This window comes from Miscanthus floridulus, chromosome 9 (assembly GCF_019320115.1).
Source record: "Miscanthus floridulus cultivar M001 chromosome 9, ASM1932011v1, whole genome shotgun sequence".
Lineage (NCBI taxonomy): Eukaryota > Viridiplantae > Streptophyta > Magnoliopsida > Poales > Poaceae > Miscanthus > Miscanthus floridulus.
The window spans coordinates 19,205,749-19,349,927 of record NC_089588.1 but is presented as its reverse complement, the minus strand read 5'-3'; the positions used below and the strand labels follow the sequence as shown (position 1 = coordinate 19,349,927).

The 144,179-nt window shown below is 45.9% G+C and overlaps 6 protein-coding genes, 1 long non-coding RNA gene and 2 pseudogenes across 10 annotated transcripts; 6 read left to right on the top strand and 3 right to left on the bottom strand.

Annotated features, from left to right (window-relative positions):
• The first annotated feature begins 17,311 nt into the window (after window positions 1–17,311).
• On the top strand, window positions 17,312–20,455 carry LOC136479381 (receptor kinase-like protein Xa21). The gene is made up of 2 exons (XM_066477264.1): window positions 17,312–19,976; window positions 20,094–20,455. Exons 1-2 carry the CDS (start codon window positions 17,312–17,314, stop codon window positions 20,453–20,455), a joined length of 3,027 nt encoding a protein of 1,008 aa, XP_066333361.1.
• A 4,282-nt stretch (window positions 20,456–24,737) lies between these two features.
• Window positions 24,738–31,471, top strand: LOC136483515 (transcription factor TGAL4-like). Its single transcript, XM_066480598.1, has 13 exons — window positions 24,738–25,047; window positions 25,150–25,316; window positions 25,683–25,807; window positions 26,766–26,881; window positions 27,013–27,162; window positions 28,292–28,342; window positions 28,439–28,498; window positions 28,599–28,676; window positions 28,785–28,827; window positions 28,955–29,226; window positions 29,513–29,749; window positions 30,313–30,455; window positions 30,924–31,471. Exons 2-13 carry the CDS (start codon window positions 25,201–25,203, stop codon window positions 31,003–31,005), a joined length of 1,473 nt encoding a protein of 490 aa, XP_066336695.1. The 5' UTR covers window positions 24,738–25,047; window positions 25,150–25,200; the 3' UTR covers window positions 31,006–31,471.
• Window positions 29,785–33,521, bottom strand: LOC136483516 (uncharacterized). Of its 4 annotated transcripts, none has more exons than XR_010765468.1 (4): window positions 33,316–33,521; window positions 32,047–32,620; window positions 31,736–31,916; window positions 29,785–29,982 (listed from the first exon to the last, which is right to left on the bottom strand). XR_010765468.1 is itself a non-coding variant. In XM_066480600.1 (4 exons), the coding sequence occupies exons 2-3, from the start codon at window positions 32,586–32,588 to the stop codon at window positions 31,738–31,740; spliced, it is 717 nt and encodes a 238-aa protein (XP_066336697.1). In that variant the 5' UTR covers window positions 32,589–32,620; window positions 33,316–33,521; the 3' UTR covers window positions 29,785–29,982; window positions 31,736–31,737. The 4 variants fall into 4 exon arrangements, 3 of the variants coding, with proteins under 3 accessions (XP_066336697.1, XP_066336696.1, XP_066336698.1); XM_066480600.1 differs by having other exon boundaries at window positions 32,051–32,620; XM_066480599.1 differs by lacking the exon at window positions 29,785–29,982 and having other exon boundaries at window positions 31,075–31,916; window positions 32,051–32,620.
• Window positions 33,522–61,573: 28,052 nt separating this feature from the next.
• On the top strand, window positions 61,574–71,405 carry LOC136483514 (pentatricopeptide repeat-containing protein At1g22960, mitochondrial-like; annotated as a pseudogene).
• On the bottom strand, window positions 67,395–72,224 carry LOC136479380 (uncharacterized). Its single transcript, XM_066477263.1, has 4 exons — window positions 72,145–72,224; window positions 68,040–68,199; window positions 67,669–67,952; window positions 67,395–67,566 (listed from the first exon to the last, which is right to left on the bottom strand). Exons 1-4 carry the CDS (start codon window positions 72,222–72,224, stop codon window positions 67,395–67,397), a joined length of 696 nt encoding a protein of 231 aa, XP_066333360.1.
• A 9,054-nt stretch (window positions 72,225–81,278) lies between these two features.
• On the top strand, window positions 81,279–82,422 carry LOC136481494 (CEN-like protein 2). The gene is made up of 4 exons (XM_066478834.1): window positions 81,279–81,552; window positions 81,639–81,700; window positions 81,846–81,886; window positions 81,966–82,422. The coding sequence occupies exons 1-4, from the start codon at window positions 81,352–81,354 to the stop codon at window positions 82,181–82,183; spliced, it is 522 nt and encodes a 173-aa protein (XP_066334931.1). The 5' UTR covers window positions 81,279–81,351; the 3' UTR covers window positions 82,184–82,422.
• Window positions 82,423–106,075: 23,653 nt separating this feature from the next.
• Window positions 106,076–106,807, top strand: LOC136479379 (secreted RxLR effector protein 161-like). The gene has a single exon (XM_066477262.1). It carries the CDS (start codon window positions 106,076–106,078, stop codon window positions 106,805–106,807), a length of 732 nt encoding a protein of 243 aa, XP_066333359.1.
• A 3,152-nt stretch (window positions 106,808–109,959) lies between these two features.
• LOC136481493 (uncharacterized) lies at window positions 109,960–113,263 on the top strand (annotated as a pseudogene).
• Window positions 113,264–114,096: 833 nt separating this feature from the next.
• LOC136484173 (uncharacterized) lies at window positions 114,097–114,666 on the bottom strand. The gene is made up of 3 exons (XR_010765780.1): window positions 114,562–114,666; window positions 114,371–114,455; window positions 114,097–114,287 (listed from the first exon to the last, which is right to left on the bottom strand). It is a non-coding gene; the product is annotated as an uncharacterized lncRNA (long non-coding RNA).
• Between the last annotated feature and the right edge of the window lie 29,513 nt (window positions 114,667–144,179).

Genomic DNA, 144,179 nt, shown 5'->3' with positions numbered 1-144,179 from the left:
TAGATCCTATGGAGGACTAATCTTCTCTTGATAGCTGGCTCTGATCCTGACGAGGAGAATATAAATTAGGATTTTAGGATGGCTCCAGGGGGTAGGGGCTGCTATATATAGGCCGAGGTGGAGTAGGGGGCAAGGAATCACCACGTCATCAATCCGCGTCAATTCCCTCGATCACCGTTGGATGCACCGACTATAAACCGCCTTAAATTAATGGTGTAGATCTTGAAAACGCATACGTGGCAGCGGAGGGCAAATGGACTCCGTAGTAGGCCACCCTCCCTAGGACTTGGGCCGGCCAGCCCACTTTCGTGGCCGTTTGACCCAAGCTTCGGCGTGGTGTCTTCTAGAACCTTCTAGAGTTGTCTTTCGCACTTTTCGTGGTTTAAATCACTTGTTGTCGTCGGTTTGCTTGTTTGGAGTGTATGACAGTGGTCCCGGGAGCTATTTTCTAGATAAATCCTCCTGCATACAAATATCTACCAAAGCTCATAAAATTCATTAGTTTAAACCCCTATACCTATGTTTGGTGTTGGAATTAAGTATAAATACAGGTTATGTTAATGGTTTATAATTGATGTCAGTGACCATCAACAATGCTGAAGCCGAGAAGGCTACTGCAGAGGAAGCTCCCATGGCACAAGAGAAGACTAATGATAAGTGGGAAAAGGCTGCTGGCAGTACCACTGAGGCTTGAGATCAAGCTGATGATGAAAATCAAGAGGTTCTGTAGGATAAGGAAGGTAACAAAATGTCTGATGCTTCTAAAGCTTCTCACAAACCTCATGTTCCTGTGCAAAACAAAGTTGCTTGTGAGATATGTGGGCTTTTCAACCATGCAACTAAGGATTGTAGAAGGATGATGTGTGAAATCTGTGGCTTCAACAGCCACACTGCTTATGATTGTAGGTGTGTGATCTAGAATACGGGTCCTGAACTTTGTGCTGCCCAAGTAGAAGGCCAAAGTTTCTTTTTCATAGAGGAATGTATTGATCCAAGGCTAGCTAAAGAGAAGGAAAACATAGGAGTTATCTCTATTCTTGAAGGTCATGCAACTGCTAAACAAATTGAGCAGCACTTTATGATGATTGCTGAGTCTAGCTCTTGGAAATGGAATGCAAGGCAGGTGGGGGACAATAGGTTTATCATGAGATTTCCTACTGCCAAGATGGTATTTGATTGGAGTCAGTTCAAAGGCCTTGCTATGATGTCTGCCGATGCTTACATGAAAGTGGAGCAGTGGTCTCCTAAGATGGGTGCAAAAAGTGTTTTGGAGCAAGCCTGGTTTAGGGTAAAGGACATTCCAACCGATCAGAGATCAATCAGAACTATTGCTAAAGTTGGAGGTCTGGTTGTTAAAGTCATGGAGATTGATGAAAAAATAAGATTCAGAGCTGATTATGTGAGAGTCAAGATTGCTTGTAGAGATGTTCAGAAGGTACCTAGGACTGCTGAAGGAACCCTGGGGATCCACCTCCATGATTTCATCTTTGAAAGAGAGATCTAGGAGGGGCAAACCATTAAGACTTTGAATAGTGGCATCAAGATCACAGAGAAGGGTCCTGATCCCAAGAGAATGAAGGCTGATGAGCAACCCAAGGCCCTCCAATTGGGTGGTCCTTCTAATCAAGGTGGTAATCAAATCAACAATGTTGGTTCTAGTAAGGGACCTCAACAACAAAAGACTGCTCTTGGTTCTAGTTCAGCTCCTAAGCTGCAAGGCAGTAAGTTTGAAAGTTGTCAAGATAAGGTTGTGGATCAGGGACCTGCAGCGGGGACAATATGCCAATCCTCCATGAAAGTGGCTTCACAGTTGATTACCACTGAAGAAGTTGCTGAGAAAGTGCACATTCTTGATACCTTTGTGGAATCAGATGCTGAAAGTGACACACTAAGTGAAAGGCTTAGGAGAATTGATGCATATAATGATGAAGTACAAGGGGGATCTTAGGTGAATGAGAACAGTGCTGATCAGTAGGTTTGGTTCATGGAAGAATATGCAAGAGATATTGCTGCTTCTCAGAATCTAAACATTGAGCTTCAGATCCAGAAAAAAGAATGATTCTCTGAATACTGACGATACTCTTTCTATTGTGGCTCCTTCTATTGAAAACAATCATGATGATAGAGCAATGATTGATGGTGCTATTATTAACTCTCAAGAAAGTGTTATCACTGATGAGGGGCAGACTAGATCTTTGGTGGGGGCTACTGATATTAACACCAAGAAGATGTTATGGTCGGCAAGACCTATGCTAGGCGAAGTGGCTAGACCTAAGAGTCCTAACAGATTTAGTTAGTTGAGAGTTTTAGAGGTTGGGTCCAGATTAGTAGCAGAGTTTGTTAGTCTAATGAGTCAAGTTGTTTCGGTTTGTAAGGACTATAAGAGTCCAACTCTGAGATGAAAGGAATCAGCCTGGGATTGTGTCACAAAGACACCCTTGGGCGCCTGGCGCTCCCTTCCTGTTTCCTTGTCCCCTCCAGCCGCAGCCCTAACCCCTCCTCGGCAGCACGGCACCGCCGCCTCGACGTTGAGTCTTCAAGCCCCGGCCCCTAATCCACCATAGCTACAACCTCAGGAGCTTAACCCCTAACAACCTGGTATCAGACTTGATGGCCTCGTCCGGGACCTCGTCACCAGCCGTTCCACCCGCCACCGTTTCCCCGTCACCGTCGTTCCCACCGATCTCCAACCCATCTGCGCCCCTGGTCACGCCGGCCATTGGGGTGTCGCAGCCCATCGCCTCTGCCGGGGCGCTCGTCCCCACCACCACCCTGCCTCTATCCGCGCAGCCACCACCGCCGCCCCAGCTGTACGCCGTCCCCACCGACACGCTCCAGCAATTCACCAACGCCGTCCAAGGCATCCAGAACCAGCTCACCTTCATGAACTTCCAGATGGGCGATCTGGCGGCGCGCGTCGGGGCAATCGACGGTTGCGCCCCCCCACGCGGGCGTAGTTTCATCAGCCCGCATTGCCGGGCTCCGACGGCCGGCCAGCGTCCTCCATGCCAGTGCTCACGGCCTTCAATTCGTCCGCGCCATCGGCGCCCTTGGCCTCGGGCCCAGCCTCGGCGCCTCTCACGTCGGCTGCGGCTCCCCAGTTCGGTGTGCCGATCACACACATCTCCTTCCCTCACTCGCCGTCCCCGTGCCGTCCTTCGAGTCCATCATGGGGGCGGCGGCTGTGTCGACGGCTCCCACGGTGGAGACCCCTCCTCGCCTGCATGTTCCGCCGGTGCCAGAGGCTGCAGGGGAGGGTCACGTCGTGCCCAAGTATCATAAGCTTGTGTTCCCCACCTTCGACGGGAAGGAGGACCCGCTGGGGTGGTTGAACAAGTGCGAGCAATTCTTCCAGGGCCATCAGACGTGCCACGCCGATCAGGTCTGGCTCGCGTCCTACCACCTCACCGGAGTCGCGCAGCAATGGCACCTGGTCCTCGAGGCCGATTCCGGCCGGCCGCTGTGGGAGGAGTTCCGCACGCTGTGCCATCAGCGGTTTGGGCCTCCCCTGAGCACCAACCATCTTTCCGATCTGGCCCGGCTGCCGTTCACGTCGACGGTCGACGCGTACATGGAGGCGTTCCAGGCGCGGGCTGCACACGCTGGACGTCTCTCCCCAGGGCAGAAGGCGAAGCTCTTCACGGGTGGCCTGCCCGATCATATCCGCGTCGACGTGGAACTACATGACCCACAGGACCTGCAACGCGCCATGCACCTGGCCCGCGCCTACGAACACCGGAACGCGCCGGCTCAGCTCGCTCTGCCTGCACCACCGCGACGTCGACCGGCCGGATCGACGCCGGCCCTGACCGGCCCGGCTGGTTCCTCTTCGGGTTCTTCATCGACATCGGTGCCTCGGGCCTTCAAGCGCCTTACACCCGAGGAGATGGCGGAGCGCCGAAAGCTAGGCCTCTGCTACAACTGTGATGAACCCTACGTCCAGGGCCAAAAGTGCGCCCGGCTGTTCTTCCTTGAGGCGGCCGATTACATCATCGAAGAACCGGACGATCATGACGACGCCGACACCCCGCTGGCCGCCGACCCTCCGTTCGACCCCGACAAGCCGCTGATTTCGCTCTCGGCGATCACCGGCATACGGTCTGAGGAGACGATGCAACTCCGGGTGCGGGTGGGGCCGCACAAACTCACTGCGCTGCTGGACTCGGGCTCTACGCATAACTTCATCAGCCGAGCGGCGGCGCGGCGCGCGGAGATCCACTTCTAGGACAGCGAAGGCGCTCATGTCATCGTGGCTAATGGAGATCGCGTCAGGTGTCGCGGCATCGCACGCGACGTCGGTCTCCGGATTGGGGCCGAAGCCTTCACCGTCGAGTGCTACGCCATCCCGTTGGACTCCTGCGACATGGTCCTCGGCATAGCTTGGCTCCGCACCCTCGGCCCTATCCTTTGGGACTTTGACAACCTGTGCATGGAGTTCACGTTTAAGGGCCGCCGCGTGCTGTGGCATGGAGTCGGCTCGCCGTGCACTGCGGCCACAGCCGCTTCGCTGCAGCGGCTCCAGGTTATCCGGGGGTTCTCGGCCAAGGGGACAGAGCCTACCATCCTCGAGCGCCTGCTAGAGTCCTACGCCGATGTGTTCGCATCGCCGACCGGATTGCCTCCACCGCGCGCGTGTGACCACAGGATACACCTCAAGCCGGCCACAGAACCAGTTGCGGTGCGTCCTTATCGCTATCCCCAATTGCAAAAGGACGAGCTGGAGAAGCAATGTGAAGAGATGCTGCAGCAGGGCACGATCCGCGCCAGTACGTCCCCATTCTCGGCGCCGGTCCTGCTCGTCAAGAAGCAAGACGGATCGTGGAGGTTTTGCGTGGACTACCGCGCCCTCAACGCGGTCACTGTGAAGGACAAGTTCCCCATACCGATCGTCGAGGAGTTGCTGGACGAGCTCCATGGTGCAAAGTTTTTCACGAAGCTCGACCTCCGTTCGGGGTATCACCAAGTGCGCGTTCACCCGGACGATGTGGCCAAAACGGTGTTCCGCACTCACCATGGCCACTTTGAATTTTTCGTCATGCCGTTCGGCCTCTCCAACGCGCCGTCGACGTTCCAGGCCCTCATGAACATGGTGCTGAAACCCTTTCTCTGCCGGTGCGTGCTCGTATTCTTCGACGACATCCTCGTCTACAGCGCCTCGTGGACGGAGCACCTTCTTCAGCTGCGCGCCGTCCTCGAGGTGTTGCGCGCCCATCGGCTCCACCTCAAGAGGTCCAAGTGCTCCTTCGTGGCTCCAACAGTTCACTACTTGGGACACGTGATCTCGCATGCGGGTGTCACCATGGACGTCTCCAAGGTCGCAGCAGTGCAGTCTTGGCCGCAGCCGAGGTCTGCCCGTGGCCTTCGTGGATTCCTTGGCTTGGCAGGATACTACAGGCGCTTCATCAAGGATTACGGTACCCTCACCGCGCCTCTGACCAGCCTCCTGCGCAAGAATGCGTTCCTGTGGACAGAAGCGGCAGACGCGGCGTTCGCGGCATTGAAGACGGCGCTCTCGGCAGCTCCGGTCCTGCACCTCCCGGACTTCGACAACGAGTTCTTCGTCGACTGCGACGCGTCGGGCTCCGGCTTTGGGGCGGTCCTGCACCAAGGCGCCGGGCCCGTGGCGTTCTTCAGTCGGCCGTTCGCGGCGCGTCACCTAAAGGTCGCCGCTTACGAGCGGGAGTTGATTGGCCTGGTGCAGGCCGTTCGGCATTAGCGGCCCTACTTATGGGGCCGTTCCTTCATTGTTCGCACCGATCACTACGCCTTGAAGTTCCTCCTCGACCAACGCCTCTCCATGATTCCACAGAACCACTGGATCAGTAAGCTCATGGGTTATGATTTCAGGATTGAGTTCCGACCAGGGCGCTTCAACGTCGTCGCTGACGCGCTTTCCCGGCGAGATGGCGACGCACCCCTGCTGGCCGCGCTGCCTCCAGCCGCGCCGGTCCTCGCGGCAATTTCCGTTCCCACATTCCAACTCTTTGACCAGCTCCGGCGCGAGGTGACCGCGTCGGACGAGCTGCGAGCGCTCCGCGACGAGGTGGCCTCAGGCGCGCGTGGCGTCGACTGGGCGCTGCAAGACGGCCTCCTCTACAAGGGTCGCGTCTACGTCCCAGCAACCTCCTCGGTCTTCGACGACGTTCTGCAGCTGGCCCACACCAACGCGCATGAAGGCCTCCAAAAGACGTTGCAGCGGCTCCGGACCGAATTCTTCGTCGAGCATGATCGCCGCATCGTCCATGACTACGTGCGGGCGTGTGCGACGTGTCAACGCAACAAGACAGAGGCGATGCACCCGGCCGGCTTGCTACAGCCCCTGCCGGTGCCATCGCGTGTTTGGGCTGACATTGCCATGGACTTCGTCGAGGCGCTTCCCAAAGTCCACGGCAAGAGCGTCATCCTCACCATCGTCGATCGCTTCTCCAAGTACGCCCACTTCATCCCGTTGGGCCACCCGTACATGGCTTCCTCCGTCGCCCGCGCGTTCTTCCGCGACATCGTCCGCCTCCATGGGTTCCCGGACTCCATTGTCAGTGACCGTGATCCGGTCTTCACGGGCCACGTGTGGCGCGATCTGTTCCGTCAGGCGGGCGTCCAACTCCGCATGAGCACCGCCTTCCACCCGCAAACGGATGGGCAGTCCGAGGCGGTTAACAAGACTATCGCCATGTACCTTCGTTGCCTCACTGGCGATCGTCCCCGGGATTGGCTCGACTGGCTTCCGTGGGCAGAGTTCTGCTACAACACCGCCTACCACTCTGCCCTACGGACGTCGCCCTTCACTGTTGTCTACGGTCGCGCACCGCTGGAGCTCCTGCCCTATGTTCCGGGGGGCGCGCGCACGGATGCTGTGGACGCCCTGCTCGCCAACAGGGATGAATTCCTCGCCGAGGTTCGGGCGCGCCTTCTGCAGGCTCAGGAACATGCGCGACGCTTCTACGACGCCAAGCACCGACCTCTTGAGCTCGCGGTTGGCGATTGGGTGTTGCTCCGTCTGCTTCGCCACAACCAGTCTGTCGCTCCGGGCAGCAAGGGCAAGCTGGGGCCCAAGTATGCTGGGCCGTTCATGGTGCTTGAACGCCTAGGCGAGGTGGCCTATCGTCTTCGGCTGCCGGAGGGTGCCCGAATTCACGACGTTTTTCACGTCGGTGTCCTGAAGCCCTTTCGCGGCACGCCGCCGTCCTCGGTGCCAGCGTTACCGCCTCTACGCCACGGCCGGCCACTTCTTCAACCAGAGAGGGTGCTGCGTTCCCGTCCCCATTCTCGGCCGCCTCGACGTCGAGTCTTCAAGCCCCGGCCCCCAATCCACCATAGCTACAACCTCAGGAGCTTAACCCCTAACAGAAGATGCCTTTGGTGGTGGGTGATAGTTTGAACACTGAGAAGATGCAAGATGATGGGGAAGCTAAGGTGCCTCAAGCTGAAAGAAGAAGTGAACGCTTGAATGGGGTTATCCATCTCACTATGCTGGAAAGAAATGCAGCCATTGCTAAGAAGAGGAATCTCGAAGGTAACACAAAAAAACCTCATGCTCTTGCTGATATTGAGAATGAAGTGTTACATGATCTAGCTAAAGATATGGGTGTGTTAGTAAGGACACTGAGTATGCTAGTTTTGATATGCTTAAGTAGTTAGAGAATGCTAGAAACTGTCTGCATTTAAAACAAATGAATCAATCTAAGGTAAAAAGTAGTGTTGAGATTGTGGAGTTTGTCCCTACTGAAGATCACATTAGCATTATAGTTAGCTCTGATGAGGATTCTGACATTGCAAAAATGTTGGTTCAGCAATCAAAGAAAAAAGCAAGTTTGGTAAAAAGAAAAGGTTCAGTTTCTCCCCGGGGGGGGGGGGGGGGGGGCGGAGGAAGCAAGACTAGGAAGATGGCTTGCCAGGTTCCAGGAATTTGAAAATTTCTGTGAATCTGAATAAAAGGAAAAAACAAAAGAAAAAATGATAGTTCATGGATTATTCTGGAATTGTAGAGGCCTTAAAAAGAAAGGGGTCTCTACCTTCTTAAAAAAATCTTATTCTTGAACACAAGTTTCATTTTATTGGCTTACAGGAAACTATGATAGCTGATTGTAGTGACTCTCTTTTAAGAAAATTCGATGGAAGTCAGGATTATCTTTGGATGTGGAATCCTTCCAATGGTAAATCTGGGGGAATATTGGTTGGGGTGTTGCTTGAAAGATTTGATGTGGGATCATTCAATCAAGGAGAGTTTATGCTAAAAATGAATCTGTGGGATAAAGCTTTAAAGTTGAAATGGAATTTGTTAGTTGTGGATGGAGCAGCCCAAGAAGAGAAGAAGTTAGATTTTTTAGCCGAATTGTCCCATTTTTGTGCATCTAATTCTGAACCCATGATAATCGGTGGAGATTTTAATATTATAAGATATATCAAAGAAAAAACTCCATGGACAGTGTACATAGACATACTCCTTTGTTTAACTCTTTGATTCACTTTTATGAGTTGAGGGAGATTGTTATGAGAGGAGGGATGTACACTTGGTCAAATAATCAAGAAATTCCCACTCTTGAAAAGTTAGATACAGTTTTGGTAACAAAAGAATGGGAAGATATTTTTCCTCAAGCTTCTGTTAGCAGATTGCCATGGGAAGTATCTGACCATAACCCTCTTATTGTATCCACTGGAAAAAGAGTCAATCTGCCTTTTATTCAATTTAGATTTGAGTTGGGTTGGCTTAAAAATTCTGAGTTCTATCCTCTTGTCAAAAAGATTTGGATGAAGCCATGTAGGGCTAGAAGTACCATTGATAAGATACAACAGAAACTTAAAATTTTCAAACAAAATTTCAAAGGCTGGGGATTCAATCTCCAAGGTGAGTTGAGAAAAAAAGAAAAGAATATCAGGTGGAGCTAGCTGAATTGGAAAAAGTTTGAAGAAGAGAGTGGTTTGGATAATGCCCAACTTGATAGAAAGGTGTGGTTGTTATGTGAAAACCTGAAAAGTCTAGAGCAAGAAGAATTATATTGGTTTGAAAGGAGTCATGAAACTTGGTTATTACAGGGTGACAACAATACGGCTTATTTTCATAAATGTGCTAATGGAAGAAAAAGAAAGAATCAAATTTTAAATCTTGAAAATGATGGTATTTTGATTGAGGGAGATGACAATTTGCTTAAACATGCTTCTATATTACTCTGATTTATTTGAACCTTCAATTGAATATGAGGTTCAACTAGATCCTTCTCTGTGGGATGGGATTCCCAAGGTTTCTGAGGAAGAGAATACCTTTTTATGCAGACCTTTTTCTGAAAATGAGATAAAGGAAGCATTAAACCAAATGGAAAAAAATAAAGCTGCAGGGCCTGATAAAATCCCTATTGAATTCTACCAAAGCTGCTGGAATATTATTAGACCTGATATTATGCAATTGTTTGATGATTTTTATAATTTGAAGGTTGATATCAGTCGTTTAAATTATGGGATCATAACTTCGCTTCCAAAAATCAAAGAGGCCAGTAAAATACAACAGTTCAGACCGATTTGTTTGTTGAATTGTCTGTATAAGCTGATTACAAAAACTTTGACAATAAGACTTGAAAAAGTAGCCAATAAGTTGATACATAGCACACAGACGGCTTTATGAAAAATAGGAATATTTTGTCAGGAGTTATGTGCTTACACAAAATTTTGCATGAGATTAAGAGGAGGAATGAGATAGCGGTCATTTTGAAACTTGATTTCTAGAAGGCATATGACAAAGTAAATTGGAAATTGCTTTTTACCTGCCTAGAAAAAAGAGGATTTGGGAAGAAATGGTGTGAGTGGATCAAACAGGTTGTTTCTGGGGGGTACTGTCTCTGTGAAAATAAATAACAAAATTGGGTCTTACATTAGGAGTTACAAAGGAGTGAGACAAGGGGACCCCTTATTCCCAATCCTGTTTAATTTTGTAGCAGACTGTCTAACAAGAATGGTACACAAAGCTCAACAAAATGGTTTGATCACAGGTCCGATAAGTCATATTGTGCCAAATGGAGTGGCAATTTTACAGTAAGCCGACGATACTATAATTTTTCTTAAACATGACCTTGAAGGTGCTATGCATATGAAACTCTTGTATTTGTTTGAAATGCTTGCTGGTCTGGAAATAAACTTCAACAAAAGTGAAATATTGATGATAAATGATGAAGGAAACTGGGGTCAATCTTATGCTGAGATGTTCAATTGCCAAGTGGGTCTCTTTCCTATAAAGTATTTGGGGTGCCTGTTAGTCCAAATAGATTGAAAGTTAGTGATTGGCTGCCTTTGATTGAGAAGAGTAATAAGAGACTTGATGTTTGGAAGGGAGGGAATTTATCTATTGCTGGTAGATCGACTCTTATTTCTGCAAGTTTGAACAATTCACCAATGTATCATATGTCAGTTTATCTACTTCCAAAGACTACTGTGTATCATTTAGACAAGATTAGGAGAACATTCTTTTGGCAAGGTGGTGGGATTAGAAAGAAATACCATTTGGTAAAATGGGAAATAATTTGCAAGAGTAAGAAAAAAGGAGGGTTAGGGATTAAAGACCTAAAAAGAATGAATATTAGTCTTTTGTGTAAACGGTGGTGGTGGTTGGAAAAAGAAGATGGCTTATGGCAACAAATTGTCAGATATAAGTATATGCATAACAAGTCAATTCATGATGTAAGTCATAAAATCAATGACTCACCCATGTGGGCTGAGCTTCTGAAAGTCAAAAATATTTATCTTCAAGGAAGGGGGGTTGTTACTAAAGATGGGACCATGACCAGATTCTGCCATGACCCTTGGGTTTTTGATGAACCTTTGGCCTTACACGCTCCTGTGTTGTTTACACTGTGTGAAAACAAGGAGATATCTGTCGCTCATGCTTTACATGAGTACCTATTCTATTTAGAAGATGGTTACATTATGAGCTTAGGATACAATGGGAGAAGATTTGGGAAAATGCAATTAGTTTTCAGTTAGATGATAACCATGATATTGTTGTTTGGAACCTGGGAAAAAATAAAAAGTTTTCTGTTAAATCTGTGTACAATGGGCTCACCAAAAATGAAAATGGGTTTTTTTCATAAAAGGATCTGGAAAGGAAAGATCCCAGCAAAAATCAAGATTTTCTTATGGCTTATGTCGTGTGGAGCATTGTTAAGGATGTACGTGTCCAATGTACAGGCCCTTGGATGGTGGCAGGAGATTTTAATCTCATATATAAGGATGAAGATAAAAACAATAATAATTTAAATAGAGCAATGATGGGAAGATTCAGGAGATGGATTGAGGATATGGCGGTTAATGAAATCCCCTTGCATGGTCGTAAATTCACATGGTCTAGTTCCCTAACCAGTGCTTCTCCTACTCTGGTAAGACTAGACAGAGTGTTCTGCTCTCTTGACTGGGAGGAAATGTTCCCGGAAAGTCTTCTTCAGAGCTCAGCTTCTGATGACTCTGACCACTGTCCGCTCATCCTCGGATTGTGTGACAGACTGCCAAGCAAAAGACGCTTCCACTTTGAAGCCTTTTGGCCTAGTCTTGATGGATTCCAGGAAACTATTGAAGAGATGTGGTCTTCTGTCCAACCCCGTCGTTGCCCTTTGGAGACTCTATCCCAGAAACTTAAAGCAACGGCAAAAGGCTTACAAAGATGGAGTCAAAAGAGAATTGGTCACATCAGTTCCCAACTGTCCATGGCAAGGGAAATTATTCATCAGCTTGACATAGCCCAAGACAGTCGTGCTCTCCAGCCTGACGAGCTATGGCTGCGCAACAACTTGAAGAAGCACTCGCTCGCTCTAGCTTCATTAATGAGAACTATAGCCAGGTCAAGATCTCGAATAGGTTGGCTTAAAGAAGGGGATGCCAATACCAGATTGTTCCATATGCATGCACGACATAGAAAAAGGAAGAATTTTATTGCTAGATTGAAGGCGGGTGATCACATTGTCACTGCACATGAGGAAAAGGAAGCTGAAATCTTCGAGTTTTACTCAAACCTGATCGGCACAGCCTGTGACAGAGAAAGAACTATAAACCTTGAAGCACTCAATATCCCAGAATATGATCTAGAGGCCCTGGACATACCGTTTACGGAGGAGGAGGTTTGGAGAACCATCAAACACTTGCCAACTGATAAGGCCCCAGGTCCAGACGGGTTCACAGGAAAGTTTTATAAAACCTGCTGGACAATAATCAAAGAGGATGTAATGTCTGCTCTGCACACCATTTGGGAAAAAAGATTCAGGAACTTGTGGATGCTAAATTCTGCATTTATCACCCTAATCCCAAAGAACTATGAGGCTGCTCAGGTAAAGGACTTTAGGCCCATTAGTCTGGTACACAGTTTTGCTAAGCTAGTGACTAAAATCCTTGCCAACCGGTTAGCTGGCCGTCTTGATGAAATGGTTTCCCCCAACCAAAGCGCCTTTATCAAAAGACGATTTATTCAGGACAATTTCATGTTGGTGCAGCAGACTGTAAAATACCTACACTCTCAAAGGCAGCCAAGAATACTCCTGAAATTGGATATCACAAAGGCATTTGATTCAGTAAATTGGTCTTTCCTGCTGGAGGTACTCCGAAAGCTCGGCTTTGGTGCTCGATGGTGTGATCTTCTTTGCGGACTGCTCTCAACTTCCTCCACCCAAGTGCTCCTAAATGGCAGCCCTGGGGAGACTATTCAACATAGAAGAGGGCTCCGCCAGGGAGATCCTCTCTCTCCAATGCTTTTCATCTTGGTGATGGATGTGCTGAATCGGATGGTCACACAGGCTGATGAGGAAGGAATCCTGCAACCCCTGGCTAGAAGGCCTATTCAGCACAGAATTTCCTTATATGCTGATGATGTAGCTCTCTTCCTCCAACCTGCAGCAGCGGATATCAATTTGACTTTGAGAATACTCCAGCTATTTGGGGAAGCTTCTGGACTCAAAACAAATGTGCAGAAAAGTAACGTAATGCCAATCCATTGTTCTGAAGAAAATATGGGAGTTGTTCAGAGTCTGCTACCTTGTGGTATTCAGGGATTTCCTTGCAAATATCTTGGTTTGCCTCTCTCCATCAAGAAGCTGACCAAAGACCAAATCCAACCAATTATCGATAAAATAGCTGATCAGTTGCCAAGATGGAAAGCAGATCTAATGACAAAGGTAGGAAGGGTGGTGCAGGTGCAACATGTCCTGACTGCAATGTTAGTATACTTGGCTATGGCAATTGAGCTTCCGCCTTGGGCTATTAAGGCAATTGATAAAATCAGAAGAGCGTTCCTTTGGAGAGGCAGAAAAGAAGCTAATGGAGGACACTGCCTCATCGCTTGGCCCAAAGTTTGTCGATCTAAAGAACTTGGGGGCCTGGGAATTGCGGACCTAAAATCCCTAGGTTTTGCACTCAGAGCTAGGTGGCCATGGCTGAGAAAATCTGAACCAAGTAAACCTTGGGCAAGTCTGCCATTTCAAGTGAGCAAGGAGGTGGATGGCCTCATCTCTATGGCAGTGTATACCGATGTAGGAAACGGAGCTAGCACTCTGTTCTGGAAGGATAGATGGCTGGAGGGGAAAAATATTGAGGAAGTAGCGCCTAAGATCCTTAGTTTGGTCTCTAAAAGAATAATAGGCAGGCGTACAGTAGCGGAGGCCTTGACTGATGAGAAATGGATCGAGGACATCCGAGTGGGAGTACCTGTGGAAGCTCTGATGGAATATCTGGAATTGTGGGATAAATTATCTAATATTGAGCTGCAGGATGGGGCACAGGACAGACACATTTGGAGGCTTTCGGCTTCAGGAAAATACACAGCGAAGTCTGCCTATGATGTATTTTTTCAGGGCACCATATACTTCAGGCCATATGAGAGAATATGGAAGTCATGGGCTCCTCCCAAATGCCGCTTTTTCATGTGGCTGGTGGCTCATAAACGGTGCTGGACAGCTGACAGGCTTGCTCGGAGAGGACTTCCTCACCCGGCCAAATGTCTACTCTGTGACCAAGAACAAGAAAACATTGATCACCTCCTAGTTGGTTGTGTGTTTGCCAGACAATTCTGGTTTGCCCTCTTGCAGCGCTTCGGACTCTCTTCACTCACGCCTCAACCCGAGGATTCAGCTTGGGAGGATTGGTGGGAGAAGGCAGAGGCGGCCACCACTGGAGATGTGAGAAAAGGATTAAACTCCATTATCATCCTTGGAGCCTGGAGCATCTGGAAGCACCGGAATGACTGTGTCTTCAATGGGGTGGCACCTAACATTAACACAGCCCTTAGTATAGCTAGGGATGATGCCCATTGGTGGTGTTTGGCAGGAGCCAAGGGTCTGTCCTTGCTCACTACCAGGGGTGCTTAGTTAGTTAGCATGCTTGGTCGCTGTACTCTCAGACTCAGGTGATGTAGCTTTAGATTGTACAACCAGCACTCCTGGCAGTTACCAGCGGAGGTTGGTGAGTGTTTTTGGGTCTATGTATGACTCCTTATTCTTCTACTAATACAAATGATACGCAGCTCTCCTGCGTGTTCGAGAAAAAAAAATAATATGCGAAAAAGAAATTGGCAAGGTGACCCAAACTGTGTTTTCTGTGACTGTATTGAAACTATTTCACATCTGTTTTTTCAATGTCCCGTAGCCAAAGTTGTTTGGTCCGTTATCACCAAATGTTTTGGGGCAAATAACATTCCAACCAATTTACAACAGTGCTGGAGTTGGTGTGAAGAGTGGTTTCCTTTTGGAAAAAAATATCATCCCTGAGGGATTGCGGCAATTTGTTAGGCAATTTGGAAGAGCCGCAATAAAGCATGCTTTGATAAAATAATCATACTGTGCCATGCTAGCGAGCTTATGATCTTTTGGGCAGGATTGTATGCTGAAATGGATCGTGACCAACTGATTGATGGGGCCAACCTGATGCTCAAGGTTGCCAAGGAGGTCCTGGCGAAGCAGACGGCGAGGCAAGTGAATCAGATGCTGCTCCAGGATGAACAGGATGGCGATACTAATGAGGGCTCGGCGTGAGATGTAGAAGGGCGAAGGATATATTTCTCGTCGAAGGAGTTGTGCTCAACTTTTGTGTCTTTCTGTTTCAGGCTTTGGTAGACATAGGACCTCGCTAGCTTTCCTGTTCTTTTGTTCTGTAAGTTTCTGGCCGTTCTAAGGTGCTGTTTAGTTCCCAGAATTTTGCAAAAATTTTCAAGATTCCCCGTCACATCGAATCTTTAGACGCATGCATGAAGTATTAAATATAAATAAAAAATAAAACTAATTATACAGTTTAGACGAAATTCATGAGACGAATCTTTTAAGCCTAATTAGACTATGATTGAACACTAATTGCCAAATAATAACGAAAGTACTACAGTGTCATTTCCCAAAAAAAATCGCCAACTAAACAGGGAGTAACTGTTAGAGCGCGTTGCTGCTCTCTGGTGGTGGTGGTTTGCGCCTGTTTGTGTGCGTGGAACTGTTTTGGTGGTCGGCCTTCGTACTGTCTACAGGTTCAGTTATCTCATAGGTTGCTTCTTCTGAGTTCTGTCTATCTGTAAGTCTGAATTCACTCTGGGCATTCGGTCAGACCGAACCGAACCGATTGATTCCTCGGTTTTTATGAAACTTCGATTACCAGAAAACGTGAACTGATCGGTTAGTTAGAAATCTCAAGACCAAGGAATTCGGTCTCGGGTAGTTCGGTTTCGGTCCCGGTCACGACCGAACTACCCGACCTTTTTTGTTTGCAGCAAATTCACACATTCAGAATAAACACAAAGAGGATAAAACCAGCACAAATCAACAAAAAAAAATAGTAAAGCATGTATGTAGTCTCTACATGAACGAATCACATTCAAGTCGATTCAGAAATCACAGCATAGATCATCAAAAAAGAAGCATGAATTTCATCAGGCTTGATCTTGAAGGAGATCTGGCCATCATCGTCAAATCTGCCAGGGAGCCAGCGTCTCCTCGTCATCGCCATGACTGTCCGCGCCAAATCCGCCAGGGAGCCAGGGTTGGGCGGCCGTCGGTGGTCGCATAGGGAGTGCTGGACCGCCAGCAGCCAAGCACGGCAGCATCACTGCACCAGGAGACGAGGTGGGCAGAGAAGGGTAGCGAGCGCCGAGCGGAAGGTGGCTGTACCGCGCGTCCGCGCCTAGGGTGCGGTGTGGTTACTTCAAACCAAAGACCGAACTTAGGTATTTCGGTTCGGTTTTCGGTCATCGGTTAATTATGCCCAGGGTTAGTCTGAATGTTGTATTTCCGTTATTTCATAATGGGAATGAGATGTCGCGTGTGGAAAAAAAAAAGTAGTAGAACAGAGGAAGCAAACTTGATTTACCAAAACCAAACTGGAAACGAAAACTCTGCACAATTTCTAGCATTTGCTCAGTGACATATATATTTCTGTAATCTGACCTAACCTAGACTTTTTAGAGTTTTTTTTTTCTAAACTCAACTTTTCAGAGTTAGATGTGGTCCACCGTTGTCTCTTATCGCTAGCCATTGCCATTTGGCACGCAGATCTCGAGTGAGGAATTATCAGTCCTGCCTTTGCTTGTTTTCTTTCTTAGCGCGAGTGTAATGTAACAAAAAGTTTAATCCTCAGGCCGGCACGAGACTGGCTTATAATTTGGACCGAGACTCTTTCTTAATATATATAGAGAGAATAAGATACAGATGCCATTTGTCTTTGAGGGGTAAAAAAGCCTCCCATGCAGGCCACTGTACAGTCGCTGACCTGCTTCCTCATAATTAATGGTAAATGCCCCTTCGTGGACCCTAAATTTTGCCCAAAGTCCACTGTTTCGGGTTTGGTTCATAAATTTTTCAGTAAATTTGACAGGGCTGCCCCGATCGAATAAGAGTGAGAAAATGTCAATAAAGCATGGCATATGAAATGTCCTGACATAATGCCCTTCAACACTTGTTTCACCTATTGAATTGTGCAAGTGAAACTCACATCCAGTATAAGAGAAGGCCTGGTGCTGCTGTGTTCCTCCAAATTTCTCAGAGAAGCCCTGTGTGTGTGTGGCTGCATAGGTGTGCGCTTCTTCGTCCCTTTCTCGAGTGTCTGCATATCACTTTCCTCAAGTTATTTTGATCTCAGTTGTGACTAAGCCTTCTATTGGAGCTGGGACTCCAGTCTGGCGTCATGAGCAGGCACTTGGTACACTTCAAATCTTGGTTTTTATTTTTTTCTTATATTTCTTTATCTTTTATAAGCTCTACTCTTAGTTTTTCTCCATGCCAAAAGCGAGCCTAGCTAATACATATGAAATTTGTTGATATTCTTCTTTATGTAGTTAATAATGAAGACACTAACTGTGGCTGCTAAGCAAAACATGAAATTTGCCATGCTCATGCCATGGGCCACAATAATGTTGCTATTTTCCTGTGGAGCTGGAACCATCAACTGCACGACCCTCAACGGGAATGACACGGATTTCATCTCCCTCCTTGATTTCAAGCGCGCAATCATTAACGACCCAAAAGGGGCGTTGAGCTCATGGAACACCACCATCCACTTCTGCAGCTGGGAGGGAGTGGTGTGTAGCCAGACGCGTCCGGAGCGCGTTGTGAAGCTGAACCTGTCCGGACAGGCTTTGGAGGGTCACATTTCTCCTTCCTTAGGGAACATGTCATATCTCATTTACCTTTACCTACCCATGAACATATTCTCTGGCCACATACCTCCTCATCTCGGCTATCTGCGCAAGCTCCAGTTTCTTAACCTGGGTAACAACTCGTTACAGGGAAACATTCCTGATGCAGTCACAAATTGTTCCAGCTTGCTGGGGCTATACCTTCAAGGAAACTTGCTGGTCGGAGAGATTCCCAAGAAATTAGCCCTCCTGTCCAACCTATTAGATTTGTGGCTTGACTCTAACAACCTCTCAGGGGCCATTCCACCTGACCTAGGTAACATCACAACCTTACGGCAGGTCAGTCTTCAATATAACCAGCTCCATGGAAGCATTCCCGAGGAGCTTGGCAAGTTATCCAATATGTCAAATTTGTTGCTTGGTATCAATAGTCTGTCAGATAGAATCCCAGAAACACTCCTCAATCTCTCTTCGCTACAACAATTGGCCATGCCAGTGAATATGCTACATGGTCCATTGCCATACAATATCGGGAATTTTCTCCCTAACCTCAGAATCCTTCTCTTGAGTGGTAACATGCTGGGAGGTCGCATCCCAGATTCACTAGCCAACGCATCAGAGCTGCAGTATATAGAATTGGGAGATAACTATGGCTTTACAGGCAAAATCCCTCCTTCTCTCGGTAAACTTCGGAAGCTCAGAATGCTCTATCTATCTCATAACAATCTTAAAGCAGAAGATAGCCAAGGCTGGGAATTTCTAGATGCATTGACCAACTGCACTCTTCTAGAGCAGCTTTTACTCTATGGAAATCAGCTACAGGGAGTACTGCCAAATTCTGTTGGTAACCTTTCCTCTAATCTTGAGTACCTTATGTTAGGTAGCAACATGCTGTACGCATCAGTCCCATCAAGCCTAGAAAACCTTCATAAGGTAACTTTATTAGACCTATCGCTCAACAGTTTTACAGGTCCCATTGATGGATGGATTGGAAATATGGTTAATTTAGAAGGTTTATTCCTTCACCGGAACACCTTCAGTGGGCACATTCCGGATTCCATTGGTAATTTTTCAAAGCTGTCGCAACTGTTTCTGACAGCTAACCAATTCCATGGTCCCATACCGTCAAGTTTAGGAAAACTTCAACAGCTCTCAATTTTAGACCTTGGTTATAACAATCTTCAAGGCAATATACCAAAAGATCTCATTGCAGCCACAGTTATTCAATGTTCCTTATCGCACAACAATCTCGAAGGCCAAATACCTTATGTTGGTAATCTTCTACAGCTCAGCCATCTGGATCTTTCATCCAACAAGCTTACTGGGGAAATTCCACCTTCTCTTGGCACTTGCAAGCAATTACAAACTGTCATAATGGACTCCAACTTTCTCTCCGGAAGCATCCCCGCGTTTTTCGGCCAACTTGGTAGTTTGACCATGCTCAACCTTTCTTACAACAATTTCTCAGGCTCTATCCCAATTTCTCTAAGCAAACTACAGCTTCTTGCACAATTAGATCTGTCGCACAATCACCTTGATGGTGAAGTGCCAACAGAAGGGGTGTTCAAAAACACTACAGCCGTTTCACTTGAAGGCAATTGGGGCCTTTGTGGAGGTGTACTAGATCTGCATATGCCTCCATGCCCCAACCCTACGCAGAAAAGAATTGGATGGCGACACTATTTTTTAAGAATAGTGATCCCCATAATTGGCATAGTGTCCATCACATTGCTAATATATTTTATCATCTCAAGAAAGAAGGTGCCAAGAGCACGGTTGCCGCCGTCTTTTTCTGGTGAGCAATTTCCTAATGTTTCTTACAAGGATCTTGCTCAAGCCACAGAGAACTTTGCAGAGTCTAACTTGCTCGGGAGAGGAAGCCATGGTTCAGTATACAAAGGGAGGCTAATAACTCCAGAACCCATGGTTGTGGCTGTGAAGGTTTTCGACCTTGCCATGGAAGGGACTGATATGAGTTTCATATCAGAATGCCAAGCTCTAAGACATATCCGGCACCGCAATCTCGTTCCAATTCTAACTGCATGCTCAACAATCGATAACATGGGAAACGATTTCAAAGGTCTAGTCTACAGGTTCATGCCCAACGGCAGTTTGGATACTTGGTTGCACTCACCTGGCCATGGAAACCTGGATTTGTCGCAAAGATTGAAAATAATTGTTGATGTAGCTCATGCACTGCAGTATATACATCATGATTGTGAGACTCCCATTATTCACTGCGACTTGAAGCCCAGCAATATTCTTCTTGACGGTGATATGGTCGCTCATTTAGCAGACTTTGGCATCGCAAGGTTCTACCTTGAAACCAGATCACAGACAGTTGGAGATTCCAGATCAACTGGTACAATAAATATGAAGGGAACAATTGGGTACATTGCTCCAGGTAACAAAAAGACATAAAGCTGTAACTTCTTTTTTTTTATAATAACAATATACAGATGCAGTCATAGATCAACTATGTCATACTAAAATATGCCTCTTTTCTCGTAATGATGTTCAGAGTATGCCAGGGGCACTTACCTATCAACTTGTGGAGACGTGTATCGCTTCGGGGTAGTCCTGATGGAGATGTTGACGGGGAAAAGGCCAACTGATCCTCTCTTCTGCAATGGACTCAGCATCATCAGCTTCTGCAAGACAAGCTTTCCTGATCAGATACTTGACATAGTCGATACTCATCTCCTAGAAGAACACCAGGAGTGTGCTCGAGGAGCGAATCCGGAAGACGAAAACAGAGTCCTCCGGTGCTTGGTGGCCCTGGTGAAAGTGGCACTTTCTTGCACTTGCGAGGCCCCTGCTGACCGAACGAACATGAGAGAAGCAGCTGCGGAATTGCACAGAATCAAAATGGCCCATTGGTGATGCTTATATGATCGAGCCTCTTAGGTTTCGCTTGCTGAGATGTAGTCGCAAAATATTTGTGTTGGAAGTACACAGCCCCGTGTTTTTATGGCAATTTGTGGGTTGGTAATCTCAATCCTCACCTTTGGATTTTGCTTAATGGAAAACGTGTCTAGACACGGTCGTCAAAAGAAAAATGTCCCATTGTATTGGACTTTGGGGTGGAATAGTGGATGCGAAGTACTACGATATGAGTATGATTCATTAGTTTGGCACACTACATGTTAGTATTTAAGTAACTACTCTTTATATTCCAAATTATAAGACGTTTTAACTTTTCTAGATATATTGTTTTTATTATGCATCTAAATATGCCTCTAAATATAATGTATCTCGGTACATAGTACAAACATCTTATACTCTCTCCGATCCATTTTATCTGGCGCAAGTCAGAATGATACGGTCTCCTAGATTACACTTGACTGCTTTATTTATATTATATTATTTATGCTTATAAATTTATAATCATTGGATAGTATAAATCCTTACTAATCTAATAATATAAAGTTTGTATTATAATAGTTAAAAATTATAATCTTAATTATTAGTCAAAAATTTTAAAGTTTGAATTTTAATATGCACGTCCGCCGGGTAAAATGAACCGGAGGGAGTATATTATACGCGATGTATGCCCTGTTCCAAAAGCAGACCATCAGCTCGTAACTGGACCCAGTTGCCAGAAGGTAAGCACATGCTCTTATGGGCCGGAAACGACATTTTGATGGGCCTAGTGAAGCCTCGGTGCGCATACAATGGATAGACCTCATTTAACTGCCTACTCTCGTGCCGTGCCAGTAGCCCAGTACCCAACCAACCCAACCCATCTAGCCCAGCTAAGCCCAACGACAACCATCACTTCGCCTTGGAGCCACAAGGAAAAAGATGAGCAGCTTGCAGATAGAACAGAGAAAGCAAATTAAATATCGTCATCTACCAACAGGAAACTGGAAATAATAAAAGCAGGCTGCACCATTTATACAGCATTGTTTGCACAGTGATTTGCTTAGTTCAATTTTGAATCAAGTTCATATAATCCATACATGGTGCTTAAAATAATGATAATCAATTCCACGTGTGTGTATTGATGTGATTGTTTTGTATATATATGTACTACTATGGAAATATATTCCATAATTAATTTATTCGTTCTTATTTTGTATCATAAGTGTTAATACTGTTTAAATAACTTTACTCAAACTTCGAGTCATTTGACTTCTCGTAAAATGAGAAAAGCATATCATTTTTTGAGAAAGAGGGAGTAAACAAGGATGTGCATGTCCAAGCTTGATTTCAATTTCGCTTCTCAATCATCGTAGATGTCAAATCTTAGATCAGTTGGTTGGGTTCCTTGTGGTGAAACCAATTAACTAAATCACCACCTATCAAATTATGCCCAAATTTACCTGCTTGGTTAAGTTTCCTCTGTCTGTTTGCCAGTTCTTTACGTATTGAGAAGACCAATGCTGTGAAGCGGCTTCCATTTGCTACGTTGTTGCCTCTGATTGCTTGTCGACGTTGGTGCTGTAGCACCTGGTGAGTGGTGACCAACGCTCTCCGGGATGGCTTGCTAGCAAAAGGCAACTGGTGACGAAGGCAAAAAGCAGGAGCGACCATATGGCTGAAGGCAGGAAGCATGACTGGTGATTGGTGGCCAGGTCTGGAAACTGAGACTGAGAGGAGAGTTGCGCTGCCGCGGCCAAGGTTTGCTTCGTTATTGCCGAGCATTCACTTCCTTTCAGCCTTGAGGCTTTTACTCGTGTTCCATTAAAAAAGTTTGTAATTACGCATAAGTCATTAAAAAAGTTGAGCTCCCACGAGTATCATCGTTCTGAACTTCTTTGCTCTCCAAGCCATTCCATCCGCATTCCGTTTGTTTTTCACCGTTTAGGAGTCCTGACAAGTGGGACCGGTCAATTAAATTGTCCATGTTGCATCAGCCACTATCTATGTCAAATTAAATGAGGACGGAAAGTTACATGCTTACGGTGCTCTTAGGCATGCCTTATTTGGAAGTTCTCAGCAGAAGGAATGACCTAATCCTCATGTCATGCGTGCATACTGCATACAGAGAAGCTTTGCTAATAAGATAGCACACACTTCATGTTTCAGCTCCGACCATGCATGTTGCTTAAGGATGTACGCAACACTAATTCTAATCATGGAAACTACTAATCAATCTAATCGAATCCAACCAGCACCACTTAGCTTGACAATTGATATATACTAGAAGGCTAAACGAGCTACTACTACAAATCATGCAAATGAGGTTTCAACAACCTTCTGTGTGTACCAAATGTACATGTACATGCATCCAAACTTTTCCTTATTCTTTTGTGCATGATAGAAAATGCGACAACGCATAATTTTTTTTCCATATGTGGCAGCTCGGTTCACGCATCACCTAATCCAATCATATACATTCTCCCTTTTTTGGAGAGCCAATTATATAAACTCTCTTGTTCAATGCCTTGTGCGCATTTTCATGCTAATCATTGGAAGGAAAATAGTGGATGAGGACAGAGGAAAGGAAATAAAAAGGCCTGATAGGAACGGCATAGATTAATTAGTGAAGTACTTTATTTCGTTCAAATATACTGTAAAACGAAAGGGACATCTGTTCTGCTTCCAGCTAACCCTCTCCCCTAATTGAAAAGGGTTCTATGTCTGGTGGTGAATTGGTGATCACTGACAAGGGAGCATGGTAGGATAACACTTACATGCCAAATTTTTATCTCCTCCTTTGTGCACATCTGATGTGGAATCGCACAGCAGTGGAGTTGTTGTATGTTTTCATCACTGTAAACTAAGTATACATCATTTAAGTAAATGTGACTAGTACTTTTCAAAAAATAAATAAAGAAAGTAATATGACCAATAGTTCAGGGGTGACTGTGACTTCCATTTTTCTGGATCACAGGTTCAGCGGTGACTTTAGGAACCCACTGTGAAGTTTCTGATTTGCACTTTTGAACAATCACCCAAGGCATAAGTGTTGCTTTCAATTGCTGTTTAATTATTTGTGTGTGTGTAGATGTTGAACCATATACGGATTATTTAACCAGGGTAGAACCGTAGAACACATCAATGAATAGACTTAACAAAGGACTTAAGATTTTAATATGCCCTCAAGCGATTTGGATAGGGATATTATTGGATCGGTGTGGGATTAGGTTCTGTTTGACAAGCCATGGATGTTGACTCATTAACAGGGGACATTGAGCGACCAAATTAGAATCAGGAATCAAAAGGCTATATTGGTGTTGCCTGTCCAGTTGGTCTGGTCATTACTTTAATTTCTCGCCGCATGAATAATTGGGCATTGAAATGAATATTGGAGAATACACTGAATTTTTACTTTTCTAGCTAACTGATGCAAGGTTTCTCAAAGCTCCACTGATTTTCAACATGTTTAGATTCACATTATTTTTTCAGTCAATATAGTTATTTTTATATGATTTGATCTAGTTAATATAAACAACACATTATGTTTATTTATTAATTAAAATTCATGTTGAGAGCTAGATAATACCGTAAACGTCTATTATTGGGCCAGGTTTTCTGTATAAATAAAAGTATGCTGATGGAGCAAAGAAATGCCAAAATATGGTTTGCAGTGTTCATACCCCAAGACAACATAGCTAGATAATACTGTAAACATCAATTATTGAATTTTTTCAAAGAATTCCAGTAGGAAATTGTCAGGTCATTTTTTTTTAACAAACGCCAGGTCATTTTATTAATGAGTAGGAGGAAATACAGAAACAGCACAATAACAACAACAGCAGCAGCAGCAGCAGCAGAAAAATATCCGATTTTTTGGACATTTAATTTCGGTAATGATAAGCTAAGTCATCTAGAATTAAATCAGATTTGCACAGACATGGTCAAAGTCCAAACGTGACAAATGGTGAAACATTGTTGAGTGGAGAATCGGCTGCTGCAAGAAACCATGTTGAGGGTTAAAAAGGAGCCGTTACTTGTCAGCAGCCTATAGGATTGTGAGTGAAACTGTAATTCTTTCTATGCCACTTTTTTTTTGAAACAAATGCCACCTAAAATTTGAGAATAAGTTCTATAGGCATCCATCACATGTGTTCAATCTTTGCAACAAAAGAGGGGCATGCAAATGCAATAAAGAAAGATAAACTGAAGGGACCTGTGCTGGGGCCAACCAAAGAGTGCAGCCTGGGATTCCTGTGGCTTCATGACAAAAGTTTTTCAGGTGAAGACAAAGCCCTAGACCTCCTCTCCTTCCTTCCTCCTCTTTCTCTCTCTCCAAGGATAGGGAAAAGGGGAGAACAAAATCACAGTACAAAAGCAGGCTATAAGGACAAGATCTTCCTCTGGACTGTGGGATTCTCACACCTATAGAAGCTGAACCTACTACACTGTCATATCAAACAAGAAGAGAGAGAGGTTCAGCGTGTGAGCAAGAGCAACTCAGAATAGAAACAGTCAAGACTTCCTGCCTGCCCTCCAACTCTCCAAGGCTCCAAGCTACTTTGGTGTTCCTGGGCTTGGCCTTTGTTGCCGTGGAACTCTCAATAATTCCGGTATGTGTTCTTTGGCTCCACCTCTCTTCCTTTGCATGTGGATTTTTCAGATAGCCGTTCATGACCAGAAGATTTGATTATGTTCTTCTGTTTTGGATGCAGAAGCCTGCAGGTTGCTAGTTGATACGCAAGAAGTAGAAGGTGAGTGTGTGTATGCCTTACAGGATGGGAGAAACTAGTAGTTCTAGTCATTCAAGGCAGGATCCTTCTCTTCTTGGCTATGGCTTCCATGGCGCCATCGCCAACTCCACTCCTCCTGCAAACTTCTTGTAAGAACACATCTCTCTCTCTCTCTCTCTCTCTCTCTCTCTCTCTCTCTCTCTCTCTCTCTTTCTCCTTCATATTCTGTTTGACATCTCTTTTTTTGTCTTTTGCCGACCAAGATTTATGCAAATGCAAAATTAAAGATGAATGACCTGCACCTTGCACTTCTTGTTTAAGTTTGTACTAGTTTGTGCATGCTGTTTGGTTTTAAACTCCCAAAGTTCTCTGTCTTCCATCTTCTGTCATACTTTTTGTTATTATTGGTCGTTTTTTCTCCCCCCAACGTTCGGCATGCTTCCTGCCTCTAATGTTTTTTCTCTACCACAAATGGTTACCCCAAAATTAAAGTTGCCCTTTCACATGCATGGCAGTGACCAAGAAGGGGCTACCTATTTTGGAGAGCTGGAAGAAGCGTTCATGCATCAAGTTGCCTCACTCAGAAGAACTCAACAACAGGCTGCAACCGTCTCTGCACCTCATCATGGAGACACCAAGCGTACGCCAACCCCACCCCTCTCTCTCTCTCTCTCTCTCTCTGACCAAGACCAAGAAAGAGCACAACCTTTTCTCTCTCTGGCTGGCCAAGGCCAAGAATACACAACATTGAGAGGCACTTTTACAATAGGTTAGGGCATTGTAGTCAAAAGTAATCATGCAAGAGCAGCAGGAGTGGCAGTTGTGCTGCGTGCTGCAGCTGTACATAGCTTGTGTGTGGCGTTGTGACTGCCACTGCCTTGTGATTCCTCTCTCTCCCTCTCTAGAGCGCAACAAGTCTCCATGGCAGTACAACAGGACCGTAGTACCAACTCTCTGGCTTTCTGCAGGCACAACAAGCTCAAAGCTCCACTCGCTTTCACTGCCACAGTGGCCCCCACTTCCCGATCCCAATGCATCCTTTCAGTTTCACCTCTGGTACTTGGGCCCTGTTTAGTTGCACCCAAAATGCCAAATTTTTCAAGATTTCTCGTCACATCGAATCTTTGGACGTATACATAAAGCATTAAATATAAATAAAAAATAAAACTAATTACACAGTTTAGACGAAATCCACGAGACGAATCTTTTAAGCCTAATTATACTATGATTGGACACTAATTACCAAATAACAACGAAAATGCTACCGTAGCGTTTTGCCAAAAAAATTTTGGCATCCAAACTAGCCCTTGGATCGTACATGTACGGCTGTTTGGTCCTGCAGAAATTTCTAAAATTTCTATCACATCGAATGTTTAGACATATGTATGAAGTATTAAATATAAACTAATTACGAAACTAATTGCATAACTTACGACTAATTTACGAGACGAATATTTTAAGCCTAATTAGTCCATGATTTGACAACGTGATGCTACAGTTTATTAATATCTAAATATTCGATGTGACATAAATTTTAGGAGCGACTAAACAACCAAACATGTGGTTGATCTCCTCTCCCCTATGATATCTTCTTGCAGCCTTTCCCACTGCTGCTACTACTACAGCTACAGCTACAACGGCTACAGCTGCTAGGCCACCTCCTACACTGGACATCTTCCCAGCTTGGCCTATGAGGTCTCTTCACGCACCCAAGGTATGGACCTTGGCCGGCTACAACTTTTTATAGAGTTTATTTATCTGTTCACATCACATATACAGCCAGTACAGGCAAGCAAGAACACAAGTTTGCAACTGCTCTAGCTCCCTTTTCTTTTTGCACGTCAGGAGTGCTCGAATGTGACAGCAGACAGCACAGACGACTCGGAGAGCAGCAGCAAGAACAACAGCAACCACTACTCAGATCAACTCGGAGCAGCAGCAAACAGGGCGAGCCAGTTCGAGCAAGCTTCACCGCAGCAGCAACTTCAGCACAAGGTATGTAGGCATTTCATCCCCTGTGATGTCCATCGCCGCATCTCTTTTTTTTTTTGTTGTTGTATGCATTTGTTCTTGTTTGGTCTTTTTCTTTGCTTCTTCATCCGCCCCTGTTGGGTCTTGCTCATCCTTATCAAGTTGAGATATCATGGACTTGTTGGCTTCATGTCGCTGGCTAGCCCACAAAGGCCACAACTTCTGAGATGCTCATGCAGCTAAGTTAGCTACATGCTCCTATTGGTAGAAGAACACATTATTCAAGGGCATTTATGATCTTGCTGCTCCCAAGATCGCCAATACCAACATGTTAGGTGAATCTTTCGGCCCCTATAGAAATGGGAACAGTTTCTACTTGCTTCTTCCATCATGCTTCTTGCACTGGACTAGTATTACATATTAGATTAGATGGAGAATATGGCCTTTCTGAAAAAAAAAATAGTGGAGCTTTTATTTAATTTTAGGATGATGGACAACATCTTCTACAACAAAATAGTAGTTCATCTAAAACAAGAACTAGTCAATCTATATCGGCGGTATTTTTGCTATAGGGTGTGGATAAGTCTACAAGACTATGTAGGGGATATGTTAGGTTAGTGCAGGATAGATCATGTACTGGCGTACTGCCATTAGTGCTGCAATATAAGACAAGTTAACATTCTTACAATATTATTGTCACTAGCTTACAAAATTGTGCCCTGATAGAAATGCACCAACTGAACCTTCTTATATTACATAATGGCAACTTTGGGTCAGTGGTGCTTTAGGTACTTTCTGGTCAATTCATCAACTGCCAAGATATATTGGGTGAAAACATTGTATATGAACTGAATGATTCACACTTTAACTGAAATAAACATTGCAAGTTAGAGTGTGACAGCAGCAGAAGCAAAAGGCAAAACTATGTTTTGTCTGTTGTAAGAGTGGGTGGATTTCACCCAATGCACACCAGTTTTTATTTTTATTTTTATTTCTGCTTGATGTAACGTGAATGTCGAGATCCTACTATATAGTATTTTTATGCCATGGACACGCAATGATGAACATCAATGTTGTTAATTGATTTCTCTCCTATTGTGTAATTGTGCTCAGGTTTACTAATCTACATGTTCATGTCTACTTTGGTATGCAGAATATGGCTACAAGTTCCACTCCAAGAACTGGGAAGGCTCTTGATCCAAAGGTCTCTCTATTGGTTATTTCAGTTACCTTTTTACAGTAATTCATATTCTCAGGGTGCTGCAGTTTACAATGTGTCTGAAGTATTTGTTGTCAACAGGTGATCAGAAGGCTGGCTCAGAATCGTGAAGCTGCACGCAAAAGCCGGCTGCGAAAGAAGGTAATGGTCTGAGTATCAGCTAGATGCAAACTGAAGTTCTTCTCAGCAGTGACTTTAAACAAGTTCCTGATAGTTGATTTTGTCAATATATATGTCATAGGCTTACATTCAGCAGCTTGAGAGCTGTAAGCTGAAGCTTTCTCAGATGGAACAGGACATGCAGCGAGCCCGTTCCCAGGTTCACTTTCTACCCCTTTTGTTTTATTTGTTTGCTTGCTGACCTCTAACTGAACATCTGAAATTCTGAATCAATGAAAATCTGAACTTTTGTGTCATGTCCTTTTAGGGCCTCTTTTTCGGAGGGGCTCCAGGTGCAAACACCAGTTCAGGTGCCTCGTCTGATTTTCATTTCTCAACGTTCTCTTCAGCTGTACATACTATGTAGTTTGTCTCAGCATGTACCATCGGTCACAGTATATACCATTTCTCTGACTGACGAGTGGCGTCCATGTTCAGGCGCCGCCATGTTCGACGTGGAGTACGCCAGGTGGCTGGACGACCATAGCCGGCGCCTGGCCGAGCTGAACGGAGCTCTGCATGCACACCTGGCAGACGGTGACCTCAGAGCCATCGTCGACGACGCCCTGACTCACCATGACGAGCTGTTCCAGCTCAAGGCCATGGCGGCCAAGTACGACGTGTTCCATCTAATCACCGGGGTGTGGACGACCCCTGCTGAACGGTGCTTCCTCTGGATGGGTGGATTCAGGCCCTCTGATCTGCTCAAGGTATGATGAATTCGTTTCAGTAAATCTGAAACAGAACATCTGGTATCAAACTGCCTGCATGTCTGCATTCACCTAGCTAGACTGTTAATCTGAATCAAGGTCCATTCTGTCAGAAAGTGCACAAGATAGGCTGACACTAGAGTAGAATGTTACTTTCTCAATACTAAGATCACAAGAAATTTTCCAACCAACAGTGGGGAACAATGAACTCAGGCTAAATCAGATCTATTCTTAGTACAGCAAGGTTTTCTAATTCCGATAAATAAAAGTTTTCATGTTGTTGCAGACACTGCTGCCCCAGCTAGATCCACTGACAGAGCAGCAAGTAGTCAGCATATGCAACCTTCAACAGTCATCACAGCAGGCAGAGGAAGCTCTCTCGCAGGGCTTGGAACAGCTGCATCAGTCACTAGCTGACACCATGTCTGGTGGATCTCTGATTGACGAAGCCAACATGAGCTTCACGAGTCAAATGGCTCTTGCCCTCGGCAAGCTGGCCAACCTTGAAGGTTTTGTGATACAGGTTATGGTTTCTCATCAAATCTAGAATCTCAATCAATATGTTACTATGCCAGTTTCATAGGTACCCTATAGATCCTACATACGTGCTGCTATGATGTTCCTCATTTCACTCAACTATACAGATGAGCTATAGAATGCTTGATAAAAAAAATGTTGCGCTATAGAATGCTTGATAAAAAAAAATGTTGCGGCAATAATACCATATTCAGGGTAACTTTTTGCATCTGGTCAAACCTGCATCATAGTAAATCTCGTTAGTACAATTATTGCCCCAAATAAGCAACTGTTTCAAAATTTTAATCTACAGAATTTGCAACACATTATCTAATGCCATGCTATCAATATTGATGTTTGCGTACCTGCATTCTGGAAAGAAAGGGCTCATCAACTAACCATGTAACAATATGGTTTTGGAAGGCATCTTTATATTATAAGTATATAATCATAACACAGGGTAGTTAAAGGCCTATTGATCAGTGGCGATTACTTAAATAGTTGGATTAGTAGAGATGCCAAGAATAATTTTCCTGCAACATGTGCTAAAACTACGTGATTAATTTTCAGGCTGATAACTTGAGGCAACAGACTCTTCATCAGATGCACCGTATTCTGACAGTTCGGCAGGCAGCTCGATGTTTCTTGGCAATTGGCGAGTACCACAACCGCCTTCGTGCCTTAAGCTCCCTCTGGGCTTGTCGACCTCGAGAGTAAGCACGATGCAGTTCCTACGTCATCCCCTATCTTTAATTGTTTTATTTAAGAAGTTCCCAACTTCTAGTTGTTGAAGGTAGTATTCACTAATGATTGGACAAATTCAAGTACTTATTAAATATTAATACAAGAGTGACCCAGGGTTTCTGTACACGCAAGTTAAACTAATACCAAGATGTGCCCTACTAAATCAGCAGGGAATGGACAGTCTTCCTACCAGCAATCAGAACTCAAAAGTCAGCAAGCAACCATAACAAAAATAAAGTCCTTATCCCCTTATAAAAAAGGGGGCCATGCCATGGCATAAGAAACAAGGAATAAACATAATTTCTGATACTTTCTCTGGATGTTTGTCCAACTAACTGAATTCTATAAAACTAAGAATTAGCTGAATAGCTATAGCAGATACTTTCAATATGCTTCCCTGATCTATTTATTATTGCTGGTGCCTGTGTTGCTGGCAGGATACTGGTGAACGATGAAGGGAATTGTGAGGAGATAAGCATTGCAGCACAACCATCCCAAAGCCAATTTTCATCCTTCTGATTGACAAATGTTGTGGAACTAACCTTCAGCATAGGAGCAAGAGAAAAATGACTGGGAAGAGAGTTTTTTTTTTTTAGGCTGCAACTAGCAGACATCTGAGAGCGACCGAAAAGAGCTGGGAAATGGAGGAAGCTTTAGAACAAGGAATGTTTCTGAAACTTATTTGTTTCGGAAAACACTTTCTGAAAATGTGTGGTGTACAAGAAAATTCCAGGGAGGTGAAATTGTTTTGTTCACTGCAGTGGGAAGGGGAAAGAGAAACACATGTCAAGTACTATGTGTTCTTTTGGTTCTGTCTGGTCTAAATTCTTGTAACAGCTCTTCCTACGATGGAATAATCCATTCAGCAATTCCACCGATGATTACTGGTTAGATCATTGACTGTTGAATAGGATGGTTGAGCTATCTAGTAATTTGTATGACTATATGTTTATCCACTATCTAGGACTATATTTGGTTAGTATGCTGTAATCTTTATCTATATATATCGACCTATTTGGTTACATAAAGAAACACATTTAAGCTAATGCCCACTCACATTCAATTAGCCAGGTGAACAAAAAAAGTCCCAAACATGGACATAAATTCAAATATGTTTAAAGGTAGAAACACCAATATTATTGCTTCAAAAATAAATAAGAATGACACAAAAATTACACTTGGTCTAAGCAGATATGCCATTTTATGCACCAAAGAACAAGGTCATCACTAAGGAAAATGTTCCACTTACAACTACTTATCCTTTTTCTGAGAAACTCGTTGTTTTGACCACTCTTCCAAGGTTTTCCGATGAAGGGCGTTCATTTTTATCTTTCTTTTTTCACGGATGATGTTCTCAGCATCTTTCCAGTTCTCGGCAATGCCCAGCGCTACTAGAATTGCACACACGACACAAGCACTTCTTCCATGACCTAATGTGTCCATCATGAAGAACAAACATAAAAGTCAATATACTGCATAAATACTAGGAAATACAATTATGTACATAATATGAACATCGAGATGCAATCCTGAAATTAGTTATAACAAAAGGTGGATTACCAACCAAATGCGCAATGGACATAAACCGGCTTCCCCTCAGATCTCTTTTGACAAGCCCAACGTGCAGCTTTTTCAATTTGGTGCGGTGTTGGAGCTCTCGTATCCCAAGTTGCAAGACAAAGATACTCGTCTGCTGGAACGAAGGAACTTCTTGGAAGCTCACAAGTGCAATCTATGACAGACGGGCTTCCAGGAGGCAAATGTTTCAAGAGAAACGGCCATCCTCCCAGATATAGGCCTTCCGCGATCTTGTCATACACAGACTCATTCCTCATGTGTCTCTTAACCATTGCATATGTCCGAGCAAGCGTCAAGAAAGGACCAAACAGTATAAATGACCAAAATGGAAATCTTCCCACTGAGTTCTTCCCCAGGATCCATGGTAGGTTGATGGCATCATGGGATGCGACCGTGATGACAAAAGCAACAATACTGGTGGCTAGGAAAGGAAGCATAATAATTTTCATGCCCAGCTGGCACAGACTAACAGATGTGACAAGAAAAGCTGTCGCAGCAATGCCAGTCACCTTGGATATCCCCATTGCTATCTTTTATAGTTATAAGATCACTTCCTCTGCATTATTAAGGCAAAACCAGCAGAGCAGTGAAATTTGACTTCATTAAGCAACAAACACGTGTGCCTTGGAGGATTAGGTCTAGTCATTCCAGAAATAGCAACAAAACATCATATATAAAGCATGCCAGCAGCTTGTTGGCATGCAAAAAGGAAAGAAAGATAAGCCCACATTTTTCGAATCTGAATATTTTGGACGCGACGAGTAATAATTCCATAGTCCGGCATAAAAAAATCGATGGCCAGCTTGATACTAGCATCCTAACTCAGGGAAGAACTTTAGAAAATAACAAAAAGCCCACAAACACGATTAACCCAAACATTAGAATTAAGCAGACTCATTCATTGACTAATGCTGCGAAGTAATGATGCTGATGAGGGGGGAAATCGAATTAAAAATCATGTGCGTTAGGTTATATGAGATTCCATCAGTCTAAGTTTCAGAGCATGTTGCTTAGTGTGATTCCACCATTGCAGCCTATGCGGGTAACTAGATGCCTAGATCCAGGCAGTGGTCAAGATCCATCTAATCCAAAGATTACAAATATAACGGATCAAGAATACTATAGCAACAATATATTCATGAAACATGCCTATACTGATCTGAAACAAGTACCACGGGACAGAGGAAAAGCACATCATCACGTTCGCGCGCGGGGGAATCGAAAGAGAGAGGGATGAGCTTCCAGGATTACCTCGGCAGCCAGGCGAGGCGTGAGGAGCGGTGAGGTCTGGGGCAGGGAAGCAGAGTCCGGAATCGAGGGTGGGAAGCAGAGGGGGATGAGGATGGCCGGCCGGTCGTGTCCGTACAGGCTCCGCCCTCCATTGGCATTGCTCCCCGGCATCGTCGGGGACGGGGACGTGGCTGACCGACCTGGTGGGCCGTAGAGAGCACGTGCTAGTACCTTGAGGCCCAGCCTTTACGGAACGGGCTGACGGGATTATTATGGAACCGATTTGGTTCGGACAACCTTTTATCCCACTCAACCAGTAATTCGTTTTTATTTACATTTTAGCAAAAATATATGTCGGTTTTCAAAAATTACAAAATAAGTTACTTCCATGGTTCCACCTGCTTAGGTTCGTTTCATCCTGAATCACGAGAACTGAGGCAATGGTAAGGAACTAAGGAGGATTTTGATTTATAGGGGATTTAATCTCCCTCAATCCCTCTCAATTCCCATGGCTATCAGGGCCAAAGGACTCGTTTGAATGCACATATATCCACATCAATCCAAATGTGTTGAAGTGGATGTGGAAATTAGTTTAAGTTCCACTTCAATCCACTTCCACACATGCATGTAGATTGATGTGGATACATATAGAGAAAATTATTTTCTTGGTCTTAAAATAAGTTATGTTTCCTTTCATGGCCCTTTTTGTTTTGAACATCCCTATTTAGCTCCAAAACGAAATTCGTTTCATTTATTGGCTTTTTCATTAGTTTGAGGCTCTAACGGTGTTAACTTATATGCAAAATTACTGATTTACCTCTAGCACCGAAGGCAACGTACAGCAGCTGCAACCTCATGGGCAACAGTAGAGCCATATATTCTTCCAAAATATATATTTTGGATACAATATATTTTCAAGCATGGAATCATTATTTTTTTATATATTTGCACATGACATACATCGCACTGACCATTTGAAATGCATATAAAATCTACAATTGCAAGGCTGCTATACTGTTGCCTTCAGCATCAGGGGTAAAAGGGTAATTTTGTGTTGTTAGAGCCTCAAATTAACGGAACGGACTAAGAAAGGAAATGAATTTCGTTTTGGGGCTAAATTGGGAAGTTCAAAACAAAAAGGGCAAAGAAACACTACTTCATCTAAGGCCAAGGAACTAATTTTCTGACAAATATATGCATCCAAACAAGTTCTAGAGGATGAGCAATATAAATTGTCCTTTTCATTTAAGTGGGTGAGTTAACAGGCGATTTTTGTATCTCTTGCCATCAAGTCGGATTTTCCTTTCAGTGGGCCAGTTAACAGGTGATTTTTTTTTGTCTCTCTTGCCGGGAAGTTAGACTGTCGGGGGTTGAAGAGCTAGTGCTCGGATGTCCAGCGCCTAGGACGTGTCCGGACACAACTCCCACCAGCCAACTTTTAAAATGATCCCACTAATCATGGGCTGGTGTCGCGACCCACCTACAAGAGTCTGATCTCAGGCTGCTCGCAGTAACATATCAACGAAGCGGTATCATCCCTGCCCTGCTCGCGTAACAGAGAAGGCGAGCGCGGGCGCTCACGTCCGTGTCGCCATCCCCCAGCGCACCACCTCCACCGGCCCCGCCGCGCCGCCTATTGAGAAGGATGCAAGGTAGCAAAAGACGAGGAGACACCAAGGCAAGGAGCGAGGGAGATGCAACACCCGATTTATTTTTGAAACATCCAAATACAACACTTGCAACATACATGCGAAGACAGACGAAACACTTAAAACATGCGTCTGAAACACTTGCAAAGGCACATGAAACAATTGCAAACATATGCAATATCTAGATAAACACCTGCAACATATGTGTGAAACATATACAACATTCAGATAAACATTCTTGCAACATACGCCTGAAAAAATAGATGAAACGTTGGGAACAGATGTTTGCAACATATGTGTACAACCATTGCAAATATATGCAACATCCCGATCTACTTTTGCAACATCCATATGAAAGACTTGCAATATACCTCTGAAACATCTACAACACTTGAAATAAAAACTTGCAACATGCACTTTCACGCGTAACATCTACTTGTTGCTTATGAAACGGAGGCTCGCCGGCATGTTGAAAGCTCTAGTTTGGTTTTGGTGAATTGATGAAACCCTAAGTGCTAACCTAGTTCATCAAGTGATCATGAGATAGGTAGCACACTTCAAGTAGAGAAGCAAATGAAGATCATAACATGACAATGGTGATAGCATGGAGATGATCAAGGGCTTACACTTGAAGAGAAGAAAGAGAAAAACAAAAAGCTCAAGGCAAAGGTATTAACCATAGGAGCTATTTTGTTTTGGTGATCAAGACACTTAGAGAGTGTGATCACATTTAGGTTTGATAGCCGTACTATTAAGAGGGGTGAAACTCGTATCAGAATGCGGTTATCAAAGTGCCACTAGATGCTCTAACTTATTGCATATGCATTTAGGATCTAGTGGTGTGCTAACACCCTTGATAATATTTGTGAAAATATGCTAACACATGTGCATAAGGTGGTTGTAGGGTTGAGATGGGTTTGGGTCCCTCTCATTCGGCGCTTTCGGGAAAATGAAATGTCTATTTTCTATTGCGCCGGATGCAAAATTCTTGGTGATTGGCACATTTGGGCAAGGGTGAAGAAGTTAGAGTTGAAATGGAGTTGGTCGAAATAATGCTGGTGTCGGTCTACTGACCGGACGCTGGGTCACTCAGCGACCGGACGCTGAAAGGCTACGTCCGGTCGAGCTGTCAGACGGCACAGTAGGCTAGGGTTGAGCACCGGACGCTGGCTGCGTCAGGTCAAGGTGGACCGGACGCGTCCGGTCGAAAAAACATGTCTCGGGGAGCTTACTGGAAACGACCGGACGAGCGTCCGGTCAGCTTCGTAGCCGTTGGAATCTGACGAACAGCGTTTGAAGCTGGTGACGCGTGGCGTCCATCGGGCGACCGGACGCTGAGGGCCAGCGTCCGGTCAGTTTGACCGGAGCGTCCGGTCAGAGCGCGTTTTGCCCAGTGAAGGGGTATAACGGCTCTATTTGATAGGGGGCTCTATTTATAGCCCCATGGCCGGCTCAAGGGTAGACTCTTGCATATTTTCATTGACATAGCAACCTTGTGAGCCTAGCCAAAGCCCTCCCACTCATCTACATCATTGATTCATCATCATAGTGAGATTGGGAGTGATCCAAGTGCATTGCTTGAGTGATTGCATCTAGAGGCACTTAGTGATCGTGTTTCGCTGCGGATTTCGCTTGTTACTCTTGGTGGTTGCCGCCACCTAGACGGCTTGGAGCAGCGAGGATCGTCGAGTGGAGGTGGTGATTGTCTCTGGCTCCAATCGTGGTGATTGTGAGGGGTTCTTGACCTTTCCCCGACGGAGCGCCAAAAGGTACTCTAGTGGATTGCTCGTGGCTTGTGTGATCCTCATCTTGTGTTGGTTGTGCGGCACCCTATTGAGGGTTTGGCGTGTGAAGCCAATTAGCGCGTGAACCTCCAAGTGAGTGAATCGCCACAACGAGGACTAGCTTGCCGGCAAGCAAGTGAACCTCGGTAAAAAATCATTGTCTTCATCATTGATTCTGAGGTGATTGGTCTTCATTGTTATTCATCTTTGTGATTGATTGGTTCTTCATCTACACGGCGGTATAACTATCCTAACCACTCTCTTTACTTTACCGCAAACTAGTTGACAAGCTCTTTAGTGTAGCTAGTTGTGAGAGCTTGCTTGCTTGGTTGGTGTGGCTCTTTAGTTAGTCTTTGAGAGCACACTAACATAGGATAGTGTCTTTGCTATTGTGTGAATAGACACTATCTAAACTAGAATTGTGGTAGGTGGCTTGCATTTTAAGTAGGCTAGTGCAACACTCGCTTCGCCTCATAATTGTCTAACCATTTGGTTAAGTGTTGTTGTAGAAATTTTTATTAGGCTATTCACCCCCCCTCTAGCCATTAGGACCTTTCACATGTGAAGTTCACTGGAGGCAGCCGAGCCGTCGCCACCATAGACGACCAGCGTCACCATCAACCATATCGACTCTACTTACCATGAGGCCCCACGGGGACCTCTTCGTGGCCACCGGCATCCTACGCTCCACGTAGTACAGGCAACCTCCTACAGCCCCTGCAGCCGACGCCACAGTCCCCACCACCACCAGATCTCTCACAGGGCAGTTGATCCGGTGAAACAATGAGAGAGAGGGATGTCGCTTGCTCGTCGCTCCCAATCGGAGATGGAGCAAAACGACCGGGGTGGAGATGGAGCAAGGCAAGCGCTAGTGCAGGCCGCGTGGAGAGGAAGGCTGTCGGCTGGCACCAGGCGGACAATGAGGAACTCAAGCTTGAGCGGCGTTCGGCAAACAACGAGAAAGAAATGGGAGGATGACTAATGTGGAGATTAGGAGTTCTTTTTAGAAGGTGTGGAGATTGGGAGTGGGTGGAGACATGGGAGGTTATTGGGCTGTTCGAGCCTAGCCGTATTGCGTCTAGAAAATTAATGCCATCCGGACGCCCTGCTCGTATCAATTCCGGGGGTTGAAAGCTTGGAAGCCTATGCATATGGGAGCCAACTACATTATTGAGTCATAAACCAAAGACCCGAGTAATACTCTCTCTCTCCCCTAAAAAGAACATAATTCCCACTTTTCGATAAGTCAAATAATTTAAACTTTGATCAAAGTTATAAAAATACTAACCTTTATAATACAAATAAGTATCACAAGATTAATTCTGAAATATATTTCATAATAAATCTATTTGAAGACATAAGTGTTAATACCGTGACGCCTAAGAGAAGGGTAAATTTGGATTTCTAAAAATTAACTCTAGTATTATTGCTTCTAATTTTCACTCGTTGAAACCTATACAATAAAGTAATCTATCTAGATGTGCAACTAAGGGTTTGTTGTTATCTCTACCGCAAAAGAGTTATGCAACTTAGGTTCCAATCCTATCAAATAGCCTAGCAAGCTAGACTAGAAATGTAAGCACACAACCTAGGTGCACAAATTAAATACGGAAGCTTAAATGAGATAGAGATGCAAACTCCCTTCGACAACTTCGGTATTTTTACTAAGGTATCGAGAAGCTCACACTTTTCCCTAGTCCTTGTTGGAGCCCTCACAAGCTCTTGGTTGGGTAACTCCGTGGGTAACCCTAGGTCTTCCTCACACACAAGTGGATCTCCGAGATGGCCTCTCCTAGACTGCTCCTTGACGTCTTCACTATCGAGCTTCTGGTCGAAATGCCGTGAGCCTCGTTTCCATCAGTACATGGTGGCGGCCACATCACAAACATGGTTGATGTGGTCTCGCAAGACTACAAGCCTTTCTAGTATACAACAATGGTGCGTGAAAGCACTAAGTGGTAAGAGGTATGCAAACCTCACTAAATACTATACCTAAACCTAGAGCAAGCGCATAAGCTATGGTCTAATTAGTCTAAGCACATTGCAATCACTAAATCTTCTCGTAAGCATTTGTGGTGGCTAGAGCACTTGGGAGAGTGTATCTACACTCAAATATCTTTAGCATACTCTAACACACTCAAAATGATCGGCCATGGGAGTATATAGGCCCCCAAAGAAACTAGCCATTGGGCAATGGCAGCTTGCTGCTTACTTGTTAGAATGGTCATCTAGTGGCACCACCGAACTAATCTGGTGCATGTCCGAGAGCTAGCCGTTTGGAACCTAGTTGTTGCCAACCATTGGAGTAGTGCATAGTCCGGTGCACCTTACTCCATTACTACTGGACTAATCCAGTGAGTACTATTCCTCTAGTTCTAGTCTCTTCAATAGTCACCGAACTTGACAAATTGATTTGATGCTTATTTTTCTCTCTGGAACCTCTCTGCTAGCAATCGCTGATCCAGTGCCTCATCCTTAGCACACATCAGACTAATTGCACAGTGCTGGTGCTTGATCTAGTGGTCCTATAGCCACAACCACCAGACTAATGCCAGCCTGAAATACACCTATTTGCGCCAGGATCATGTAAAAATACATCTAAAATACACAGAAATTAATGGTACATAGATTTAAAAGAGAAAATACCGAGCTTTATTGATACTAATAAAAGGGTCTTACAACAGTGGCCCGAAGGGCATACTCATAAGGGTTACATAACTAGCGGAAAACTACTATCGTGAAGCGGCATTTTATTACATCATGGTGGTCTGTAGTGCGATGGTATGGTACAGCATAGCGATGTCCTATTCCATATGCAAGTTTGAGCACGGTCGAAACCCTAGCTTTGATGTCAACTTCCTACGATCGGAACCTCGCGTAACTCCTAGTCTTCGTGGCGCGTCTCCTCATCGAAGTCGTAGTCCTCCTCAGTGCCGAAGTCTGTGAGTCAACAACGGGAGCAAGCCCTAACCATAGGGTGGAAATAGAAGTGGAGTAGTGTGATTATAATTAAGGTTGGGTCCTAGCGGAGCATTACCATTCCCACTAATCCCTGAGTTAGTGTCAAGTTATATTACCAGTTTTATTACACATAAAAGTAACTTTCTAATCATAGTATTCCATCCTAGCATCTACCCATTCTAATGATGTGGCTATTCGAATAGATTTAGTAGACTCTGCAAAGGTGTATAAATTTCCCCACACGATAGGCACAACCTCTTCCATGATCAGTAGACAAAATAGGCCTAACGAGACCCCATACCCAAACGTACGTGACCTTAGATTTCCATATAATTCTACTATGGCTTCTCAGAGGTTGGAATACACTAAACTCAGGAGGATACCTAATCATCCCAACATATTGTGCCAATGATACCTAATCATCAAAATCATTAACAATAACATGGGCTTGAACGTGGCCAAATCTCAAAGGGCTTAACATGGAGGATCACATAGCAACCATACCAACCGGACCATGGAAGATCACCTAGCATCCGTGTCTGCTCCTGATATTCCGCTGCCTACACCGGCCTCTTAGTAGAACTATACTTCTACCTAACGGGGTGTGAGATCAAGTCCACCGATATAGACATGTGGTTGTACGTAATATCTCACTAGATGAGAGGGACTAGGAACTGGTCCTTATGTGACCGAGGTGAGTATCTTCCCATAGGAATCCTCTCCAGGCATTCCTGTCATGGTAATTTACCTCCATAAATTACCACCACTCGCCCCTTGTCGAGGTTTAGTTTTAGGTTACGCAATTATTATCCTTATGTTCAATTGTATCATTGAGCTCATAAAATAACAAGATATCCATTTATCTTAATTCTAATCATATCATAATATTCGAGCTCATGTTCTAGGGTAATAATTCAATAATCCTGTTTAGACATTTAGTAATAGTTGAAGCAAGATGGTAGAGGGGAGAGGGAGCTAGGACTTGCATTCGATGTTGTCTCCTTCTGGCATGTCTTCATAGTCCGAGTCCTCGTTCTCCTAGTAGTCACTGTCTTCTGCCGGGCGTAGCTACCGAATAAGACTACCGCCAAAGCATAAAATAAAAGGGGCAAAAGGAAACATAGAACAATATAGTAGTACTAGGTAAAATGGATAGAGCTAGATTTTAGATGAATTTTAGAAGTGATTTCGTGTAAAAATGAGTTAGGATGCAAAAGTTATGTATTTTACAAGTTTATCCTATAGTTAAATAACTAAGTGGAATTTTATATGCATTTTCTAGTGCATGAAAATATGTGCAAACTATATAGTTAAATTCCCTAGTGCATCTAGTTTATTTACAATTTTTTTGGGATTTTTCTAAGCTTGGAAAATAGAGTTATAGCCTTCTATGTACACTAACCGGGTGTACCTAGCATTTTCTAAAGTGTACCCAGCACTGTGTGTGTGGTGTTTGTGTGTGACAGGTGAAACTGGGGGTAATGGCGTTAGAGCCATGGGTCCACATGGCAGAGAGGAGAGGGGGAAACGGAGGGAGACGGGGGAGACGACGTGGGGACGGCATGGCGTCACGTCCTGGGCCCACCCATCGGTGAGAGAAAGGGGGAGAGATGGGACGGTAGCCGAACAGGGCTGGCCAGCATGGCGGTGGAGCAGGGGCAGGGTGCTGGGCTCACCAAAGTTGAGCTTGCTGGTGGCGCTAGCACTCGGTGATGGTGGTGGATGGATGTACGGTGTGCAGGAGGCTACGCCGCAACTGGTGGTGGAATCACTGATGGTGGTGGCGGCTCACGCGGAGGGGATGTAGCGGCATCACGTAGTGGGATGTCCCTAGAGGCCTCAAACCTATCAACTATCTACGTGTTCATGAGTGCGGATGAGCGGTGAGTGTAGTGGGGGTACTGTGGTGCTCAGCCGAGCCTTGCCATCGGCTAGTCGACGGCCATGGTGGCTCGGCGGGGTGTGGTGCACGGTGGTAGCGTGACACAGGAGAGAAGGGCAACTAAGTGGGAGAGGAGGTGGAGGAGGAACTCTAGAGCTGTACACAAAAATGTGATGATGTGATCAACACACAGCAAGCTGGAACATCTAAGTGGAACGAGACCAGAGATGTGCTTGGCTTCAACACAGAACCAGTCGATTCTGAAAACCCAAAGATGTGCTAGTCAATTTGACCTATAATTGATAAGGAGAGAAAATCTTATCAATAATTTAAGATGGAACATGTCGGTATTATACCAAACAGTTCCAAATATACAGCTAGATAGCCGATTCAAATAGCCTATTGACTAAATAGTCGATATCCAGCGTATCCATGAAAAGAGTATAACATGCATACAAATTGACTGTCTAATATAAATGAATCTACAAACAATTTGAATCTAATCTATTATCATCAATAATGAGGTTCAATCGGATCGATACAACTATGATAATGATGATAAACTAAAGCTAAAGAATCTATAAAACCATCTATATGTCGATAGATTCATGAAAACATGCTATATGCGTGAGAGTATAGGCAAATCGGCTAAAATAGTCGATGCAGTCATAGCAAATAAATAAAGTACATATCTTAATCATGAATAAATCCACTAATCGATAATTTCTAATCTAAAGTCTTACCAGTGAGGTTCAACCAGATCGATGCAACTATGATAGTGTCATTAGATTAGATATCATTAACTAGTAAGTTTATTAAAGATTGAAACATGTCTTTAAATGCATACTATGTTTGATTGGAATAGAAATAAAACAGCTGATCTAGCGGAATTAAGCCATCAATCATAGGATTTAAGGCGTGACCAGACTAGAAGATGACCAATTAAGATGATATGATGTCGATCTATCTCTATCTCAATCAGGTGATTTATTATAATTAATAAAATATTAATTATAACAAGATTGATAACTAGTGAATCAACCAAAAGTAGCAAGGAAAATCTTACTAATCTCAGCAGATTTGATAACTGGTGATATTGTATTAAACAACAAGTTATCTAACACAAAATCGATAACTTCGATCTATATTATGATTCATAAGAGATCAATCAGCTGATGCAGCCTTACAAACTATGATACAGATCGATAACTAACTTATATTATGGCTCATAAAAGATTAATCGGCTGATGCAACTTTACAAGCACAATACAAGTCATGACGGTACTCATAAGCAAGCTAGAGGTCGATCAGTCAATGCAGCACTGTTTGCTAAAGAACTCGTCGAGATCTACAGTACTTCTACTCCTAATGCGATGGCGAAAGCCAGAAATGTTGTGTTGATTGTATGTTCGTGTCCTTTTACAATAACCAGAGTCTAATATTTATACCCAAAACCTAAACATGAATCCTACTCAAATACGACTCATTACAATTCTTGGATAAAAGAAAACTCCCTAACTTAATAATAACTTGGACCCCAATTTTCCTTATTTGTAGAGTCCAACACATCTCCCTAGCGCCACTCAAGTATAGCCCATTGACACTGTCTGCTGATGTCATCCATAAAATAGCCGATTCTGACATCACATCTAAACCAACTGATATCGATTCTCATCTAATCGATTCCTTGATGACACAATCCTGTAAGCTTCGAGTTCCCGCGTTCTTCTTCCTAAATTTTGGTGTAAACACATGCCCCCCCAATTTTAGGATAAAAATAATTTTATTCCAAAATTCTTATTCATCTATTCACCGTGTTGCAACCGCTCATTCCAAAATAAACGCATAACTCCTGATTTCTTGGGCCAAATTCTATATAATACCCCAACAGTATCATTTCCAGTTTGCTCGGCCTGCTTGCTTTCCCCTTCTTTCTCGAACAAACTTTAATAGCCAAAGCCGCCACCACCAAAGCTTTAACCGTAGCAAATCCTCTGCTCTACCAAGCTGCCATTCAAGTAACCTTCCTTAGATTCAGATCCATTTTAACTACAATGGCAACCAACGATCACATTCCTGAGGTATGCCTTCAAACTTCTGCCTTTCAAGTGTTAGCCGCTACTCTGTATTCTTCTTTTCTTAATTTCATCTCAATTGGTTTCTAGGAAATGAGGAACAAAATTCTAATTCCATCAGCTGTTGTTCCTAATACCTATTATCTTGGACCCATGGATGACCTTGATCCAATCGATTTTATCAATCAAGAAATTAACTGAGTCCCCTTCAAACAATCTATAGTAGATTTGTCTTCTTAGAACACCAAAACTCCTTTTAGAAACTAGCCCAAAATGCCTAAGGGATGGAGGAATTAGTTTCATAGGGTATTAGAGAAAAAGGCTAGAGATTGGGAAATTTATGACTTGAATCAATGCATGACACTCTCACTGTCTGGAATGGAGAGGAATAACTCACTTTTGATTTCTGCATCTTATTTTTGGTCCAACATTTTGAATACTTTTGTTTTTGGCTACGATCTAATGACCATCACTTTGGCTGATATTTACATGTTGACCGGCCTTAGAATAATAGGATCAATGCAACCGTATGATTTCTTAAGTGCTGGGTCCAAGAAATTAGCCAAAATATCAGATTGCACAGGATGGACAAGGTATATTCTGAACCATATTGGAGATGGATCGATTGTGTCGGTGTTTTGGACTGGCGGGCCCTCAACCAACTAGTAAATTTGTACTGTGTGTTCTCAATCCTGGATGGTGATGCAAAGAGACACAAGGTTTATACTGGTTCGGACAATGGGTGCCCTACGTCTAATCTAAGAGTTCGATCTTGTATTCCCTGCACTGAAATGCTCGTAGTAGGGGGTTACAGGCAGGGCGAGAGAGGAAGCTTGTCCTAGGTCTCTGTGTGGAGCGGCGTGGGTTGCTTGAGATGTTGATCTCAAGTAGTAGGGAAGCCCATGTGTTCGTCCGTGCGTTTATGCGTGAGTTCGTCGCGTGGGCGTACGCCTAATCGTAAGTGTCCGATCCTAGAAATGGCCCTGGTCCCTCCCTTTTATAGTTGAAGGGGGGACAAGGGTGATACATGCGCTAGCTATATGGCGTCGTGCGAACGGAGGTGGCATACCCGAGCCCTGTAGCCTGTTATTATGGCGGCGTGGTTGATGGAGTGGTCCCGTCCTTGAAGTACTAGGGTGACACGCCAGTCACATCCGATCCTATGCGTCATGGGGCTCCAGTGTTATCTTGAAGCGGGGCGTGGCGGTCGACATGCCAGTCACTGTGTGTTGACTGTGTGAGAGGCCGAGGCTTAGTTGGTGCCAAGGTCGAGCCATCGTGGGGGTCTTGGCAGACGTGAATCCCAAGGTTGCTGAGACCCTAAAGTAGATTGTCGAGGCTTGGAGGGAGCAGTTGGTCTCGTACGCTGATTACAAGGCTATGGTGACCCGGACTTGACTCCCCATGCCACGTTGTCTCCGGGGCAGGGGTTACGTGGCACAGTGTAGTGTAGGCACTGATCATGGGCACAACACCAGAGCATAGTGGCTGGTAATCCTAGCCGCGCCCTATCCTGGTTGGTATGGCGTTGATGCGACTTCTTGTCTCGTCGGCCACTCTGTAGTGTTGAGCCGTCGTCCGGCTAAGATTGTAGGAGTGGTTGGCGCATTAATGGGACGTGACGCTCTATCGGGGAGCCCGGTCAAGGTAGAAGCGATGGGTTATTGCCGAGCCAGCCTCGAGCGATACGGAGAATCGCTGTCTCGTTCGAGGCTTTACGCGTGGGGCCTCGCACGAGGTGGAGATTTGGTTCCTCGTCGAGGCCTTGAAAGCTCTAGTTTGGTTTTGGTTAATTGATGAAACCCTAAGTGCTAACCTAGTTTATCAAGATGATTATGAGATAGGTAGCACTACTCCAAGTGGTGAAGCAATGACGAAGATTATGACAATGGTGATGGTTGAAAGCTCTAGTTTGGTTTTGGTTAATTGATGAAACCCTAAGTGCTAACCTAGTTTATCAAGATGATTATGAGATAGGTAGCACTACTCCAAGTGATGAAGCAATGGCGAAGATCATGACAATGGTGATGGCATGGTGATGGTCAAATGCTTAAACTTGGAAAAGAAGAAAGAGAAAAACAAAAGGCTTAAGGCAAAGGTATAAAATGTAGGAGCCATTTTGTTTTAGTGATCAAGACACTTAGTGAGTGTGATCACATTTAGGATAGATAGCCGTACTATTAAGAGGAGTGAAACTCGTATCGGTATGTGGTTATCAAAGTGCCACTAGATGCTCTAACTCATTGCATATGCATTTAGGATCTAGTGGAGTGCTAACACCCTTCAAAATATTTGTGAAAATATGCTAACACATGTGCACAAGGTGTTTGTAGGGTTGAGATGGGTTTGGGTCCCTCTCTCCCTCCCGCCTCGCAAGCTCGGCGGGATTCGGCGCTTTTGGAAAAATGAAATGTCTATTTTCTATTGCACCGGATGCAAAATTCTTGGTGGTTGGCACATTTGAGTAAGGGTGAAGAAGTTAGAGTTGAAATGGAGTTGGTCGAAATGATGCTGGCATCGGTCTACTGACCGAACGCTGGGTCACTCAGCAACCGGACGCTGAAAGGCTGTGTCTGGTCGAGCTGGCAGAGAGGTCGCCAGTTTCGGTGTTGCACCGGACGCTGGACCTGAGATGCACCGGACGCTGGTTTCTGTGTCTGGTCAAACTGACGGGTCTGCATAGTGGCTAAGGGTTGAGCACCGAACGCTGGCTACGTCCGGTCAAGATGGACCGGACGCGTCCGATCAGAAAAACATGCCTCGGGGAGCTTACTGGAAACGACCGGACGCTAGGGCTTCAGCGTCCGGTCAGTTTTGACCGGAGCGTCCGGTTAGCTTCATAGCCGTTGAAATCTAACGAATAGCGTTTGAAGCTGGTGACGCGTGGCGTCCATCGGGCGACCGGACGCTGAGGGCCAGCGTCCGGTCGGTATGACCGGAGCGTCCGGTCAGAGCGTGTTTTGCCCAGTGAAGGGGTACAACGGCTCTATTTGATGGGAGCTCTATTTATAGCCCCATGGCCGGCTCAAGGGATAACTCTTGTACATTTTCATTGACATAACAACCTTGTGAGCTTAGCCAAAGCCCTTCCACTCATCTCCATCATTGATCCATCATCATTGAGAGATTGGGAGAGAATCCAAGTGCATTGCTTGAGTGATTGCATCTAGAGGCACTTGGTATTCGTGTTGCGCTGCGGATTTTGCTTGTTTCTCTTGGTGGTTGCCACCACCTAGATAGTTGGAGCAGCGGTGAAGGATTGGCACGAGTTGGTGATTGTTCGTGGCCGCCTTCGGTGATTGTGAGGGGAGTTGTACCTTCTCCGGCAGAGCGCCGAAAGGTAACTCTAGTAAATTGCTCATGTTATTGAGTTACCTCACTTGTGGATCGGTTCTTGCGGTGTCCAATCATGTGGACGAGGTTTGTGAAACACCTCTTAGCCGCCGAACCACCAAGTGTTGGTCGACACAATGGGAACGTAGCGTGTTGGCAAACACGTGAACCTCGGGAGAAAATCGATTGTCTCTTGTCTTTGGCATTCTCTCGGTGATTGGCTATATATTCATCTTGTGATTGGTTCATCCTCTACACGTCGGTATAATCACCTTACTCACTTATTTACATTCTTGCAAACTAGTTGACACAAGCTCTTTAGTGTAATTAGAATTGAGAGCTTGCTTTATTATTTATATTCATCTAGTTGAGCTCTTTAGAGTAGCAAGGTTGAGAGCTCTTAGTGAGTAATTACATAGCAAGTTTGTGTGCCTAAGTAATCATTGCAACTAGAATTGTTGGATAGGTGGCTTGCAACCCTTGTAGCGCTAGAGCAAGTTTGCATTACGCTATTTGTCATACTAATCAAATTGCTCTAGTTGATTTGTAGATTTTTAAATAGGCTATTCACCCCCTCTAGCCATATTAGGACCTTTCAATGGTCAAATGCTTAAACTTGGAAAAGAAGAAAGAGAAAAACAAAAGGCTCAAGGCAAAGGTATAAAATGTAGAAGCCATTTTGTTTTGGTGATCAAGACACTTAGCGAGTGTGATCACATTTAGGATTGATAGCCGTACTATTAAGAGGGGTGAAACTCGTATCGGAATGCAGTTATCAAAGTGCCACTAGATGCTCTAACTCATTGCATATGCATTTAGGATCTAGTGGAGTGCTAACACCCTTGAAAATGTTTGTGAAAATATGCTAACACATGTGCACAAGGTGATACACTTGATGGTTGGCACATTTGATCAAGGGTGGTGAAGTTTAGGTGCAAGGGTAAGAAACTCCATCGGCGGAGTGTCCGCCCGTAGAGTGCGGATAGTCCGACGGTGCCACCGGCGCCCTAGACAGAAAAGTTGGAGGTCGCTGCAAGTGATCGGACGCTAGACTCGGCTGGACCGGTGCGTCCGGTTAGTGGCAGTAGAGGGTGCGCGCGTCGGTCTATTGACCGGACGCTGGGTCACTCAGCGACCGGACGCTGATAGGCTACGTTTGGTCAAACTGACGGGTCTGCACAGTACCTAGGGTACTGCACCAGACGCTGGTCTATGTCCGGTCAAGGTGGACTGGACGCGTTCGGTTGAAAAAATATGCCTCGGGGAGCTTACTGGAAACGACCGGACGCTGGGGCTTCAGCGTCCGGTCAGTTTAGCCGGAGCGTCTGGTCAACTACGTAGCTGTTGAAATCTAACGAACAATGTTTGAAGCTAGTGACACGTGGCATGAATCAGTGGACCGAACGCTAAGTCCAGGGTCCGGTCATTATGACCGGAGCGTCCAGTCAGAGCGTGTTTTGCCCAGTGAAGGGGTATAACGGCTCTATTTGATTGGAGCTCTATTTATAGCCCCATGGACAGCTCAAGGGGGCACTCTTGCACATTTTCATTGATATAGCAACCTTGTAAGCTTAGCCAAAGTCCTCTCACTCATCTCCATCATTGATTCATCATCTTTGTGAGATTGGGAGAGAATCCAAGTGCATTGCTTGAGTGTTTGCATCTAGAGGCACTTGGTATTTGTGTTGCGCTTCAGATTTTGCTTGTTACTCTTGGTGGTTGCCACCACCTAGACGGTTGGAGCAGCGGTGGAGGATCGACATGAGTTGGTGATTGTTCGTGGCCGCCTTCGGTGATTGTGAGGGGAGTTGTACCTTCCCCGGCAGAGTGCCGAAAGGTAACTCTAGTAAATTGCTCGTGTCATTGAGTTACCTAACTTGTGGGTCAGTTCTTGTGGTGTCCTAATTGTGTGGACGAGGTTTGTGAAACACCTCTTAGCCGCCAAACCACCAAGTGTTGGTCGACACAATAGGGACGGAGCGTGTTGGCAAGCACGTGAACCTCGGGAGAAAATCGATTGTCTCTTGTCTTTGGCATTCTCCCAGTGATTGGCTATATATTCTTCTTGTGATTGGTTCATCCCCTACACGTCGGTATAATCACCCTACTCACTTATTTATATTCTTGCAAACTAGTTGATACAAGCTCTTTAGTGTAATTAGAATTGAGAGCTTGCTTTATTATTTACATTCATCTAGTTGAGCTCTTTAGAGTAGCAAGATTGAGAGCTCTTAGTGAGTAATTACATTGGAAGTTGTGTGCCTAAGTAATCATTGCAACTAGAATTGTTGGATAGGTGGCTTGCAACCCTTGTAGAGCTAGAGCAAGTTTGCATTACGCTATTTGGCATACTAATCAAATTGCTCTAGTTGATTTGTAGATTTTTAAATAGGCTATTCACCCCCCCTCTAGCCATATTAGGACCTTTTAGGTCTCCCGTGTGAGGCCTCATGCGAGGCGGAGATTTGGTAGGCCGTCGAGGCCTCCCGTGCGAGGTGGAGAGCTGGTGGGCTTGGACAATGCCGGAGGTCAACCAATGGTTTACCTTTTAGCTTTGTCTTTGATAGGGCTTAAGTGATTCTTTTGGTAAACATTTGGGGTACCCCGTTTTATGGTACCCGACAGTAGCCCCCGAGCCTCAGGGAGAGTGTGAGCGCTCTTCTTGAGGTTTTGATGAGGCTTCACTTATGGTAGCTCCTGGTAGAATAGTGTTTTGTACTTCGAGGCCTCGGTGGGTGCGCGCGAGCGCACCCGCCGGGTGTAGCCCCCGAGGCCCTGGGGGAGTGGATTCATTCCTCCAGGGTCTTTTTCTCATGTTGACTGAGGGATGTTATCGTATTTGCCGAGCCCACAAGTGCGAGTTTGGGTCGTGGGGTCTCGGCAAGATCGTAGGAAGAACCCCCGAGCCTCTGCACAGAGCGAGAGGGCGATTAGGAGTTCCCCTGACTTTTTGTGCGACCCTTGCGCTTCCTTTTCGCTCGGAAGGAGGGGTGGAATATGCTAGGCTACCCTCGGTGGGCACGAGCGGTGACACTTCTAGTGAGCTGTTATCGGATAAGTCCGAGTGGAGGCCCGTGCCCCATTCGCTAGGGGTCGGCTAGCGATCCAAAGACGCACTCCAAGAGTACCAGTGGGTTTCTCTAGTGGGTGCCGGGGCCATTCACTGGGCCCCGGTGGCTCGGTGCCTCCCTACAGTGGGATCCCATTCGGAGACCTCCCTGTCGGTCTCAGACATGACTTAGGGCATCCCATGCGTTTCGCTTGCTTAGGCCTTGGCCCCGTATGGGCTCACCCATAGTCGTCCCTGACTCTGTTGCCCTAGGCGGCTGTCAAAACCCTTAGGGGCCTAGCCTTCAAACCCCTGGACTATAACAGGCTCGATGCCCTTTATCATGTTTTTTTGAGTCTTCAAGTGCGAGCTTGGGTCGCTTGTCTTTGTCTTGGGTGCAGGAGGAGCCCCCGAGCCTCCGCACAGAGCGAGAGGGCGGTCAGGGGTCCCCCTGACTTTTTTGTTTGACCCTCACACATCCTTTTCATTTGGACGGAGGGGTTGTTTGCCGAGCCCACTCATGTGTGAGCCTAGGTCGCTGGGTCTCGGCAAACTTGTAGGAAGAGCCCCCGAGCCTCTGCACGGAGCAAGAGGGCGATCAGGAGTTCTCCTGGCTTTTTGTACGCCCCTCACGCATGAGGGTTTGTTTGTCGAGCCCCCCTCGGGTGTGAGCCTAGGTCGTGGGGTCTCAGCATATCTGTAGGAAGAGCCCCCTAGCCTCTGCACGGAGCGAGAGGGCCATCAGGAGTTCCCCTAGCTTTTTGTACGACCCTCACGCGTCCTTTTCGCTCGGAAGGAGGGGTTGTTTTGCCAAGCCCCCTCGAATGCGAGCCTGGGTCGCTGGGTCTTGGCAAGGTTGCAGGAAGAGGCCCTTAGCCTCTGCATAGAGCAAGAGGGCCATCAGGGGTTCCCCTAGCTTTTTGTATGACCCTCGCGCTTCCTTTTCGTTCAGAAGGAGGGGTGGAATATGCCAGGCTACCCTCGATGGGCGCGAGCGGTGGCACTTCCGGTGAGCTATTATCGGGTAAGTCCGAGTGGAGGCCCGTGCCCCATTCGCTAGGGGTCAGCTAATGGTCCAAAGACGCACTCCAAGAGTACTAGAGGGTTTCTCTAGTGGGTGTCGAGGCCGTTCGCTGGGCCCCAGTGCCTCGGTGCCTCCCTACGGTGGATCCCATTCGGAGACCTCCCTGCCGGTCTCGGACACGACTTTGGGCGTCCAAAGCGTTTCGCTTGCTTGGGCCTCAGCCCCGTATGGGCTCGCCCGCGATCATCCCTGACTCTGTTGCCCTAGGACAGCTGTCGAAACCCTTAGGGGCCCAGCCTTCGAACCCCTAGACCGTAACGGGCTCGGCGCCTAGTTCCTTCATCCGAAAGGAATAGGGTGGGGGGATATCTCCCCCAGTGGCTTGACAACGGTAGGCACGCCCTTTGAGGAGATTTTCTCGGGGAGGCAGAACGACGCCTGCCGCTGCATCGGTTGGACGTGACATCGTGTCAGCGGATGGAACATAACTGTTTACGCGATTAATGAGGAAAAGGTGGGCACATGGGTGGTAAAATCAGATCCAGATTAACTGCGCCAGATCTAAGGGAAACTTCCCCAATTTCATCGCCCGTCCATTTTGCCTTCTTCCTGCATAAATACAGGACGAGCCTCACCCCTCCCCCCCTTACCTTGCCTGCATTAGCCTTTGCCACCCTTGAGCCGTCGCTAGAGCAGAGAGCACTGGGAAGAGGAAGGGAGAAGGGTGAGGCATAGAAGGAGAGAGGAGGAGAGACTCACTGCCGTAGTCAAATTCTCCACCATGCTCATGGTCGGCAACGTCATTGTCATCGAGGTGGACCCTTGGGGTCCATCTAACGTCACCGTGGAGATGCTTCAGTCGCTCGTCGACGGTGGACTTCTTTGTCCGATTACCGACCCCAACAGGCCGGAGTGGATCGCTCCGTCGGGTGAGCCGAAGCTGAGGCCCCACGACGGTTACGTCATGAGCTTCATGTCTTTTCACGAGCGCGGCCTTGGCCTTCCGGCAGACCAGTTCATGTGGGCGCTCCCACACTACTACGGCGTGGAGCTCCACAACTTCAACCCCAATTCCATTGCACAGGCGGCCATCTTTTGTTGCCATCTGCGAGGGGTATCTGGGGATTGCTCCCCATTGGGAGCTGTGGCTCCACCTCTTCCGGGCAGGGCATACCACCAAGCCGACGGGTACGTCGGGCATGAGGAAGGCAGTGAGGGCCGGCGGCTGCACTCTCCAAGTGCACCAGGACCATCAGCACCTCTACATCCTGGCCCAGCTCGCGTCAACCAATCGCCACTGGTACACGAGTTGGTTCTATCTTCGCAACGATGATGGTGGACTTCCCCCCTACACCGGGTGGATCATGGGGAGCTGCCCAGAGAGGTGGAAGTATGGCGTCCCGAGGGAGGATCAGCCCAAGCTACAGCCGCTCCTGGAGGGGCTAGAGAGGCTACGAGACCGCGGCCTTACTACGGCTATGGTCATGGATGCCTTCCACCACCGGAGGGTGCTGCTGCTGATGGCTCAGCGGTGGAGCCTATTCAAGATGAGGCCGGATGAGTCGAACGAGGGCATCCGGATGTCTGCCTCTGCCCTTTCCGACGAGGAAATTCTTCGCTGGGTGAGGGAGACGGTGGAGGCGAAGCTGAGGAGCGGTGGCCTGACCCCCTTCGTGATGCGCCCGTCATGAGGGTTCCTCTCGCTGGTAAGTCACGCGCTGCTGCAGCCCCTGAGGACTCTCTATTTCTCATCGTTTCTTGTTCCCTTATCCGTGTTCACCGTTCCTATAGGGGATGAGGGACGTGTGAGACTCCCCGCCGCCCGTTCCCAAGAATGCAAGGCGGCGGGCGGTCAACTGGGCGTACGCCGAGGCGCAGAAGAGGCGGAAGGACGCCAAGGTGGTGAAGTGCACGAGGAAGATCCTCGTGCACGAGGAACTGGAGAAGCGCCGCCAGCAGCAGAGGCAGTACGGTCTCCTAGTGGAGTGGTCTCCGTCGTCATCGCTGTTGGCGGACTCTGCGGGCGGAGATGACGAGAGTGAGGTAGGGCAGGGTCCTCTGGACCATCTCCTCGATGTCGGGGAGACGGTGCTCGGGGCGTCGGCAAGCAGCCCGGCGCTCCTAGGGGGAGGAGGAGGAGCTACCTTAGGGCCGACAATCACCCACCTCGGGGCCGAGGCCGACACGCCCGAGGCGCGGGTGTTGGGAAAGCGCGTCATCAGCCCAGCGGGCTCGACGGCCGCGGTGGAGTAGGTGGCGGCGGGGGCAACACAACTGCCCTCGTAGAGGACCGAGGGGGCGCCGGGGTCCGTCGAGGACCGGTCGGCGCCGATGGATATAGAGGCCATGCCTCTGCCGCCACCACCACCTTTGCAGACGAGGGTCGTCGTGCCGAAGCGGTTGTAGCCCCGCTCGAGGTAAGCGTATTTTCGGTAGAGTCACAGCATTTTCCATTCGTTCTTCGGTCTCGTGCTGACCCTGTAAGTGTTTTGTCCTTAGCCGGAAGCGACCTACGGAGGTGCCCACCTTGGCGCCCCTTAAGGCGCTCAAGGTGAGCCCTGGCTCCACCGCCCATTGGGTGGCGGGGGCGCAAGCCGCCATACAACATGGCGTGGCATCGGCGAGGGCCGACCCGAAGGAGCCGGTCATCCAAGGAGGGGTTGCCAAGGTGACCCTAACACAGACGGGGAGGGAGCGCCTTCACACCGTGAGGCCGAGGCCCCCCGGGCCTCCGAGGCTAGGGCGACGGAGGCCGGGGCGCCCAGGATCGCTGAGGCCATAGCGGCGAGGGCCGGAGCTCCTGGGACCACCAAGGCCACGATGGCGGAGGCCGAAGCCCTCGAGACCACCGAGGCCGATGTGGAGATGAAGGCGGCGGAGGCCTCAGTGGCACCCTTGGTCCAAGGCCCGCCGCCATTGCGGGAGAGCGCCTAGGAGCTGGAGGTCCATTCGATCTCCTCCGATGATACTTCCCGAGCGTAGGAGGTGGTCGACGCCGATGTGGCCGACGCCGTGGAACAGCCGGTTCCTACCCCAGGCGAGGGAAGCTCGGCCCTCGTGTGGGTACGACCCGAGCCCCGTGGGTGGGATCACCCGCGTGTCCTGTGGCAGAGCCAGGACGACCCTGAGGGGGAGCCTCTATTCACCCTTGAGGACGCGGCCGAGGGGGGCGCTGGGATACCTTCGAACAGTACCGCCAGCTGGCGGAGCGGTCGCTGCGAACAACGCTGTTCGTCGTGGCTGATAGTTTGCCCGGCGTCGCCCAGGTACACACCTTCCTTCCTTGTGTGGTGTCATCTTTTTCCGAGTTTTCTTACAGTGCATGACCGCTATTCCGCTTATCCAGGAGCTCGAGACCCGGTCCCTCGGGAAGTCGGTCTTTCTCCGGTGGGAGAGGGACGTATGGGACCAGCTCCAGCGGCAGAAGGGCCTGCTTGCCGGCGCCAACAAGCTTCTATCGGCGTAGAGCATGGAGATGGAGGACCTCCACCTCCATTGTGCCGATGCAAAGGTCGAGGCAGCCACAGCTCAGGAGCAGGCCGCCCCTTTGGTGGCGCGGGTCAAGGAGTTGGAGGAGGAGCTGGCTCGGGTGGCTGGCGATCAGGACGCCTTCAGGTCCTGGGCTGGAGAAGCCACTGCCTCAGGCAAGGTCCTTGCTGGGCAGCTAGGGGCGGAGCAGAGTGCGCACCAGCTGATGAAAGGCGCCTTGGATGAGGCCCTTACGGTGGCTGAGGCCTCCCGGACCGAGGCTGTGGTCTGGAGGGGTAAACCGAGGGTGAGTCCTATTCCCCTCGTTTTATTCGCTTTTCTTGTGTTCGCTCCCTAACTCCCTAGTGTGATGTAGAGCTGGGGAGAGAGGCTTCTAGGGTGGCCGAGGCTTCTTGGGTTGAGGCCCAGCGCCTGAAGGAGAAGGCTGAGGCGTCTTAGGTCAAGGCCCAGCGATGGGGAGAGAAAGTCGAGGCCTCTCGGGTCAAGGCCCGACGCTAGGAGCAAAAGGCCAAGGGTGAGTCCCACAGGCTTCTATCCCTATTTAGCTTGTTTTCCTTTGCACTCAACCCCATTCCATTTCCTTTGGTGCAGAGTTGGAGGCGGAGGTCACCTGGGCAGCCAAGGCCTCTATCACGGTGCAGGCGGTGCTCGAGACCGAGATCGGGGAGCATGACGTGCTGAAGAGTGCCACTCGTACTGCCTACGAGGCCCTAGAAGTCGAGGGGGTCCAGTCGGGTAGCTCCCTCAGGAGCCGCCTGATTGCATTGAGCGGCCAAGTGCGCGAGCGGCTCCGAGGAGCGCTGCACGCGGGTGTCAAGTGCGCGCTGGCCGTCATCGCCTTGCACTACATCGGCGTTGACCTCCAAGCCATCAACAATGGCTACGTCCTGCCCGACGATGACGAGGAGGCAGACGAGGCGGTCGCGAAGCTGATGGAGGCAGCGAAGGGCCCCGGCACGGTGCTGGACAAGCTGTTTGAAGAGGAGGTGGTCCCTCCCCCGTCGTCCGCCGATGCTGGAGGCCCTGAGCCTTGACCTGGGCCCAAGAGGCCATGTAAATAGAATAGGGATTAACTTTGTATCATAACGCTAGTGGCCGTCGAGGCCTTTTTTTTAAAGTAATCGTGCTTCTTAATCGTTTTTCTTGTATTTTCGAGCCTCTGCCCTCTGTTGTCTCTGATCAGATTTCTTTTTGCAAAAAACCTCCTTGGAACCTAAGCTGCCCCTTGGGTGAAAGGTGGTGAGGGAGTGCCATAGCCCGGAGGCGTAGGTCGTCTCGCGACTCTACCGGCCTTCTAGCCCTGAGACAGACTTTCGGTCCTTAGGTTTTTCACAACTGATTCGTCAGAGCATGCTAGAGAGTTTAGCGTAGGAATTTTTTTTGAAAAACGATTAAAAAATGGTGCATGGGACTTAGGGGGGGTCTCCCGTCTAGCCCCCAAGGGAGGCTCGGTTCTGCAGAAGCAGAGCCATGTCTCCCTTGTGATGTTATCGTAATGCCGAGGCCCGCAATGGGCTTGGGGGGTTTCTCGAAGAATTAGAACAACTGAAGAACACTTCTTAATTGTATTTCGAGAGACAATGTGTACAATGCTTGGAAATTTAAGGGTAAAAGCGACGTAGCTGTTCTATGTTCCAAGCGTTGGTGAGGATTTTGCCCTTCTCATTGGCTAGCTTGTAGGTCCTGGGCTTTAGCACTTGGGCGACGATGTATGGTCCTTCCCATGGTGGGGTTAGCTTATGGTGGCCCTTGTTGCTCTGCCTCAGCCTCAACACCAGGTCACCTACCTTCAGGTCTCGGCTTCAAATGTGCCGGGCCTGATAGCGCTGTACGGCTTGCTGGTACTTGGCCGAATGTAGTAGCGCCACATCTCGGGCTTCCTCTAGTTGGTCGAGGGCATCTTCGCAGGTGGTGCGATTGCTTTGCTCGTTGTAGGCCTGTAGCCTCAGGGAACCATATTCCAAGTCAGTGGGGAGGATAGCCTCGGCTCCATAGACTAGGAAGAAAGGTGTGAACCCTGTGGCTCGACTTGGAGTGTTCCTCAGGCTCCAGATGACCGACGGGAGTTTGGTGAGCCATTTCTTGCCAAACTTCTTCAACCGGTTGTAAATTCTTGGCTTGAGGCCTTATAGGATCATGCCGTTAGCACGTTCTACTTGGCCGTTTGTCCTTGGGTGTCCTACGGCCGACTAGGCCACATAGATGTGATGGTCGTCGCAGAATGTCAGGAATTTTTGGCTGGTGAATTGTGTCCCGTTGTCGGTGATGATAGTGTTCGGAACCCCAAACCTGTGGATGATGTTCGTGAAGAACAACACCGCTTGCTCGGATTTGATTTGATTGATCGGGCGAGCCTCGATCCATTTAGAGAACTTATCGATTGCTACCAGCAGATGGGTGTAGCCCTCGGGGGCCTTCTGCAGAGGCCTGACCATGTCGAGCCCCCACACAGCAAACAGCCATGTAATGGGGATGGTTTGGAGGGCCTAGGCCGGGAGGTGCGTCTGCCGCGCGTAGTACTGGCATCCCTCGCAAGAGCGTACTAACTTGGTGGCGTCAGCAACCGCCGTCGGCCAGTAGAACCCTTGGCGAAAGGCGTTTCCGACGAGCGTCCGAGGTGCCGCATGGTGCCCGCAGGCGCCCGCGTGCAAGTCCCAAAGTAGGGCATGGCCTGCCTTGGTGGTGATGCATCGTTGGAGGACACCAGATGGACTTCGCCTGTACAACTCGTCGTTGTAGAGGACGTAGGTTTTGGCTTGTCGCGCAAGCCGCCGGGCTTTGGTCCTGTCACTAGGAAGCTCTCCCCAAGCGAGCCATTCAAGGAACGGGACTCACTAGTCTGTGTCCTGGTCGATCTGGGGAGGCTCCATGTCGACTTCCATGACCTCGGGCTCGACCGAAGGAGTCTCGGCGGCAGAGGGGGCATCGAGCCCTGCGGTGGGTTCGGCCGGTGGGCCCTCTTCCGCTGCCGAGGCGTAGTCGATGGAAGGCTTGTGGAGGTCTCTGGCAAAGACGTTTGGGGGGACCGGAGCCCATGCAGACGCCATCTTTGATAGTTCGTCCGTGGCCTTGTTGTATTTCCGCGCGATGTGGTTGAGTTTGAGACCATCGAACTTGTCTTCTAGGTGACGTACCAGCTTGCAATACGCCTCCATTTTGGGGTCGAGGCAGTTTGACTCCTTCATGACTTGATCGACGACAAGCTATGAGTCACCCCGGATGTCGAGACGCCTTGCTCCCAGTTCGATGGCGATCTGCAAGCCATTGACGAGGGCTTCGTACTCGACTGCATTGTTGAAGGCGGCGAAGTGGAGCTAAACCATATAGCGTATGTGTACTCCGAGGAGCGAGACGAAGAGCAGACTTCCACCTGGAGTTAGACGTGTTGAGTTTGAAAAAGAACTAGAAAGTGTGAAAGCCACCATCGAACGTCATGAGTCCAACTTGACTCAGATCCCCAATGCTATCAAACAGAAGAAGCAAGAAATGCTGACCAAGGTCAAAGAAGGCAAAGCTATTCGCAGCAGTCTTGAGAGTATTCCCAAATCAGCCGAAGAAGATAAACAATAAATTATAGAAGTTGATGCTATTTGGTTGAAAGCACTACGAGTAGTTCATGATGCTCTTAACTTGTAATTTACATTCTAATATCTGTAGCACATAAACTTGATGATAATTGTACCTTTTGATTTGGCTAGAAGAGCCAATTTGAATTAGCTAATTTCTAACTTTACTCTGACTTAACTGAATCTGAAAATGGCTTTTATCACAAAACCCTTCGAATTCCTTCTCAGTCATCAACGTTGCATTGCCCTCGGTATTAGTTAAGCGACGCTTCCCCTTCCATCAATTGGGGTTGCTTTCACATGTCCTAAGATATCTACTGTCTCGCCTTCGTGGCTATAAATACCAGCTAAGGGTTTTGGCCTCGAACACATCAAAATTTGCAACTACTCTCATTCCCCTACGTCCTTCCATCTTCACAGACCCTATAGCAGTTTCCTCTTCTCCTCCCCTCAAGATCTAAACCAGCACCCATGGCCAACGAAGATAACCACGACAAGCGTGCAACGGAAGATCTCCCGGAGGAGGAGATGCTGGTGAGCCAGCGACTCCGTCGCATGAGGTAGGACCAAACGACTCCTGCTCCTATCAATAGATTACATTCTGACGTGTCTGCAAGTTTGTCTTGAACAACAGGCTTCCTCCTCCTCCTCCTAGGGTCGGCGAGCCCTCCAATGCTGAGTCTGCTGTTGCCCCTGCGCCAGATTCGTCATCAGACTGCTCTGACTCCTACAGCGGCGACGCCGTTTGGCCCTTCCTCCAAGAATGGAGGGCAGCCAAGGACCGTTACTCTGAGGCAACTCATGAGAATGGTCAGCTTGAGATCCACCTCGAGGCCTCTCAAGCCACCCCCCTTGCCACCGAGTAAGAGACCAACGCCGCCCGGGCGCGGTTGGCTGATTTCGATGCCATGGTGGTAGGTAAGATGGATTCCAAGAAAACCTCTGTTCTTATTTTCTCTACCTTTGTCTTGATAGTTTCTTTGTTTCTGTGATTGCCAGCCCTGATGGTGCAATTGGAGAACCTCCAACTGGTGGCGAACGTGGCTACGGTGGCCATCAACGCCTGTGGCCCCTTACTAATCAACCGCCTACACGACGTCCCGGCGCGCATCTAGGAGATCGCCCTTCATGGCGTCCGCCATGGTGCAGCAATAGCCCTAGCCGCGGCGCAGGTCTAGACCGGGCACGAGCTCTGCACCATGGGGGCGGGCTTCCCGATGGCCGATGACCCCGACATGCACGAGGACTTGATCAAGGACTTCGACGATGCAGCTACGACCATCGTGGACATCACATCCGCCCAAGATGTAATCAATGAAGTTTTTGATTCGTTTGTACTAGGAACAAATTATCAATGAATAAAATTTCTGCTTCTCTTTATGAATGTGTTTTAGAATCTGCTGAAATATAAATCTGATTGTCTTTGTGTGTGTTTTTTCTCTATAGGCGATACATATCATATCAATTTTTCCCCTTAGGGCTAATTTTTTAACTAAAGGCGATACCCTCCTGGTACCGGCTATTAGAGCTGACGACTAAACAATTCAGCTATTAAGTATTAATCCAAACACTAGGATAATACTTTTTAGGAATTTTTCATTGATTGCTCTATCAAACTTCTCTTCCTCTTCTAGCATTTTCAAAATATAAGCATTACCAGGCGCACAACGTTTAATCTGATAAGGACCTTCCCAATTAGGCGACCATTTGCCAAACCTGCTGTCTTTAGACCCAATCGATAATCTTACCTTCCAAACTAACTCTCCTTCGCAAAACTGTTTGTTCTTGACCTTTTTATTATAATGCCTTGCAACCCTTAATTTATTGGTCTCAATATTTTCAGCCGATGACAACTTAAATCCTCCAAATCGTCCATCATAAGGTTTTTATAGACTTCGGCTATCAAATCATTTTGTAATGTAACATGTCTTGATCCAGTCTGAATCTCCCAAGAAAGAACTGCATTATGCCCATATACTAACTCATAAGGTGATGATTTAATCGATCCATGTCAAGCCATCCTATATGCCCACAATGCTTCATTAAGTGTCAGGTACCACTTCCTTAGTTGTTCTTCAATTTTCTTCTTAATCAACTTAATTAAAATTTGATTGGATGCCTCTGCCTGACCATTAGCTTGAGCATAATAAGGTGAAGAATTTAATAATTTAATTCCCATACTGACAGCAAAATCTCTGAATTCCTCTGATGTGAATATTGTTCCTTGATCAATAGTAATGGTTGAAGGAATCCCCAAATGATAAACAATATGTTCCTTGACACAATCAACCATATTCTTTGTGCAAGTAACTTCACCACCTTTGAGGCAATTTCGTCAAACACGTGGTGAGCACCACTTCTCTGCGAATCAGAGCAAGGGAGATGGACGGTGCGACCGATTCTGAGTGGCGGGGCATGTATGAATCAAAGGAGACCAAGGATTGAGGAGACCAAGGATTGGACGAATCAAAGCAAGATTTGGCCGGGGTGAGGTGAGCAAAAGGAGGAGAGGACAGGAGAGGCATGGGCGAGACATCTGGGTTTAGGGGCGACAAGGTGGTCCAAGTACCACCGCTTTAGCCATGTTGTCGTCTTGCAGCAGGGAGCCGGACGGACGGGGAGGTGGTCCAAGTCCACTCGCGCAGGGAGCGGACGGGGACGAGCTCCACTGCCACAGCGCCGGCGCCCGAGAAGAAGCCACCCCAGCAATCGTAGGTCGAGGGCAGTCGGAGGCGTGGCGGCCATCCCGCGCGCAGTCGAGTGGCGGCCGGTGATGGAGGGCAGCACGAGTGCCTCAGCGGCGACGGTGGACTACGCGGCGGCCATCTTCAGCGATGACGCCCATACCGGGCGAGCTCGCTGAGGCTATTGGCCCCCACCACCATCGACTCCCTCTACGAGCTCCAGGAGGAAGCCCTCTCGACCTTCACGCCCACCTAGCACGGGGACTCCAGACTCGGCGGTGAGAATGGAGGGGGAGGAGGAGCTCGACGTCGTCAGTGAGGGGAAGGAGGGCTCGACGCCGTCGGTGAGGTAGGGAGAGGAGAGATTGCCATTGGGTGCGATGATAGGTGGAGAGGAGAATTTACGAGCGCTTTGCCAAGCCTGACTTCTGAAAAATGGCTGCCCCTGCATTTTTTTAAGCCAGATGGCTCTGGAGCCTCGTTGCGGGTTAGCTAGCCAGACCTTATATAAACTGCAAGAATATTTGGAGTCCGTCGTGCATGAGCTTTGAAAGTTGAAACCTGGATTATCCATGTTCCAATGCAATGCCGCATGCTCGGTGCTTGTCTCCTTGATTTGGGTTAATTGTATTATGCATATCATCACATCCGCCCCCTGGACTCCTGTTTGCAATAGCGGAGCTGGACTTGGACACGGCTACCACGGGGGCCAGATGTTCAGCTGGGCAGTCTTCTTGCGCAAATCAAATCAGGATGCAAAATAGACGGTGCAGATCGCGCGTGCCCGCGGCGGCGCCAGCGCCAGACCTTCTCTGGCGCACGTGGCCTTTCTTGCCTCCGATCCCTCCCTTCCCCCTCTCGCACCCGCGGCGCCGTCTCCCTTACCAGCCGCCGCCGCCGCCGCCTCCTAGGCTTCACCGCCGTCAACGCCGGCTCCGCCGCCGCTTCTTGGACATCTCAGTCGAGCGCCCCCGCCGCCCCAGGTCGGGGGCCGCAGCCTTGGGGCGTGCGCCCTCGACCCCGCACGGCCGCCGGAATCTGGCGGATGCGCCGCGGATTCCTCCTCCTCGCCGCCGCGCCGTCATTCATGGCGAGGCGTCGCCGGGTGGTACCAGAGCCATAATCCATGCTATTCAAAATCCCACACTGCAAATCACAAGCTCCTGTAACCGCCGCCGCCGTCGCAGCTATCTCCAGCCCCCGCTTCTCCTCCGCGTCACTGCCCCTACCGCTGCCGGCGCTGGTACCGCCACCTCCTACTCCGCTGCCCGAGGAGAGCCCGCTCGCCGCGCTCCGCGCCTCTGATCCCGCGCTGCCGGAGCCTCTCCGCCAGGTGCTCGCCACGGGCGACGTCCACGCCGCGCTCCGCGGCCTCCCGGGCCTCGCGCGCCAGCTATTCCGGTGGGCGGAGGCCACCCCGCGCGGCTTCCCCCGCTCCGCCTCCGCGTTCGCCGCCGTCCTCGTCCCGCTCGCCCACGGCAACCACATCCGGGCCGCCTACCCCGTCTCGCTTCGCGCCCTGCGCCTCGGCCTCCTCCTCCCTGTCCTGTCCCTCCTCCTCTCCGCAGCCCTCTCTCCCGCCCTGCGCTCCCTATTGAGCCTCCTCCTACGCCTGTCCGCCAAGTTCTCGACGGAACGCGAGGCTCGCGACGCCGCCCGCCGCCTGTTCGACGCTGTGCCTTGCCGCCTTCCGCGTGGTGGCGGGCCACGGCGTGGCCCCTGATGTCAGGGACTGCAACCGCGTGCTGCGCGTGCTCCGTGACACGGCCAGGTGGGACGACGTCCGTGCTGTATACGGAGAGATGCTCCAGCTCAGGATTGAGCCGACCATTGTCACATACAACACTTTACTGGATTCTTTCCTGAAGGAGGGGAGGAAGGACGAGGCTTCCATGCTGCTCAAGGAGATGGAAACCCAGGGGGGTGGTTGCTTGCTGAATGATGTCACGTACAATGTGGTGATTAGTTTCTTGGCCAGGGAAGGTCATCTGGAGAACGCGAAGCTGGTTGACAGCATGCAGCTGTCCAAGAAAGCCTCATCCTTTACCTATAACCCACTATCACTGTGTTGCTTGAAAGGGGTTTTGTACAAAAGGTTGAAGCTTTGCAGATGGAGATGGAGAATGAGGGCATTATGCCTACAGTGGTGACATACAATGCCATCATTCATGGGCTGCTTAAAAGTGAGCAGGTAGAGGCTGCGCAGCTGAAATTTGCGGAAATGAGAGCAATGGGCTTACTGCCAGACCTGATCACGTACAATTCTTTGCTAAATGGATATTGTAAGGCAGGTAATTTGAAGGAGGCGCTTTGGTTGCTTGGCGATTTGAGGCGTACAGGTTTAGCGCCAACAGTTTTGACATATAACACTCTTATAGATGGTTATTGTAGAGTAGGAGATTTAGAGGAAGCTAGGAGATTGAAAGAGGAAATGGTAGAGCAGGGGTGTTTTCCGGATGTTTGTACATATACAATTCTCATGAATGGTTCACATAAGGTGAGGAACCTTCCTATGGCAAGAGAGTTCTTTGATGAGATGTTGAGCAAAGGTTTGCAGCCAGATTGCTTTGCCTATAATACAAGGATTTGTGCGGAGCTAACCCTAGGGGATACTCCTAAGGCTTTCCAGTTGAGGGAGGTGATGATGTTGAAAGGAATATATCCTGATACGGTCACATACAATGTTATTATCGATGGACTGTGCAAGACTGGTAACCTGAAAGATGCCGAAGATTTGAAGATGAAGATGGTCAGTGATGGTTTACAGCCTGACTGTATCACATACACCTGCTTGATTCATGCACACTATGAAAGAGGACTCCTAAGGGAAGCAAGGAAACTTCTTAATGGCATCGTCTCAGATGGTTTGCGACCCTCTGTTGTGACGTACACCATATTCATTCACACGTGTTGTAGAAGAGGAAACCTTTATTCAGCATATGGTTGGTTCCGGAAGATGCTGGATGCGGGAATTGAACCTAATGAAATAACATATAATGTGCTCATACATGCACTATGCAGTACAGGCAGAACTCTGTTGGCTTATCATGATTTTCACGAGATGCTGGAAAGGGGATTAGTGCCAAACAAATACACATATACTTTATTGATAGATGGGAACCGTAGAGAAGGTAACTGGGCAGATGCAATGAGATTGTATTTTGAGATGCATCAAAATGGTATTCCTCCAGATTATTGCACACATAATGCATTGTTCAAGGGATTTGATGAAAGCCACATGTACCATGCAATCGAGTACTTGGAGAATATTGTTTTGGGGTGAATGGATTTGCCTCTCTGAAAGATTGTCCTGCTGGCCTTGCATCACAGATATTTCCTGTAAGAACTTTCTCATGTATTGCAAATGTCTCTTCATCCGTGTACCATTATTTAAAGGGCGTACCCAGTGCAGAGAGCTCCCGCTCTGTGCGGGGTCTGGGGAAGGGTGTCAGTGGCAAGCCTTACCCTCGCCTGTGCAATGCGAGGAGACCGCGACTCGAACCTGGGACCTTCCGGTCACAGGCGGTAAGACTCTACCGCTTGCACCAGGCCCGCCCTTCCGTGTACCATTATTTAGCTTTGCTCATTTCTTCAAGCATATTTTACTCTTGAGTTCAGTCCGGAGATGATATGGTGTTTGTGGGCAATACCTTTCAAAAGGGAAAGAAAAAGAGAGTTTGAGACAATGTTCTCTGAGTTATGTTGTTTGGTGCTTTCAAAAGGATAGTTACGCACAAAAATATCTCCTCTTGCTGCTCAGGAGATCATAGATGGAGTTTGGGGGGCAACTGTATCAAAAGATGAAAAACAAGAGTCTGGAACCATGATCTTTTAGATAAGCAGTTGGGTGCTTTCCAAAAGAATAGTTGAGCACAAGCAAGTCTTCCTCTTGTGGCTTAAACCGTGTCAGATTTCTTTGCTTGGCATTATACTCATGGAGATATGTTTTTTAATTGGAAACTGGGTGGCAGGAACGCGCTTCCGGTTTCTGAAGATCTCTCATGATATTCTGCCCTTTTGTTATTTTCTTTTGATAATATGTACTGCATAGTTGTTAAGGCGTCGCTATACCGACGCCATATCGTCGCCATATCACCGTGGCATTTTTCTGGCTCTCGCCACGGCGACGCCATGGCTCCGGCGTTTATGGCGTCCGCCATAGCGCCGTGGCGTCCCCGTGGCGCCGATTTGGCGTCCTGTGGCGCCTTTGTGCGCTGTGGCGGGCGCAATAGACGGTGAGGGTGAGGGTGAGGCCATGAGAGTACCTGTATAGGCCGAGTGGCCGATTGGAGCCCTCCGAGACCGAGCCTGAGACGCAACCGCAAGCAGCCCTCCGAGCCGTCGCCGCCGTCGGCCGCCGGGACGGTCGCCCTCTGCCCGCCCCCGCCTGGAAATCCGTCCGCTTCGCCCTCCGTCGGCCTCCCCCGCCCTCCGTCGGCCTCGCCCGAGCCCGAGCCGGCCGCCCCCGCCTGGATCTCCCGAGCCGCCGGCTCGCCGCCGGCTTGCCGCCTGGATCCGCCCGTGAAGTAGTGAAGCTCTCTAGTCTCTACTCCAAGGTTCAAAAAGGCAGAGTCGGACGGCGGGCGCGGGCGCGGGTGCGGGCGGCGGCGGGCATGTACTGAGAGAGAGCTGCGGGAGAGGGAGAGGAACCGGCGGCGGCAGGCGCAGAGGCAAAGATGCGGGCGCGAGAGAGATGCGAGAGGAAGAGGAACCGGCGGCGTGCGGGCGTAGAAGAGATGCGTGCGGGAGAGGGAGAGATGCAGGAGAGGGAGAGGATGTGGGAGAGGCTGTAATGTGGAGAGGTGGGCCGTTAAATGGGCCTTCTTCTCTTTCTCCCTATTTCATGACCCCTAATCTCCTATTTTTTTCCTTTTCTTTTAGGTATTTATGCATGTATTAGCCATCGCCTAGAGAAACGCCTTGAAACGCCTAGGCTCTAGGCCGTGGATCGCCGCCTAGAAACCGCCGCGCCGATGTGTGTATGGCGTCGCCACGCCGTGCGCCATAGACGCTGTAAAGGTGTGAAGGTGGTGGGTCGCCGCGCCTCGCCACGCCGCCGTAAAAACTATGATGTACTGGAAACCTGACCGCCATGAATTCCTTATACCAACTATGTCAAATAGTAAATGGCTGTGGGCCTTTTGTGACTGAGCTTTCTTCAGTTATACATAGGATTTCTCTTGGTAAGAACATTCCAAGAATCTTCTGTAATAAATGATTTCTTGTTTCACCAATTTTTCCATGGGCATGTTACAATATATTGACCTGTCAGATCTGCAGTGCTCATGGACTGAGGATTTTCATGATCTTATCATGTCATGCTCCTAGAGTACTAGAATTATTTACCCTTTTGATTGCCTCTTAGTGCCATTTGTATTTTTTACTTTGTTCACTGTTTTTTTTTTGCCTCTTGGCGGATTCATTTATTATTTAGGTCATTAATACAGTCTTCAATGCACACCATTGACATTGATTTTCTGAATATCTATACTATAATGCTAGTAAATTTATGATGGTGTTGATGTAATTTTCATGATAACTCGTTAATGTTTCCATCTCACAAAATTGAATACCTTTATAGTACTTCCTCTGGTCTGGTTTATAAGGCATAGTCTGACATAGCACGGTCTCCTAAATTATACTTTGACCATTCATTTATGTCATATTATATTGTGTATGATTATAAACTTATGATTCTTGGATAGTATATTTGCTTACAAATCTAACAGTATCAAGTTTGTATTACAATAGTTAAAAATGTTGGTCAAAGTTTACAAAGTTTGACTGTTGACATACACAAAATGCCTTATAAACTGGACCGGAGGGAGTAATTATTGAATTTTGAATTTTTTGACTACATGCTTTCTAGGACGGCATAAATTTTGGACCAGAGTAAGGGACAAGTACTGACGACACACGTGCTGTCTTAATTATTTGATATATGCTGTAAAAAAATAGCTTAAGCTGACAGTATAGCTATCATATTTTGAATTAGACAAGTCTTGATGCTGTAGGATTACAACCTCAGGGAAAAAATAAAACTAAATAGTTGTTTGCAGCTGAAGTTCTCAGCGTTTTGAAAATGGATCTACTGTCAACAGCTGAGGTATCTTCTCTCCAATCCAAGAGTGCCTTGAGAATTCGGTTGGTCAGCATGGACATATATCCACCTTGTGGGACTTCATGATACTTGATCCATGGAATGGAAGCTTCTTGATACAGAACTCTCATTTTGATTAAACAGATTGGTAATATTCATTGGACAAACTCCGAACTTTCAAAAGACAAGTAAATCATGGTGGGTTGATTCACAAAAGCCTTGTTGCCTTGATTTATTCTGAAAAAAAATGGAATACAAATCAATGTTATGTCGACATATGTTAGAAAGGGCTAGGTTATAACATTGCTTTTGGTCAACTTTTAATACAAATATTTCATTTTTTTTCTTCGTGTAACTTTCATGTTAGTATATTGTTGTCTCTACGGCATGAACACATAAGAAGCTAATCCTTGTATTGCGTGTTCAATTTACAAGCTCTGCGAATTACTATTTTGTGTGTTACAACCTTTATTATATGTTTTATATCCGAGGCTGTGATTTTCCTCAGTAGTTCTTGGCATTGCCATCATCTTCTGAAGAACAACCTTCCATATCATGCCTGCAAAATATTTCAGGGTGGCGCATGGCTCCTGCAGCAGAGGGGAGCCACCTCTGGGTCATCCACTGGTAGAGCATGGAAGGTGTGTTGTTTGCAGTCCAGAGGTCAGAGGGACCTCTGCTATGGCACAATTAATTTCTTGAAGGTCTGCCTGGACATTTTAAATGGGAAAGAAAGCCACCAATAGTTGATAGTTGGGACGATTAGTGCAGCATATACAGCTTTACTCTGAAATCTGAATTCTGAGTTGCATATTTCATTAACATGTATTTGGTTGTATCTATGTCTTTGCCTGTGAGGTATATACTGGAGGCATCCCCAAATAGAGTATCCTCCCATCCAGACCCCAAGACATATAACTTCTGCCCAAGATCCAGCTGGTCAGCCATCTTCTTGATATCCAGTTCTTTGCTCTTGACATCCCTCCTGGGATTGGGGTCACCTTCACCATACTCAGATCTATCAAAAGAAACTAAGTACATTCCCAATTTCTCCATAAGCTCCTTTATTGGCAAATAAACCAGTAAGCAAAATATGGAGAGAAACCAACATTTCGCTTAAGTGTCCAGTGCTCTGTGACTGTGCTTTACCTTGGAAACAGGCAGGGTAAAGTCCTTGGTGCCTTCAAATGCATGTACTGTGGATCTTGTACCTGGCCTTATCTTTCTGTATTCTGTCTTCTCTGTATGCAAGGTAACTTTCCATCCCTGAGCTTGATCCTGGTAGATGTAGATGTCAGAGGATGCCCACCTGGTGAGCCACAACGTTTCAGAGACTCAGAGGTGGTCACTAGAGAGTTGCCGGAGTGCCCAGCTGAGGAACACAATTGGCAGAACAAATACTAATTTACGAGCCATTTTCTCCAGATCTGGTGCTTTAAGGTGAGAGAAGACAAATGTGAATATAGCTTTGAGTGGCATGGAAAGCATGCATTGTTGGCTGTCCTTTATTCCATTGCTGAGTGCTGATGTGCTTGCAACAGATGGCTTCCCATCACTGCTTTACTTATTTATTTGTGTCCGCATCTTTTGCTTTATTAATTTTTGAGCGTAAAATACAGCAGGGAAACCCTCACTGTGAGATTTTATAAATATAAAAGGGTAAGAACTGTACAGGGAAATAAGCACAATAAAAACCATCCAAGAGGCTGAGAGAGCCACTTGGCAACCAGAAAAACTAAGAAAAGACATCTATACAAAGGAGGAAAGAGGAGGAGCAGCAGCAACGAACAATAAAAACAAAGCTTTTAAGTCCCAAACAAGTTGGGGTAGGTTAGAGTTGAAAGCCAGCAAAAGCAATCAAGGTTCAGGCATGTGAATAACTGTTTTTCAAGCACTCCTATCTAAAGCTTAGTCTTTGGGTATATTCTATCCTTTCAAATCTCCTTTTATTGTCTCTATTCAAGTCAACTTCGGTCTTCCTCTGTCTCTCTTCACGTTACTATCCTGGCTTAGGATTTCACTACGCACCGGTGCCACTGGAGGTCTTCGTTGAACATGTCAAAACCATCTCAATCGGTGTTGGACAAGCTTTTCTTCAATTGATGTTACCCCAATCTATCACGTATATCATCATTCCGAACTCGATCCCTTCTTGTATGACCAGAAATCCAACGCAATATACGTATTTCCACGACACTTATCTGTTGAACATGTCGTCTTTTCGTAGGCCAACATTTTGCACCATACAATATAGCAGGTCTAATCGTCGTCCTATAAAACTTGCCTTTTATCTTCTGTTGTACCCTTTTGTCACATAGGACACCAGATGCTTGGCGCCACTTCATCCACCCTGCTTTGATTTTATGGCTAACATCTTCATCAATATCTCCGCCTCTCTATAGCATTGATCCTAAATATCGAAAGGTATCTTTCCTAGGCACTACTTGACCTTCCAAACTAATATCTTCATCCTCCCGAGTAGTAGTGCCGAAGTCACATCTCATATACTCAGTTTTAGTTCTACTGAGTCTAAAACCTTTGGACTCCAAAGTCTCTCGGCATAACTCCAGTTTCTGATTCATTCATGTCCGGCTTTCATCAACTAGCACTACATCGTCCACGAAAAGCATACACCAAGGGATGTCCCCTTATATGTCCCTTGTGACCTCATCCATCACTAAGGCAAACAGATAAGGGCTCAAAGCTGACCCTTGATGTAGTCCTATCCTAATCGGGAAGTCATCTGTGTCTCCAGCACTTGTTCGAACATTAGTCACAATATTGTTGTACATGTCCTTAATGAGCCAGACGTACTTTATTGGGACTTTATGTTTGTCCAAAGTCCACCACATAACATTCCTTGGTATTTTATCATAAGCCTTCTCCATGTCAATAAAAATCATGTGTAGGTCCTTCTTCTTCTCTCTATACCACTCCATAACTTGTCTTATTAAGAAAATAGCTTCCATGGCTAACCTTCTGGGCATGAAACCAAATTGGTTCATAGAGACATGCGTTATTGCTCTCAAACGATGCTCGATAACTCTCTCCCATAGCTTCATAGTATGGCTCATCAACTTAATTTCCCGGTAATTAGTATAACTTTGAATATCTCCTTTATTCTTATAGATTGGTACCAATATACTTCTCCTCCACTAGTCAGGCATCTTGTTCGATCGAAAAATATGGTTGAACAGCTTGATTAGCCATACTATAGCTATGTCCCCGAGGCATCTCCACATCTCAATTGGAATACCATCCGGTCCCATCGCTTTACCTCCTTTCATCTTTTTCAACGCCTCTCTGACCTCAGATTCTTGGATTCTCCGCATAAAGCGCCTATTGGTGTCATTAAAAGAGTCTCGAAACCTGCGCTTGTAGTACCTATATGCCCATTAAGATCTCCTACAAAAAGCTTCTCACTACTAGGTACAGCTCTAATCAGGCCATCTAAGTCTTCCCAGAACTGTCTCTTAGCACTCTTGTCGAGGCCTACTTTGGGGGCATACGTACTAATTACGTTCAAGACCATATCACCAACGACAAGCTTGACTAAGATAATCCTATCTCATTGCCTTCTCACTCCCACCACACCATTCTTGAGGCTCTTATCAATCAAAATTCCTACTAAATTTTTATTCACGATTGTCCCTGTGTACCAAAGCTTGAAACCTGTATTGTCCACCTCCTTCACCTTCTGACCCTTCCATTTAGTCTCTTAAACGCATAATATATTTACACGCCTCCTAGTCGCGGTATCAACTAATTCTCTTAACTTACCTGTAAGCGACTCTACATTCCAACTGCCTAAACGGATCCTAGTTGGTTCGACTAGCTTCCTTACCCTTCGCACCCGTCGACTCAGATGTGAAGACCCTTGCTCATTTTTCACTACACCTGGGCGGCAATGTAGCGCGCCACTAAGGAAGCGATGACCCAATCCTTGCTCACTTGACACCATGTCTAGATCACGACACAGCGCGTCACCAAGGGGGTGCCGACCCGGCCCTTGCCCATTTAACACTATACCCGGGTTCTGATATGGTGCGTCGCTAGGAGGGTTACGCCCCAACGGTTCTGATGATTTTTTTTTCTCAAAAAACTTTATTCTGTTGATGATTTTAGACATGTAAATGTTATATCGATGTGGTCTATTTAGACCCAGATCTATGTTCACAGTTTGAAAATGCAGCATAAAAATTTGAATATATGCTCTAATCTGCAAAATTTCAAATTTCTATTATGCAAGCATGGTGCGTGACAACTGACATGGGCACATTGAATTTTGCATGTTTTAGTGCAAGGATGATTGGCACGGTTTGCCTGACTTTACGGTGCTACTCCTGGGAGATGTGATGTTGCCTCCTGATGGTATAATGATGATACATTGCATTGAACTGAATGAGTTAGGTAGTTTGACCGGATCCTAGATTTTAAACTTTTTTCATGAATTGGCTTATCTGACAGGTTTTGCTCTTGTGTTGCTGTTTGTGTCTTGAGCAGGGTGGTTGCAATTGCGAGATATCACTGCTCCGAATAAGAGATAAGATTTGCAATGCAGTTGTAATACAGTCCTAGTCATCTCTGAGTTGTTGGTGATCGCTGCCTCGCTGGGAGATCAGACATCAGAAGTTGCTTAGCTCAGTAAATTATTCAGAGAATTAGAGGCGACCTCTTGCTCTCTGGTGATGATCAGAGCTGCAATCTGCACCCTGCATTCATGATCTCTGCTCTGCCCGATGAAGGCGTCATTTGCTTTCAATGCGAGTGGGTACTGAAAAAGAATCTCTAAAGATCACCAAAATATTGACCTGGTGAGCTTGTAAGTACTGAGCCTCCAAAGTAGAGAGGGACTAGTGTGGTGACTGCCTGACTGGTGAGTGGTGACACATCCTAGATGCCAATGGTCACTCAGAGGCTCCAGAAACTGTGACCATTGTCGCCTGTCAGTGCACATTGAGGCCTCGTTTAGTTGCCCGGAATCGAAACTAGTTTAGAAGCGAAATTACTGTAGCGTAATGTAGCATTTCGTTTGTATTCGGTAATAATTGTCCAATCGTTGGCTAATTAGGCTCAAAACGTTCGTCTCGCAAAGTACAACCAAACTGTGCAATTAGTTTTTGATTTCGTCAACATTTAGTACTCCATGCATGTACCGCAAGTTTGATGTGACGGGGAATCTTCTTTTTGTATAGTGCTAAAGTTTGGATTTTGGTGGGAACTAAACATGGCCTGACAGTGAAACAGCACTGACCTGGTCAAAATGACCTCAGACTCCCAAGTTGGTACTGCAACCAACTGAACTGGATCCCAGATCAGAGGCCATTCATCCATCTGCCCACTTCTGTGGATTCGTGTATAGGATCACAGATTGGGATCCCAGCTCAGAGAGCCCATTCATCCATCTGCCCACTTCTTTGGATTGGTGTTTGGGTCACAGATTGGCACTTGTTGACCTCAGTGTTGACAAAGACTAAGCGCTCAGGGAATGCCCACAACACTGGTATTCTTGCTTTAAGAGATCTATTTTGACATTGTAAGATTGCATTATGCATACAGAGATCAATCACGACTGGTGGAATTTTAGGGCATGTCTACTGCACACACTGAGTGTTTCTTGAGTGCTGACCACCCCCATTGTTCTATTTGCTGGATGGAAATCTTCACATGCCTTCATCTGCATCTTCTTCCACCTTGGGCCATTGACAGTCTCCTCATGCGATTTTACCCCACTGGCGCCATGCTGCCTCCGGTCACTAACCTTGAAGCCCCCAAATCCTAACCTTACTTCTCTGGAATCGACAAAGATGCTTCAAACACTCAAAGTGAGCATTAGCTTCCCCACAATTTTTAAGTTTAGGCGATTCAGAGGGACTTGTAGCAAAACTGAAAAGATATCTTCTTGGTTGTCTTATAACTGAGATGCTTGTACGGGTGTCTCATGCTCTTCAAGTTTGAACAAAATATTTCTTTTTGGCTACTGATACGGACAACGTATGTACACACAGCACACTCATATACCCTTGAGTGCACCCCTATTATACGCTACCAAAATAAACCAGCTGAACAGAATCATTACTACACTACGAGGTGGTTCTTGGAATCCTAGTCAGTACTCCTATAAGATAATTAACATATACTTAGAGAATATCTCAAAATTAAAATGGTATATTTGATGAATTAGATGTTTACGAGCATAACTTCAATATAACCTCTATTTGCAGGATTGGATATGAACATAAAAGACTCCATGCAATTTGCAGTGTGTGTCAGCATTTAACACACAAAGATTGCTTGAAGATATGAACATACACTTGCTCTCTGCTAAACCTGTGGCTTGCCGTCAAATGGGGTTAACATTTGACATTTGATATATCAAAATATTATATAGCGTTGACTGCCCAATCCATGAACCAAATCTGCACGGAATTAGCCCCCTGTCAACCTCCACAATCAAAACATTGAAGAGTGTTATATCTTGTTTGCTTGGATACTGACTTGTACGCAACCAGGAGGAGACACATTGATCCATGGAGATTCTTTGGGGGCATGGCCTCTTCCTTCCAAAGTCTTCATGCCATGATCTGAATATCTAATTGCCTCCCTGCATTGGCCCACAGTGATCCTCCCGTCAGTATGGATGCAGGTTGGTTGGTTGGTTGCCACAATGGTCCTGCCTTCAGTATGCTCAGTGGATGGCTCCTTTTTACCGAGGCACCTCAAACTTTGTTAGATAATCTTTTGCATCTCTTGTGTGAATGCGCAGTAGGTGAAGGCGCCGCCGAAAAGGGCTCCCTGCTACTGCACCGTAGCAACTGCAGGGACAGGTGCCGAACGGCTCACCTGCCGCACTGTAGCCACAGCAGGGGTAGGCGTCAAAGTCAGCCCTGCTGTCATATCTAGTAACTGTAGCAAGCATGACAGCTGTACTAGGACTAGATGGATAGAGTTGTATATATAGTTTGCCATTGCAACTCAGTAAAGAGAGAAGTTCAGATGTGTCATCTCCTATACAGGGCTTCGGTCAACGCTAGGTCTCTCTGGCTGTGTGTGTATGCTCTGTTCTCCCTCTCTTCTTCTACCTCTAGCCATAGTGTGTGGTCGGACAACGTCTGTCGTGGTCGGACCGCGGTCGGCAAGACTGGTGAGTGGCTCGACTCACCTGAGCCGGTGATCTTATGAGCTAACAACTGGTATCAAAGCCGTACAAGCACCGTCGCCGGACTAACCACTGGCGATGACGGATGGTTCAGAGATGGGCGACAGCAGTGGCACTGCTGTGGCTGCCCAGCCACGACAGGAGGATCGTTGTTCGCACTGGTGCAGGAGGTCAGCGGCACTAGTTGGCCGACGCTGACTCGCACCAACTATGGAGAGTGGTTGGTGACCATGAAGGTCAAGCTCAGAGCCCGACGGCTCTGGAATGTTGTTGACAAGGGCACCGACAATGAGGAATATGACACGCCAGCGTTGGAGGCTATCCTCGCTGCTGTACCGACGGAGTACAGGGAGCCATTGGGGGCGAAAAGCTCTGCTAAGGAGGCATGGGAGGCTATTGCGGCGATGCGCGTTGGTTTCGACCGCGCAAAGAAGGCGACGGCCCAGCTTCTGAAGCAGGAGTACACCAACCTCAAGTTCAAGGATGGTGAAACGGTGGAGGATTTCTCCCTCCGCCTGCAGACGCTCATCAGCAAGCTGAAGAGCCACGGCGTCACCATCAACGAAGAGGAGGCGGTCTCCAAGTACCTCCACTCCGTGCTGACAAAGTATATTCAGATCGCCCTCTCCATAGAGACGATGTTGGACTTGTTCACCCTCACTATTGAGGATGTGACAGGCCATCTACGGGTGGTGGACGAGCGCCTGGAGCAGGCGACAACAACCAAGGACAGCGGCAAACTACTGATGACAGAGGAGGACTGGGCTGCTCAGAGGAACTCTGGGGTAGCCTCCTCCAGCCGCGGTGGCGATGGCAAGCATCACAGCAAGGCTTCTTCGGAGAAGAAGAAGCAGGTCAACCCCAACGCCTGCCGGTGCTACGGGAAGACGGGCCATTGGGCACAGGAGTGCCCAAATCACAAGCAGGAGAACCAAGACTGAGGCTCATTTGGCGCAAGCTGCTGATGATGATGAGGCCACTATCCTAATGGCGACGTTCTGTGCACTGCACGACATCGAGGCCGAGGAGAAGGGAGAGGTGACGACGGCAGAAGGACCTAGAAAGGCCCTGAAAGCTGTCAACCTCGATGAACCACGCTCCCAAGTCCACCTTGGACATCTAGGCGGTGAGCAGGAGCAGCGGTGGTATCTAGACTCTAGAGCCAACAACCACATGACGGGCTCCAAGGCAACCTTCTCTGAGCTCGATGACGATGTTACCGGTACGGTGAAGTTTGGTGACGGCTCAAGGGTGGCAATCCAAGGGCACGGCACCATCATCTTCAGGTGCTAGAATGGGGAGCACCACGCGCTAACGGATGTATATTACATCCCCCAGCTGCATTCAAGTATCATTAGGATTGGTCAGCTAGATGAGCGCGGTAGTGAGGTACTGATCAAGGATGGAGTCCTCAGGATCAAGGACTGGGAACAGCGACTCCTTGCCAAGGTGAAGAGGTCCCTGAACTGGTTGTACCTGCTCGACCTGAAGGTAGAGCAGCCGGTGTGCCTGGCGGCAAGGCACACCGAGGAATCGTGGCTATGGCATGCCCGGTTCAGACATCTCAGCTTCGACGCGCTTGGTCGGCTAGAGAAGATGGTCCGAGGGCTACCCCACATCAAGCACGGAGGTGAGCTATGTGACAGCGGCCTGGCCGGGAAGCAGAGAAGGCTACCATTCCCAAAGACGGCCAAGTATCACGCGATGAACGCTCTCGAGCTCGTCCACGGCGACCTCTGCGGGCCGATCATGCCAGCCACAAACGGTGGTCGGCGGTACTTCCTTCTGCTCGTGGATGATTGCAGTCGCTACATGTGGCTACAACTCCTGACGAGCAAGGACGAAGCGGCGGTGGTGATCAAGAAGTTCAAGATGCGTGCAGAGGCCGAGAGCGGCAAGAAGCTCTGTGTGCTGAGGACTGATCACGATGGCAAATTCACTTTGGTGGAGTTCGCTGCGTACTGCACGGATCAGGGTGTGGTACGACACGACACCACGCCGTACTTGCCACAACAGAATGGCATGGTGGAGCGACAGAACCAGACGGTGGTCGGCATGGCTCGATCCATTATGAAGGCCAAAGGCATGCTGACAAGGTTCTGGGGTGAGGCTGTGACCACGGTGGTGTTTATCCTCAACCGCGCTCCTACCAAGACCTTGAAGGGCAAGACGCCATTCGAGGCTTGGCATGGATGCATGCCGAGCGTGTCCTTCCTCCGGACATTCGGCTGCATCAGCCACGTTAGGAAAATGAAGCCGATCCTCACCAAGCTAGAGGACAGGAGCACACCAATGGTGTTCCTGGGCTACGCGGAGGGTACCAAGGCGTACCGGCTCTACGACCCACGCGGAGACAAGGTACTTGTCTCGCGCGACGTCATGCTCGATGTGAAGGGGGCTTGGGACTGGAATAGTCCGAGCATGGGGGAAGCTAGCGGCTTCACCAGCACCTTCATCGTCGAGCACTTGGTCATCCACGGTAGTGGAGACACTGGGGAAGAGGTGCCGAGCACTCCAGCAATAGAGCCGAGCACTCCCGGAGAGGTGCCGAGCACTCCAGAAAGGGTGTCGAGCACTCCAGGAGTGGAGCCAGGAGGTCCTGCAGTGGTGTCGACCACTCCAGGACGGGTGCCGAGCACTTCCGTAGCAGAGCCGAGCAGTCTTGCAGTGGTGCCGACCACTACAAGACTGGTGCCAAGCACTCCGGGAGGGGTGTAGATCACTCCAGAAGTGGTGACGAACAGTCTAGGAGTAGTGCCGAGCACTGCATCCGGGGTGCCGAGCACTCCAGATGTTGTACCAAGCACTCTGGCGGAACATGGAACACCATCGACGCTGATGGAGTTCGCCTGACCTCCAAGTGACATCACTGAGTTTGTGGATGCCTTCCATGAAGGTGAGGAGGTGTGGTTTCGCAGGCTGGATGACATCGTTGGTGGCACAGGGCCCTTAGGACTGGCGGGTTGGCTGCTCAATGATCAAGAGCTACTGCTTGTCAGGGTAGAGGAGCCACCCACGTTCACGCTGGCTGAGCGCGATGGAAACTGACGACGGGCGATGCTGGAGGAGATGAAGGCGATCGAGGAAAACGAGACATGGGAGCTCGTCGATCCACCTCCAGGATATCGTTCGATCGGCCTGAAGTGGGTGTACAAGGTCAAGCGGGACGAGCTCGGTGCCATTGTCAAACACAAGGCATGCCTCGTCGCCCGAGGCTTTGTTTAGCGTGAGGGCATCGACTTCGAGGAAGTCTTTGCGCCAGTAGCGCGCATGGAGTCTGTATGTTTGCTACTAGCCTTGGCAGTAGCAAAGGACTGGCGCATCCATCACCTGGATGTAAAATCGGCCTTCCTCAATGGTGAGCTGGTGGAGATGGTCTTTGTCAGGCAACCTTTGGGTTTTGCCGTTAAGGGAGCGGAGCACAGGGTGCTCTGATTGCACAAGGCGCTCTACGAGCTACGACAGGCCCCACGAGCGTGGAATGCCAAGCTTGATGCCATGCTTGGCGAGCTTGGGTTCTAGCGGTGCGCAATCGAGCACGCGCTCTACACATGGCGACGGGGTATGTGGATGACTTGATCATCACCGGCACGCGTGCGGAGGACATCGATAGTTTCAAGTGTGAGATGGTGGCTCGTTTTTGAATGAGCGATCTTGGCGCACTCTCCTACTACCTTGGCATCGAGGTGAGACAGGGGAAAGAGGAACTCACGCTCAGTCAGAGCGCGTATGCCTCGAAGCTGTTAGAGTGGAGCGGCATGGCTGAGTGCAAGCCATGTGTGACTTCGATGGAGGAGCGGCTGAAGCTGACAAAGGCCAGCACCGCGGCGAAAGTAGATGCAACACTCTACCGGAGCATCGTCGGCGGTCTGCGCTATCTAGTCCATATGAGGCCGGACATTGTGTTCACCGTGGGCTACGTCAGTCGCTTCATGGAGGATCCCAGAGAGGATCACTGGGCTGCGGTGAAGCGGCTACTGCGCTATGTCAAGGGGACGGTGGATCAGGGAATCATCTTTCCCAAGATCAGCGGAAGTAGGCTACAACTCACTGTGTTCAGCGATGCAGACATGGTGGGGGACATCGACAGATGGCGGAGCACCTCTGGCATGCTCGTCTTCCTCGGGTCGGCTCCAATTTCATGGTTGTCGCTGAAATAGAAGGTGGTGCCGCTGTCTAGGTGCGAGGCAGAGTACGTAGCGGCGGCCACAGCGGCGTGCCAAGTTGTATGGCTACACCTGCTGCTGGGCGAGCTGACCGGTACGGAAGCTCATCCACCAGCACTGATGGTGGATAACCAGCCCGCCATAGCCCTCACGAAGAATCCGGTTCTCCATGACCGGAGCAAGCACATCGACGTGAAGTTCCACTTCCTCAGGGACTGTGTCGATGGAGGGCAGATCGTCCACGAGTTCGTCGAAATTGGTCGACAAATCGCGGACGTCCTCACCAAGCCGCTCGGCCGTCTTCGACTCACGGAGCTGAAGAAGATGATTGGCATGAAGGGGGTTCAAGGGTAGCAGAAGGATTAAGGGAAGAATTGTTAGATAATCTTCTGCATCTCTTGTGTGAATGCGGAGCAGGTGAAGGCGGCGCCGAAAAGGGCTCCCTGCTACTGTACTATAGCAACTATAGGGACAGGCGCCGAACGGCTCACCTGCTGCACTGTAGCCACAACAGGGGCAGGCGCCAAAGTCAACCCTGCTGTCATATCTAGTAACTGTAGCAGTATGACAGCTGTACTAGGACTAGATGGATAGAGTTATATATATAGTTTGCCACTGCAACTCAGTAAAGAGAGTTCAGATTTGTCATATCCTATATAGGGCTCCGGCCAATGCTGGTGTCCCTGGCTGTGTGTATGCTCTGTCCTCTCTCTCTTCTTCTTCCTGAGCTGGTGATCTTGTGGGCTAACAAACTTGTCAAATAGCAGCTTATGACAACAACCAAGAAACATCACCATGTGCATTGAAGTAAAAAATGGCTTTTATGCCCTAGAGACAGATAAAACTCACTAACAAAGTTGAATGCTGATAAGCAACCTTTTGTTTGTGTTTATATAAAACAAACTTCTTAAGTTTACTATGTTTTATTACATCCTCTAAAATAAAGCAAATTTTCTGGCCCATTCATGTTGTTTTTGTACAGGTTACTAGCAAAAAATTACTCACCGGAGAAGCAAACATTGGTGATCTTGCCTGCGTTTGAAGCTTGCTCACAAGCCAGCAGGCAACAGACAACATACTGACCAAAAGATGCATATGGTACGAAACTGGCCAAATATCCATTATTGGTAGACAAAAAACATTGGTGATCTTCATCACCTCCCCCCCCCCCCCCCCCCCCCCCCCCCAAAAAAAAAAACCCTTGATGGGAGCAATGTGAAAATCACTGAAATCAGTAATTAGTAAAATCAATGCAAACCATTTGATTCAGGGATGAGAAAGCCCCAAGCTAATATTGCTACCATTGGTTGGAACAGCTACGAGATTCCACCACTACCCCAGCTAGGTGTCGAGCAAATATCATGGCATTTGGCCAGGAGCAGAAAATTGTCACCAAACTGAACTTGGCTCCATCTCTACCACTAGTGCATTGTGCCAAGCAGGCATGATGGCATTTGACCATAACAGAAGAATGCATGAACCTGTATTAGGCTCCACCACTTATGGAAATCTATAAAAATATTTTAATGCCTCAATCAAGAGGAACCTATGAGTTTTTTATAATTGAATTGACCTCTCAGCACTAGACAGCACCTACATGATGGAGTGGTGGCGGCACTGCATTCTGTTCCTTTATTCTCTTCAGTGACTTGTTACAGTATTCCAAAGAACAAAATAAACAGATATAGTATAAATCAGATGCTATTACAGTTTGAGCAAAGATTGTAACAGCAATAGAACTCAGACCATCCCTTTTCCTTGACAGAAAAAGAGACAGCTAAATGAAGTTTGCCTAATAAACAAATAAGCCAGCAAAGATGAACACCTGAGTGTCAAGAGGCTTCCACGCAGACAGTGCAGCATTTTATCTCATTAATAATTTACAAAAATATTATAAAATAGGAGGATAAGAATATCAACAATTCAAAGTAAACATCAAATCAAGCATGGCAAATGCAATTGATAGTTTCACCAAAACAATGCATATAGTTCCAAAGAATCATATTCCTTTTTTCCCATTTAGCTCCAGAAAGCCATACTTCGTGGCAAGTTACGAAGTATAGCTCCAGAAAGCCATACATCTAGAGCCATACCTTATGTTTCTTTTTCTTTTCATCATAAGGTATTTAAGTGTGTTCACTAGGAATCAGATGCTAGTATATATATTTCCAGAACAGCTCATATGTTCTTTTTTTGCTTCAAAAAGTGCAGAGCCAATGCATAAATTTGATAAGGTGATTAAGCATCATATTCTGCAGAGCACAAAGGCTTCCACGTTGACAGTGTGGCCTTTTTTTTTGTCTCCAAGCTAATGAAAATAAATGTCCCTCCTTATTTTTCATTTACCTCCACAAAACCGTACTTCTAAACTTGCACAAAAAGTTACATCGAGATGCCATTTTTAAGGGAAAAAGGTAACAATAAATTCTTGAAGTGCGCTCTCCAAAAATCAGATGGTAATAATGATTTTCATAATATCTCACATGCTATTTCTGAAAGGTACGGAGATAATGAGAACAATTTGATAACATGATTATGTATCAAATCCTGCTGAATGAATTGTCATTTAGACCCTACATGTAGGTAGGTGAGCATGTTTTCCAACAATACCAGATAGTTTAGCACCGTAATGTTTACTGATCCACTTTCCTGGGGGTGTGTTATGTTCTAGTACAATGGTATTCTTGAGGACTCCATGGTGATCTGGAAGATTTTGTTTCAGTCATGAAAGAATATCTACAGTACGTTCATATCAATAATAAAAGAACAATTTTGCACATTCTAAATGCTTTATCCCTAGAACTTGAAAGAAATTACATGAACCATTGCTTGCATAGATTCTATCTGTAACTGTTAGAGAATTTAAACACCTTTGTTGGCTTTCTTGGAAAAAGGGGTACATCTTTCCTGTAGCCTTTTTAGCTGCATCCACAGCATACCCAACTAAAAAAACACACATGTCCCACATCCTCTTCTGATCCTACAATTGGCAGAAGGATCCAAACCACACTATAAATAGAGGCTTGTCCTCCCACCAATGCCCAATAAGCAGCTCATCCCACATCGTTGAGTGCATTAGCTTGCTGCATTCAATAAGAGTATCAGTGTGCAAAATAAAATACTTGACCCTCCAACCATGTCTAGATCTGTGGAGTCTCTTGTAGTCGGTCGGGTGATTGGAGAAGTTCTCAACTTCTTTAGCCCATGTGTGAATATGGTAGTGACCTACAACTCAAACAAGCTTGTCTTCAATGGCCATGAGATTTACCCATCAGCAGTAGTATCTAAACCAAGAGTAGAGGTTCAAGGGGGCGACTTGCGGTCTTTCTTCACATTGGTTAGTAGTTAAATACTTGATCCTTGTCTCCAAGTATTCTATACATACTATCCCTTCCCTAATCGCCATAGTTCCTAAAATTTCAGGTTATGACAGACCCCGACGTCCCAGGACCAAGTGATCCATATCTAAGGGAGCACCTTCACTGGTAATATTTGGCATTTCTTACCTTGGGGATGTCAGTATGTTACAGAGGAATAGCACCACATCTTGCATATATACAAACAGCATATTTTCTGAGCGCTTAGAATGAGAATGCTATGGCTAAGTGTTATCGTCCTTTACATTTGCAGGATCGTGACTGATATACCTGGGACAACAGATGCCTCATTCGGTAGGTATTTCCTCTGCTTTGTGCTTAGTCTATTCCTTGTTCTAGTTGTTCTTCGAGTTCATAAGCATGCATTTTTCAGGGCGAGAAGTCATAAGCTATGAGAGCCCAAGACCTAGCATTGGTATCCACAGGTTCATTTTTGTTCTCTTCAAGCAGAAGCGCAGGCAAACTGTAGCTGTGCCATCCTCCAGGGACCATTTCATCACACGACAGTTCGCTGAGGAAAATGATCTTGGCCTCCCTGTAGCTGCTGTCTACTTCAACGCTCAGAGAGAAACTGCTGCTAGGAGGCGCTGAAAATTCCAGTTCTCACTGTTCAAGTTATGAACATGGGCCTCTGAATCTTCTTGTACTAAGCCAACGATCCTATCCTACATTAGATGCTCCTGGGTCCTACATTATAATAAATAAACCAGAAGCATTTTGCAGATTGTATTAGTTTGTTTGTAAGTGACAGATTGATAACTATGAATGGTCCATGATATTGGTCAAAATTACATGTATAAGGCAATCTATCACTGAAAATCTAAAACCAGGTTTGGTGGATATCCCCCACAGGCAAAGTTCGTTTATTGTAGGTAGTATAATGCCTCTTACCAGCGTCACACTATGTTCACTTTTTTGTGGCATGCAATCTCCTGGAAACAGAAAAATTATTGATCTTGTCATGTCACCTTGTAGAACTATGAAGACACGCCTAACTGCATTGAACTGCTAAGTTGTTGGAGACATGATACAAAAGGGAGATATCCAATTTATCTTGGGGATAACCCACAAGAATGTTGAAGGTATACTTTATCCCGTTGTCTTCTCTTTGTGCTCACCATTAGTACAACACACAAACAAACTATTTTCTCTTACAATTTAATTTGAACGACTGTACTTGTGTGTTTTTGTTGCTGCAGAGTGAACCCCATGATCTCTTTGTTAGTTGAAAGAACTCTGTACTAGTCATATGCTTTTTGGATACCTATGCCACTAAAATGCAGACAGACAAATGAGAAATAAAAATAAGAAAAGATATTGAAAGGAATAATAATGCTAAAACTTTATAAAAACAAGCAGAATTTCTCACAAACTGTCAAGCATATAAAGAAATATGCAGTGGAAAACATTAGTCCAATTTGTAACTAAAACTCTTCTAAATTGATATAAAATTATGATCTGTTCAGATTTTTTTTACTTCTAATCTTAACATTTATGTGCAAATGTGTAATCCAGACATGTTGGCAATTCGTATATCTCTCCTTTTTCTCCTGATGAATGAATGCTATTGGAGGAACCCATTAGGTATATGGGCTTGGCCTCCCCTGGAAGAGACATAAGTAGCTGCTAGAGTAGTGTTATGTAAAATCCAACACCACCACCTACATAAGTGCCCAAGGGCATGAGAACAAGACACTCACTTCTACTCATGATTCACTTGCTCCCAAACCCTATTCTCTCCTTTCCTCCCTTCACTCTCCTCTTAAAGTAACCTGTTCAGAACCTCTAGTTCCAACAAATGCAGAAAGTTCAAGAGTAAACAAGTCTCATGCAATCTCAAGTAAATTAAACTTGCTTATAATTCAAGATCATTATATCGGGTTCATACAATAATTCAGAACTCATTTCCGACCTGTGTAAAAATCACACAACCCATATAACTTTGCATCTTAATAGCTATCAATCCTAAGACTACATCGCCACCCATGTATACAGGACAAAAACACCTTAACCACCTGAGTTATTGTAATGCTATTGCAACCAAATCATCATCCTGTACCTTGCAGTAGAGGCCGATTCCTCCTACAATAGCGTCGTCGGCAAGTCCTCCGGCGAACTGCTTCTCTTTTTCTCCTTCTTAGTGTCAGTGGAAGAAGCGTGCGTGATAACGTGTTAACTGTGAACGAGTGAAAATGATGGGATGAAAGTGATAGATGTCTCTTTGGTGAATAGTACAATGTTATCTTAGTATTACTAATTGGAGGCCCGACGAAGCCTCCACGATAATTCTCACCGGATGTGCTAGCAAAAAGATAAATGCTAGAAATTCTCATGTTAATAAGAAACATCCGGCCATTAAATCAAAAATATGTAACCACCATGACCATTGGATCTATTTTGTTTCTTAGAAAATTACCCACTACTGCCATTATAATTAAAAAGTAGACAGATATCTTATCTTTTAGAAGATGAACTGAGTCCAACGTTCAGAGATCGGAAACGCTTCTTATAGGGCTCGCTCTGCTTGCGGGACGGACCCCGTCCTCGCCTGCGCCGCCCCCGCTCGTGACCCCACCACCAGCACACGTTGTGCACGGCTAGCCCGACGCGCTAGGCACTCGCTCCTGGACTCGCGCCTCCTGTCACGGCTGTGCTCCATCCGCTTGCTCCTACCCCTACTGAGGTCCATGCCGCCAACAAGCTCCACACCGGCGACCTCCGTGCCACTCCGCGGCTTCCCGCTCCGTGCCGGCATCGAGCTCCGCATCGACGAGCCTCATTCGTCCAAGCAGCCAGCAGATTGAAAGCGCATGCTGCAATAGTATGTTTCAAGTGTTTTAGATATTTTTGAGGTATGTTGTAGGCGTTTTCTCAAGTGTTTCTAATGCTTGTTTCAAGTGTTTCATCTGTCTTCTTTTGTATGCTGCAACTGTTGCATCTGGACGTTTCAAAAGTAGATCGGGTGTTGCGCATCGGATGCGCATGGGAGACGGCCGGCGGGGTGGGCGACGTCCGGGGTGGCGCGGGACCACTATTGGTGCATTCCCTCCCTGTGCGGGCAGCGTCTGGACGCTAGTGCCCGGATCGGACGTCCGTGCGCTAGCAAGTCCGAAAATCCATCCAACTGAGTACCGGGACCGACGTCGTTGTTAGTAAAACTAGAAGGATACCCCGCACGTTGTTGCAGAACTTTCTTAAAAGTAGCAAGCTATGTAATAAGAAACTATATAAGTACAAACTATTTAGTAAGTGGACCACATCAAAGCCCTTTTTTATTTGAAAACATAGGCACATGCCCAAAATTCAAATAGTAGTGCTTTAACCTCTAGTACTTTTTCAATCAATAGAACATGAAACATCAAATTTTGTGCAAACTAAAAAGGCTGGATAGTTGCAACGAAGTACATAAATAAGTGAGTAATCACGTTGAAACAGCAAGGAGAAACTCAATATAGAAAGAAATTGAAGAAAATGGAGGATGATTATGTAACTATCACTACTACAAAAAATCTTAACCGAGGTATTTTACAAAGGGGCTCAGAGGCGGGCGGGAATTTGAACCGCCTTCTCTCCCTCACTCTTCTCCTCAGTATTTTTATTAACCGAGGCGGTTACAAACAACCGCCTCACAACGATTTACGGAGGCGGTTAAAAGATAACCAGTCTTCAAAAATATATTAACTGAGGCGAGCCTTATAAGTGGCCCGCCTCCAAAAATACCACCACTTTCGGAGGTGGGCCTCTTATAAGGCCCATCTCAGTTAATGTGGCCGAGCCCACTAGGAAGCCCACTCGGCCCAAAACTCGGTCATTGTATATAATCAGTTGAAACCCTAGCCCTCTCAGTCTTCTCTCCCTCACTCTTTTCCTCGGCGCCGCGCACTCCTCCTGCCGCTTGGCCCCATGTGTCGCGCGCCTCTCAGTGCCGCGCGCTCCTCAGTGCCGCTCGGCCTCTCTCTCCTTTCCCTCACTGACTTTACTCTCTCTCTCTTCTCTCCCTCACCGGCCTCACTCTCTCTCTTCTCTCCCTCACCTCTATTCTCACATGGCGCGACGATGGCTCAGAGGCGGGGCTCGACGAGTGCGTGTTGGCGGAGCGGCGGCGCGGCCACCCGTTGTGGGAGGGGTGGTGGATCCGGTCGTGGGCTCGGCCTCCTCTAGCGGCCTCTCTCCCTCGCTCAAATCCGGTCGCGGGCGCGGTCTATCTCGCGACGGTGGCGAGCGGAGCAGCAGCAGGCGGGCTGGGCGACGGTGGCTCCTAGCGGAGCGGATCCATGGCGTCCAAGCTTCCTGGCGGCGGATCCATGCCGTCCGCGTGCCCCGGCGGTGGATCTAGGACGGCCGAGCTCCTCGGCGGTGGATGCAGGCCGATCGAGCTCTCCGACGGCGGATCCATGCCGGTCGAGCGCCCCGACGGCAGATCCAGGTCGGCCGAGCTCCACTGTGGCAAATCAACGGCGGCCGCTTCCCCGGTGCTAGATCCAAGAGGCTACTAGGACGGCGAGGACAGCGACGTTGGCGGCAGCACGCCGGGCGCTGGGCGGTGGCATTGGGCTTGGCAGCCCGTCAATGGGCTTAGCGGGCTCGTCGACAGGCTTTTTATTTTTTTATTTTTTCTGATTTATTTACCTAGGCGGGCAAGCAACCGCCTCCGTTAAGGTCTGATTAACCGTGACCTTTAGTCGGAGGCGTTTGGCTTGCCCGCCTTGGAAAATCGTTTTTACCCGCCTCGAAAATGATTTCTGCAGTAGTGTATGAAATAAAAGCTTAGCAGCATCCTAGAAAAAGGGAGAAATTCCGGGACTACAATTTTGGGAATATAATTTGTAGAGGAGGGAGTTGATTCTCTAGCAACGGAGGAAGAGGAAGAATGTGCAGCCTTACTCCTGAATTTGTTGATGGTGTCTGCCGCATGCATGGTGCCAATTAGTTTGCATTCACCTCTACACGATGGTAGACAACCAGGCACGGGAGCCAGAGGCGAGGAGATATAGAACTTATGCTGCAGTTGAGACTATGCGTCAAGCTGTAGTGTCTTCAGTCGAGGCAAAATACGTATGGCATTAGGGAGAGGAAGCGGTGTGGTGGAATTTCAATCTATTGTGTGGAGTCGCATGCTGTACACGATGAATAAATACCATTACTATTACGTGATCCCTTGGCTCCTCAATGGTTTTGCATCAATTATTTTGAGGTCTCTTCATTTCTTGATGATATTTGGTGGAAGTGTAAACTGAGCTTAGCGACTTTGCGGTGCCTTGAGATTATGTGACTTCATAGAATTGCAGAAAAATATTGTAGTGAGATTTTACTTTATAAGAATTATAGATAGATAGACAGATAGATAGATAGATAGATATGGTGGTACATCCATGGTTAGTTATTAATGTATTATTAAAAGTTATGGATAAAAGATATGAGAGGCAATCTATCAACGCCAACAAATCCATCCACCGAGTATTAAAATATGGTCGTCCATGCTTACAATTAATATATTAACAAAAATTCTAGATAAAAGATATAACGCAAACAATATTTTATCTATATACTCTTATAAAGCTAAACCTCATCAGATGATTTTTCTCTTTATGTAAGGTGTCCACCATCATTCTCCACTAAGTGATCCCACTAGACGTTCTATCTCTTCATGCAAGGTGTCAACATCATTCACCATTAAGTCCATATCATCCCTATTAATTATAAAAAATGTCCACATCATCTCTATCATGTCATACTTTTAATCTTTAATCTATTAACATAAGTCATCTACATACGCTATTTGTTTCATCATATATTCCTCTATAATGTAATTACATATTCTATTGGTTTTTCTTCTATTGGCTTACCGATCTTTTACTAGATTTGATACAATAAAATAGCATGCAAGTCAAATTCATATATATAATACCAAATGCCTGTCGGTGCGGGACCCCCAGGATACCCCGCAAGGAAGGGAGAAGACCTAGTCTAATTAGGATTCTTTCCCTATAATCTTAGTAGCAATGTTACTCTGTAATCCTACTAGGAATTTTCATTGTAAATCGACTAGGACTCTGACCTCCTGACTATATAAAGGAGGGCAGGGCTCCTTAGATCGGGAGTTCAATAGAACAAAGGTACAACACAACACTTCATAATCAATCCAACGCAAAACACCAACTAGACGTAGAGCTATTACTCGATCTACGATCGAGGGCCTGAACCAGGATAAATCGACTGTCTCTCGCGTTTAACCATCGAGTTCTGCATACGCTGAAGTCTGAACATACTGCCCCGGATATCCCGTGGCAGGCTATCGGTGGTCAAACATCGACAGCTGGCGCACCAGGTAGGGGATTTCGATGACTTTGCATCCGAGAGCTTGATGGACCTCGACAACATGATCTTCTCGAAGGGATCGATCTTCATCTTCGGTTCATGGATCTGCAAGGCAGGCGACGACGGCAAGCTCCAAGGCTGTCTCCTTGAATATTCAGATCATCATCAAGACCATCCTATTTCGACGATAACGACAGATCAGCTTGCCGGAAGATTCGCACAGCTCGTAATATCCAATCCGACTCAGTTTTCACAAATTCACGCATCCGATTCAAACTCAAGTTCCGCTTCCGAAACAGAGTCTTATCCGAGTTCTTTCGGAAAACCGAGTTCTTTCCTGACAAAGTTCTGGGACATGACGTCAACCTGTCAAGAATACTACTCGGAATACACCCAGAATACTTCAAAGAAGTCGGGTCTTTTTCCGTTCGGACTCCACAACATGGCAACATCTTATCAGACATGGCACAAGGATCCACTTACCCCATGCTTAGAATGCCGCTGAATGGAGCCCAGGAAGGTCTCGTTTTAACCATAACATCTCAAGACTGCATCATTCACTGGCTAGGTACCGTTCCTAAGGATGACGACACCCAACTAGTCGACGACACGACAACAACAATTCTACCCTACCAAGAAGGAGATTCCATCTATGACTTTGAGACCTCTACTGAAGTTATCAATAGCTCTAGCAGTACGAAAATCAACGACGATAACAGAACAACTCACGCTAGAGAAGTACTCATGATTCGCCGTCCTCGATCACCATTGATCCCCCCAGAAGCACCCGACGTAAGGTCTTCAGATGAATTCGAGTCCAACATATCACCATTTATCCAGGGGTACGATGGTGAGACTGAGAGCTAGAGGCAAGCGAGAGAAAGAAAGAACAAATTGAAACAAGGACGACAACGCCATGCGAAACAGCGGAAAAACACTTGGATCAAATATGAATTAGACCTAGCCGAGTACAATAGAAGAAAATCAGAACGAGAGATCGAAGAAGGACGAGCAGCGAATACACCCTACGATAAGATCCGAGAAGCACTAGAAGAACTCAGGGTGACCTCACATCCCAATGAGAAACAAGAACAGCTTCGAGATTTCCTTCGATCAACGGTTTTTAAAACAAACGACGGAAAGGCAACATCTCATGAACATGAAGATCAAAATCAAAGGAAGTCTGCTTTCGAAAGACTAGGACCAAGTGGAAGTCACAACGGAGGGAGCCGAAGAAATCACAGTCAAAATAACCGAGTCGAGCAACCAAGAAAGGACAGAAATAGAGCACCTACTCAGACAGCCACACAAAACTACTCTCACCAAGACGACAGTTGGCAAGAAGGGGGCATAGAATCAGAATATACAGAAGCCAGAACACATGATAGATTTCCCTGTTTTGCAAATAGACTTGCTTCGATTCGACTACCTCACAAGTTCAAACCGTCCAACCACTCCAAGTATGACGGCAAGACCGAACCAAAGCAATGGCTCAAAATTTACTCACAATCGATCGAATTAGCCGGAGGAGACGATGACATCAAAACCTTGTTCTTTCCTATGGCCCTAGAAACCATGCCACTTCAATGGTTTGACAAATTAAATCCCGGATCAATCAGAAATTGGGAAGACTTGCAAAGAGCTTTCTGTGAAAATTTTGCGGGAATTATTACACATCTAATCACCCACGCAGAGTTAAAAGGACTCAAACAGAAAGGAGGTGAAAGTCTCAGAAATTACTATCGACGATTTGGCGAACTATGAGCTCAAGTACATGACATCACACAACGAGAAGTAATCGAAGCTTTCTCTCACGGAATCATAGCTAGGTGGCAATTTTAAGACTTCTGCAAAGAAAACCCAAGAAATAATGAAGAATTCAGAAGAATAGTAGAAAAGATGATTACTGCAGAAGAAAAAACAAGAGAAAGATTCCCGGAAAGAAACAACAGAGACAACCCGGACAGGCCAAATCCTTGAAACAACAGACATCAGGAGAGAAAGCAAGGTCCAGACAACACTGTAGTGATGGCTGACAAATCAAAGAAATTTACCAAGCCTAGAAGATATAACGACATCGAGAACATGCATTGCCCTTTGCACCCCAACGAGAAGCACACCATCGAAAATTGCTACACCTTCAACGAAAGATACACTAGAAAAGATAGCAAGTGAAACAATAAAGAAGACAATCAGAAAAAAGAAGAAGACAACCATGATGACAAGAGATTACAAAAATCTAGAGGGACAGTAGCAGTAATCTTTGCCGGGATTCCAGACTCCAGAAGCAAACATCAAGAAAAACTAGCACTACGAACAATCATGGCCGCAGAACCTGCTACACCAAGATATCTCAACTAGTCAGAGTACCCAATCTGATTCTCAAGAGAAGACCAGTGGACCAGCGTAGGAAACGCAGGCCATTACCCATTGGTTCTAGATCCAACCATTGCCGGCATAACTGTTACGAAAGTACTAATCGATGGAGGAGCTGGACTCAACATCATCTTTTCAGAAACTCTAAGGAAGATGGGACTACAACTCGCTGGGATGATCACACCAACAAGCACACCTTTTTATGGCATAGTACCCAGCAAGGAAGCAATGCCACTTGGACAAATCACCCTATCGGTTACCTTTGGGACTCCCTCGAACTACTACACAGAGTTCATCAAATTTGAAGTCGCAGATTTCGATTCATCATATCATGCAATTCTTGGGCGCCCGGCACTAGCAAAATTCATGGCAATATCGCATTATCCATACTTGTTGCTTAAGATGCCAGGGCCTAACGGAGTTCTTTCTCTTCGGACCGATTTAAAGCGCGCATTTGACTGCGACGTATAGGCAATCCAAATTGCAGCAAAGGCACAGGCAAACGATGGAAGAAAAGAAATAGCCACCATCGCCGTAGAAACAAGCCAAGAAGAACTAGAGATACCGGCTAAGAGACCAAGCATCCTAGCACCACCAAAAGAAGCCAACGTCAAGCAAATCGACCTAGGCACCGGTGATCCCACAAAAACAGCAACCATCAGTGCCCACCTATCGGCAAAATAGGAACTCGCGCTCACCAACTTTCTTCAGGACAACAAGGACATCTTTGCTTAGAAGTCGGCCGACATGCCAGGGGTCCCAAGAGAGTTGGCTGAGCACGGAATTGATATCAATGAAGGCTCCAAGCCTATGAAGCAATGACTACGACGATTCTCTCCCGACAAGAAGGTGACAATTAAAAAGGAAATTGCAAAACTAATGGCAGCTGGATTCATCAGGGAAATTCTCCATCCGGATTGGCTAGTAAATCCAATTCTGGTACAGAAAAAGAACACGGACGAGTGGCGCATGTGTGTTGACTACACTGATCTCAACAAACATTGCCCAAAAGATCCGTTCGGGCTACCACACATTGATCAGATAGTTGATTCAACAGCAGGATCTACCCTATTATCTTTTCTTGATTGCTATTCCGGGTATCACCAGATCGCATTAAAAGAACAAGACCAAAGCAAGACATCTTTCATCACTCCGTTCGGCGCCTACTGCTATAGGACCATGTTGTTTGGACTTAAGAATGCTGGAGCCACTTACCAAAGAGCCATCCAAACATGCCTCGGTGATCAGATCGGCAAAAACATAGAAGCATACGTTGATGACGTAGTTGTAAAAACAAAGAACCCCGATACACTGATTGAAGACTTAAAACAAACCTTCGAGAGTCTGAAGAGGTGGAGGTGGAAATTGAACCCAAACAAGTATGTATTCGAAGTTCCCTCAGGACAACTACTCGGATTCTTGGTCAGTCATCGTAGAATCGAAGCAAGCGCCAAGCAAATTCGAGCAATAACAGAGATGGGCCCTCCTCAAAACATCAAAGACGTACAAAAACTAATAGGCTGCATGGCGGCACTCAACCGTTTCATATCAAGACTCGGCGAAAAAGGGTTGCCTTTCTTTAAACTACTAAAGAAGACAGACAAGTTCTAGTGGACGGAAGAAGATAATGAAGCTTTCAAGAAACTTAAGGCATACCTCACCTCCTTACCAGTCCTCACACCTCCAAAGAAAGACAAAGACATGATGCTATACATTGTAGGAACTACTACTGCAGTCAGCACGGCAATAGTAGTGGAAAGGGAAGAAGAAGAGCGCGTGTATAAAGTACAATGTCCAGTATACTACATCAGCGAAGTACTATCAGAATCAAAAATCCGGTACCTGCATGTGCAAAAACTACTCTATGCCCTACTAATCACTTCACACAAGCTTCGTCACTATTTTGAAAGCCACAAGATTACCGTGGTGACAGATTTCCCACTAGAGATATCTTACACAACAAAGACGCAACAGGACGCATATCCAAGTGGGCGATTGAACTCGGTGCTCTCAACATCGATTTCACCCCACGGAAAGCAATTAAATCTCAAGCCCTTGCTGATTTTGTTGCCGAATGGACAAAAATTCAACAACCCGTGTCAAGCGCCATCCTTGATCATTGGAAGATGTACTTTGATGGATCACTCAAGCTAGGCGGAGCCGGTGCAGGCATCCTCCTAATTTCTCTAGACGGAAGACAACTAAAGTATGTCCTTCAGATATTATGGCAAGCCACCAACAATGAAGCAGAATATGAAGCCCTCATACACGGGCTAAGAGTGGCTATTACCCTCGGAATCAAGCGACTACTCATATACGGCGATTCAGCAGTAGTCATCAACCAAGTCAACAAAGATTGGGATTGCACCAAAGAAAACATGGGTGCTTACTGTGCTGAAATCCAAAAACTCGAAAAACACTTCCAAGGACTAGAAATTCTACATGTCCTACGGGATTCCAACATTGCAGCAGATGTTCTTGCCAAGCTTGGATCCGACAGGGCAAAGGTCCCACCCAGCGTATTCATAGAGGAGTTATCAGCTCCTTCTATCAAACAACCCGGTGAGACAACCATAGAACTCACAACCGAAGGCAACCAGATTCTGGTGATCAACACTTCATGGACACAGGTTTTTATTGATTACATCAAAGAGAATAAGTTGCCGGCGGAAAAATAGCAAGCCACACAAGTCGTCCATAGAAGCAAGAATTACGTCCTAGTAGGAGACAAGCTATACAGAAGAGCCGCATCATCAGGAGTACTCCTAAAATGCGTCTCATTTGAAGAAGGCAAACAAATCCTAGATGAAATACACTCAGGCTGCTGTGGAAATTACGCCGCTTCAAGAACACTAGTCGACAAAGCATTCCGCACTGGTTTCTACTGGCCAACTGCTTTGAAAGACGCAGAAGAACTCATCAGAAGATGCAAAAGTTGTTAGATGTTCGCAAGACAAGCTCATGTGCTAGCCCACAACCTCATCTGCATTCCACCCGCTTGGCCTTTCTCCTGCTGGGGGCTGGATCAAGCAGGACCTCTTAAGAAAGCAAAGGGCGATTTTGAGTACATCTTTGTAGCAATCGACAAGTTCACCAAGTGGATCGAATATAAACCACTCGCAAAATACAGTGTAGCCAAAGCAATCGAGTTCATCCAAGACATTATGCACCACTTCGGCATGCCCAATCGAATCATCACAGATTTGGGTTCTCCTTTCATAGCTACAGAATTCAAAAGTTGGGCATAGGATTGTGGCTTCAGTATAGATTACGCATCAATCGCACATCCAGAAGCCAACGGACAGGTAGAAAGGGCTAATGGACTCATACTAGCCAGATTAAAACCAAGACTGTATGAAGAACTAGTAGACTATGGGTCAAAATGAATCGAAGAATTACCCAAGGTTGTATGGGGGCTATGGACTCAAATAAGCAGAGCCACTGGATACTCACCTTTCTTCCTGGTATACGGATCAGAAGCCGTACTACCCGTAGATCAGATCTGGATATCACTAAGGATAGAACAATACGACGAAGGAGAAGCAGAACACACCCGAAGATTAGAACTCAACAGCACAGAAGAAGTCATAGTAAACGCTACCCTGTAATCAGCGAAATACCTCCAAGGACTAAGGCGCTACTACAACAAGAATACCTAGTCTCGATCATTACAAGTCGGAGACTTAGCACTAAGAAGAATACAAAAAACCTACGGACGCCACAAACTACTCAGTCCATGGGAGGTTCCTTTTATCATCACAAAAGTCATCGGACAAGGCACATACAAGCTCATAACTGAAGATGGAAAAGAAGTCAACAATACATGGCACATCAGTCAGCTACAAAGATTCTACGCATAAAAACAACTCAAGGGAAAATATGTATACAAGACACAAGAGATGAACGTTCATGATCAACAAAGATACCGTAATGTATCATTGTAACACATCAATATTCATGATCAATAAAGATGATTATCTCTCAACAAACATATGTCTCATGGCTCTCTCCAAGTTATTTCTTAAATGCAAAATGGCTGCAAATACGCTTGAGCATCCCGGCCGAGAGCAAAATAGTTGAAAAGACACTTGAGCCCGCCGATGAGGGTAGCTAACAAGCTAACACCCGAAGTAAAATGCAAAATGGTTGAAAATATGCCTGAGCATCCCGGCCGAGAGCAAAATAGTTGAAAAGACACTTGAGCCCGCCGATGAGGATAGCTAACAAGCTAACACCCAAATTAAAATGCAAAATGGCTGAAAAGACGCCTGAGCATCCTGGCCGAGAGCAAAATAGTTGAAAAGACACTTGAGCCCGCCGATGAGGGTAGCTAACAAGCTAACACCCGAAGTAAAATGCAAAATGGCTGAAAAGACGTCTGAGCATCTCGGCCGAGAGCAAAATAGTTGAAAAGACACTTGAGCCCGCCGATGAGGGTAGCTAACAAGCTAACACCCAAAATAAAATGCAAAATGACTGAAAAGACGCCTGAGCATCCCGGCCGAGAGCAAAACAGTTGAAAAGACACTTGAGCCTGCCGATGAGGGTAGCTAACAAGCTAACACCCGAAATAAAATGCAAAATGGCTGAAAAGACGCCTGAGCATCCTGGCCGAGAGCAAAATAGTTGAAAAGACACTTGAGCCCGCCGATGAGGGTAGCTAACAAGCTAACACCCAAAATAAATTGCAAAACGGCTGAAAATACGCCTGAGCATCCCGGCCAAGAGCAAAATAGCTGAAAAGACGCTTGAGCCTGCCGATGAGGGTAGCTAACAAGCTAGAACTCAAAATAAAATCAAAATGATTGAAACTAAGCCTGGGCATAGACTAGAGCAATTTCAAAAGCGAGACCCTCCAGCTACTTGTACCAAATAGCAAGAGGCTCACGGGCTACACTGGAGATACCTAAGAACGCAAAGATCTACATATAACGAGTTGTTTACAGGGCACAAAAGAAGGCCAGACAAGCACTCGACGGATCAAGAAAGGTCGTCAACACAAAGATCCAAATATAACGAGTTGTTTACAGGGCACAAGAGAAGGCCAGACAAGCACTCGACAGATCAAGAAAGGTCGTCAACACAAAGATCTATATATAACGAGTTGTTTACATGAGCAAAAAAGTACTCGACAAATCATCCGAGGAATAGGCAGGGCATTCAGGCAAAGAAGACATCAACAAAAGACCTTCATTCAAAAAAGAAGTATAATGTCATATTACAAGGCACGGGCATAAAAGTCAAATACATCAAGCCTCATCATCGGGAGAAGGGAGAACAATATTAAGATTATCTACTATCCTACTAGCTAAGTCTTCAACTTCAGGCTCCATCCTCTCAACAGCATCGATGTATTCTTGACTATCAGCTTCCTCTGCTATCTTGGACAAAGGAGCCGCTGGAGCAAGAACCCGGACTTGGGCCAGAACATTCTTGGTGCACAGTTGAGCGCACCTCTTCACAAACTCTTGGAAACGAGTCGAAATTCGAGGAATCAACTGAGCCCAAGATTGCCCGCCATCCGCTGGAGTTCGAAGAACGTCGGCTACTGAACGAAAGGATTTCCACAAAGCCTTCTAGTTTTTAGTAGCCATCGCCAACCTGCCAGACAAGTCTTCAATGGTTTTCTAGGCCTGCACAAGATCTCTATTAGCTCCACGCCTAATCAACTTAGCAAGCGCGAGTTCCTCTTTAGCATGAGTAATTACCTCCTCAGCCTTGTTATGACTTGTACGAACAAGAGTCTTCATTTCTTCAACACCCTCCGAGAGCTTCTGCTTTTCAACCCGGAGAGTTGGACGAAATAGCAGACAACAAGTCAGCAGAAAGGAAAGTTTGAATATAGAAAGAAACGAAAAGAACCATCAATACCGTTGCACTCCTTCACGGCCTCCAAGTTCTTCATGGCCTCTGAGTTCTTTCGAGCCTCCTGAAGAGTGGCATCCCTCTGCTTCTCGATCTCAACAGCCCGGGCATGAAGAGATTTTTCTTCATCCTGATGCGTTTGACGCTCAGCCTCCATCTTGGCCTAGAGGAGATCAAGATCAGCTTTCAGGGTGCTCATTTCTGAAGACAACTTTTTCTCGTTTTCAGACGAGAAAAAGAAGCTGGTATGATCATGAGAGAAGGACTAAGCAAAAAGATACAAAGAAAAACAAAGAATAAGGACCAAAGAAAAGCGAACATCTAAAGAAGGAACGATGAAAAAGCTTACCTGGAGCTTTTCTCCAAAAGAAGTTGCAAGGGATGACAAGTTTCCCCAGGCGGCAGTTAATTTCGATAGCCGATGAGTGGCATCGAACTGCTGCACCACATCATCAGCAAAGGGCGGACCACCGGAGGCAAGAGAAGGAGAAGGAGAGGCCGGCCGAGGCGAAGAAGGAACGACCAAAGCAACCTCTCGGGAAGCCAAGGTGAAAGGTCCTAATATGGCTAGAGGGGGGGTGAATAGCCTATTTAAAAATCTACAAATCAACTAGAGCAATTTGATTAGTGTGACAAATAGCGTAATGCAAACTTGCTCTAGCTCTACAAGGGTTGCAAGCCACCTATCCAACAATTCTAGTTGCAATGATTACTTAGGCACACAAACTTGCTATATAACTACTCACTACGAGCTCTCAACCTTGCTACTCTAAAGAGCTCAACTAGATGAATGATAGTAATAAAGCAAGCTCTCAATTCTAATTACACTAAAAAGCTTGTATTAACTAGTTTGCAAGAATATAAATAGGTGAGTAGGGTGATTATACCGATGTGTAGGGGATGAACCAATCACAAGACGAAGATTATGCCAATCACCAGGAGAATGCAAAAGACAAGAGACAGTCGATTTTCTCCCGAGGTTCACGTGCTTGCCAACACGCTACGTCCCCGTTGTGTCGACCAACACTTGGTGGTTCGGCGGCTAAGAGGTGTTTCACAAACCTTATCCACACGATAGGACACCGCAAGAACCGACCCACAAGTGAGGTATCTCAATGACACGAGCAATTTACTAGAGTTACCTTTCGGCGCTCCACCGAGGAAGGTACAACTCCCCTCACAATCACCGGAGATGGCCACGAACAATCACCAACTCGTGCCAATCCTCCACCGCTGCTCCAACCGTCTAGGTGGTGGCAATCACCAAGAGTAACAAGTGAAATCCGCAGCGCAACACGAATGCCAAGTGCCTCTAGATGCAATTACTCAAGCAATGCACTTGGATTCTCTCCCAATCTCACAAAGATGATGAATCAATGATGGAGATGAGTGGGAGGACTTTGGCTAAGCTCACAAGGTTGCTATGTCAATGAAAATGTGCAAGAGAGCTCCCTTGAGCCGGCCATGGGGCTATAAATAGAGCCCTAATCAAATAGAGCCGTTATACCTCTTCACTGGGCAAATCGCGCTCTGACCGGACGCTCCGGTCATACTGACCGGAGTCTAGACCCAGCGTCCGGTCCACAGATGTAAGCCACGTGTCATTCTAAGTTAAACTTGAGCCGCCAGATCACAACGGCTAATAACTGACCGGACGCTCCGGCAAAACTGACCGGACGTAGAATCCTCAGCGTCCGGTCGTTTCTAGTAAGCTCCCCGAGGCGTATTTCTTTGACCGGATGCGTTCGGTCCACCTTGACCGGACACAGACCAACGTCCGGTACAAAACCCTCGGTACTGTGTAGACCCGTCAGTTTGACCGGACGCACGCTGCCAGGGTCCGGTGCTTTCGGACCCAGCGTCCGGTCAGTTGACCGACGCTAGCGTCTTCGTGACCAACTCGTTTTCACTTCTAACTTCTTCACCCTTGCTCCAATGTGCCAACCATAAGAATTTGCATCTGACGCAATAGAAAATAGGCATTCCATTTTTCCCAAAAGCGCCGAATGGCTATACTGTTTTCTTCAAAGGATGGACGCAGTGCATCTAAGGCGGAAATCAACAGCACGGCAGGACAACATGGGGCAGAGAAGGCCGGCAGACATCTGTCTACCCAAGACCGATGTGATGCTAGATATGGTGTTGATCTGCACCGGACAGTCTCAAGACAGGCGACGAGAATCAACCCAGAACTGTCAGATGAAGGAACGAAGTCCACATCACAAGACTTCCTCCAACTACCGCCACGTACATCCTGGTACATTGCTGCCGTGGGATTAGCCTACCTCTAATCCTTATCATAAGACTTCCTCTAGCTACGACAAGACGCACAGGAACTACAAAACACGCCCGAGGGCTGCTCTACTTCACAAACTACCATGTTAATGATCACAAAGGTTTCAACAAAATGTTCAATGGATGAAAACAAGCACCCCGGGAGGGTATTTATAGATCAAAGGAGCGGTGCACATGGACTAGAAGTATCAACAAAATAACCCAACAAAGGACACAGTGAAAAGACAGGACTCAATAATGGAAGACTCAGGCGAGAGGGAACAGTACTCGAAGACGGGCATATTCGGAAGAATATACCGATATAGTACAACCCGTGAACAAAAGGCATTCACACTCAACCACCACCATACAACTACATCTGACAACAGCAGACTACCAAAGAATATGCCAAAACCCTGCTTCCGAGTTCTTCTTGAACAAAACAACCCGGATATATGCTCGGGGGCTGCAAAAGGAGAGGTATACAGTTCTATCGAACAACTTAGATTCAAGACCCTCCAACTTTTTGTTCCAAATAGCAAGAGGCTCGGGGGCTACACTCAGTGAGTGCACTTTTTTCTCTAAAAAAGCGCACATCACTCAGAATGCTTCTTCAAGACAGACGGCTTCAGGGACACAAGACAAAAAGAACCCGAACACAGCTAAATCAGAGCCCTTTTTTAAAGGAAGTCGGGGAGCCTTTCGACGAAGAACCAGGAAGGTTTCAAGAAAAGACCCTCAAGCTCTTTGTGCCAAACAGCAAGAGGCTCGGGGGCTACATCCAAATAGGAGTATTTTTTTCTTCAAAAAGGCACACACTACGCAAAGATCTCATGAAGCGCTACATGGTTTCAATCAAGAAAGCACTCGGATGACGCTTGTTCCTGCTCAACAAGACTTGAAGGAACAAGATGAGGCTTTCAGAACTCAACCATGAAGTGTTCGGGGGCTTGTCGGTGCGGGACCCCCAGGATACCCCGCAAGGAATGGAGAAGACCTAGTCTAATTAGGATTCTTCCCCTGTAATCTTAGTAGCAGTGTTACTCTGTAATCCTACTAGGAATTCTCATTGTAAACCGACTAGGACTCTGAGCTCCTGACTATATAAAGGAGGGCAAGGCTCCTTAGACCGGGAGTTCAACAGAACAAAGGTACAACACAACACTTCATAATTAATCCAACGCAAAACACCAACTGGACGTAGGGTTATTACTCGATCTACGATCGAGGGCCTGAACCAGGATAAATCGACTGTCTCTCACGTTTAACCATCGAGTTCTGCACACGCTAAAGTCCGAACATACTGTCCCGGGTACCCCGTGGCAGGCTATCGGTGGTCAAACATCGACAATACCATATAGTAATGCTATGTATATACAAGATTTATTTTTATGAAAATCCCGCGGCAACACACGGGGTATGCTTCTAGTACTCTTATAAAGCAAAACTTCACTAGCTATTTATCTCAACATGCAAGTTGTCCAAATAGGCAATGCACTATCACAGTAACACCACACTAGTTATTTATCTCAACATACAAGCTATCCAACTAAGCAATGCACTATCACATACAATTAAAATCCACTAGCACATGCAACTACAATGCCCACGTCAGCAAGACACATAAGTATTTTGTTGTCCACGTCATCATACCACGCAATCCACTAATCCGCAATTCCCGCGGCAACGCGTGGGGTATACTTCTAGTCTATAATATTAAAGAGGCAAAATTTCTCTTCACCTATATTTGGTCGGTATCCCCATAACTACAGGATAGTAGAGAGTTTCTTTCGTATGTATTTATATGACTCGTGCTCATACGAGTTAAAACAACTCACGTCTAGTGATGATCCATACATAATCAGATTCCAAGACATGCTGGATCTGTATCTCATCCGTGACTTGGACTCATGAGTCATGAGACAAGTTCATACGAGTTACGAGTTAGAACTGATCACGTATAGAGATGACACGACACGGAGTCTAATTCTAATACGTATCAGATTCTTGTTGCGGGCATGCATGTTTGCTAGCTAGTGTATACTCTCTCTGTGTGCCTAATATGGAATCGTCGTTAGCAGTTGCTAATGACGTGGATTAATCCTAATTGATCACTAAAATAAATCTTAACAGTCGCCAACGTAGGGGAAGGATACTAGTAAAGCAACACTGGAACAAGGATTCATGGTCCGACGGAAGTGATGCCGACTGCTGCCGAGTTGAACAGTCGGCGAGCGGTAGCCGTAGCCCGCCAAAGCGTCGACCAGCAATGCAGTAGACATTTTCGGCGCTCTGCTGTTGTAGTGCTGTCTATCGTGGCTAGCTGCTAAGCACCTGGGCGTGGAGCCGTGAGGCGCAGAAGACAGGAGGCAAAGAGTCGGGCATCCAGCACGACAGTAGACGGACAGACGGATTAGTGAACGAAGATGAAGCAATATCTCTTTTCCAGTTTCCGTGATGGCTTGTAGCTAGCGCAAAGCTAGGTTACAAATTAGTAGTGTGTTGGGCTGCTTAGTTAGCAAACTTTGTTTGATTGGACTGGGTGCATGACTTTGCGCTTGGGGGTGTGAAAGAGGCGAAAGTTTCTGTTAGCAAGATGATGACTGATGAGGCTCATGGCTTTCTGATTTTCAGGTGGATGCGGCCACACCCACAGTCAGCAACATGGCTCCGCCCCTGCATGACTGATGGAGGCTAAGATCATCATGTGCCTTCCGACAAGGCTGTACACATTTTTCTCCTTGATCAACAAGGCTAGGAGATCATTATTATTCTGCAACCAACGAGGCCGAACAAATCGACCCATCCTATGGCATTCCATCCTCTGAACAAAAGACATGGTATGTAATCCATTCTGCCAGGAGCATCTAAGAGATGCTTGTGCGGTTGTGCCTCGTTGCAAAATAGCTGGCTGGACATAGAACCTCCCAAATAACAGTGTATGCATGTGTGTCAAGAGGATCCTAGATTACACAAAATGATTAACTGTACGAGCTTGACAAATTTAGAATTCAACATTTGTGGAACGGACAACAAAAAAAACAGCTGTACGAGCCGGACAAATTTAGAATTCAACATGTGTGGAACGGACAACAAAAAAACAGGCCAAACAGCCAGCACAGCTTAAAACGGACTAACCACTTATTCTATATCCACCATGGAAAGAAAACAAAAAAGAAAGAAGAAGAAACACTATACACATTTACCGCTTCTTTAATTAGAAAGGCTATGTCTAAAGGTTGCTTTGATAAATGATAATGACTGAGAGGTCCTTCTAATGTGTTCCTTCTATTGCGTTCATTCCAAATGTATCAAAATCCCGTCTTAGAGTCTGACAGCCGATGATGATGTTCCTGTTAGAGTGTGCAACAGATCCGCCCCGGCTCGCTATACACACGAGCTAGCACCCTCTCATGCCCAGGTCCACCGGAACCGACAATATACTAAGGCCTTGAACCTAACTCAACTAAAAAGACTAGCCTGGTTGGTGAGGGCTGCCCCCGCCTTATATATATGCCGTGCTCCCCCACCACTGATTACCAATCTGATACTAAACCTAACGGTTTCCAACCTTTTTTTTGTAAATGGGCAATCCTTGCAGAGACGATTCACCGTTTTGTTAGTCGATATGCCACGATTTGCAAATCAGATCGACATTTAGGCTCTGCCTGGAACATGTTAGAATAAACTACTGCTTCCTTGTGTGAATACACAGTAAGGGAAGGCGGCGCCGAAAAGGCCCCATGCTATGATACTATAGCCGCTGCAGGTGCAGGCGCCGAACGGCTCACCTACAGCACTGTAGCCACATGCAGAGGCCGGCGCAGAGTTAGCCCTGTATGTTATCTAGTTACTGTTGCAGCATGTGCGCTGTACTATGACTAGATGGATAGAGTTATATAAATAGACTACCACGGTAACTCAGTAAAGAGAGTTCAGATTTACCATCTCCCATACAGGGCTACGGCCATGTCTTGTACTGTGTGTGTATGCTCTGTTCTCCCTCTTCTTCAACCTCTAGCCATAGTGTGTGGGGACGGACAACGCTTGTTCGTGGTTGGCTTAGCTAGTGGGTGCTCGGCAACACTAGCGGGTGCTCGATAAGACTGGTGAGTGGTTCACTCACCTGAGTCGGTGATCCTGTGGGCTAACAAGTGGTATCAGAGCCGTACAAGCACCGTCGCCAGACTAACCGCTGGCAATAACGGGCGGTTCGGAGATGGGCGACAGCAGTGGCACTGCTGTGGCTGCCCAGCCACGACCGGAGGTCGTTGTTCGCATGGTGCGGGAGGTCAGCGGCACTAGTTGACCGACGCTGACTCGCACCAACTATGGAGAGTGGTCGGTGACCATGAAGGTCAAGCTCAGAGCCCGACGGCTTTGGAATGCTATTGACAAGGGCACCGATAACGAGGAAGATGATATGTCAGCATTGGAGGCTATCCTCGCTGCTGTACCGGCGGAGTATAGGGAGCCGTTGGGGGCGAAGAGCTCGGCTAAGGAGGCGTGGGAGGCTATTGCGGCGATGCGCGTCGGTTCCGACCGCGCAAAGAAGGCGACGGCCCAGCTTCTGAAGCATGAGTACGCCAACCTCAAGTTCAAGCTATTTGTGGACATCCAGATCGCTCTCTCCATAGAGACGATGCTAGACTTGTCCACCCTCACCATTGAGGATGTGACATGCCATTTGTGGGCGGTGGATGAGCGCCTGGAGCAGGCGACAGCAACGAAGGACAGCGGCAAACTGCTGCTGACGGAAGAGGAGTGGGCGGCTCGGAGGAACTCCGGGAAGGCAGCCTCCTCTAGCCGCGGTGGCGATGGCAAGCGCCGCGGCAAGGCTTCTTCGGAGAAGAAGAAGCAGGTCGACCCCAACGCCTATTGGCGCTATGGGGAGATGGACCATTGGGCACGGGAGTGCCCAAATCGCAAGCAGGAGAAGAAGGCTGAAGCTTATCTGGCGCAATCTGACGATGAGGATGAGGCCACTATCTTGATGGCGATGTTCTGTGCACTGCACGACGTCGAGGCCGAGGAGAAGGAAGATGCGGCGATAGTGGAAGGACCTGGGAAGGTCCTGAAGACTGTCAACCTCGACGAACCATGTGCCCAAGTCCACCTCGGACGTGTGGGTACCGACCAGGAGCAGCGGTGGTATCTGGACTCTGGTGCCAGCAACCACACGACGGGCTCTAAGGAAACCTTCTCCGAGCTTGACGATGATGTTACCGGTACGGTAAAGTTTGGTGACGGCTCACGGGTGGTAATCCAAGGGCGTGGCACCATCATCTTTAGGTGCCAGAACAGGGAGCACCATGCGCTAATGGATGTATATTATATCCCGCAGCTGCATTCCAGCATCATCAGGATTGGTCAGCTAGATGAGCGCGATAGCGAGGTACTGATCAAGGACGGAGTCCTTAGGATCAGGGACTGGGAGCAGCGACTTCTTGCCAAGGTGAAGAGGTCCCTGGACTGGTTGAACCTGCTCGACCTGAAGGTAGAGCAGCCGGTGTGCCTGGCGGCAAGGCACATCGAGGAACCATGGATGTGGTATGCCCGGTTCGGACATCTCAGCTTCGACGTGCTTGGTTGGCTAGAGAAGATGGTCCGAGGGCTATCCCACATCAAGCATGGAGGCAAGCTGTGTGACAGCTGCCTGGCCGAGAAACAGAGGAGGCTACCATTCCCAAAGGCGGCCAAGTATCGCACGAAGGACGCTCTCAAGCACGTCCATGGTGACCTCTGCGGGCCGATCACGCTAGCTACAAACTACCATCAGTAGTACTTCCTCCTGCTCATGGATGATTGCAGTCGCTACATGTGGCTGCAACTCCTGACGAGCAAGGACGAAGCGGCGGCGGTGATCAAAAAGTTCAAGATGAGCGCGGAGGCTGAGAGCGGCAAGAAGCTCTACGTGCTGAGGACTGATCATGGTGGCAAATTCACTTCGGTGGAGTTCGCTGCGTAGTGCGTGGATCAGGGTGTGGTGTGACACCACACCACGCCATACTCGCCACAATAGAATGGCGCGGTGTAGAGGCAGAACCAGATGGTGGTCGGCATAGCCCAATCCATGATGAAGACCAAAGGCATGCCAGCAAGGTTCTAGGGTGAGACGGTGACCACGGTAGTGTTCATCCTCAACTGCTCTCCGACCAAGGCCCTTATGGGCAAGACGCCATTCGAAGCTTGGTATGGGCACAAGCCGAGCATGTCCTTCCTCCGGACATTCGGCTGCATCAGTCACGTCAGGAAGACGAAGCCGAATCTCACCAAACTAGAGGATAGGAGCACACCCATGGTGTTCCTAGGCTACCCGGAGGGTACCAAGGCGTATCGGCTCTACGCCCACACGGAGACAAGGTGCTTGTCTCGCGCGATGTTGTGTTCGACAAGAAGGCGGCTTGGGACTAGAGTAGTCCAAGCACAGGGGAAGGTGGCGGCTTCACCAGCACCTTCGTCGTCGAGCACCTGGTCATCCACGGTGGTGGAGATGTTGGGAAAGAGGTGCCGAGCACTTCGGGAGGAGTGCCGAGCACTCTAGCGGTAGAGCCAAGCACTCCTGGGGCAGTGCAGAGCACTTCAAGAGGGATGCCGAGCTCTCCTGGAGGAGTGCTAAGCACTCCTGGAGGCATGCCGAGCACGCTAGGAGTGATGCTGGGAGGTTCTGCAGTGGTGACGACCACTCTAGGATGGGTGCTGAGCACTCCCATAGAGGAGCCAAGAGGTCTTGCAGTGGTGCCGACCACTACAAGACTGAGGCTGGGGACTCCTACAGTGGTGCCGAGCACTACAGGAGAGTGACGAGTTGTCTAGAAGTAGTGTAGAGCACTGCAACCAGGGTGCCGAGCACTCCAGGTGCTGTGTCGAGCACTCCGACGGAACAGGAAACTCCATCGACGCCGATCGAGTTCACCTCACCTCCTGGTGACATCACTGAGTTCATGGATGCCTTCCACGAAGGTGAGGAGGTGCGGTTCCGCAGGCTGGACGACATCGTCGGTGGCATAGGACCCTCAGGACTAGCTGGTCGGCTGCTCAATGACGTAGAGCTACTGCTCGTCAGTGTAGAGGAACCACCCATGTTCGCGCTGGACGAGCGGGACGAAAACTAGCGATGGGCGATGCTAGAGGAGATGGAGGCGATCGAAGAAAATGAGACTTGGCAGCTCATCGATCTACTTGTAGGATGCCATCCGATCAGCCTAAAGTGGGTGTACAAGGTCAAGCGAGACGAGCTCGGTGCCATTGTAAAGCACAGGGTGCTCCGACTATGCAAGGCGCTCTACGGGCTGCGGTAGGCCCCACGAGCATGGAACACCAAGCTTGATGCCATGCTAGGCTAGCTTGGGTTTCAGCGGTGCGCAACCGAGCATGCGCTCTACACGCGGCGATGGGGGAAGGAGGAGCTCGTCGTCGGCGTGTATGTGGACAACTTGATCATCACCGGCGCGCACATAGAGGACAGCAACAGCTTCAAGCGCAAGATGGCGGCTCATTTTCAAATGAGCGATCTCGGCGCACTCTCCTACTACCTCGGCATCGAGGTGAGACAGGGGAAGGAGGGACTCACACTCGGTCAGAGCACGTATGCCTCCAAGCTGTTGGAGCGGAGCGGCATGGCTGAGTGCAAGCCATCCGTGACTCCGAATGGAGGAGCGACTGAAGCTAACGAAGGCCAGCACCACGGCGAAGGTGGATGCAACACTCTACCAGAGCATCGTCGGCAGTCTGCGCTACCTAGTCCACACGAGGCCAGATATTGCGTTCGCCATGGGCTACGTCAGTCGCTTCATGGAGGATCCCAGAGAGGATCACTGGGTTGCGATGAAGTGGCTACTGCGCTATGTCAAGGGGACGGTGGATCAAGGGATCATCTTTCCCAAGACCGGCGGGAGTAGGCTGCAGCTCACTGTGTTCAGCGATGCAGACATGGCGGGGGACATCGACGGACGACGGAGCACCTCTGGCATGCTCGTCTTCCTCGGGTCAGCCCTAATTTTATGGCTGTCGCTGAAACAGAAGGTAGTGGCGCTATCTACGTGCGAGGCAAAGTACATAGCAGCGCCCACAGCGGCGTGCCAAGTTGTGTGGCTACGCCGACTACTGGGCGAGCCGACCAGCGTGGAAGCTCACCCACCAGCACTGGTGGTGGACAACCAGCCCATCATCGCCCTCGCGAAGAATCTGGTTCTACACGACCGGAGCAAACACATCGACGTGAAGTTCTACTTCCTTAGGGATTGTGTTGATGGAGGGCAAATCGTCATCGAGTTCAACGAAACTGGTCGGCAACTCGTGGACGTCCTCACCAAGCCACTCAGACGTCTTCGACTCACGGAGCTGAAGGAGATGATCGGCATAGAGGGGTACAAGGGATAGCAGTAGGTTTAGGGGAAGAATTGTTAGAATAAACTACTGCTTCCTTGTATGAACACATAGCAAGGGAAGGCGGCGCCGAAAAGGCTTCCTGCTGTGATACTGTAGCCGCTGCAGGTGCAGGCGCCGAACGGCTCACCTGCAGCACTGTAGCCACATGCAGAGGCCGGCGCAGAGTCAGCCCTATATATTATCTAGTTACTGTTGCAGCATGTGCGCTGTACGAGGACTAGATGGATAGAGTTGTATAAATAGACTACCACGACAACTCAGTAAAGAGAGTTCAGATTTGTCATCTCCCATACAGGACTTCGGCCATCGCTGGTATCTTGTACTGTGTGTATGCTCTGTTCTTCCTCTTCTTCAACCTCTAGCCATAGTGTGTGGGGACGGACAACGCTTGTTCGTGATCGGCTTAGCTAGTGGGTGCTTGACAATACTAACGGGTGCTCGACAAGACTAATGAGTAGTTCACTCATCTAAACCGATGGTCCCGTAGGCTAACAAAACAAACCAACAACACAACTAACTCGAGTCAACAAGTCCACGCATGGTGGTCATTGGGGCTTTAAAACTTCTTACTTTATGACACGGGAGAAATCAATGACTTACCTCCCTTCGTTCTCCGCCGGCCTGACTGCAGCGTTCACATCTCGGAGATGCTTATTTATGCCAAGCTGCACTCCAAATTGCAATTAGAAATGCAGGCACGGCCCCAGGGGCCGATCCAGGGCCCGGGCTACCCGGGCTGTAGTCTGGGACGAGTCCATGTAGTCATTTTAATATATGTGGTGTTTAGCCTAAAAAGCTATGATATTAATTAGACAAAAGGAGACTTAGGAAGCAAGATCAGACTATTTTGAACGTGAATCAGCAGCTCAGCCCGGGACGTAGCTCCGTTCTGGATCCGCCCCTGCACGGCCCCACGGTAGCATGTACCTTGTGTCTGATTTGACAGCCTTTAGTTTAGGGATATTCATTCAGTACGTCGCAGAGGCGAGGCATCTTCCCCGGCGACTCGCCCAGAGTCAAGTTAATGACAGATTAGATACACTTTAGATATGTGGCTGTACTATATGGTAGGTTGTTGTATACTCCCTCCGTCCCAATTTATCTATCGTTTTCGGTATCCGTGCCACGACTTTGACTCAATTTGTACAAAATATGTGCAATATTTGTGTCGCCAAATAAATTTGTTAAAAAACTAGATTCAAAGATATTTCCAATAATACTAATTATGTATCATAAATAATAATATTTTTTAATATATATTTTGTTAAAGTTATTTTTCGGGAAGCGAGAACGACAGATATTCTGGGACGGAGGAAGTATTGTATATTATAGTTGCCATCCATTCTGCAACATGTCAGGATGGTGGTCATCATCACAGTTCATACATACAGATATTCCAAAGCAATAATATATAGGGAGTATTGGCAAGGCATGTGTAGATGAATATAAAACCTGCGCCTACACCTCAGTTATGTAAACTAGGCAAGCATCCAGCTCAGCTTGTACTACCTCATGATTTTTCTTGTTGGGGCCTTGAGGTAGCCCATGAAGAATACCACCCCTAGGTATTTCTAGGATAACTAACTAGTTAACATGCTATGGGTTTGCAAAGACTTTTAGAGGTTACCTTTGGTACGGATGGACCATCGGATGCTTCATAGGTTAGTCTCGGTAGGAGTTTTATGTTTCAGTTTTAAAGACTCTAATGTATTGGAAACAGTGTATACTAGTTTCATCCTCACTCTGATCATCTCTCTCTTCATTTATATTGGTACCATGTTAGTATATTTTCTAGGTAATAGGGGTCTGCCGTCGGAGATGTTCTTACCTTTTCTTAGATAAAGGGAAGTTTATTTCATCAAGCAAATAAAAAATACCCAGGTCTCAACATTGTGAGATGCTTGTGACCGTAAATTATTATAAAGTTTTACTATGTGGGTAGACTCCATTGTCCACATAGCATTCACACCCATCAGCCAAACAAAACACTGTGATATAAGAGCAGGTACAATAATGGGCTTATAGCCAATCTAGTTAGCATTTTTGCTGAGGTGGAGGAGAGAAGAGAGGAGAGAGAAGAGAGCTTGGCTCTTATTCAAGCACCAAGCTTGGCATGGATGCATAGGCATCTGTGGGCCCAAACAAAAGTGTATGTGAGGAGGAGTAAGAAAGAGAAAGTAAGACATGATACCATATAATAATAAAAAACTTTTTTATATACAAATAAGAGACAATTATTGTATGACTTACTCTAATAACTTGACTTATAGCCAAGCACTTGGCTCTATTATAGAGCTTGCTCTAAAGCAAAAGACACCACCCCCTTGGGGCCTTTGGGGATAGCCCATGAAGGACACCACCACCTTGGTATTTCTAGGCTAACTAACTAATAACTATTTAACCTTAGTTAAATGCGATGAGTTTGCAATTACTTTTTAAAGGTTACCTTCGGTACGGACCACAGGAGTAGGAGCTAACAAGAAGCTGCAGCTCAAGTAGAACTCCGCTTCCCCGAAGCACCCTTCCCGAAAGATTGAACATGGCGACCAAAGGTTCTATAGGAAGACCGGAACTTGCATTGGTCAATGACCATCTTGTTTTTAAATGATATGCATTCTTAACTTCTTTCATCCCACCCTTCCCGTAATTATAATCAGGGAACACCTTTACATGAGACGACGAGCAATAGTAAAAAATGAATATTTGATTCCACTAGTTTTTACGGGCCTATTTGGTAGGACTTCTACCCCAGCTTCAAAAAGCTGTTTTAAGCTTCTCGTATCAAACAGGCTGAGATTGTTTCTCCTAAAAGCTGTTTTCAGCTCCTCTTTTAGGCATAGTTTCCCAGGTGAAGTTGGTGAAGTTGAAAATACTAGCCTCTTCCATCTCTCTCTCTCTCTCTATTATCTTCTCTAAGAAGCTGTTTTATCAAACGTTTACAAAAAAAAACAGAATCAGCTCTATCAATAAAGTTGCTTTTAGAGTCAATGCCAACAAAAGCTGATAAGATGAGCTGTACCAAACAGGGTCTGTTGGAGATGTTTAGGGCTTATATACTATAATCACGCATGTGCCCCCTTATATATATCTGATCAGAGAGAGCTTGAGACACCATCGTGTCCTAGTTGAGGTTGCGATTGCAAATGGAGGATCCTGACACCATGCCGCAAGCCAAGCTTGCTACCACCGATGACACAACTCCCAACAACAGCCAAAATGCTCCTCCTACCAATCAGAATAAACAAGAAGTCACGTTGGAGCTCCAGAAGTACATCCTGCTGCTGGCCTCGCTGGTGGCCACGGTGACCTATGCTGCCGGGTTCAGCCCGCCGGGGGGCGTCTGGCAGGACACGGCTGCCGGGCACCTCGCCGGCGACCCCATCATCCGGGACACCCACCACAAGCGGTACGTGGCCTTCTTCTACTGCAACGCCACCGCGTTTGCCGCGTCGCTCGTGGTCATCGTCATCACCCTCACCCTCGCCTACCTGGACGACTACAAGGACAAGTACTCCGGCTCCAAGATCGTCGTCCAGTACATGAAGAGACAATGGATCGCCGTTCGGACGCTGCAGACGGCCATGGTGTTGGACCTGCTCAGCCTCATGGGAGCCTATGCCGCCGGCACCTGCCGGGACACGTTCACCACAGTCTACTCCTCGGTGCTGGTGGGCGTCGTCTTCGTCTACCTCGTTGGTCAAGTGGCGGTGGCCTCGTGCTCGTGCTTCACCGACACCGGCTCCGGCGGCGTGCCCAAAGGCCAAGTCGAAGGAAACCCCAACTCCGGTTCCGGCGGCGGCGTGCCCGAACCCGAAGCCGTCGAAAAAGAAGAAGAACGACAGAAGGCGAAAAAAGGTTTCCGCAAGGTCAAGGTCCTGATGGCGCTTGCTTCAGTGGCCAACAAGGTCGAACATGACAAGGCGAAAGAACGGTTCCGCTTCCGCAAGGTCCTGATGCTTCTCGCGACGTTCGCCGTGAGCATCACGTACTTGGCCGGGCTGAGCACGCCGGGGGGGTTCTGGGACAGCACTGGCGCCGGGCACCGCCCCGGCGACGCCATCCTCAAGGACCATCACAACACGCGCCTGGCCGTATTCTTCGGCTTCAACACCACGGCATTCGTCGCGTCACTGCTCAGCATCGTGGTGCTTCTGGACACGAAGCTCCGCCAGATCAATGCCTACAGGGTTCATCGTCGTCGCGCTCGTCAGCCTCATCGGCGCGTACAACGTCGGCAGCTGCAGGCAGACCGACACCACCGTCTACGTGTTCAGCCTCATCCCTGCTGTTCTGGTGTACATTTCGTTCCTCTACTTTGTCGCAGGCAGGACCAAACTGTTGCGAGAGCCATCATCACCATCAACACGAAATGGTCGCGAGAACACCAATGGCAGGTAGTATTCAGAGTTTGCCTCGATTTGGTACCGCTCGCTCTTCCTTTGCAAATCATTGGCATTCAGAACATTCAATATTGATTGCATTGCAGCTGAATTCTTTTAATTTTTCTCCTAATCAGGGTCAGGGAGGGTAAAACAGAGAAGGAGAAAGCAGCCGACAAGGCTCGCTCTCTTGTTCTGCTGCTCGCCACTCTGGCAGCGACGATCACCTACCAAGCGGGGTTAGACCCGCCGGGCGGCGTCTGGCAAGACAACAGTGGTGGCCACACCGCCGGTGACCCGATCCTCCTGACGACGAATGCTCGGCGGTACAAGGCTTTCTTCTACTGCAACTCGGTGTCGCTGGTGGCGTCCCTGGTCGCCATCGTGCTGGTCCAGAGCAAGTTTCTGCTCAAGCACCATGTGCTGGAGGCGGTCATGATACTGGACCTCTTCGGCCTCATCGGTGCATACGCGGCAGGGAGCTCCCGGGATGTGAACACATCCATCCATGCCATGGCATTGGCTGGCGCCGTCCTCGTCTACGTGGTCATCCACGTGATCTTCATAACGCTGGACGACGCCACACGCACAAGGAGCGAGAGTGACAAGAAAAAGGACAATGAGTTGGTGGAGAAGACGCGCAAGCGGCTGCTCCTCTTCGCCATCTTAGCGGCGACCATCACCTACCAAGCCGGCCTCACTCCTCCAGGAGGGTTCCTGCTCCAGGACGACCAGTCCGGGCACCACGCCGGTGACCCGGTCCTCTTGTACAACTTCCCGCGCCGCTACAAGGCCTTCTTCTACTGCAACTCGGTGAGCTTCATGCTGTCCATCGCCCTCATCCTCCTCCTCGTCAACCCCAACCTGTACAGGCCAGCCATATGGGCCCACGCGCTGTCCGTGTGCACGGGGGTAGGCTTGTTTGGCCTCATGGGCGCCTACGCTGCCGGAAGCACGCAGCATGTGAAGACATCCATCTACATATTCGTGTTGGTGGCAGTGGTCATTTTCTTCATAGTCCTACTGTTCCTGGTGTTTTGGTTCACGGGCTGCAGCAAAACTCCACAAGGAGCACCAATAGAGACCAACACACAAGACGAGGAGGACAACGACGACACCGACAAAAAGAAGAGCATGCATGCCAACCGCAAGTACCTCATGTTGCTAGGGATCCTTGTGGCAAGTGTCACCTACCAGGCCGGCCTAGAGCCGCCGGGCGGAGCTTGGCAGAACAGCAGTGGAGGGCACGAGGCCGGCGACCCGGTGATGCATGACAACAGGAGGCCCCGGTATCTGGCTTTCTTCTACAGCAACTCCACCTCGTTCATGGCGTCCGTCTCGGTCATGGTCATCCTGCTGCTCCTGCTCCTGGTACCACCAAAGCAGCTAGTTCGCAACGACCACTGGCACAAAAGGTGGCTTGTGGTGATGAACACAACAATTGTGCTGGACTTGCTTGGCCTCCTGGGTGCCTACGCAGCCGGCTCGAGCAGGCGGTGGAAGACATCTGTGTATGTGTTGCTGCTGGTCATAGCCGTGCTGGTCTACATGGCATTCCATCTCCTCCTGTCCTGCATCATCAGAAGGAGGAGGAGTCAGAGCGCCCAACCATTGCCTGCCGACTCATCAGTGAAACCCGAAGCAAATGCTACTTCTCTAGTCTAGTACTCTAGTGTTTGTATGTCCCTCGTGTATTTGAGCCTCACATATCAATACAGCCAGTCTATTTGTTCAAGAACAACCCCTTGCACAAATACCAAAGACTAGTGTTTTATTGCTACTCCTCCAGTTTTATTGAAACTAGAATGAAACAAAGCTTACCTCCATCTGCTGCAGTCCACGCAGACAATTCCATGCCAAGTCATTTTCCTCCACAAACATGCAATCCAAAATGCCAATAATCTAACCGGGGTCGTGTGCTAACATATTTCATGGACACACCAACCAGGAACTCTCAGTTGCCAGGTTGTCCAATCCTGACACCAATAAGGCAGCAACCTCCAGCACAACATATTTCACGCATCACAGCGTCATGACATGTTGCGCCATTGTTAAAAGCACTATTTTAGTCATGCATCTTGTGGAATCATTATACAAACTACATAGTTGGTGCATGATTGAAGCTCACTAGATCCAAAAGAACAGGACCAGACAAAATTCCCTATGTTTCTAGGTGTTAATTATTGTATGTTGGTGATGTTAAGATATTCACTATTACAGAATGTTACTGTAGGGGTGGCTCTAGAGCCTCTGTAGGGGCGGCTGCGCCAGCCGCCCTTCCCAGGGTGTTCCTACAGAGGGTGCCTCTGTAGGGGCGGTTTTCTAACCGCCCCTGCAGTGCCCTCTGTAGGGGCGGCTGGTGTTTTTAGCCGCCCCTACAGTTACCTCTGTAAGAGCGGCTGGTAATATCAGCCGCCCCTGTAGTGGACTTCTGTAAGGACGGCTGTATCATCAGCTGCCCCTGCTGTGTGTATTTGTAAGGGCGGTTCAATCAAGAACCGCCCCTACAGTGGATTTTCCAGCAAAAAAAAATAATTCAAATTCAAATCTGACCGCCACAAATATACATATATACATCCACAAACACAAGACCATCATCACAAATCATAATTCACAAAAGTCTATCATTACAACATAGTCCATTACGAAGTCCATCATTATAACAAAGTCCAAACCGTTCCAAAGTCTGATCCAAATCATACCACAAGTCCACATTGTCATCAACGACCTAGGGCTAACCTATCAGTCTCCCGAAGGTGTTGATACAGAGAATTACTACCTAAGTCGGAAAAAAGATGATGGTAAGTGCCTTTATGATACACAATCTTGTCCATTATAAAGTTGCAAAGGTCGCCGACCATCTCTAAGAGCTCGTCATCCTTGTATGGGTTTCTTCTTGTGTCTTTATCTTTCTCCAACTATAAGAGAACAAGTTTAGGTTTACTATATCACAACATATGCGAACTTTTCATACTACGAGCGAAGAGGTTCAAACTTACCAGATTGGGGTTTCTGTTGTAGCCACCGATGGTACTCATTATAATACATGTGTAGTATCCATAATGTAGACTCCTAGGCTTCTGCTTGGGGCACTGTGTGTTTTGCATATGGAGACGTTAAGTAATGCTATTGACAGACACGTAATATATGGAGTACCAAAGTAAATGACACTTACCGCACATAGAGTTTTGACATACAACTTTTCCTTCCTATTTGGATGATGCCTCCCCTTATGTTCCTGGACATAGTGCCTGAATGCCCTGTTTCAATGGTTTTAGCAAATGCAACTTGTTAGTATCCCACATTGAACCTTACAAGTATGTATACAAACATAGTAGCTAAAATGAGGATTGTCAATATATATACGTCTTGACAATCGTTATGAAGTCTTTGTATGTCTCGACTGGGAAATCCGCTGAATCAAAGACCCATGCCATGCTATGTGAGAGTCAGACGCCTATGCAAATCCAGTGATCGCTGCATGAATTTAGTCATAGAAGGAACACATAAGCTCTTTTGCATCGAACAAAGTAATTTGAACAAAGCTAAGTATACAGTCGAACTTACTTGAAGTGGTATGGTATCCATATATCATCGTGTTGTTGGAGATTTTTAAAACATAGGGCAATGTATGCCGCAACCTTGAGGGACTCTTCCAATATTATCTTGTTCCTAATGTCCTCTTTCTTCTTAAGTGTCTTTCCAGCTCCTAGTTCTTTGAAATCTAGTTTCCACTCTTTAGGGTAATTAAAATTTGTTGATGCTATAGGTGAAGGGTCTATATACCCGTGTTTTAGAGCTGGCCTCTTTTTCACAAAGTCCGCTTGCATTCTACAAATCACAGCGCATATTAGTTACAACAAAATTAAAAGATTACATTCATATCATATCGAGAGGGCAAGGACTTACAGGCACCATATGCGAATCAGATTCATTTCCATTCATCCGAGGTGGAAGCATGCCTGGATATCCTTAAACTCAACGGCAATTTGCCCACCTGGGGCTCCAAATGTGCCAGCAGGGATCCATGCTTGTAAGATTTCTAGTTCTGTTATCTGAGCACGCAAGTACCAATCATGGAACTTTCTCATTCCACGTGGCAAGCATTGTAGGACTCGGTTTGGTAGGAAGTTCTTGCCTTTTTATATTTATCCGGGCAATCATCTGACCATTTGAGGTTATCAACAGCTGGATACTTGTTAAACCCTTTGTGCAGTTTGCTAGTGGTGCCCTCCTCAGAAGCTGGTGCTCTGAATTCTTTTACTTGGTTCTTAGGCTTGAACTGGTCATGAGCCATCCACTTGTGCACTGATGAGACGTCATTAATGCCCACATACGATGGCCTTATCTTGATTGGGATTTTGTTTCGAGCTTCCCATTCGGGCATGTCCTTGTCAACTTGTGCATCACCTGCTCTAGGGGCCACTTGTTCTTCATGTATCGGCTGTTCACGAGGCAATTGCTGTTCATGAGACACTTGTTGTTCATGTATCGGCTGCGCTTGTTGATAAGAATGTTGCATCTCATCATGCCTTTGCTCGGTACGAGCTAGAGAAGGACGTGGCATGTCATCATGCCCATGCTCGATACGAGGTGGAGAAGGATGTGGCATGTCATCATGCCCTTGCTCGGTACGAGGTGGAGAAGTCTCTAGCGTGTGGTGGTCATGGTCATGGTCCGGTGAGTATACCTCCCCATCCTCGATGGGTTGCTCCCGAGGATGAACTTCAGTCGGAGTTGGCGAAGACTCGGTCAATACAATATCCCGTCTATGCCAGAGGATGAACTGGTTCATGACATCTCCGAGTAACACGAGCCCCTCAGGAGTAGGGTGTTCTATCTTCCAAGTCATGAACTCGGGCTTCACGGTATGCACCTCGACCCGAGTGTAATCCTACGGAATGTCCCTATTGTGCCACGTGCCGCCTGGAGGATGTGCCACGCCCGTTGCCACCTCAATGATCATGTTTTGCCTGCCCATCGGAACCACCAATTTACAACTGGTTGGCGCCCGTATGCGATCGACAGGGGTTCCGGTTGCATTGGAACCTTGACTGCTGGGAACATCCGAAGGGCTGCCAACTACCACCAGTTCTCTGGGCGGCCCCATTGGTGTCTATGGCTCCATCGTAGATAGTCCTTTCTCCACCAACATCTTTTCAACTAGAGCCTTCACTTGGCGCTCAAGATTAGACTCTCGGTCTCTGCCATGTTTCTTGTACATGTGCCTCTCCTCTATGAATCCGTGCTTCTAGGACATCCTCTTCCCTAGCCCCCTGGTGCGTCCTGTGTGCTCGGGGTTTCCCAAGGCAACGGTAAGCTCGTCCCTCTCTCTGGAAGGGTTGAATGCGCCCTTCTCCTTGTCTTCAGCAAGTTTCAGTATTTTTGATACTACCTCTCCGGTCTCTGGCTTATCAAGCTTGAGGCTACTACCGGATGAATCGACACTCCTCGCGTATATCCACTATTTAAGGCGTGGCTTCAACTTTGGCACTTTCGTATTCCTGGCAGCTTCGGCCTCTGCGTCCATCTTCCTAAAGACCTCTTGCTTGCCAGCGTAGCCACTAGGGCCTAGACGAGGGTAGTGTTGGTTCTTCTTTGCCTGCTTGCTGTTACGGGCACTGAGGGACAATGATGCCTCTGAAGTCTTCTCAGCCACGAGCTCCTCCCATTGACTAGGAGTTATGTTGCCATACTCGTGGAAAGGAGTTAACTTCTGTTGGATAAAGTTCTTGTTCAGTTCTAACCGCCAACGTCGGAAGCTCTGCCCCATTATCTTAAAAGCATTTTGTTGTACCAACTCGTGTGTTCCCTCCGGAAACCTAAAGTTCTACTTCAGCTTCTCCCATAGGTCTACCTTTTGGCTCATAGGTACTAGATTCTAGCTACGGATAGCTGGGTTCAACTTATCTCTAACTACAAACCTGATGTGATTATGGAATTTTGCCCTGTATGTATATGGCTCAAAGATCTGCCCATCTAGTCCGACCTCCGTTATCACATAGCATGCCTTGTCATGATATTGGTTTGGCTTTCTAATCCCCCTCATTTCCTCTTTGGCTGGGCAGTCTCAGTCATGGTTGTGTCCTGAGGTTGTGGAGTGGAGGCCTCATTGTGAGTACATATGGCTCCTTCCTCTGATCTCCTTTGCCCCGCTACGTATTGTCCAGCAAGACGAGCCAGAGGCCGACGTCATCTTTTCAGAGGTTGAGTAGGGATGACATGTGTATCCGACAGGTCAAAAGTGTTAGCAGAGGTAACATAAAGCCATAGCATTAGCTAAATTTACAAGCTACTAAGGCTTTAATCATACCTCATCGTTTGGATTAAAATCCTTATCCAACTCGTCCTCCGTCTAGGTTCTTGTGGGAAAGGATCCTCGGGACTTACATATCCCCCTGATGAGGTGTCGTCATCATCTCCTTCTTCGCCTTGGGCATCCTCTCCGCCTTCTCTTCCCTGGGCTCCCCCCACTAGATCATCATCATCGACAAGGTCCTCCTGAGTAAGCATCACTTCTAGACCCTTTTCTAACTCATTATCGAACTGCTCTTGAGTAAGCTGGTCATCTAGTTCTTGCTCTCCATGGGATGGCTGCTCATCATTCACGGGGCATCGGGATGCACTCTTTGATGTTTGTGACATTTCGTGCCTTATTCTAAGATATGCAAGAAAAAAAGTAGTATAAGTAGTAGAAGTAGTAGTACTAGTAGTACAAGTAGTAGTACTAGTACTACAAGTAGTAGTAGTACTACTAGTACTAGTGGTAGAAGTAGTAGTACTAGTAGTACAAGTAGTAGTACTACTACTAGTAGTAGTAGTAGTAGTAGTAGTAGTAGTAGTAGTAGTAGTAGTAGTAGTAGTAGTAGTAGTAGTAGTAGTAGTAGTAGTAGTAGTAGTAGTAGTAGTAGAGTAGTAGTAGTAGTAGTAGTAGTAGTAGTAGTAGTAGTAGTAGTAGTAGTAGTACTTGTAGTAGTACTGGTAGTACCAGTCAATCATTTGATGAATGAGAAATAGGTAAACTTACTTAAGGCACATCTGCTAGTGATTAAACGTCAACTACACAAGGTGATAATGTGGACCTGTTTGCTGATATCATCCTCCATTGTGGATGGCTTTTGTTATTATGATTAACTATAGAGTGCAGTTAACACTCACTTTTGATAGGTAATGTGATGTGACACTTGTGAGTAATGCTGTGTAGATCACTATAATAACATGCATATGCTACTGTGACCAAGAAAAATACGTTATTAGATTCTCCATGTGCTAGGTCCATTGCAAGCATGTGGTATCCCATGGCAAGGTAATCATGATTAGCTTCTAATGACAGTCGACTAACATGGTGAAGAGGTCTACTGTAGTCCTAGGGGAATGTTTCAAAACTGGACATGAAGTTGTGAACTGCAAATTTTCGCTGTTTCTTGTCTACTGTAGTCCTAGTGATGCCAACTACTGCCTGCAAAATCCATTTACAATAGGTTCTCCATATGACAGTAAATGGGCGACATGAGACATCATTTGCCTATAGAGAGGTGAACTTTTGCAAAACAATAATACTGCATACTTCACTTTTTGTGAGTAATTGAGTGTTACATGATTGTGAAAGCTATTAGGTTTTTTATAGAGGTCGGAGCCATGGTTGGTAGCAGAAGTCAAGGTTTTTGGTGATTTGGAGCTCTTGTCATTCTTGGCTAATGGGTTACCAGTTTCAGGAGATATAGACATGGCTAGTGTTGTGGTTTTGAAGGCCCCACCTCTGAACAGGGACTGGTTTGGAAGTGAGTCCCATGTTTAGAATAGAAGTAGTAGAGAACATAATGTCGCAACCTGTTCTTTTTGCCTATATTTTGTTTGGAAGCCAGTCAATCAAAATGCACAGAAAGAACAAAGATAACAAGAAACCAATAATTGTCTCTACTGCTAGTCAGATTCCAACCACAATACACATGATTGTCTACCTTATCAGTCTCGATCACAAGTCATTAATACTGACATAAGTAGTAATGGTTATGTTATAATGGAACTCATATGATGCTCTGAACCAACTTTAGAACACATTAAAATAGGAACAGTCAAGAAACATGTTATGAAGGAAACAAACAATCGCATAGTTAAAGACTCAAAAACGGGCAGTGAAGCGGCTATAAAATTTGAGGACATATGCAAATCTAGAAAAGGATTTATGAGAAATTAACAGTAGACAATGGGGATAACTCATACAAGATCATGTGAAGAAATTACAAATAATAATAACAAAAGAAGCAAGTTTGTTTACCTCTAGATGGAAACAATTCAAAAAGAGGGGAATCCCAACGATTACGCCTCTCTGGCTTCTCAAATCTCCTTACAAGATCTTCAAATCTATCATCATTGAAGAAAAAGCCAATGAGAGGGCAATTGTAACTGATAGTTGACAGAGCAGTGCTTGAATAGAAAAGGCACAGTTGTGTTATTATTCCGACAACCCCAAAATTCAATACAGTAACTGAACTACTAAAGATTTATAACCTATGAAATACAAGTTTGTTTAAAATAAGAATGCCAACATCTGAACCCATTAGTGTTTTGAGTCAATGAGCTCCATACAGATTAGATCTGACTTACATATTACTTACATATCCCTACAATGGTCCACTTCTGTATCATAAAAAAGCTGAAACATAAAAGAGGAAGTATAAAAGAAATCACTTTCTAATGGATGATTTACTGTTCTGAACTGTTCAAAGCAAAATAAAGTTTCCATTATTTCCTATAGATGCTCTTGACAAAAGGATCATGCAGGACATAGTCATGAGTTCCCATTTGTCCTACTTGTTGAATTAAAAGAACTTTTGTAACTTTGTTTAGGTGAGGCTGTATCTTGTAAGTTTACTTAGTTAATCCTTTGATAGATACCAAGAATAGCCTAAAAAGGTAGCTCATCAAGCAAACAATATTACCAGTCACAGACTAAGCAGCCAACAGCTATATTTTCTGACTTTCTATAATTTTATTTACCTTGTTTTTTTTTGGGCAGAACGAGTTAGCTAGACGGGATGACAAGCTCATCTCCTCTGGCAAATGGTTGAAAACACCCTTTTTCTGAATTACTGTTACTCGACAGGACTCTCTCCTATGATTTGGCATCCTCTTACAATCTCTCATTCTCTCTAGTGGTGCCTTCTGGACCTCACACGACACTCTCAAGAAAAGCAGACATTAGGAAGGTTAGATGCTAAGCAAGCATGCGATTAGGAAAAGAAAGTGCCCGTCTGAGGATGACTCCTTAGCGAGAATACTATAGTCGCCACGAGACAGATCTTGGCAGGCATAACAGGAAGGAGAAAGGGATTATTGTAGGGAGCTAACACGCTGCAAAGTGCAGTTCCAAGCTATTGTTAAAAAGCTACTGTTTACCTAAAACCAAAGAAAGGGGCGAAAACTAGAAGACTAGTACTACATAGTTGTACATGTACTTTTATAGTGTGTTTCTTAAACTTGTCATCAAACATCACTAAAAGACCATTTTCATTTTCAACTGTGTGTTTCTTAAACTTGTCATCAAAACTAGAAGACTAGTACTACATAGTTGTACATGTACTTTTATAGTTAGGAGTATGTATTTACCACTTTAGGTTTGGTAGAGCTTTCTTTCTTTGTGGAAGCTGATTATCTGACTGAAAATGTTTCTCTAGGATAAACTCTCTCTATATATATATAGTGATAAGAAAAAGCTTCTTTTTTTTAGCTCGGAGCTCTCTAATTCATTTTATATAGAACTAATCCACAGAATCAGCATATCACGGTAAAAAATTACGGACAAACAGGCCTTGAGCAAACATAACTCAAATGCAAACATAACTGACCTAGTGCAATGCAAAGTGCAATAACTCAAATGACAATTTTTAGATAATGGATGACTTGTAACCCTTGTGTAAGCTGCAAAGGTCACAGTGTGGTTTCAAAATTAAATAAGCATTAACTGTCAGGATAGAACACTATGGCTGAGAACTAACTTCTTGTCCCTAGGGGGCACGACCAAGCAAGGTTAGCAATGCAGACAACTTGTAAGACCCATGTAAACCACCCAGACCAATCAGCTCATGCACCAAATTCATTTTTTGGATGTTCTCAAGAAAAGATGAACACAAATTTATAAAAATTCCACTACTTTCCTAGCTGCATATCTACTTCAAATAGATTGGTTGCATTTTATCTGGGCAATGCCCAGTCCTTAGGTACAGCTTGTCAGTTGGCACTAGAATACACATGAGAAAAACATGAAAAGTTGAAGTCCAACGTATGTACTCTGTTCCTCAACAGGTGTAAGGTAATCCAAACACAGAATTGATGTTTATGTTCAGTTTCAACTCTAGATGGTCCCAATTCATGCACCGCCAAATATGGTATCATTCAGCACTTGGAAGTTAAGCCCCTGAGTCACAGACTCAAAGAAACAAACATTGCACAACATCCCCTACATATAGACCCCAAAAGAAAAGAACCAGCAAAGGCAATTAGATGATCGATCAATAAAAACTGTACCATCCACCTCATTGGCGACCCTGGAATGTAGTATTACACCGGCATATGCCATGCTATGTCGATGACAATGCCCAGAGCCCCAGAATACATGATCAAACAAGAAAATAAAAATGGAAACGAGAACCTGCTCGGATGTACCCTCGACTCGCAAGACCTCCACCAGGTCGTCGTTCGCCCGTTGTCGCCTGCCGTCGTCGCTTCCAAACACGTGGATCTGATGGCGAACGCGGATCTGATAACAAGAGCCGTGGACAGATCTGCGTGTCGAGCGGGGATCCTACCCGCCGGTGTCGGCGGCGCGAGGGGAGGACTCCCGGCAGCGGAAGCAGAGGTGGGCGCCAAGCGGAGGCTCAACGACGACGAGACGGCGCTCGACGCGCGCAAGCGGTGGGGCGTGGCCGGCGATGGGGCTCCCGGTTCCGGCCGCCGCTGGTCTGGCTTGGGGATAAGGCGGTCGCCGAAGAGCGGAGAGGGAGAGGGAGGGGGCTGGCCGCCGAAGACCGCGTCGGGAACCCTAGCCGCCAAGGAATTGGGCAGCCTGACGGCGTCCACAGGAGATTTCGCCCAACACTCAACGGGTGGCCACAGCGACGACTGATATACCTCAGAGCACTGTAGGGGCGGCTGACGTTATAAGCCGCCCCTACAGAGAAACTGTAGGGGCGGCTGAGGTTATAAACCGCCCCTACAGTTGAATTTTTTTTTTCAAAAACCTAAATCAAAATAGGAAAAAAAATTAAATTTTAAAAAATTAAAATTAAAACTACTAAAATAATTTTGAGACACCAAATGATCTCAAATGATTTAGAATTTGGTCAACTTGTCATTTGACAAAAATTGAACCTTTCAAATTTGAAATTTAAAAAAATGACAGGTTCGAACCAAAATTTGAGACTCAAAATGATTTGAACATAAAAAGTGATGAATACCAAAGTTGTTCAACTCATTAATATCTACAACTTTTATTTTGGTAAACTTGTCATTTGAGAAAATTTGAACCTTTAAAATTTGAAATTTCAAAAAATGACAAGTTTGAACCAAATTTTGATACCCAAAATGATTTCAACATAAAAAGTGATGAATACCAAAGTTGTTCAACTCATTAATATCTATAACTTTTATTTTAGTCAACTTATCATTTGACAAAATTTAAACCTTTCAAATTTAAAATTTGAAAAAATGACAAGTTCGAACCAAAATTTGAGACCCAAATTAATTTCAACATAAAAAGTGATGAATACTAAAGTTGTTCAACTCATGAATATCTACAACTTTTATTTTGGTCATTTTTTAATTTAACAAATTCTTAGCCCACATTGTTCACTAATCTTACACATGTCTCATATAGTTTATAAAACCTTATGAGAGATGTGTCACATTTGTGAACAATGTCATTACCACTTTATCATATGAAGAAATGACCAATACTAAAGTTGTAGATCTTGATGAGTTATTCAACTTTGGTATTTATCACTTTTTCAGCTGAAATCATTTGGGGTACCAAAATCTTGTTTGAAGTTGCATTTTTTTTATATTCAAAATTTAAATTGCTCATACTTTTCATATGTATATATTGACAAAAACCAACAAAATAAATTGATAGAGAATTATTTTAGAAAATTTTAGGAAAAAAAATCATCAGATTTGGAGTTAGTACGAGGAAGAAAAACTAGTTACAAAGTTGACTCACAGATTAAAAAAGAAATCACACTATTCACTATGATCATGTAAGGATCATCTAGAACAGTGTGATTTCTCTTTTTAATCTGTGGGTAAACTTTGTAACTAGTTGTTCTCCCTCATACTAACTCCAAATGTGATGGTTTCTTTTCCTAAAAATTTCTAAAATCATGCTTCAGCATTTAAGTTTGATCAAATTTGGATGTGACAATGTTTTACACATTTTAAAATTTGAAATTTGGAATTTGACAAGTTCAAACCAAATTTTCAAACCCTAAATGATTTCAGATGTAAAAGTGATGAATACAAAAGTTGTTCAACTCATCAAGATCTACAACTTTTATTTTAGTCATCTTATCATTTGACAAAATTTGAACCTTTCAAATTTGAAATTTGAAAAAATGACAAGTTCGAACCAAAATTTGGACCCCCAAATTATTTCAACTGAAAAAGTAATGAATACCAAAGTTGAATAACTCATGGAGATCTACAACTTTTAGTTTGGTAATTTCATAATTTGTTAAATTCTTAGTACATATTGTTCACACAAACATACATGAATGTAGTCTCACACACACATACATGAATGTAGTCTCACACCCATATATAAATGTAGTCTCACACACAAATACATGAATGTAGTCTTATGAACACTGACACACTTACATAAACTAGCTAGCCCACCATGACAACTTTTCCCTTGACACCTTTTCGTTCCCATGGCAATACATCTTTGGGCAGGTTCTTTTCCACAACCTCGATCTTCTTACAAAAGTATGTGAATAGCGGCATCTCATCACACTTATTGTAAGCTTCAACATCGTCCACGCCATCAACTCCGATGATATGATGTTTTCTAGAGGCCACTATGTGCTTTGTCTTCTTCTTTGGGGGGAGGTTACTTTGTGGGTCGGGCATATAGAAGACTTGAGCGACTCGTTCAGCGAGCACCCAAGGGTCATCCTGGTAGCCTACATTCTGGAGGTCGACGACTCTCTGTCCAATCCCATTTAATTGATGTTGCTTGATCCAACGGCATCGAAATAGGGCCACCTTTATATCCCTTCCATAGTCAAGTTCTCATATATCTTCAATTATGCCAAAGTATTGCACCTTTCACCCCACTCCGTCAAGAGCCTCTATTCAGACGCCGCTGTTTTGATTCACAGATTTCCTGTCCTTTGTGTCGGTATAGTATGTGTACCCATTGATGTCATAAGCATTCCAAGACGTCACCTGTTTCGATGGCCCGGCCGCCAACCGACTGATGGTAATAGAATCTATGGTTTCTCCAGGCTGTATGTTTTGGTCCTTCAACCATGATGTTAGGCGTTGCTTATGCTGTTTCATGACCCAATCATCTGAACGGCCATTCCTCTCGGCCATAATGATAGCCATGTGTTCATCAATGTACGGTTGCATCACTGCCATACTCTGCAAGACACTGTAATGCGCCTGACTCACCTCTCTATAATCATTGTCGAGGAACACTTTGCTACCACTTATGCCCTTCCTAGCTAGCCTTCCCTTGTGATGAGAATCGAGATTACCAATCCCTCTCTGTACTTTTAGCCACTCTTGGCAGCACTCGACGACTTCTTTGGAATTATAACCCTCTATTATGGAGCCCTCTAGGTGTGTTCGGTTATGCATGTATCGGCTTAGAACCGACATGAACCGCTCGTAGGACCACATTTCATGCAAGAAGCTAGGGCCCAGCGCCTCGATCTGATGAACCAGGTGAATCATGAGATGTACCATTATATCAAAAAAAGAGGGAGGTAAACACATCTCTAGCTGGTTCTGGGTCTCCACCGTGAATTCATGTAGGTCACTCAGCTCTTGCCTACGAATCGTCTTCTGTGAGATCTTCGAAAAGAAGTAGCACATGCGGGTGATGGCCATCTTTAGGAACTCTGGCTTTATAGCTCTGATTGCAATTGGTAGGAATACTGTCAGCATCATATGACAATCATGAGCCTTGCAGTATGTTAATGATAGGTCCTTCATCAACACTAGCTTCTTCGGGGTCGCCGAAAACCCAGTCGGCACTCTGACCCCCCTAAGGAAATTGCATATAGCTCTCCTCTCCTCTAGGGTTAGGTTGAAGCTAGCCGCGGGAAGACTGTACTTGCCATTATCTTGCTATACCAGCCAAAGCTCTCGCATCACGTTCAGCTGCACCATATCTTTCCGTGATCTGAGACCATCCTTTGACTTGCCTATGTCCATCAAGGTAGCCCATAAGACTCTCAAAGACATTCTTCTGCACGTGCATCGCATCAATGGCATGGGGGACCTCCAAGTCTGGCCAATAAGGTAGGTACTAAAAGAAGATCGATTGCTTCTTGAATGGTACGCCTTCGATGGGAGGTTTGCTTCTATCTCTAATCGTTCCATCTGGATTCTTCTTTCCATAGACGACGTGTATGTTTTGGACCATTCTGAACACATGTTCTCCATTACGACGTCTCTCTAAAGGGGGTTCATCCTCCAGGATGTTGCCATAGTATCTTAGGTACAATTTGTCGCGGTACTTGTGACCTATCTTTAAGAAGCGCCGATTCCTTATGTAAACTATCTTCCTGGATCCATTTAGGAACACCCATTTAGTACCATCCAAACAGACTAAGCATCCAGTCTTGCCTTTGAACTGTCCAGACAGGGCAAATAGCACGGGGTAATCATTGGTAGTAACAAATATTATTGCTTTGCATATAAAGTCCTCTCGCCAGAACGCATCGTACATCGGCTCCCCATACCTCCATAGCCTCTCCATTTCTTGCATCAGAGGCTACAAGAACACGTCTATATCAATGCCTGGTTGTTTGGGGCAGGAGATAAGAATGTTGAGGAGAAGGTACTTCCTCTTCTGACACAAATACGTTGGGAGGTTGTACATGGTCAAGATGACTGGCCATGTGCTGTGGTCGGTCATCCTCTCATTGAAGGGATTCATTCCATCGGTGCTCAAGCCAAACCGTACATTCCGTGGGTCATCACTGAATTCTGCTTTGTACTTAGCATCAAACGATTGCCACTGGCTACAATCGGCCGGGTGTGCGATCGTATCATCATCCACCTTGCGCTCATCATCCCACCATGTCATTAGTGCGGCTTCCTTAGGGTTTAGGAACATACGCCTCAAGCGGTCGGTCACTGGCAAGTACCACATAACTAGGGCAGAAATTCTTCTCTTATTTGCATCGTTGCCTAATGGAGTTTCCTCTGGGGGCTGAGATTCTTGCAGCACCTTCTTCCCACCCTTCTTCCTCTTTCCTGTGGAGGCTTCCACCCCACTTTGAATGTCATTGTTCTTGTACCGACTAGCCCCACACCTAGGACATGTATCTAAAGTCTCGAACGATGTGCCACGCCGAAAAAGGATACAGTGGTTGGGGCATGTATGGATTTTTTTCAACTCCCAATGTGAGTGGACTTATAACCTTCTTCGCTTGGTATGTGTTGGCGGGAACTATGTTCGGCTGTGGGAGCAACCGTGACATGAGGCACAACAGATCATTGAAACTGCAGTCTGACCAGCCGTACTTAGCCTTCAGGATGAGTAGCTCAAGCACAAAATGTAGCAGTATGAAGTATGTCGGACAGCCCTTCTCAGCATCATACATAGTCTTCTTCGATGCTTTTGTCATCCTCTCAAGATTTTCTAGACCTCTCTTGCTCTTTTCTAATATTTCTGGTCCAAAGGCCCCAAGCATTTCGTCCAAGTTGTCATCATCATCTGCATCCCCCTCACGTGCTTCGCCATCATTGCTGACACCACTAGCATCATCACCACCTTGTTCATTGCCGAAGCCACCACCTTGTTCATTGCCATAGTCACGATCCATTTGTTGCTCAAGATCGTTTGTGAATCGGGACAAGTATGCTTGGGTTTCAGCTTCATCAGCTAGATCATCGTCGTTGTCATCAACAACCACTGTTTCACCGTGATGAATCCACACAGTGTAGTCCGGAACAAATCCTCTCCTAATAAGATGTTCTTTGATGGTACTCACATCTCGAAATACAATAAGATTCTTGCAATCTTTACAGGGACAAATAATCGTGTCACTATTCTCTTTCAACGTCGCTGCATGCTTCTTTGCGGCTTTGATGAATTTGTCCACCTCATCACAGAAAAGAGCGTCGTGTCTTAATGAACCATATATCCAAGAGTTCCTGTAGTCCATCTTATAGAAACAAAACAACCAAAAAAAGAATATTACTCGAGAATAATTGTATATACCTGAGACACGCACCACGATAGTAGAGGATAGTTAATTAATTGACTATTAATGCATAAATATTTTAAAATATAAATTGATAGGTTCAAATAAACAATTTCAAAGAAAAAAATTAGCAACATTTAATATTTCATTCACTACCTTTTATGCAAACTCCATTCCAATTTCATGGTATAGGATAATTAATTAATGGCCTATTTATCCATAACTAATTAAAAACATGCATTATAGAAAGGAATCAAAATAAATATTAAATGATAATTAGTAGCCATGGTAGAGGATATTTTACACATTAGCAACAATTAAAATCTTACACATTCACCTACATGCAAACCCTAGTCACATAAAGAAAAAATTAAAAAAGAATAAAAAACAAAATCCTAGATCTAGATCTAGATATAGGTTTCATGACACATGCATCAAACTTCACTAATACTACACTAAAATCAACAAAGATGTACTAACAAAGGGTGCAATCTTACTTCCCTATCTAATTACCCTAGTATAGTGAAAATTAGAGTCCAATTTCACTCATAACTAGCTCAAGCTCCATGGAAGAAAGAGAAAACCAAAAATCAAATTACTCATTAACCAACGAATTAAACTTCAAATAAAGGGTTGTAGAAGCATTTCCTTACCTTTTAGAGCCTCTTTATTAAAGGATTTGAGATCAAAACCTTCCCCCCTTAATAGAGCAATTTTTAGGAGGAGCCAAAGGCCTCCCAACCTTTTTTTTGGTAGAAAAGTATGTCCCGAGGTGGAAGAAGGGGTAGTTGCTACTATTTATTCGTGCGTCGTCAGTAGGGGCGGCTAGTGATTCAGTCGTCCCTACAGTAGAACAACAGGGGCGGCTGGTGGCAGCTGCGCCTACAAAATGGTCACTGTAGGGGCGGCTGGTGATTGAGCCGCCCCTACAGATCACCCCAACTGTAGGGGTGGCTTAGGTTACCAGCCGCCCCTACAGTCCCATCTATAGGGACGGCTAGGCTGCTGGGGCCCGAGGACGCCCACTGTAGGGGCGCCCCCAACCCCAGCCGTCCCTACAGTAAAAATGACCCCGTTCCTACTGTGCGAATATGTAGTAGTGATTAGTACAGCTAATGTAAGGTGGTTACTTGTTGGAACAAGCATCTCATCACATGACTCAAAGACGTTAAGTTCTAGAAAAGGGTATAAAAATAAGGCAAGTCTACTATGGTCAAATAAACTCTAAGCATTGTCCAATTCTCACACAACCACGAAATTCTGAATATTTGGGGTCTGTTAGGATACTAAGGGTTAATTGTTAGCCAGCTAAAAATTAGTTAAAAATAATCCTGGCTCATCCAAACAAGGGGCTAATAGGTGGGCTAATTTATTAGTCATGCTTCAAGTAGTTGTTAACCAACTAGCTAACCAATCTTAGCTAATTTAGGTTACTAGTCCATCAACCCGTGCTCTCGCACGGGCTAAAATTTTTTAGACATATATTGTTTAATACATCTAAATAATAAAGAATTATTATATTAAATTGAATGTTATTATCTTTGTTTATTTTTACAAAATAGACATAATAGATATTTCATATAGTCTATATCCAAATAGTTTTTTGCAAGGGACTTATTTATATGATTTTCAACCATATTCGTATTTTTACATTGCATATCATCTTCTTATATTTTAAATATGTAATTAATTTGAAATCTTGGCATTAACTATGGCGGTCCTTGATGATGCCATATATCTTATGAAGTCATGAATCTCAATTTAATTTTTAAAATTTTATTCTTGTTGTCTGCTATAGATTTTTTTTCACCGTCAAGTTGAAACTCTTGTGACTATTGTATTTTTTTTATTAACTCCACCTTTTGAACTTTTTAACAATAAGGATTTTTGGTCTTAGAGTACGTTCTTAGATACTACGATAGCAAAAGTAATCATTCAAAACCGGCGCCATATCATTTAAGATAAGTGATAGAGCTTGAAGTGAGATCTCGGATGGGGTAGTAGTGCTAACCTCAAGAGAATTTGAACACTTAAGCTATATAATGATTGACTTTTTCCTCTAAAGTAATCTTAAAGGATTGGAAAAATATAGCCATCAGTGGTGTCTCATACTTCCCACGATGATTGAATTTTCTACTATCAATATAGACATGCCAAATATTTAGTTAAAATACATCAATATATCTAAAGCAACAACCTATATAAAATATATGTCATCACTACTAATATGGTTTTAAACAATTTGTTAGTATCATTAGATATGCGCTCATGCATGCTTGCATAACATACTTGCTTACTTTGATCAAATCTTAATAAAGTAATATTAATAGAAATAGGTAATGAATAAATATATATACATGCTCTATATTATTTTAACATTTTTAATAAAAGATGTTGGTAATTTTAAATGTAGATTTTAGATGATATTTATTTTTCAAATTATAAGACAAAGATTGGGTTACATAAATTATCTATCATAATAAGAGTACATGGGTAATTAGGTGCAAATTTAGATATGCTTTAGATCATCTTTCTTAATGGCATATGTGGGCAGTTTGAATATATAGTCATGTGTTTCCTTATGTTGTTCTACGCAATAGCAGATGTGGGTAATTTTTATAGAATAGATCCAATAGCTATTATTATCAATGGTAATTAGGTTATACCGAATTAATAGTCAAATGTTTTGGATTTTTGTGAGAATTTCTAGGATCTATCTTTTATTCTTATCGTGTCTCATGAGAATTAACATGTCTCATAAGGATTAACATGGAGGCTTCATTAGAGACCTCTAGTTAGAATTTCTAGTATTTATCTTTTTTCTAGCATGATATGTATTTAGTTGAAACACAATATTAACATATATAAACTCTAGTTGCATCCTTTTCTGTGACCATAAATCATAGTTTAGCTATCGACTTTCAGTTGAGTTGTGCAAATTTTTCACATGTTAGGTATAAACTCTAGTATTTTCCATCTTTTATTCAAAAATTATTTTTTACTAAAAAGAGTTTAAATCCTAGTAGTATTTTTCCCACATATTAATTAAAACTCAGATTGTACCCAAGCATCGAAGTTGTTGAATTTGTTATATCACAGACTTATATGTATTTAGTGTTGTCTTATGTATCTTAGAGTGCTTAAAATTAAATTACCAATACTAATATGATATAATGTTTTAATTAAAATATATAAACTTATTTAAAATAATAATTTATAAAATTGATTATCATGTAGTATTAATATAAATTAAAGTGAATTGTTAGTGTTATGATGTCTCTAGGTGGTTTGCCAATTAAACATTTTTCCATGCTTCATAAGCTATTAAAATAAATATATATCCTAATCTATATATGTTTAGTTAGTACAAATTGTGAAGTATAACATTATGGTTATTTAATTTCATGGTTGTATAATATTTAGACGTAGATTTGAGAAATATTTTTGTTTTTTTATAATGGTTGTTTTAGATACAAATATAAAGGTAATACTTTATATTTTTCCATAACAACATATATGGGTAGGTTGAATGTAAATTTAGGAGGTTATTTTTCATGATCTTTCATAATTACAAAGGTGGATAATTTATAAAATCATTATTATGTATTTTAAATTATCTTTCATAATGACACACGTGAGTAATCTAGATACAAAATTAGTGGGTTATATTTTAAATTATGTCTCATAATAACATATGTGGGTAATCTAGATACAAAGTTAGAGGGTTATTTTAAATTATACAAAGTTAGAGGGTTATTTTAAATTATCTTTCACAATAGCAATGACAGGTAATATAGAGGCAATGCTGATGGGGTTATTTTGAATTATGTTTCATAATAACAGATGTGGGTAATTTATATATAAATTTAGGGGGTTATTCTGAATTATCATTTGTAATGGAAAAGGTGGGTACTTTATATGCAATGTGATGGGGTTATTTTGAATTATGTTTGATAATAACATATGTGGGTAATTTATATATAAATTTGGGGGGTTATTCTGAATTATCATTTGTAATGGCAGAGGTGGGTAATTTATATGCAAAATTAGGGGGTACTTTTATGTATTTTTCATAATGACAGAGATGGGTAATTTTTTTATAAATTACAATAGATCCAATGGCTATTATCGGTGATGGTGATTATAGTCTATTAAATTAAAGGCTAGATGTTTCTGATTATTGTTAGAATTTCTAGGATTTATCTTTTTTCTTAACGCGTCTGGTGAGAATTAACGTGGTGCCTCTAATTAGTAATAGTAAGATTTTTAACCCCAACTAATAACTACCCCTAACTCATCCGAACAAGCCCTTGGTCTGACAAAGTTGTTGAGCATTGCTATTCCCCGTCAGTTTTTAGACAGTTTAATTTGGTCATACATTATTGTAAAAATGGAACTGTGGGTATGAAACGATGGATGGTATTGCATTAGGACCCTTGGCCGGTACGGTACATATAGAGTGCTGAAGCACTTGCATGCCTACATGCTAGGAAAACACTAACTCAGTCATTGGATTATAGTTAAGAGCCAATGGCTAAGAACTAGCATATCTACAGTGAGTACCGAATATAGTCTAACATCCCCTGCAGTCACATCGAGAGAGCTATAACGGTGAGACTGGAGAAGAAGTCAACGAACATCCCCCACAGTCACAACTTGGCGCAGTGCAAATGTTGGAACTAGAGAGAAAACCAATAAGGACTCATGCATATGATAGCCCTTTGTGTCGATGTCGAGGTAGCCAATCTGAAGAGCACTACTGCCGTGTTTGAAGAAACTATGCTGAAGTTAGACGAGGTCGACGTAGTTGTGGTCATGTCGCCGTGGTGATGAAGGTGCACGCGCACAAGAGGCACCATGGTGACGATGGAGATGCATTGAGGCAGTTGTCATGGAAGGGGCGATGTCGAAGTCGACGTAGTCAATGCCTTTGTGGACATAGAAGAAATGCGATGACGCAATTGAGGCAGGTGGGGTGGGAAAGGGAGGATCGATGCCGAAGTTGATGTGGTCAATCCGCCTGAGCCAATGCATGGGCTAGGATTGCCAGACCCAGCAACATGTTAAGGATGAACGCACACACCGATGTTGTCAATACTGGACGTACAAGGTAGAGGGCCCCAACCATGCATTAGCGTCTGAGGGACTAGTAGAGAAGGTCTCGACGACGGTTGTGGTGCATAGAGCAGCGGGGTAGAAGGCGCAACACATAGTTCTCAAAGTAGACAAAGTAGGTGGGGACTAGATGGTGACACTGATGGCATGGTTGTGCTAGACAAAGAAGAAGCAGTGTAGGAGCAGACGCATTGGCGAGCGGGGCTCAGCGATGATGCGAGGGGCTGATCGATGAGTAGGGCTTAGCGATGGTGTGAGTAGCGATGGCTTGATGATGAATTCCCAATCAGCTGGATGAAGACCTTGTGTAGGTGGATGGCGTAGCAAAGATTGTGCAGCACAGTCGTTGATACACAAGGAACGGCGATGTAGATGCAACAACGAAAGGCGATGGAGCAGCAAGCCATCCACCACTTCTCTGGAGCAGCGCACAATCTTCTTTGTGTGCTTTGACGGAGACCACCACCAAGCCGTCTAGGAGGTGGCAACCTCCAAGAGTAACAAGCACCACTGGCTTACAACTTGATCACCTAGTGCCACTCGATGCAATCTCATAATACAACACACTAGAATCATACTCACAATCAATTCGCACTCTTGTAAGCACAAGTGAGTTAGAGAGCATCCAAGCACTCCTACACAAGCCACATAGGCATGAGGGTGCTCAGCAAGCTGCCTAAGGCCGACCACCACTTCTATTTATAGCCCCAAGGGCTAAAAGAGCCATTGCCCATTCACTGGGCAAAACATGCACTGACCGGACTCGTAGGTCATAACGACTGGATGCACAGGTCATAGAGTTCGGTCACTAGGATGACGCCTCGTGTCCCCTCCTTTCGAAGCCGACAGTTGGGCTCCAACAGCTAGCTCCCACGTGCATACTTTTGATCGGACGCACCTAGGTCCAACGATCGGATGCGCCGAGGCCGAGTCCGGTTACCAACGCATCTCTGCACAACTGACCAGACTCACCTTTCTCCTACGATCGGACTCGACTCTCCCAGAGTCTGGTCACTTCTAGAGAGGTTTCAAAGAGCTCTTTTGATGACTGGATGCATCAGGTCATCACTGATCGGACTCTCAGCGTGTTTGGTCGCTCTTGAACATGTTAAAAACACTGACCGGGCTCTGTGACCAGACTCGCAGGTGCTGACCGGACGCACAGGTCGCAGAGTCCGGTCACAGACCTTTCAACACTAAAATGGCAATAACTCTTAGCTCTGAACTCTGATTTCGATGATCTTGGATATTTTGGAAAGCTTATTTAGAGGGTTATGCAACCCACTTGTATATTTGATCCAAAGCATAATGGATCAATGCAGAATTCCAAATCAAGAGCCATCCTATAGTTTGGAGTCCACCGAAAAACCTCTCTCTCTTCTCCAAGTTGATCCAATTCAACTCCAACAATATCTCCTTTGCAAATGTGCCAACACCAAAAAGTGTACGCCACTAACTGCAAGTGTGTTAGCATTTTCACAAATATTTTTCAAAAGATTAGTCACTCAATTCACCATGACACTCGATCCTAGCAATGTCGTAAAGTTAGATCACTCAAGTGGCACTAGATGACCGATATGCAAACAAGTTTGCCCCTCTTGATAGTACGGCCATCTATTTTAAACCCGGTCATCAACTTCTCTACACGCCTATGATCGGTGAAATGAAATGCCCTAGGTTATACCTTTGCCTTGCGCATTCTATTCCATCTTCTCCATTGTTGATGCAACACATGCACTAACCAATCACCAAATGATATGATCCACTTCATATCATCATGTGACTGTATTGGTTCATCGATCTTGATTTCACTTGCTCTTCACCGTTGCTTCGGTCCATCGGCGCCAAGTCATCACTTAACATGCCCTTCACACTTGTAACTGGTCCATCGAGCCAAGTCTTGTCTTGATCTTCTCCACCTTGATCACATGACTCCATGTCATGTCTCATGCAATGAGCTCCTTTATCACATGTGTGAGCTTTGCAACATCTCTAAGCCATTTCACCTCCATGGCAAAGGTTGCTCACACATGATGTACCTATGGACTAATCATATGTGTATCTCACATTAAACACAATTAGTCCACCTAGGTTGTCACTTATTTACCAAAACTAAACAAGAACCTTTCAATCTCTCCCTTTTTGGTAATTGATGACAACTCTACAAAGATATGTAATTTAAGCTCAAATAGATTCATGTTGCTTGCCTAAGTAATTTTACCATGTGCAAATGATTTTGGACAAGTACCACAAACCCGAATTGGTAGCATTTGCTCCCCTTACATATGTGCTAGAGTGTTTGGTTTGAAGCTCGCATATATGCATAGATTGGAATTGTAGGAGAGTGATTACTACCAATGATGCTAAGGTGTATAGAATTAACCTTTGAAGTGTGATACCAATTGGAGTGCATATTTTAACACCATCCTTAGCACCATGAGTAGCTAGACACCAAAAATACTAGAAACCCCTGTGAGATCAACATTATAAGTAAGGTTCTAGTACCACTTGTAAAAACACAAGTCTAGCTACCATTCTATGCATGCTAGTTATCAAATTATCAACCAAGTTCTACAACTAGCACACACCACGCAAGCATGCATATGAAATTTAAAAACTTATGCAGTGCAAGCAAGCACATGACTACGCACATATCAAATGCAAACAAACAAGTTCATGAGCTTGCTCCCCTTACTTGTGTGCTTCTCTTGTCCAAGAATTTTGATCTTTCTCCATTCTCAATATTCCTCCCTCTTTGTCCATATCCATGTCCAAATCCAACTCCCTCAATATCTTTGTACTAATCTCTCCCCCTTTGTCATCAATTTCCATAAAAGGTGTGTATCTCTTGATACAAAGGGTTGCTCTAGGGATAGATGGTTGACACTTAAATCTTGCATTTTTTATGGACACCACTTGTATAGCTCTTTAGACACCATGTGTAGGATCTTGTTACCTTGATACCAATTGTAGTGGGGCTCCTCCCCCTATGTCGAAACATGGGTCATACCACTTGATAAACTTGAGCTCTTGTGGGTGAGGGATGCAATCTTCATTCGATGATAACTTAAGGTAGAGGATCACTTGTGGAACCATCTTCTTGTATGGTTGATATCATGCGTAGAGATGTGATACCTCGTGTATGATTGATTTGTCAATAAAAATTATTTCTTGAACATTTGCTATCTTCATAAGTACCACTTGTAGGATATTACTTGTAAGTTGATCTAGACACTACTTGTGAATTCTTGATGAAATACTTTGAGTCTAGATACCACTTGAAACAATCAAACTAGATATCCATTTGCATTGTTGTCTTGTGCTTGTACTCTTGTTACTATCATTGTCATGAGCCTTTAATATGACTTGAACTAAATTGATTTGACTAAGCTTCTAAGTCCAGTTTGAACCATTGATAAGCTTCTTTACACCTCTTATAAGGGTTATCTTGACAATGTTGTACTTGTCACTTGTTTGGCAATCCAAATTAAATCAAGTACTTGGGTTCACTAGCTCATGAACAAACTCATATACTACCACTAGATTCATCTAATCATTCAAGCAATAGTGGTAGGCTATGAATTTAAAACTTTCATTTGGTATGCATGATCCTATATATGAAGCATGTACTATATGCACTAACCGCATACTAGTAAGGGATGAAATGATCATGCACATTATAATGATACCTTTGCTATCTTAGAGTAGAGGATAGTCACATAGATTCTAATTCATTACTCCAATAGCAATGTGAAGTCTAATTTATAGCTTGGTGAAGACCAATCATCAATATTGAAATTCATTCTTCACCCATATGAAATGTGAACCACTAATGATCAAGTGCACTTTCTTGTTGTGATTGGCTTGCTTCTTCATTTCATCTTTGCTTGCATGAGAGCATTAATGTGAGAATACCACTTGAAATAACATGACTAGCTCTCTTTTGGGTGTTGCTTGCTTCAACTAAGTATCTCAAATTTCCTCGGGTCACCACTTCCATGTTAGCCTTCTAAGTACCACACTTGGTTTACCTACACATAGGCGGCAAGCCTCTACACTAATGAGAAGTGACAACTCCAAAGAATCATTCTTGACACTCACTTGAAATGACTTTGTTTGATTGATCTATATGATGGACTTAACTTGATGTGTAACCTTGAATCCTTCTTTAAGTCCTTTTGTTTCTACTTGTTTAAGTTATTTTATTTCTACTAAATGATTTCCAATTGTCACAAGAACTTAAACCTCATCTTCATCTTGAGCTTGGTATTGATCTTTAATTTTAGTACCAAATATATGCCAAGTACACTCCATAATCAAATGGCCTTTTACTCTTTGCTTGTCATGCTTCTAGATCAATCCAAAGCCAAACTTAGGTACCTCAAACACTTGTAAATATATTTCCAACTTGAGGACCTTTCAATCAAAGTGACTCTTGATCAATCCAATAATTATTACTTTTTTTGCAGATTCTGTACCTTTCAATGAAAAATTCATATCTCTCAATGTACAGATCCAAATGCCACGAAATTTGGTTAAGATTTGCTTTACTAAGTAATATAGCAGCTGTAAAAATTTGAGCTTTATGTGACTTTAGATTGTTAACAGATTTCAATTCTTCCACCACTGCTACATGCTAAAAACTGTTGCACTATAGCTGACAAGATCCACTCCAAAACTAAAGCATCTCTTATCCAATTATCACAAAATTTATACAGAATATTTTACCACAAGTCTAAAGCATACATATGAAATTTTAAGCCAATCCAATAATATTTGATCACTCAAGCATGGCTAAGATCACAACTAGCTCAGATTTTATAATATAGGACATATTTCAATTACTTGAGCTATTCTTCTTCAAATTGAACCAAACTTGAAATAGACTTGTTTGAATACTTTCACAAGACATATATCCATTCAATTCGCTTACTAAATGTTATCTTATGAACTTATCCATTCAAACCAACTCAAATTTTATTACTAATCATTAGATCCATTCAACCACCTCATAGCAAGCAACATTGCATATTTATCCAATTCAATCAACTCATATGCACCCAAATAAATGATCAATAAGAGATATACCTTGGTTAGCTCATAATCATCCATAGAAAGCTTTCACTCAATTATTTGAAAGGCATCAATTATATTCATTACATCATCCGCAACTTGAATATGACACTTGTATGTTGTGGCACTTGGACTTTACTATCTTGTCATGGCATTGGGATAATGATCATCACTTGTCAATGCTTGGCTCAATCACATGATCAACACAATGAATACCACTTGAACCAAGCCTCTAATGCCCATGGTACCTACAAACAATCATCCACTTTTCGATGGTACCCAAACTAGTTTGGATCCTCTCAAGTTAGGAGCAACATATTTAGGCAATGCCTTAGTATGGTACCTACAAACAATCATCCACTTTTCGATGGTACCCAAACTAGTTTGGTTAGGTAGTTAGGGTTTAGGTTACTATTAGTTAGAATTTTGGGTTTAGGGATTGATTGTCGGTACTTAGTAGTGCGGATACGGCGATTTGGATGACTTGATGAAGTTTCGTCAAATGCTTATTTTTCTAGTGAAGTTGTTTAATATGTCTGTTAATATTACTTTGAATATATACATGTGTTTTCATATTGTGTTCATATTGCATAACAAGTAGTTCAAATTTTGCAATGCTACATAATGTTAATTTGAATATTGTTAATTTGAATACTCTAACCCTTTGTTTATCAATTTGTAATAGGATGGCCCCTCCCACGCAGCACCCGTTGTATCCTATTCTTGAGGTGGAGTAAGACTACCAGCACCGAGCACACATCTTGAGTGACACTGACGCACAGGTGGCCTTGCCTACTTTGAGGCCCCGCACGCACACCAGGACGAACCAGTGGGATGAGCGTTACGCGTTGTATATACGGCGTGCCAGCTTCCTCGAGCTTGTCCATGTTGTCAACTACGGTCTTCCGCCCCTTGACCCAGCACTACTTACTACAGTTGTAGATAGGTGCGAGTGCCTTCTTTGTACGTAAATATTCTTATAACAAATTTGAGGCAACTAACAGTCTTTCTATTCTTATAACCGATGGAGGCCTGAGACCCCACACGTTTCACCTACCTTGCGGCGAGATGACCTTGACCATGCAGGATGTGAAGGCTATCTTTGGCCTTCGGTTGGAGGGACTTCCAGTGATAGGGATAGTTGACAACGATCACTAGAGGGAGCAGGTGGCTCAGTTCACTGGCTTTCTTCCACCGGACGACGAGGCTTCCAAGAAAAATAAGTGAGCAATTCAAGCCTATTTAATACTTGCATTGCTTTCCTGTAGTCATCGGGTCTCATTTTCTTTGGTTAATTTTATGAAAAGTTCCGGTGTTTCATCATCCTATATCTTAGAGCACTTTGAATACTTGGACCCATAGGCTAAGGAGGCTCAGATCGACAGGTTCGCGAGAGTGTGGCTCTGGCACTTCCTTGGTTCTTTCCTCTTCCCAGACGCCTCTGGCAACACCATCAGCTGGATCTTCCTTGACATACTACGCCAGCCGTGGTAGAACATAGCAGTGTACAGCTGGGGCAGTGCAGTCCTGGCATGGATGTATCGATAGCGATGCGTTGCCTGCTGTCGCACCTTAGGGTATGTGAACCTTGGGGGTTGCTCCTACCTACTCTAGGTTTGGTGTTGGGAACGATGGCCTGTTGGAAGGCCCCTTAATATTGGTTTACCGGTAAGTACTTTGGTTCACTATATTCTTTGAGGCAGTTACATCTGATGAAATTATTAATGGCTAATTCATTATCGTGTTCAATGCAGCAATGGAACGGGTAGGATACACTCCCTACAGCTCTGTATATCTAGACAGAAGCAGAGTTAGTTAGAGGGAATGCGAGGCGCAAGTACAGAGAGTACACGGACGGTCTCGATGTCCTGACACAGCACCAGGTTACGCTCTCTTTACTATCATACATGTGTCTTGTTCGATGTACACTATATCACAACCTAACTCAATTACGAAATGTTTAGGTGCATTGGTGTTCTTGGGATGCTCCGGAGCTCAAGTACTATCTGAGTCCTGTCGCTAGGGATGAGTCAGACGAGTATCGCTACAACGTCCCTCTTATTTTCTTCCACGTGGTCGAGATTCATTTGCCCATCAGGGTCTGTAGACAGTTTGGAAGAATGACAGGCTGCCCACCACCGCTTTACTCTACCAACCAAGGATTGCACGGGTGCGTTATCGATTAATAACAAAGCTATAATTCAGATGTCTGTGTGGTACAACTAACATCGTTTTGTTGCAGGTATGACCATAGGAAGAGGTACAAGACCAAGGATTGGCACGTGACACACAACACGCACATCCACTTATGGGAGACCAGGGAATGGCAGCCGATCCATGCAGGTCCTCCACATGACCAGCACATCTTCGATGAGTACCTACGGTGGCTTCATAGGTCTACGAGGACACATATCAAGCCCCCGTACACTGAGGAGGCGATTGACAAGGACTCGGAGGAAGATGTGATCGAAGATGTGTACGACATTGCCACTAGGGAGGACACACAGCTACAAAGAGCCCCGCTTCAAAGATACGTGGTAAGATACTTGAATGGTACAATTTGTTATCCTTTTGGTATTAAGTATGTGTACTAAAACTGTCCAACCGCGTCTCTGTACCTAGGCGACACAATTGTCAAGGATGTCCAACGAAGCAGCGTTTCGGCTTCACGAGTCTAGAGGGCAAGGGCTAGGCGTTCTCGAGGCTTCTGTGGAGGTAAACATAAACTTGTCTATTCCAAAAATGTTTCTTTAGTATATGTGTTTGGGAAATGCACTAACTTTAACGTCTATTTATGCAGAAGGTGAAGAAGAGCTGCATGAAGCTAGCTCAGAAGCTGAGCTGCATGGACACTCCTTATGTGGAACCGTCACTCCCGGCATGGTCGGGTGGCACGTATTCAGCTTCTTTGAGCACACCAGCCGGCTCTTCTCAACCGGTGACAGGTGCCACTTACACAGTGCGTACACCGCCACATCATAGCGCTAGGAAGGACCCTGCAACCAAGGACGACGAGGACGACGATGACGACGACCCCTAGGCTTCCGCAGATAACATGGCCAGTGGTACGATTAGCCGCAGGACGAGATCGGCATGTCTCAACTAGGTGGTGCCCCGCTTGGTACCCAAGGAGACTCACAGGTACTAACAAAGGTAGTTTCTTTAAATACGTAGGCTCCATGAACTAATGATCATAAAGATTATAAGTAATCGTGCATATCATATACTTGCAGGGTACAAGCCGTACGCAACGGCGATGCGACCACACCGACGTTAGCTACACTCCCAATGTGTTGCCAACAAATCCGAAGAGACAGAGGCGTCCGAGGGATCCGTACACTCCTAGGTCTTAGTTTGTTAGGTCGAACAAATATTGATGTCCGAAACTTGCAGGCTTAGTTGGTTATGTTATGTCGAACTTATGTCAAACCAATGAAAATTTTATGTTGCAGCTTGTCAACTTGCGCACGGACTCCATTTATTTGCTTCATATTCGTTTCAATGCGTCGCGGCAGCACTACCGTCAAGATTAAGTAGCAACTAGTTCGGGAACCGGCAGTCCCGGCGTATCTCGACGCCGGTGGCCGGCGTCTTGACCCCGATCATCCCGAGCTTGGTCATCGCCGCCACAAAATCGCCGAAGAAGACACCCTAGTTAGACGCGCAGTAGTCGACCGTGCTGCGCAACCCCATGTCAGACTAGAGCATCTGGTCGGAGCCCACCAGGAAGGGGTCGACGAAGCCGGGGTCCATGGTCCATGATCACGTCGCTGTCGATCCTCAACTAAAAGCAGCCGATCTTCTGTCTGCACACAGGTTCTGTCACGCTATGTGTCGTGGCGCGTCAGTGCCGCGCCAAGATCGGTGGCGCGGCAGACCATGCCACGTCACCGGTTAGCGGCCCCGGTCTTCGCCACGTCACCCTCCTGCCGCGCCACCATGTATGGTGCGGCACAGGCATTTCTTCGCGCCATGACAATAGGCGCAACCAAAAGTGTTAGTAAAAAAACAGTGTTAGATTTAAAATTATTTTACAAAAAGTGTTAAAATTTTTTTTTAAAAAATCCTTCTCAATGGTGTAAGTCCCTCAAGATACTCTGCGATTTACCATGGTTAACTAGAATAGTACTTACTCTCTTCATTCTAAATTGTAGGTCAGTTCTTATTTTTTAGATATATAGTTCTAACAATGCATCTAGATATACATTATGTCTAGATAAATATCTAGCTAGAAAAGATAGAACGACTTATAATTTGGTACAGAGAGAAGTAAGTTAGTTAGCCTAGTAATACAAAAGAGATGGTGCGTCTTCATGAGCCATCCCACAACAACTAGATTATGAGGTAGGACGACAGCCTGAGCTGGATACGCTTGCGCAGTTTAATTACAATGAGTGTGACGTTCATGTTTCATTATATTCTTCCACACATGCGCTGTCAGTATACATGGATATCTGCAGGCACGTATGAACCGCCATGACCAACATCCTCAAACTCTGATGTGATATGTGAGGCGAACGCGCTCGCTCACGGCGCGGTGGTTGCTCACCTGTCCGTGTTTCAATCTCACTGATCTAGGATGAACTGTTTGCATCGGGGATATTTTTCGTTGTTTAGAGGACCAAGCGTGTGTGCGAGTATATATGCCTCAATTTTAAAAAGAAAACTAAGATGTGATGTGATGTGGTGCATAATTGATGTGATGGCAACAGCCAACCATAATATACAACCAACAACATGCATATGGTACAGCCGTATTTAATTTATCTAATTAATCATTGACTTGACTATGGGCGAGTCGTCGCCAGCCCGGAAGATGCCGATGCCTCGTCTCCGCGACCTTCTGTAGTGAGGGCCTGTTTAGTTCGTAAAAATTTTTACGCAACCATCGTATCGAATATCGAATTTTACGGTACATATATAGAATACTAAATATAGATAAAAAAAAATTAATTGCACAGTTGAGTGAAAAATCGTGAGACGAAACTTTCGAACCTAATTAGTCTATAATTAGACACTAATTATCAAATACAAATGAAAGTGCTACAGCAGCTAAAATCTAAAATTTTTTACATCTAAACGCGCCCTGAATGTCCCTTAAAGCCAGCTGCCATGCATCGGAGTCAAATCATCAGACAACACAAGGTACAGTACTTGCCTGTTAAGACAATCTCTAATAACTATTATCTAAAATATAAGATCTATTTCATGTTTGGGTAGCGCTATAGGTAAAGGGTTCAATACTTATTTTTTTTTTCTTCAACAACTAGACACGAATGAGAACTCTTTCTGTAAATGGATCTCCAGGAGTAAGAATATTTAGATTTGGGTTATACCTCTCCTGATACCTAAAATAGATCTTCCATATAGGTACTCTGTTGAGAGCTATAGATATTTTGTTGGAGACCTATTTTAGATTTGAGTCTCACGATGGATCTCCTGTTAGCCTAACGTGCCTGCGTTATTATGCAATAACTGTTATTATTATACACCTAGAAGATAGGAAGCGCTTTCGTCGCGCCTACCTGCTCGACGGTCGATCGGTGTTTCCTCCCTACGGAAACAAAAAAAAATACTATCGATCTCCACTAAGGCTCCGTTTGGCAGGGCTTCACTTCACTAGTGAAGTCATTTGTTTTTTGGCTTCAGCTCCACGAACAGTTACACCGGTGGAGTTGAAGCGGTTTTGGTGAATCGTTTGGCAAAATGGCTTCCCTGTGAGAGCATGTTTTTAGGGGCCTGAAGGAGGAGCCGGGAGAAGCCACTTTTTTGGCTCCATCCTACCTCAAATCACTGTGAGAGCATGTTTTTAGGGGCTTCACAAGTGAAGCTGTTTTACTTTACCTCGTTTGGTAGAAAACGGCTCCAAACGGAGCCGGTGAAGAAGCCCTGCCAAACGGAGCCTAAGTATACGGAAACAAAAAAAAAAGCGAGGTGAAAAAATCGTGCCTAGACTTGACTCGGAGACTTGTATCGGCAGGGAGAAGATAAGATTTACGGAAACAGAAAAAAAAATACCATCGATCTCAACCAGAATAGGGAAACAGGAAAAAAAAACGCAAGGTGGAAAAATCACGCCTAGACTCGACTTGAATTGTATCGGCAGGTAGAAGGTAAGTGTCATATTCGCTCAGCTATACTGTTGACTGATTTATTGTGGGAGAAAAATATTATTCATTGACTGAAAAAATATGATTTATAAACTAAACAAATAGAACGAAGATTTATATACGGAACAAAAACATAGCAGAAGACGTGCCCCGCGGGGGGGAAAAAGAGAGAAACACCGCGGAATATATGCGAAGAAATGCCCGGCGATGACGTGCCCCCGCGGCATACTCTTGATCGTGAATCGTA

Bases quoted from the DNA above. Each gene is read 5' to 3' on its own strand.
- LOC136479379 (XM_066477262.1), top strand. From the start codon at position 106,076: ATGGAGGAGCGACTGAAGCTAACGAAGGCCAGCACCACGGCGAAGGTG.
- LOC136479380 (XM_066477263.1), bottom strand. From the start codon at position 72,224: ATGGATGAATGGCCTCTGATCTGGGATCCAGTTCAGTTGGTTGCAGTA. The intron at 68,200-72,144 runs GTCAGTGCTGTT...GTGGCTCACCAG, and splicing joins TCTGAGGTCATTTTGACCAG to GTGGGCATCCTCTGACATCT. The intron at 67,567-67,668 runs GTATATGCTGCA...GTGCCATAGCAG, and splicing joins TCAGATTTCAGAGTAAAGCT to AGGTCCCTCTGACCTCTGGA.
- LOC136481494 (XM_066478834.1), top strand. From the start codon at position 81,352: ATGTCTAGATCTGTGGAGTCTCTTGTAGTCGGTCGGGTGATTGGAGAA. The intron at 81,553-81,638 runs GTTAGTAGTTAA...CTAAAATTTCAG, and splicing joins TGCGGTCTTTCTTCACATTG to GTTATGACAGACCCCGACGT. The intron at 81,887-81,965 runs GTAGGTATTTCC...TGCATTTTTCAG, and splicing joins GACAACAGATGCCTCATTCG to GGCGAGAAGTCATAAGCTAT.
- LOC136479381 (XM_066477264.1), top strand. From the start codon at position 17,312: ATGAAATTTGCCATGCTCATGCCATGGGCCACAATAATGTTGCTATTT. The intron at 19,977-20,093 runs GTAACAAAAAGA...AATGATGTTCAG, and splicing joins AATTGGGTACATTGCTCCAG to AGTATGCCAGGGGCACTTAC.
- LOC136483515 (XM_066480598.1), top strand. From the start codon at position 25,201: ATGCCTTACAGGATGGGAGAAACTAGTAGTTCTAGTCATTCAAGGCAG. The intron at 26,882-27,012 runs GTATGGACCTTG...TTTGCACGTCAG, and splicing joins GGTCTCTTCACGCACCCAAG to GAGTGCTCGAATGTGACAGC. The intron at 28,828-28,954 runs GTGCCTCGTCTG...GTCCATGTTCAG, and splicing joins AGGTGCAAACACCAGTTCAG to GCGCCGCCATGTTCGACGTG.
- LOC136483516 (XM_066480600.1), bottom strand. From the start codon at position 32,588: ATGGGGATATCCAAGGTGACTGGCATTGCTGCGACAGCTTTTCTTGTC. The intron at 31,917-32,050 runs GTTGGTAATCCA...TGGACACATTAG, and splicing joins TTATGTCCATTGCGCATTTG to GTCATGGAAGAAGTGCTTGT.